The following is a 121896-nucleotide window of genomic DNA, read 5'->3' on the forward strand; positions in this document are numbered from 1 at the left end:
ACCTTGAATGACAGAAACATATATTATGATAACAAGATTGAGAGAGATAGTTAACGTATCAGATAATATTTCCTGTCTGGTCACTGGCAAACAACTGTTTCATGACTTATCAAATTTAATTAGTTTTAGCACAGCTTCCTGATGGGAAATAATATAAAAATAAAAGTGAGCAAAGTTTGGAGCAGTTCCCAGCAAAAGGGAAATGTTTCAAGAGCAAGATTTTAAACCCACAGGAAATCACGCTGAGGTGACTTACTTTGTGCTCAGGATGACCTTGCCTTATCATTCTGAATCTCCACCTTCACTGTAACTTCCTGAGGCATTTCACTTGCTTTGTAGCAAAACGCTACTTTACGTCATTGTCAGACTTTCAGGTACCAGTTTTGAGCAGCTTCAGATAAGTATCAAATGTTAATCACTTGTGCATGAGCCAATGTCACACAGAAGTGACTTTACAGAAGAGATAAAAATCTAAAAATACTATTCAGAGGAATAATGGTGAGAAATTGCTTTGCAGGAAAGGCAGAGAAGATTCCAGACTATTTCCTCGAGCAAATCCCAATTGGAAATTGCAGAGAGATAAACACTCCACAGGGGGACTTGAAAAAAAACCATGACAATTTCAAGGCAGTGCTCACTAAATGAGAAATGACAGCCAAAAATGCCTTTAAATTATTAAATATAATATTGTAAGAGAATTGCCTGTAAACTTAACGAAGAATTATCAAAAGTGTGAAATTTTAGAGTATAGTGGAAGTTGGTGTTTCATTTCTCACCCTTTCTTCTGTGTGAACACATTTATTATACCTTAGAAAATATTACTTATTTTTCTCTACTCACAATTCTTCACCATGTATTTACATTTATCTTGTAACATGGCAGACATTTTTTTTTATTCTTTCATGGAACGTGAATGTTGCAAGCAAGGCCACCATTTGTTGCCCATTCCTCATTGCCCCTGAGAAGGTGGTTTACATAGGCCAGAATCTTCCGCTCGGCCGGCCCCTGCACACTAACACGTAAAATGACACCGGAGTCGGCTGCGCTGTCAAAGGCTTATTAAGGGCATTAATTATACAATTAACCCTATTGAAAAAGCTGTCTGTCCAACCTTAAGATTGGTGAGCAGGCGAAGAGCTCAGGCGGCCTTCGCATTTCTGATGAAGCCTCATCCATGGGCGGGATAAGGTTTCATGAAGGGTTTATTAATTAATTAAAAAATTTTGTTAAAATTCATAAACATGTCCCAGCTCATGTGACACTGTCACATGAGGGGACATGACTGAATAATTTTATTTTTTTATTTTTAGCCATTTTTTGCACTGAACTTAATCTTCCTGAGGCATGGAGCTGCCTCAGGGAGATTTCTGTGCTCTTCTGCATGTATACACAAAAGAGCGTAGGCTCCAACTCACCCCCCTCCCCCACTCGCACAGGTAGTGTTGAGGGCTACCGGCTGTGGTTCATGCTGGGCGGGCCTTAATTTTCCCTGCCCTCAATTGTGTAGACTTCCTAGTGCGTTGAAATGTAAATACCTCACTTTCCTATAGCAGCACTGGAGGTGACAAGAAACTGGCCTATTTTCTGTGCAGCGTTGCTGAGGTGCAAATGATGGGAAGTATAATAACAAATTTCTTCTCCACTCTTGCTTCCATCAGTGATGTTGCCCCCACAGTATCCACACAGTGTACACTAAAGAAGCACATGCTTTAAAGGAGCTTAATGACAACAATTTACAAGAAAGTCCATTTAATGTAATAAGACTCCTGTTAAGATTTAAAAATAGTAAGAAAGAGCAGATGTGCTATTTTACTTGATTATCTTGAATTCAGGAATTTAATGTTATTGTTCTGTGTCATTATTTTTCCATCTGTATAGCAGAGACAAAAAGTTGGCATGAATCCAGGAACGTTGTGGTTGCCATTGCTTTAACGGGAATCTGGGGTTGGGGAGGTGGTGGCAGTGGTGTGGGAGCTATGGTCAGTTTTGCATGGTTTCAGTGAAGGCATCAAGGGAATGACACAAAAGTATTGGATTTATGGCACAGCATAAATAACTTTGTAATCCCTGGAATTAACCTGGATTCCTGGGATAGCTAAAGTATAAAATGAACCCAATGCGGCACATGCGCAAGTAGAGTAAAGCAAATCTTTAGGAAATTCTGGGCCCTTACTAAAAAGCACATACTGATGAGTAATGAATGTCACTGAACCAGACTAAAGTGGCCAGGAAAGTCATGAATGCCCACTGAATAAAAAATCAACTTGTCAGGAATCACCTCTTCCAAAGGAAAGAGAATGAAATATTCGCTATAAAATGCATTGAGTGAGAAAGCGAGAGAGAGAGAGCAAAGTAAACAAAATGTAAAAAATGAAAAAGGAGATTAAAAAATAATGGACCAGAGAGAAAACTCAGAGGGTGGAATTCTAATGTAATATAGATCCAAAACAGCGGCAGAGGGTGGGGGCAATGCTGGCATCGGGGCAGGAATCATTTATTATTGAAGCAGACTTTGCTGTGACTCTTATCTCAGCTATTGCAGTAGCATCCCGCTCATCAGTTTCCTGACCAATTACAGAAGGCCAGCATGATGACCTATCTGTCAAAGGAATGATTTCTAGTTCAAGGGGCCTCAGCAGGGGTCAAAGTGGCTGAACAGTATACTGCTTCCTGAGGTTTCAGCATCCAGGGAATGAAAAGGAGATGTGGAAAGGCTGTTCCCTGGGTCCCTGACTTTTTTCTGGAGATCCTGCTGTGTGATCTGAGGGAATGAAGTGAAGTGCTACTTCCCACAGATGGGGGTGGAGTGGTGCAGGGGTAGAAGCCAGCCTCTCAAACCAAGTAAATGTGGATGGAAGTCAGCAGTAAGAACGTGGTCCCTCAAATCTGAATATAATGTCCCAAGAGGTTCAATGAATTTATGAGGGCAAGAAAGGTGAGTGGCATTCCACTTTAAGGTGCCAACCACATATTCTGACTTCCCGAGCAATCTCTCACACTGCGCTCCTCAGGTCAGCACCTTCACACATTCTTCTCTCTTAAGGCACTTCCTCACATCCCCATCTGAACAGCCAACACTCAGATGCACCCTCATCTTCTTCTGATCTCACATCCATGCCTCATAGTTACCCTCCACAATTGGTGTCATTCCCTCTATCCACGTGATCCATTTCCCAGTTCTAATTCTCTGCTTTCTCTTCTTCCAGGAGAAGCGGGCTCAAACTTTAGGGAGAGGCAGAGAGCCCCAGAGGGGTGGGGTGCCCTCAAGCGATAGCCACCTTGACAGCCGCTAGCGAGGCATGTCCACCTGGTCCACAGTCAAGCTCTTGTTCCAAGAGGCTGCAGCTGTCAGCAACAGGCTGTTTGAAAGTCTGAGCGTCATGAAGCACTGGTGCTTAGAGGCACGATGAGAAAGCTGATTTTCTACCAGTAGATCCTTCCGAGTGCATCTCCGTGTTCATCTTCTACATCCTGTGGCTGAGGAGCACATAGCTGATGCTGGTGTTGCTGCTCCTCTTGTTTGTCATCATGGGTCAAGGCAGAGCTGCTTAAGTACCTGTAACGTTGCAGTGAAGACTGGGAGCAGGAAAGTTCAAATCAAGCTCAATAAAGCCCAAGTTAGGTGAAATGAATTCCAAGAAGTCGGAAAGCCCCTGTGAAGCAGCGAAAACTGGCTCTCTGATCAAGTACTGTGAGAACAAGCCTTTCACATAGGCAGCCTAGCAACTATCCAGTTTCACTATTTAAAGGTTTCCGAACCTGTCAGTGATCAATGGTTCCCCTCTGTGCTTGCGCATTGTTGACCCTGGCGAATTCCACACAGTTCGAGAAACAAGATCGCTGGCTTTTAAAGCCAGAATCTTGGGTGAAATTCACACTCAACTGTCTATTCCAAAATCAAAATTACTTACCCGACAGCTCCTCAGGAGTGTCCCGCTAGCCTACAAATGTGTCCCAGTTAAACCTGGAATTGGGTGGAATCATGTCAGATTTCTGACCAATTGCCACCTTTTTGGGTTTTAAGTCCCACCCTCACCTTCACTTGCACCTGAACCCCTTGATAGTTAAAATTCTAGTTCTGTTGTTGTTTAATTGCTTCCTGGCAATTTTTGAATGGCAATGAGTGGGTTCAGAGATTTTATTTAAAAATGTGGTATTGTTCAGCTGCTTCACCCTCAGAGGAAGCTGTTTTTTTGTAGTTTGTAATTTGGAAGAACATATTTATATGTTTTAAATTTTAAAAGAATGGGAAGGAGAGAAAGAGGTATCATAACAAAAGTTGTGTACATTTACTTGGTAGAAATAAATTATACAATTAGTCTACTAAGTGGATAGCATGACTGCTGGGTTATGTAATGCATATTATAGTGGAAAACTCTGACCTTTGTACATAGTTATCTGGCATCCCAGCTGTCTGTTATTGAGTTGATTCATTTTTTGTTTTACAAAGTCAAACATACTTAAGTGAAAATGGTTCTTGTAGCTCATTATGCTTCTGAAATATAACTATATTTAATATACAGCTGTGTTACCTACAACTCTCGCATGCTATTTTAACTTGGCTTGTTGCTAGTATTCAGCCCAGCATCCTGGCCTAATTCAATGCTCACACATGAATACCATCAGCAAGGGTGTCACTAGACAGTAATTAAAAGCAAGGACTCTGGCTGATATTTTTTTCCTATTTCTGAGCTCAGACAACGATGAAGTATAAAGCCTAGGATGTTCCAGATTTAAGTAAATTAATATTCCACCATACAATGCAACACCCCACTCAACCATCATGAATCTGTTTCAAGAGCAGTGATAGCGGCAATGTGAAACTGCAACAGACAGATATAAAAAGAAAAAAAGAAATGGAAATTATTTTTTATTACTTTAAAGGGGGAATCACAGGATGGCTACAGGTGGGAAGACAGTTGGTTGGTGCTAGCCTACCTTTTCTAGCAGATAGATTTGCTGGATGAGTTTTGTTCCTTATGTTGCTGAGAGCAGATGGCAGTGTGATTTTTGGAGGATCACAGAATTTTAATGGCACAGAAGGAGCCCATTCGGCCCATCGTGTCTGCACCGGCTCTCCAAATGAGCATTATGACCTAGTGCTATTTCCCTGCCTTTTCCCCATACCCCTACACATTGTTTCTATTTAAATAATCATCTAATGCCCTCTTGAATGCCGTGATTTAACCTGCTTCCACCAGACTTTCAGGCAGTGCATTCCAGGCCTGAACCAGCCTTGTGTGAAAGTTTTTTCTCATGTCACATTTGCTTCTTTTGCAAATAACTTTAAATCTGTGCCATCTCGTTCTCGATCCATTTACGAGCGGGAATAACTTCTCCCTTTCTACTCTGTCCAGCCCTCTCATGATTTTGAACATCTCTATCAAATCACCTCTTAGCCTACTTCTCCACAAGGAGAACAGTCCCAACCTCTCCAATCTATCTTCGTAGCTGAAGTTTCTCACCCCTGGAACGATTCTTGTAAACCTCTTCTGTACTCTCTCCAATGTGTTCATATCCTTCCTATAATATGGTGCCCAAAACTGTACACAATAATCCAGCTGCGGTCTAACGAGTGTCTTATATAAAGTCAGCATATCCTCCTTGCTCCTGTTCTCTAGGCCCCTATTAATAAAGCCCAGGACACTATGGGCAGAATTTTATGGCCCCGTTTTGGCAGGGACCGGGCCGTAAAATGCAGCGGGCCGTTATAAATCCCATTGACGACAGTGGGAAAGTAAAATCCCGCTGTCGCAAAATTCTGCCCTATATGATTTATTAAATGCTCTCTCCACCAGTCCTGCCACCTTCAATGATCTATGCACACATACTGCTCCTGCACCCCCTTCAAAGTTCACCCCTTATTTCATATTGTCTGCCCATGTTCTTCCTATCAAAATGCATCACTTCACACTTCTCCACATCGAACTTCATCTGCCACCTATCTGCCCACTCCACCAACTTGCGTTTTGAAGTTCTGCACTATCCTCCTCACAGTTTACGATACTCCCAAGCTTCGTATCATCCGCAAACTTTGAAATTGTCCCCTGCACACCAAGTTCTAGATCATGAATATATATTAGGAAAAGCAAGGGTCCTAATACTGAACCCTGGGAACTCCACTACAAATCTTCCTCCAGCCCAAAAAATAGCCATTGGCCATTACTCCCTGCTTCCTATTTTTCAGCCAATTTTGTATCCACGTTGCTACTGTCCCTTTTATTCCATGAGCAGTAACTTTTCTCACAAGTCTGTTGTTGGCATTTTATCAAGTGCCTTTTGAAAGTCCATGTACACCACAGCAGAGAAGCTGGCTTTTTTGGGCTTGAATCAGACTATTCCCATATAAAGAAAAAATCTTCAATTTGCATGGTGTCTTTCATCTCAGGACATGCCAAAGTGTGAATAAATTACTTTCGAAGTGTGGTCAATGTTGTTTTATGGTCACCCATGCCATGCAGTTTGTACTGGCATACAAGTGAGTTATACAAACAGATAAATCTCTGAGACAGTTGAATGTTAGCCAAGATATTAGGAGAGTTCCCAGTTCTCCTTCGGAAAAGTGCTGTTGAATCTTTTTATATCAGAGCTAAGTGATCCCACAGCCAACAGATCAGATCTAAGCTCTGCAGTCCTGCCACGTCCAATGGTGGTGGAAATTGAACAACTCACTGGAGGAGGAGGCTCCACAAATATCCCCGTCCTCAGGAGCCCAGTACAGCAGTGTAAAAGATAAGGCTGAAGCATTCACAGCGATCTTCAGCAAGGAGTGCCAACTGTATGATCCATCTCGGTCTCCTCTGGAGGTCTCTAGCATCACAGATGCCAGTCTTCAGCCAATTCGATTCACTCCATGAGATATTTAGAAACGGCTGGAGGCACTGGATACTGCAAAGGCTATGGGCCCTGACAATATTCCAGCAATAGTACTGAAGACTTGTGCTCCAGAACTTCCCGCGCCCCCAGCCAAGCTGTTCCACTGGCATCTACCCGGCTCTGTGGAAAATTGCCCAGGAATGTCCTGCACATAAAAAGCAGGACAGATCCAACCCAGCCAATTACCGTCTCATCAATCTACTCCTGATCATCAGTAACGTAATAGAAGGGGTCATCAATAGTGCTATCAAGCTGGACTTGTTTAGCAATAACCTGCTCACTGATGCCCAGTTTGGGCTCTGTCAGGGCCACTCAGCTCATGACCCCATTACAGCCTTGGTTCAAATAATGACAAAAGAGCTGAACTCCTGAGGTAAGGTGAGAGTGACTGCCCTTGACATCAAGGCAGCATTTGACCGAGTGTGGCTTCAAGGAGCCCTAGCAAAACTGGAGTCAATGGGAATCGGGGAAAACTCTCCATTGGTTAGAGTCATACCTAGCACAAAGGGAGATGGTTGTGGTTGTTGGAGGTCAGTCATCTCAGCTCCAGGACATCACTGCAGGAGTTCCTCAGGGTAGTATCCTAGGCCCAACCATCTTCAGCTGCTTCATCAATGACCTTCCTCCGATCATAAGGTCAGAAGTGGGGATGTCCACTGATGATTGCACAATGTTCAGCACTATTCACGACTGCTCAGATACTGAAGGAGTCCATGTCCAAATGCAGCAAGACCTGGACAATATCCAGACTTGGGCTGACAACTGGCAAGAAACATTCACGTCACACAAATGTCAGGCAATGCATCTTCAACAAGAGAGAATCCAACCATCACCCCTTGATGTTCAATGGCATTACCATCACTGAATCCCTCATTATTAACATCCTCGGGGTTACCATTGAGCATAAACTGAACTGGACAAGCCATATAAATACTGTGGCTACAAGAGCAGGTCACAGGCTAGGAATCATGCGACAAGTAACACAACTCCTGAATCCCATAAACATATGCCCACCATATGCCTGCCCACCATAAACAAGGCACAATTCAGGAGTGTGGCTCCTTAGACAGCACCTTCCAAACCCACAACACTACCACCTGGAAGGGCAAGAGCAGCAGGTAGATGGGAACATCACCACCTGGAGTTTTCCCTCCAAGTAATTCACCACCCTGACTTGGAAGTATATCGCAGTTTCTCCGCTGTTGCTGGGTCAAAATCCTGGAACTCCCTTCCTAACAGCACTGTGGGTGTACCTAGACCAGATGGACTGCATTAGTTCACGAAGGCAGCTCACCACCACCTTCTCAAGGGCAACTAGGGATGGGCAAAAATGCTGGCCCAGCCAGCGAAGCCCATATCCCGTGATTGAAAAAAAAAAAAGATCCATTTGATCCAGGCAAGAAGGGCCTCAGTTTAACAACTGAAAAGCAGCTTTTTGCAGAACTGCACCATGGTTGCCAGATTGTGCTAGGAGCTCAAGTCTCAGAGTGGCGCATGGAAATTGCGTCCTTTGCAATTAGAAGGAAGCATGCTACCACTGACATTTAATCTGTACAGGAGGGGAGGAAGGGAGGAAGAGCAATAGTAATAGGGGATTCTATAGTCAGGGGAACAGATAGGCGCTATAGTGGCTGCCAACGTGACTCCAGGATGGTATGCTGCCTCCCTGGTGCCGGGGTCCGGGATGTCACTGAATGGCTGCTGGGCATCCTGAAGGGGGAAGGTGATAAGGCAGAGGTCATGGTACATGTGAGTACCAATGACAGAGGTAGAAAGAGGGATGAGGTCTTGCATCAGGAATTCAGGGAGTTGGGCAGTAGACTAAAAAGCAAAACCTCTTGGGTTGTAATCTCTGGATTACTCCCAGTGCCATGTGCTAGCGAGCTCAGAAATAGGAGAATAGTGCAGATATGTGGCTCAAGAGTTGGTGCAGGAGGGAGGGTTTTAGATTCCTGGATCACTGGGACCGTTTATGGGGATGGTGGGACCTGTACAAGCGGGATGGTCTACATCTGAACCAGAGCGGGACAAACATCCTTGCGGGTGGGTTTGCTAGTGCTGTTGGGAGGAATTTAAATTAATTCGGCAGGGGAAAGGGACACAGAATAGGGACACATCATAATACAGTAAAACAATCAAGTCAGAGGGAGTACAGCTGCATTAAGCTTCAAGTGAGTAAGGCAAGGCTGGATGGCCTCTAATGCCAGGAGTATTACAGGTAAAATGGATGAGTTCAGGGTGAGGATTGACATTTGGAATCGTGGTATAGTAGCCATCAGTGAGACGTGGTTGATGGAAGGGCAGGATTGGCAGCTCAACATTCTGGGATATAGAATCTTCAGGCGAGACAGGGGAGGGGGTAAAAGAGAAGGAGGTGTTGCATTATTAGTTAAAGAGTCAGTTACTGCAGTAAGGAGAGATGACATCTTGGAAGTGGCATCAAATGAAGCTTTGTGGATAGAGCTTAGGAATAAAAAAGGAGCAGCCACATTGTTAGGTGTTTATTATAGAACCCCAGATAGTCAGCAGGAAATTGAGGAGCAAATATGTGCACAATTTGTGGAAGTGTGTAAAAACAATAACAATAGGGTAATTATATTAGGTGATTTGAATTTTCCCAACATTAATTGGGATAAACATAGCGTTAAGGGCTTGGATGGAGTGGATTTCTTGAAATGTGTACAGAAGAACTTTTTAGGTCAATATGTAGAGGATGTAACAAGGGATGGCGCAGTGCTGGACCTAATTCTGGGGAATGAAGCCAGATAGGTGGCTGAGGTGGTGGTGGGCGAGCATTTTAGCGATAGCGACCACAACATGGTACAATTTAAGTTAGTTATGGACAAAGAAATAAACAAATTGCAAAAAAAATGTTTTGGATTGGGGGAGAGTGGATTTTTGTAAAATAAGGCAGGATCTGGCCAAGGTATAAAAACAAAAAACTGCGGATGCTGGAAATCCAAAACAAAAACAGAATTACCTGGAAAAACTCAGCAGGTCTGGCAGCATCGGCGGAGAAGAAAAGAGTTGACGTTTTGAGTCCTCATGACCCTTCAACAGAACTGAGTGAATCTAAGGAGAGGGGTGAAATATAATCTGGTTTAAGGTGGGGTGGTGGGGGGGTGGGGGTGGTGGTTGGGGGGTGGTATGGTTGTAGGGACAGGCAAGCAGTGATATAAATTATTGGAAAAAACAAAAGGAAGGGGGAAGAAACAGAAAGGGAGTGGGGATGGAGGAGGGAGTTCAAGATATAAAGTTGTTGAATTCAATATTCAGTCCGGAAGGCTGTAAAGTGCCTAGTCGGAAGATGAGGTGCTGTTCCTCCAGTTGCCGTTGGGCTTCACTGGACCAATGCAGCAAGCCAAGGACAGACATGTGGGCAAGAGAGCAGGGTGGAGTCTTAAAATGGCAAGCGACAGGGAGGTTTGGGTCATTCTTGCGGACAGACCGCAGGTGTTCTGCAAAGCGGTCGCCCAGTTTATGTTTGGTCTCTCCAATGTAGAGGAGACCGCATTGGGAGCAACGAATGCAGTAGACAAACATTGGCGAGACCAAACGTAAACTGGGCGACCGCTTTGCAGAACACCTGCTGTCTGTCCGCAAGAATGACCCACCTCCCTGTCACTTGCCATTTTAACACTCCACCCTGCTCTCGTGCCCACATGTCTGACCTTGGTTTGCTGCATTGTTCCAGTGAAGCCCAACGCAAACTGGAGGAACAGCACCTCATCTTCTGATTAGGCACTTTACAGCCTTCCGGACTGAATATTGCATTCAACAACTTTAGATCTTGAACTCCCTCCTCCATCCCCACCCCCTTCCTTTTGTTTTTTCCAATAATTTATATAGATTTTTCTTTTCCCACCTATTTCCATTATTTTTAAATCTTTTATGCCTTGCTAGCCTTTCCACCCCACCCCCACTAGAGTTGTACCTTGAGTGCCCTACCATCCATTCTTAATTAGCACATTCATTTAGATAATATCACCACCTTCAATGCCTCTGTGTTCTTTTGTCTGTGACATCTTTTGATTATCTGCTCCTATCACCGCTTGCTTGTCCCTACAACCACACCACGCCCCCCCACCACTTCTCTTCCCCCACCCCTCTCCCCCCCCACCTTAAACCAGCTTATATTTCACCCCTCTCCTTAGATTCACTCAGTTCTGCTGAAGGGTCATGAGGACTCAAAACGTCAACTCTTTCCTTCTGTGCCGGTGCTGCCAGACCTGCTGAGTTTTTCCAGGTAATTCTGGCCAAGGTAGACTGGGAACAGTTACTTGTGGGGAAATCTACAGAGGAACAGTGGGGGGTGTTCAAAAAGGAAATGGGGAGGGTACAGACTCAACATGTTCCCTCTAGGGTGATAAGAAGGAGTAACAAGCCCAGAGAACCATGGACGACCAGAGATATTCAGTTTATGATGAGAAGGAAAAGAGAGGCTTTTAGCAGGTACAAGGGAAGCAAATCATTAGTGGAGTACAGAAAGTGCAGGGTGGAACTTAAGAAAGCAATTAGGAGAGCAAAGAGGGGATATGAGAAAGTTTTGGCTGGTAAAAGTAGGGAAAATCCCAAGATATTCGATAAGTATATCAATGGGAAGAGGATAACCAGGGAAAGAGTAGGGCCCATAAGGGACTAAGGGGGCAATCTATGGGTGGAGCCAGAGGACATCGGTAGAGTGTTGAATGAATACTTCACATCCGTCTTCACCCAAAAGAATGAGGATGAAGGTATGGATCTCGGGGAGAGAGACTGCGAGGTTCTTAAGCAAATTGATATAGGGAGTGACAAGGTATTGGAGATGTTAGCAGGCTTAAAAGTAGACAAATATCCAGGTCCAGATGATTTGTGTCCCAGCCTGCTGAGGGAAGTAAGGGAGGAGATCGCAGGGATTTCTTGAAATGTGTACAGAAGAACTTTTTAGGTCAATATGTAAAGGGTCCAACAAGGGATGGCGCAGTGCTGGACCTAATTCTGGGGAATGAAACCGGACAGGTGGGTGAGAAATTTTTAATTCCTCTCTGGCTACGGGGGAGGTGCCAGAGGACTGGAGAACAGCTAATGTGGGTTGAAGAGATAAGCCAGGGAACTACAGGTCAGTGAGTCTCACGTCAGTGGTAAGGAAACTATTGGAGAAAGTTCTGAAGGAGAGTATCAATCTCCATGTGGAGAAGCAAGGTTTGATCAGAGATAGTCAACATGGCTTTGTCAGAGGGAGGTCATGCCTAACAAATTTGATTGAATTTTTTGAGGAGGTGACCAGGTGTGTAGATGAGGGTAGTGCAGTTGATTTAGTTTAAACGGATTTCAGCAAAGCCTTTAACAAGGTCCCACATGGGAGACTTATAAAGAAGGCAAATGCACATGGGATACAGGGTAATTTGATAAGGTGGATTCAAAATTAGCTTAGTTGTAGGGGGCAGAGGGTTATGACAGAAGAATGCTTTAGTGAATGGAAGCCAGTGTCCAGTAGCGTACCACGGGGATCTGTGCTCAGTCCCCTATTATTTGTCATTTATATAAACGACAATGTAGGGGGTAGGATTAGTAAGTTTGCGGATGACACAAAGATTGGCCGGGTGGTTAACAGTGAGGTTGAGTGTCTTGGGTTACAGGAAGATATAGACGGGATGGTCAAATGGGCAGATAGGTGGCGGATGGAATTTAACCCTGAAAAGTGTGAGGTGATACATTTCGGAAGGAGTAATTTGACAAGGAAGTATTCAATGAATGGCATGACACTAGGAAGTTCTGAGGAACAAAGGGATCTTGGCGTGTGTCCATAGATCTCAAGGCAGAGGGGCATGTTAGTGGGGTGGTGAAAAAGGCATATGGGACATTTGCCTTTATCAATCGAGGCACAGATTACAAAAGTAGGGAGGTCATGTTGGAGTTGTATCGAACCTTAGTGAGGCCACAGCTGGAGTACCGTGTGCAGTTCTGGTCGCCACATTATAGGAAGGATGTGTTTGCACTGGAGGGGGTGCAGAGGAGATTCACCAGGATGTTGCCTGGAATGAAACATTTAAGTTATGAAGAGAGGTTGGATAGACTTAGGTTGTTTTCGTTGGAGCAGAGAAGACTGAGGGACAACCTGATCGAGGTGTACAAGATAATGAGGGGCATGGACAGGGTGGATAGGGAGCAGCTGTTCCCCTTAGTTGAAGGGTCAGTCACAAGATGTCATAAGTTCAAGGTGAGGGGCAGGAGGTTTAGGGGGGATATGAAGAAAAGCTTTTTTACCCAGAGGGTGGTGATGGTCTGGAATGCGCTGCCTGGGAGGGTGGTGAAGGCGGGTGGTGGATGAGCACTTGGCACGTCATAACATTCAAGGCTATAACAGCCAAGTGCTGGTAAATGGGATTAGGTAGGTCATTCAGGTGTTTCTCACGTGTCGGTGCAGACTCGATGGGCCGAAGGGCCTCTTCTGCATTGTGATTCTGTTGGGATATATTATACAAAAGAAGGAGCTTATATTCTTATGATGTCTTTCACAACTTCAGGATTCCTTGAAGCGCTTCACAGTCTGCAGTATTTTTGAAATATAGTCACTGTTATAATGTACAGACACTTGATTGACAGTTTAGGTGTAACAAGGTCCGACAAACAGCAGTGAGACAATTGTTCAGATGATCTATTTTAATGTATTGGTTGATAGTTGAATGTTGGCCAGTATACTGGGTAAACTCCTCTGCTCTTCCTTGAAATATTACTGTAGCATTTTTACATCCGCCTGAGGGAGCTAAACATCTTATCATCGTGTTACAACCATTTACATCACGAACTACGCAAATGTACTGATATAAACTTGAACTGAAGAACGTAGCTAAGGCACCTGATTAACTATACCAATTGTGTCTTTCTTTAAATATTGCATTAAGAAATTGTACAATTGTCACAATTAATAAACCTACATACATTTTTTCAATAATTACCTTCCTCTATTCTGCCTTGCTGTAAAAAAAGTAAAAATAACGGGTATAAAGAATACTATGGCAAAGGAATCTACAGTTTTGAAATTATAGCAAAGGCACCATTTGGACCTAAAGTGCTGGAATTTTAACATTTTTATTCTCTAGACTCAGCAGGATTTACAATGAGCGTACAGATTTGGAAAAACACTTAGCAGTGCATTGTGTTATCAGTACACACTGAAGGGCAAGAGTCTCTTATGTAAACAAAGGGGGGTAAATTTTGGAAGTTAAAAAAGTTAGAAAAATCAGCCAGCCTTCCTGTTGCTGATTGCTACTGGTGATCCCCAGCTGGAAGCTGGATGTGTGTGGACATTTGGCGAGTACAGAACCAGGCTCGGTTGCACTAAATCCAACAGTTGAATGGTCTGTGAACACTCCCAGCCTCGGCTGATACATGATGAGTGGTCACTCGGGCGTAGTACCGGATGGCTCATAGCACCAGTAGAGTCCCACCCCGTCAAAAATATGTGCCTTCAGGAAAGGAAGAGAGAAGGAAGTGTAAAAAGAAACCTGCAGCAGTGAAATAAATTGCACATAAATTATTTAACAGCCCTCCCCAAAAAAAAGATCTGATTTAGCTTTGATGGCAGATTAGATTGGCAGCCTTGTTATCATCAACGAATCCTTGCACTGTTTCATTGTATGTGTGTTTATATAACAGCACATACTTCCCCCTCCTCAGCATAAATAAGTCATCTGTGTACTGCATGGACTGGATGCTCTTTATGCTTGAGGAGGCGGTAAGAACACTGAAGAGGAGTAGCTGAATGTTTTGAAAGAAGCAGAATGTACAAACTGCTGATGTGGCAGATTCTTTTTTTGAAGTCAAGTTGTTCGCAGTGTTTTGGTTCTGTTTTGTAGTCAGGAATATTTTCCAATCATTTGCATGACATTCCAGGAGTGCCCGGACATTGCAGATGTGAGCAGATGTTGCCGAACTAATCACATCTGTGAGTCAGCTTCCTATGAGTTGAGCTCATGGAAGTGCTGCTTGCCCTTAGACAGTGATTCTGTTTTTTTTCTCAAATCATTTCAAATCTGGTGATTTTCAGTGCTCGATAAAGGGAATTTAAAGGAGAATACTATTGCTTTCAATATAAGAGAGTGTTAATTTGGATTAAAAAGATCACTCCTTTTTGGGATGAAGGTTTATTTACTGTGAGAGTGCTTCTGATGTTAAGCCAAAGAAGAGAAAAATGAAGCGCTGATGGAATCTGTGGGCTGGATCTCATCTATGGAAGGACGGATTTTAGCCAGTGTGGAAGTGGAACACTGTGGGAGACATGGCTCCATAAAACCTTAAGTATGGCTGAGAAAAAAAAATGTGTTGTAGCAACTGTTGTTTATATGTCTGAGGTCATATGTTTGAGGTTATATATATACATGCTGTTCAATTTGCTTGTCATCCTAACTCCAGCAGATTTGGAATATGTGTAAATTTCTTTTTTTTAGAACTTTCAGTGTAATTTGGGCTGCGGTACTTTGACCTATGATGAGCTACATGTACAAAATCTTTTAGCCAGTATTGTAAAACTCCACACGTTGTTACAACATACTTATACTGCTTTCATACTTGAACCTGTCATTGCAGCAGAGCCAACATTTTGGCCTCAGTGCAAATAGGAAGCTGTACTAACATTAACATCGCTTAGCAGCAGCAGAAAGGCAGAGCTTTACACCTGCATATTCATCCATATACACAGAGCACTGCTTGCTGATTGCTCTGTGGCTAGAAATCAAAATGTGAGTTTTGGTTGTCGGAGAAAAAAATACTTTTTTAAAGCAGGAAAGCAAAGTTAAAACAAGGACTTGGCACCAAATGTGCACTACTGTTTCCCAGTAAAAGGCTAAAGTAAGTGAACCCACATCTCACAGGTGTTCCAAGGGGTTCGTATACCAGTCTGCATCAGCAACTTAATACTTGTCTTTTGTCAGTGATGTGTTGAAAGCCACCAGTGACAAAAGTGTAATATAGTGATAGTGCAGTGGAACTTCCATTACTGATCAACGTGGAGGGGATTCTCCTGTAGTTGATGGGTCCTGGCAACTAATTAATAACCCTCATTTGATTTTGTACATATGGAACGGCAGTGGCCTGGGAATGAAATGAGTGCAATGTAAATTTTAAAAAGTATCACATAATTTTTATCCACCAAGATAAAATATAAACAGCAAAGGAACTGTGCACGTATTTGCCCTGCAAGAATTCTGGTGGGGAATTGGGATGCGAGATAAAGAGATTGCTGAAATTGACAAGTCACTGTATTACTAAATGTGTGAGAGAATTGTATTTCGTGTTCATAATTTCAATTTCCCCATGATATAATTTGATTAAAATATTAACCCTACAATCCTTGATGTTCTGTAGAAAATGTTTAGAAATAGCATATACCAAGAAATTAATAATTAAGAAATTAGAATTGTCTTAATGAATCTTTTGTCATGCTAATGTTCTCCATTCACCAAGTATTCTTATAACTGTTGGATTTATTTGATACTGTTCCATGGAGATGACCTTAATGGGACGTTCATTCTAAGAGAAAAGGACAATACACAGAAAGGTACATAAATGTATCTGCATTCCGAACTTTAGTTTTATTGCATGTTGCTTGTCTCCTTCCATTTTTGAAAATGAATCCTTGGGATATGGGGTCATTGGCTGGCATTTATTTTTGGCTGACCAAAGAGGGCAGTGGGGTTCTTCTTAAATCATCTCCACAACGAAGGTGTTCCCAAAATTGCTGTTTGTTCATTCATTCTTTGGTGTCATCTTATTCCCAGCAGGTTGACTGTCATGGATCTCTACCTCTGCCTCTCTGTGCTGCCTTTACACATTCCGTATAAGTCAATTGCATCCAGTGCATTATATTCATCAACCATTTTCTCCACTGCGTTTTCTACGTCTTCCCCTCCAACTGTCTCTGCCTACCGCCTGTTTTAAAGATGTGACCGAAGCATTGTATCTTCCTCGCTTTGATGTTATGCACTGATTTCCTGTTTCTCCAGCCATTTCCAGCACATCCTCATTCGTCTTTTTGTCTGTGTAGGATATGTGGAACATCCTCCGGTATGTCCACATTTCGAATGCTTGCAACTTATCTATTGCCTCATTGTTTGTTGTCCATGTCTCCGAGGCAAATAAAATGGATGACAAAATGTAGCATCTTAGCATTCTTTTCCATAGTTTCAGGTTCAATTTCTTTTGAAGTTAACACATAATTCATTCTGATAAAGCTGGTCTTGGGTATCTCAATTCTGCTTCGGATCTCACAATCACATCTCCTGTGATAATCTGCCCAAAATATGTGAACCTTCTTATTTGTTCCAGGACTTGTCCGTTTACTTCAGTTTTCACTTCCAGGGTTAGGTCTCTGCTTATCACCGTAGTCTTGGTCTCATTCATAGTCATTCTTAATCCATATTCCTCATTCCTTGCTTTTACTTAGTGCCTCTTCTGACTCTACAATTAATACAGTGCGTATCTCAAGATGTTGATGTTCAACCCCGCAATATTGCAACCTGGTAGATCTCTTATGTCTCTGAAGATACCTACAATGAACATCTCTGGTGCACTCCTCTTTTGATTGGGAAGCTGTCTGACAAGCTGTTATTAAGTCTCATCACTGCTGATTGATTCCAGTATAGATTCTGAATTATCCTTTTATCATTTCTGGCAAATTCTAGTTTGTCTAAGCACCATTATTTTCTGATGGTAGGCTCTATCAAATGCCTTCTCATAGTCCATAAAGCATACATACACAGGTTTTTGCACTTCGAGGTATCTTTCAATGATTATCCTCAAGTTAAAGATGTTCCTTTCTTTTGGCTGATTCCATGCTGTTAGGCAGGGAGTTATTCTTTGTACCAGTTTTAAACAACTGAGTGGTTTCCTAGGTCACTTCAGAATCAACCATGTTGGTGTGCAACTGGAGTCAGGGCAAAAGATTTACATTTGAAGTGCATTAATGGACAATTGAGTTGTCACAACAATCTGACAGCTTCATTGTCACTTTTACTGATACAAGCATTTTATTTCCAGAATTTTTTTTTAAAAAAACTAAATCCAAATTCCCAAATGGCTATGGTGGGATTTGAGGTCATGTTCTATGATTATTAGTGCAAAACTTAGATTACTAGTTGAGTAACATAATCACTATACATTAGTTAGGTTTGTTTAATCTTCAAATTACTTAATTTCTGTTCCAGAACTTTGACCCAGTGGTGGTGTAGGACTGGCAGGGGGAGGCAGTGCTGTACTGGTATTGTTGCTGGACTAGTAATCCAGAGACCCAGGGTAATGGTCTGGGGAACCCAGGTTTGAATCGCACCATGGCAGATGGTGAAATTTGAATCCAATGAAACTCTGAAATTAAAAGTCTAGTGATGACCATGAATCCATTGTTAATTACCATAAAAACCCATCTTGTTCACTGATGTCCTTGAGGGAAGGACTCAAGACTCAAGACCAGCAGCAATGTGGTTGACTCTAAACTGCCCTCTGAAATGGCTCAGTTGTATCAACTCAGTTGTATCAATCTGCTAAAAAGACCACCTGGCATCCACCTAGGCACCGGAAATGACAATGGCAAACTCAGCCCTGTCGATCCTGCAAAGACCTGCTTACTAACATCTGGAGGCTAGTACCAAAATTGGGACAGCTGTCTCACAACCTAGTCAAGCAACAGCCTGACATAGTCATACTCATAGAAACACACCTAACAGACAGTGTCCCAGATACTACCATCACTATCCCTGGTTATGTCCTGTCTCACCGGCAGGACAGACCAGCAGAGGTGGCAGCACAGCAGTATACAGCCAGGAGGGAGTTGCCCTGGGAGTCCTCAACATTGAATCTGACCCCATGAAATTTCATGGCATCAGGTCAAACTTGGGCATGGAAACTTCCTGCTGATGACCACATACTGCATCCCTGCGCCCTGCCCCCCAGCTGATGAATCAATACTTCTCCAGGATGAACACCACATGTATGTACTCTGGGTGGGGAACTTCAGTGTCCACCACCATCACCAAGGCTGGCTTGTTAGCACCACTACTGACCCAGCTGGCCGAGTCCTAAAGGACATAGCTGCTATACTGGGTCTGTGGCAGGTGGTAAGGGAAAAACATACTTGACCTCATCCTCACCAACCTGCTTGTCACAAATGCATCTGTCCATGATAGTAACAGTAGAATTGACCAATGCATAATCCTCGTGGAGGCAAAGTCCCGTAATTACATTGATGATGCCCTCCATCGTGTTGTGTGGCACGACCACAATGTTAAATTTCGAACAGATCTAGCAACTCAAGTCTGGGCAACCGTGAGGTGTTGTGGGCCATCAGCAGCAGCAGGATTGTACTCAGCCACAATCTGTAACCACATGGCCCAGCATATCCCCCATTCTACCATTACCACCAAGCTAGGGGATCAACCCTGGTTCAATGGAGAGTGCAGGATGGCATGCCAGGAGCAGCACAAGACATACCTAAAAGTGAGGTGTCATGCAAGAACACAGGGCTACCTGCATGCCAAACAGCCTACGCAGCACATGATAGACAGAGCTAAGTGATTCCACAACCAATGGATAAGATCTAAGCTCTGCAGTCCAACCACATCCATTTGGGGCAGAGTTTCAGACTGGAAAGCCATAATCCTGGAATTCCTCACAAGCTGTGGAGTTTGACATGGCATGTGTACTTTTTTAAATTCTTGATAGCTTCTCTACCCGGAAGTCATCATGATTAACAGGCTTGGCTTCCAGTTGGGCATGGGTAGTTCTGGAGCAGGAAGAGCAGTGAGGCCTGATCCACCATGCAGGGTGGAAGGGGAATGTCTGAACTCCAGCCTCTGGTTCATGATAGACAGAGCTAAGCGATTCCACAACCAATGGACAAGATCTAAGTTCTGTAGTCCAACCACATCCAGTTGTGAATGGTAGTGGACAATTAAGCAACTCACTGGGGTTGGAGGTTCCACAAATATCCCCATCCTCAATGATGGGGGAGCTCAGCACATCAGTGCAAAAGATAAGGCTGAAGCATTTGCAACAATCTTCAGCCAGAGGTGCCGAGTGGATGATCCATCGCAGCCTCCTCCGGAGGCTCCCAGCATCACAGATGCCAGTCTTCAGCCAATTTCATTCACTCCACATGATATCAAGAAACAGCTGAAGGCATTGGATACTGCAAAGGCTTTGGGCCCTGACAATATTCCAGCAATAGTGCTGAAGACTTGTGCTCCAAAACTAGCCACGCCCCTAGTCAAACTGTTCCAGTATTGCTACAACACTGGCCTCCACCGGGCTATGGGGAAAATTGCCCAGGTATATCCTGTATATACAAAGCTGGACAAATCCAACCCGGCCAATTACCGCCCCATCATCAGTAAAGTGATGGAAGGGGTCATCAACAGTGCTATCAAGTGGCACAAACTTAGAAATAACCTGCTCACTGATGCTCAGTTTGTGTTCTGCCAAGATCACTCAGCTCCTGAACTCATTACAGCCTTGGTTTAAACATTGACAATAGAGCTGAACTCCAGAGGTGAGTTGAGAGTGGCTGCCCTTGACACCAAGGCAGCATTAGACAGAGTGTGGCATCAAGGAGCCCAGCAAAACTGGAATCAATGGGAATCTGGGGGGAAACTCTCTGCTGGTTGGTGTCATACCTAGCACAAGGGAAGATGGTTGTGGTTGTTGCAGGTCAATCATCTCTGTTCCTGGACATCATTGCAGCAAGAGTTCCTCAGGGTAGTGTCCTAGGCCCAGCCATCTTCAGCTGCTTCATCAATGACCTTTCTTCCATCATAAGGTCAGAAGTGGGGATGTTCGCTGATGATTGCACAATGTTCAGCACCATTCAAGATTCCTCAGATACTGATGTCCAAATGCAGCAAGACCTGGACAATACCCAGGCTTGGGCTGACAAGTGACAAGTAACATTTGTGCCACACAAGTGTCAGGCAATGACCATCTCCAACAAGAGAGAATCTAACCATCTCCCTTGACATTTAATGGCATTACCATCACTGAATCCCCCACTATCAACATTGAACAGAAACTGAACTGGACTAGCCATATAAATACTGATGCTACAAGAGCAGGTCAGAGACAAGGAATCTGGTGGTAAGTAACTTACCTCATGACTCCCCAAAGCCTGTCCACCACCTAAAAGGCACAAGTCAGGAGTGTGATGGAATACTCTTCACATGCTTGGGTGAGCGCAGCTCCAACAACACTCAAGAAACTTGACACCATCCAGGACAAAGCAGCCTGCTTGATTGGCATCCCACCCACCCTCCCCCACCAACGCACATGGCAGCAGTGTGCACCATTTACAAGATGCTCTGCAGGAACTCACCAAGCCTGCTTAGACTGCACCTTCCAAACCCACGATCGCTACCGCCTAAGAGGACAAGGGCAACAGACACATGGAAACACCACCACCCGAAAGTTCTCCTCCAAGCCACTCACCATCCTGATTGGAAATATGTCTCCATTCCTTCACTGTTGCTGGGTCAAAATCCTGGAACTCCCTTCCGAACAGAACTGTGGGTGCATCCAGATCACATGGACTGCAGCGGTTCAAGAAGGTGGCTCATCACCACCTTCTCAAGGGCAATTAGGTTTGGGCAATAAATGCTGGCCCAGCCAGCTATGCCCACATCCCATTTTTCAGTTGATGTGCGTGGGGTGGGCCCCGCACGTCCGCACGCAAAATAACATGCGGTGATGTCGTGCGAGTGTCCTGACCTCACCACGCGCCATTGTGATATTTCGCTGGGCGGGCGTGCAATGAGGTCCGACGAGTACCTGCCGTTAATTAATGGGCCACTTAAGGCCTTTTAGTCTTCAACTGACCCCGATTTTTCGGCCCCCTTGCGATATTCGGTTTGGCGCAACGGGCAAGTGGGTAAGAGAAATTTCTATTAACCTCACCCACGGGCTGGATAAGAGAGCTCAGTGGGGCCATGAATCTGGTCTGTGAAGTATTTATTGGAGAAAGATTTTTAAACTTCCCTGTGTGATCTGCAGTACTTCAGAAGGCATCCCAGCAGCTTTTTCTGGACTCTTAACCTTCAGGTCAGCACTCTGCAGTGAGGAATCTTTTCTGGGCCTGTAGCTTTCAGGAAGCCTTCCCTTAGCCTGAGTATGGGATCTGATATGTCCACAGGAGGCCGCGCCTCTGAGGAGGAAGGGAGGGCTAGAAGGAGGAGGAGGCCAGGAGTGCACATTCTGCCTCCAGGGAAGCCACCTTTGGGAGTAAGGCACAGGCGCAAGGGGTGCAGGACCAAGAGGTAGTCCAAGGTGGAAGGGGCCGCAGGAGACGCCACTATCCTGCTGCCAGAGTATACAGGAGGCGAAGCAATTACCTCAATATATCTGAGGTGCAGTGCCGAAGGAGGCTCCGACTGTCAATGAAGACAGTGAACTATATCTGTCAGATGATTGGGCCTGTGATCTCCCCTAACTGTGTGGGTGGACACCCCATGCCAGTGGCTCTGAAAGTCATAGCTGCCCTCAACTTCTATGCCTCTGGCTCCTTCCAGGGCTTGGTGGGTGATCTTTGCAGTGTCTCCCAATCAGCTGTCCACACTTGTGTCAAGCAGGTCACAGATGCTCTGTTCAGGCATGCATTGACCTTCATCCACTTCTGTTGGGACCAGACAAGCCAGACACAGCGAGCCAGAGGCTTCGCAGCCATTGCTGGCTTCCTCCAGGTCCAGGGTGCAATAGACGGCACACATGTGGCCATCAAGACGCCAGCAGGTGAGCCCGGTGCCTTCGTCGACAGGAAGGGCTTCCACTCCATGAACGTGTAGATAGTGTGTGATCATAGGATGCTGATTCTACAAGTGTGTGCAAGGTACCCAGGCAGCTCCCACAATGCCTATGTCCTCAGACACTCCAGTGTCTGGGTCACTTCAGTGCTCCGGCCCAGCTCGATGGATGGCTGCTGGGTGACAAGGGCTATCCCTTCAGAAGATGGCTCATGACGCCTCTCCACCACCCAAGAACAGGAGCTGAGCAGTGCTACAATAGGAGCCACGCCTCCACAAAGGCTGTGGTGCACAGAGCCATCAGTCTTCTCTGGATGCGCTTCTGATGCCTTGGACTGTTCATGGGGCGCACTCCAGTACCCCCCCGGATCATGTCTTGGTGATAGTGGTTGCATGCTGCGCTCTCCACAATCATGCACTGGAAAGGGGGATGCAGTGGACGATGAAGACGCCAACACAGCGGCTGCGGCTGCACATGATGAGTCTAGCAGTGATTCCGAGGATGAGGAAAATGCTGAGGGGGTAGACGCTGACCCCGGACTACTCCAAGGAGGCAGGGACACCCGGGGTGCTTTAATTCAACGAACCTTCAGCTAGCGCAACACAGACGGATCACCAGGACAAGCCTGGGCTGGCGCCCCGATCCTCGACACCTAAGTGCAAAATCTGCCATGTCATCACCAGTAACTAAGGGCTGTGTACATAAAGATGAATGTCCAAATAAATGCTCATGACACTTTTCTTAAACATACACATGCAGAAGAAACAAGCTATCCTCAGCCATGGTCACACATCTGGCATTTAATGTGTAAATCAGAAGTTCCGATAATTATTAAACAATAGTGCAAACAATCCAAAATAAATCATAAGGACCTAATCTCGTGCCAAAGAAAAGCATCAGCGAGAAACCTGTGATGTGCCTAATGAGCCTTATGCTTTTGTTTCCAGGTGCTACGTCTCGGTGCTGCCCCATCTGCTGCTCTGTTGGCCTTGATGACCCTGGCGGCCATTCTCTGGCCCATGGAGCCTGTGCTGGCTCCGCCTGGCAGTGAGCTGCCAGTTCCACAGCTGGCATCTCCCCAGTCGTCGCAGCCTCACTGGATGACATGGTCACTGGGAGAGGGGCGGAGGACCTGGTGCCCTCAACCGGAGCGCCCAGAGAGGAGCCCACAGAGACAACAGGCAGCTGCTGTGCCAATGTGAGGTTGCCTCGGATCTCCTGGCTCACCGTGGATGGATGTGCAACAAGCTGGGCTTGATGCCTACACCATCTCCCACACTGGCAGTGACCAGCTGAGGGCATTGCTGATGTGAGGGATTGATGGTCAGAGCACATCCCCAGGAGGCCCTATTGGGTCTCCTGGAGTAGGCTCCCCACGAGAGTCGCCACTCTCTCCATGGAGGACACATGGCGCTTGGACATGTGGCTCATTGCTTCCGCGATCGAATGCGGAGAATCCTCCACCACGGAGATCAAGCCAAGCATAGCCTCATGTATCTCACCCAGATGCGCCCACACACACACGGCTGCATTTCCTGCCCCTGCTGCGTCGTGGACGACTTCAGTGGCACATCATCAGGCACCGACTGAGCATATGCCTGGTCCCCTACAGTCCTCCGACTGCTGGCATCATGGGCACTCTCTGTCACTGCCAGCTCCTCTAGCAAATATGAAGTGCCCTCACCACTGTGCCCCGGGACACTAGCCGATGTTCGAATTTCCACCGAGGTGCTAGTATCTGCGCTGGTGCCTGCCTCCCAGAAATGTAATGACACTGGTGAGACTTCAGGGCCCTCAGGTGTGAGAGGGGGCACCTGCTGCTCCTCCTCCCGGCCATGCTTTGATGATGCTAAAAGAAAGAACAAGGACAATGGATCAGTTAGCGTGCACACACTGACAAACTTCATGCCTGTCCCCCGGCTCATTATGTGCTCAACCTTCTAGAACCAATGGCCCAGCAATGTTTCAACAATAACTAATTTAACAATCTTCGGTGTTATGGCTGTTGGGAGGACAATACGGACGTCACTGTTGGCCTTAAATACCTGGCTTTGCCACTCCAGCCTCACCGACACCAGTAGACCTGGGTACATGGTGCCTCTCCAGTTCAAGGCCCTCCTGCTCAAAATGGCTTAATATGGAGAGCTGTGCCTGCTCGCCTCCAGTCCTCGCATGTTCGGACACATTATGAGCAATCTTCTCCTGAAAAAGAGAGAAGACCGTTCATTAAGGCAAATTGCACATGGACTCTGCTCGCACACTCCTAACCCCAACTAGAGTGGGGCATATCAGGCCTCCAGTGCCTCCTCTCTCCGCTGCTGCTGATCACTCAGACCAAGATGCTAGGCCTGCTCCCCACCACCCCCCCAAACACCCACTTGGACACATGCTGTGTACATCACATTAGGAGCCACATGGTATTTCCTCCAATAGCAAGGAGGCGCAACCACATGTAGCGTAGAGGGCGGCAGATAGTTCTTTGCCACAACATCTTGAGGTTCCCCTTCCACCATCTCATCACCCTGAATAGGACATGTCCTGGAGTTCTGAATATGCACCTAGCTGCAGCTCCTCCAGGTTGCCCCCAAACTAGTCATGTGCGACTAAGAACAACCCATAGCGTGGGAGAGAACTCATCTCTTCATGACCCACTCAAGCCAACCTCAGAATAGGCACTATCTGCTTGGCCACCCAGCAAAGGAAAAATGCCCTAAATGATTCAATGCAGTCACGATAGTAAGACTTGGTTGGGGGTAGTGGGGGGGCGGAGGGGGGGGTGGTGGTGTGGTGGTTCCTCAGAGGGTAAGGCTACCTGCTGGGTTAAATGCCCAATGTCAAGATGGTACTTAACCTGCCAGAGCGCAACAAATCATTGAAGCCCTTGAGGCACTGGATCCACGTGCGCCGAACCATGTTGTGGGAGCTCACCACCTCCGCCACCTCCTCCCAGGCACACTTGATCATGTGGGGGGGCCTCCTCCTCCCATCCTGGGGGACCAACATCTCTCGCCGTGCTGCCACCTCCTTGAGGCGGGCAGCAAGGCATTCATCAGAAAAATGAGGGGCACTTTGCCCCCCCCCCCCCCCCCCCCCCCCCCCCCAACTCCAGCTGTCCTACCCTGCAGCCTGGCCTGCTCCTCTGGCCTACCCTGCAACCTGGCCTGCTCCTCTAGCCTACCCTCCAGCCTGGCCTGCACACCCGAACCCCTCTAGTGCGGCCTAGAACTGGCCATTGTGAGCAGCGTACAGAAGGCTGCCAGGCCTTCTTTTAAACAGACTGCCGGGTCGCCAATGGACCCAGTGGTCTGTGCATGCCTGCACAATCCCACTATCCACAGGAGTCAGCAAATACGCTGGGCGGCCTTAATTGGCCCACCCGCATAAAATGGCAGAGCAGGCCTGTTTGTGGGAGGTGATCGCTCCCGCTCCCGCACAAACGGAAAATCCTTGCCCATTAAAAAATTATTTGGAGAAAGTGAGACAAGTTTAAGGAGAAATTGTTCAATGAGAGAACAAGTTCAGCCAAATGGAGGAGAGTGGTGGGGGATGGTGATTGTTCGGGCCTCTGTTCAAGGAAGAAGTGGAGAGCCCTCAGACCATCCTGGTGGGGGGTGGAGGTGTAAAGGGATTGGACGTCCATGGTGAAGAGGAGGCGGTTGGGGCCAGGGAAATGGAAATTGCTGATATGACATGGGGCATCAGATGAATCGCGGATATAGGTGGGAAGAGACTGGACAAGGCAAGAGAGAATGGAGTCAAGATAGGAAGAAATGATTTCTGTGGGGCAGGAACAGGCTGACATGATCGGTCTACCGGGACAGTCCTGTTTGTGGGTTTTGGGAAGGAAGTAGGAGCGGGCTGTCCGAGTTTGGGAGACTATGAGGTTGGAAGCTGTGGAGGGAAGATCTCCAGGGGATCCCCAGCTCCACAGCCTGCTGAGGTTTTCCAACATTTTCTGTTTTTGATTCAGATTTCCAGCATGCGCAGTATTTTGCTTTTATCTTAGTGAGACTGACTGTTGGCAACGGATATCATGAAAGATAGTCTGCTGGGTTGTGCTTGCCTGGACGATACTCAAAATAGAATTCGTAGTCCTGAAGTTTGAGCATCCAGTGCTCTATTCGAGTGGGTGGTTTGCTATGTGAATTGTTGGATAGGTTTACTAGTGTCTATGATCAGGTTTTTTTTTTATTCATTCTTGGGATGTGGGCATCGCTGGCTGGGCCAGCATTTAGTGCCCATCCCTAATTGCCTTTGAGAAGGTGCAGGTGAGCTGCCTTCTTGAACCGCTGCAGTCCATGTGGTGTAGGTACACCCACAGTGCTGTTAGGGAGGGAGTTCCAGGATTTTGACCCAGCGACAGTGAAGGCACAGCGATATATTTCCAAGTCAGGATGGTGAGTGGCTTGGAGGGGAGCTTCCAGGTGGCGTTGTTCCCATCTATCTGCTGCCCTTGTCCTTCTAGCTGGTAGTGGTCGTGGGTTTGGAAAATGCTGTTGAAGGAGTCTTGGTGAATTCCTGCAGTGCATCCTAGGGAAGAATTTTCCCGTCAGCGAGTGACGTGCGGTGACATCGGGCGGGCATCTGGATATCACCACGCGTCATTTAAGTTGTCAGTTCGGTGCGGCTGCACACCTGCCGAACTGTCAAAGGCCTATTAAGGCCATTAACAAAGTAATTAGAGCCTTTAAGAATGCTGCCCGTCCAACCTTAACGTTGGAGGGCAGGTGAAGAGACCAGGCAGCCTTCACATTTTTCATGAAACTTCATCCACGATTGGGGTGGGATTTCATGAAGGGTTTATTAATTACATAAAATTCTTAGAAAAAATTAACGGACATGACCCAGTTCATGTGACATTTTCACATGTGACAGTTTCACATGCTGTTTCACATGAGGGGACATGCTGTTAAAAAATTTTTTTTTTACTTTCGTTTCATTGTTCAAAACTTAAACTCTGTGCCTCAGAGAGATTTCTGCGCTCTTTCGCACACATGCGCGAAAGAGCACAGGACCCGACTCAGGTAATTCCCTCCCCGCCTGCACAGTGTTAATTGAGCCTTAATTGACCCGCCCACGTAAAATGGCGGTGTGCACCTGATTAGGGGCGCCGATCGGGTTTGTGCTCGCTCCCATCCGCCCCCCGCACAACGCCCACAACGGGGGGAAATTTCTGCCCTTGTAGATGGTACACAGTGCTGCTACTTGTGTCGGCAGTGGAGGGAGTGAATGTTTGTGGATGTGGTGCCAATCAAGTGGACTGATTTGTCCTGGATGGTGTCAAACTTCTTGAGTGTTGTGGGAGCTGCACTCATCCAGACAAGTGGGGCGTACTCCATCACACTCCTGACTTGTGCCTTGTAGATGGTGGACAGTCTTTGGAGAGTCAGGAGGTGGGTTACACGTCACACGATTCCTAGCCCCTGACCTGCTCTTGCAGCCACAGTATTTGTGTGGCTAGCCTAGTTCAGTTTCTGGTCAATGGTAACCCCCAGAGTGTTGATAGTGGGGGATTCAGTGATGATAATGCCATTGAACATCAAGGGACAATGGTTGGATTTCCTCTTGTTGGATTTGGTCATTGCCTGACACTTTGTGTGAAACAAATGTTACTGGCCACTTGTCAGCCCAAGCCTGGATATTGTCTAGGTCTTGCTGCATTTGGACATGGACTGCTTCTGTATCTGAGGAGTCGCGAATGGTACTGAACATCATGTAGTCATCAGCGAACATCCCCACTTCTGATCTTATGATAAAGGAAGGTCATTGATGAAGCAGCTGAAGATGGCTGGGCCGAGGACACTACCCTGAGGAACTCCTGCAATGATGTCCTGGAACTGAGGTGACTAACCTCCAACAACCACAGTTATTACTTCAAATTCTTTTCCATTCAAGTAGAGATGAAAGTGTAAGAGACCCCATGTGATTGAGAGCCCTTCTCCCTCTGATTTTGAATAACATTGCACTATAGGTATGAGTGATCTGCTTGCCATCGCAACGAGTGATGAGTTACTAGAAGTGCACCTAAGCCACCCGGGCTTGTATCCACAACTAGCTGGGTGATTTTCTTCGGGTCGGAATGGACATTTATGCAGCCTTGTTGACAACTGCTGTTTGATCTGGTTTATAGTCCATTTGTGTGATGTAGTCTCTTTTGTCAGATATGGTGGGGGAGCAGATAACATGGCGAGGTTAGGAATGAAGCGACTACAATATTTGATGAGCCCTAGCATACTCCAGAGTTCCTGCACGTTTGTAGGATCTGCAGCGTTTGCAATGGCTTCAATTTCCTATGGATCAAGTGATACTCCTTCGCCCCTGAACTCATGACTAAAGAATTTGTTTCTGCTTTCATTGAACATCACTTGCCTTTGTTCAAAGTGAGCTTACATTCTCTAAGACATTGTGGACATTCATATAGGCATGTTGTAAATTTACTAAGTGTGATCGTGGATGAAAATGTTAAGTGTACCTTCAAGTCCTTGAAATGAAGGCTGAATCATGTGGTGAAATTGACTCCAAAGTTGTTTCTTGTATCGAAAAAGTCCGATGTTCGTGGCAACTACTCTAAGATGCCTCAATTCTTCTGCAAGATCTGATGGTAGCCTGCGTTGAGAGTAAGTTTGGCAGCTGTTTAACACCATTCACTTTATGATATCATCAATTGTCGGTATCAAGTGTCTTTCTCATTACATGGCTTGGTTTGGTGACTGCATATTAACACACATTCTAATCTGGTTCTTGCTCTTGGGTTCCTTGATGAATATCTGGGTGAGACCCAATGCTTTCTGATATGAAACTGTTGATGCATAACTTGGGGTACATTAGTGTCTGCATGCAATTTGCACGTGACATCTTTCAGTTTGGTGATACTAGTGAAACAGTCAGCATACAATTCAAGAATGTTGTTGGTATTTGTAGGAAACGCGAATGTGACTGCGATTGTACAAATCTGTTGCTGTGTGAAAACTGATAAACGTGTCACATACTCCAGATATGACATAGAATACAGCATTCATCCTTGTGTCTTTGAGTGAGACTGGTGTTTCAAAAGTCTGGAGAATTTTCAGTGGTTTGTCACTGTTGTAATGGAAATATTTTGCTTTCCCTGGTTTGCAGAGAATGGGACAATCCTGGAGTTTGTTGAACATTTTGTCTCCTGTGACATTAACAGATGCTCCTGTATCTATGAGAGCCTCTACGTCCAAGCAGCCAATAATCACTGTCACACCTGCTGGTTGCTATGTCCAAAAGAGAGCGCAGAAGTATATTCAGGGTTATTCACCTCTACACTGGCTATATTCTCTCCCCATTTTACTGTTGTACATAAAATGGCATTCTTCTGGTGGTATTGGTTTTAGTTGAGTTTGTTGGTGAGTGACAAACATGAGCAAAGTGTTTTTTTTATTCATTCACGGGATGTGGGCTTCACTGGCTGGGCCGGCATTTAGTTGCCCTTGATGGTGAGCTGCCTTCTTGAACCGCTGCAGTCCATGTGGTGTAGTATACCCACAGCGCTGTTAATAAGGGAGTTCCAGGATTTTGGTTCAGTTTTCCACAGGTTTTACACTGTTTACCAGCAGTGGGGCATCTGTCCAATGTGGTAAGCTCTGCCACAGTGGAAACATCATTTGGACATGTTGCAGTGGGACTGCTGTTTTTCAGGTGGTTTCCTGGTGCATGAATGATGAAGTGTTCACAGGAGTTGAACTTGGAGTGCAGTAGTCACCGTTGCCAGCCTCAGCTTCAGTACCCGAGAACTCTGAAAGCGATAGTAATCATTCTGACTCCAGCAGCTCTGACACCTTTCTGTCTTTCTCGAATGGTTTTTGCTATTGGCTAGAGTGACAACCTTTGATTATTTGTTTTGATTTCGTGTTTAACATATTCAGCATCACCAAAGTCACATATGGTTGCTCGTTGCCACAATTGCATGAAATATTGATCAGTTGTCTCATTTGCTTCTTCCTGAGTACAGCAGAAGACCACTCTTTCATATGATGTATTTTTCTTGGGTGGCAAATAAGTTGTTTTTGCACCTTTTACTGAGTCATAGCTCATTTCATCTCGCGCAGGTGTTAGTGTTTCAAAGATATCATCCCTTTCTTCAGCTCTATAGTGGAGAAGTAAGGCCCTTTTCTTTTGTTATCTGCAATTACAGAATCTGCGAAACGTCACAGTCACTTTTGCCAACGTGGGAATACAGATGATTGACCTAAATACACATTAGATGGGACATAGACAATGCCATCTTGATCGGCAATGCAGTGATAGTGTGTGATCAAAGATCCAGTAGTATATTCCTTCCAAAAAAAACCTCTCTGTATTGATCCAAGATTAATTTTTTGATTGGTTATTTTTGCAAGATCAGTGTGTACACCCATACTGGCCTTCCTCTTGTTAATCCTGAGCTGGACTGCCTCAATATGTGCATGTCTAACACAGTCTCAATATGTTCCCTAAATCTCCAGCTTAAAATGCTGTGGTGTCAGCACAACATGGATAAATATCTTCAAAAAATTTTCACCCTGAAAGCTGTGTTTCCTATCTTTCACCCTCTTTGTGAAGTTCTTGGGAAGAAACAGTAAGATTCAGTAAGAAGCATTCAGAATCAGAACCGCACAAGCTGTTAAACGTGGATTCCTTTATTCTCCTTCCAGACTCCCTCTGCTTTGATATAGATGTAGTAGTCTTAAGTAGACAAAATGTACAACACAATTTTCAATACAGCACACCAGAGACCACATGTTAACCCAGTGGGCCTAATGGGAAACTTCCCTATTTTGAGCACAGCTTGCGGTATTGGTGCATTTTTATTTGGAGAAGTTTGAATTGTCAGCACGTGATTTAACTACTATCACCTCTCCATTGCAACTCTATCTTTGGAGAATTATGTTGCACCAGTTCTTTCATTTGGCTATTTTAGGTCCTTGTGTAGTCTAGGGAAAATAGCTGGGGTGGGGTGGGGTGGTGGGTGTGGATGGTGTCATGTGGGAGGCAAGCATAAAGGAAACTTTTATTTTGGGGAGAATTTTCTCCCTGTTGCGGAGGTTGGGCGGGTGTGGGCACGGGTGTGTGCGCAGCCGATCGCCGTCCATGATCAGCTGGGCGCTGCCATTTTACGTGGGTGGGCCAATTAAGGCCTGCCCAACGTGACGCACGCCCGGAAGCGCTGAGCGCTCCATGTGCGGGCGGGAGGAGTAGGCTGAGTCGGCATGTGCGCGAAAGAGCGCAGAAATCTTCCTCGAGGCACAGAGCTGCCTCAAGGACATTGGTTTAAGTTCAGAGAAATTCAATAAAGGAAATAATAATGTTCAGACATGTCCCCTCATGTGAAACTGTCACATGAGCTGAGACATGTCTATTAACTTTATTAAAAATGTTTTCAAGAATTTAAAAATCCTTCATGATACCTCATCCCGTCCGTGGATGAGGTTCCATGAAAAATGCGAAGGCCACCTGTGTTCTTCGCCAGCCTGCCAACCTTAACGGGCAGCTCAGTTTATTGCTGAAAACATGAATGATGTGCGGTGACAGTGGGATGCACGCCCGACTTCACAGCATGTCATTTTACATGTCGGTGAGCGGGCCCCACCCCTGCTCGCCGAGCCAAAGATTTTGCCCTTTGTCTTGGCCACGTAGCTTCATGCATGAGCATACAGTCGCGACTTGAAATATTCACTATGAAACAAAGGGGTGGCTAACTTTACTCTTCAAATCACTTTTCATTTGCTACTCTCCATTTAGTACAATCTCACTATTGATACTGGATTGCTTCTAAAGAATTAATTATTTAAAAGAAAAATCCTAAACAATTAGAAATGCTGAGTGACCTCTGGTCTGGAAGTCAGAAATATATAAAGATACTGAAATTCTTCATTTTATGGAACAGAAGAATGTCTGTCCGTTTTTGTTACTTACAACCCACAAAATTCTCAGAATGCTTGAAACATACATTTTCTGAGGATGTAGTTTCTCTGGTGTGTCCGAGAGAAATATAAACATTCTCTCCCATTTTTTCAATAAAAAGTATGCCCCCACCTCCCACGCCATGCACTATTCGTGCATATGCTTTCATGAGTTTCATGAGGGGATCTGGGAGTTCATCAGACCATTGAATTTGAGTCTTTTCTTTATTTGTTGAATTACCAAATACTTTAGGTCTCTTGCTCCATGTCAATGAAAGTATGTCTCACAATGAAACCCACACTTTCCATTTGAAAGGAAAAAAACACTTGCACTTATATAGGATCTTGCACAACTCCAGGACGTTCCAAAGCACTTTACAACTGATTTTTGAAGTGTAGTCATTATTGTGTAGGAAATGCAGCAGCCAATTTGAGCACAGCAAGCTCCCACAAACAGCAAAGTAATAATCACTGGGTTTTGTGTTTTTTCATGATGTTGATTGAGTGATAAATATTGGCCAGAGGGAATAACTCCCCTGCTCTTGCATGGGATCTTTTATGTCCAGCTGAGAAAGCAGATGGTGTCTCGGCTTTGTATAGCTGTGTCTCTCCTTCGGCAGGGAAAATATGGGTTGGGAATGTATTAATGTGTGCAAGGGTTCCCATTGGAGTGTCAGTATTTGCATGGGGTCCTTCATAATTCACATCTCAAACTCACATACCTATCTCTATTCTCAGCCAACTGGAACTCATTCAGAATGCAACAGCCCATCTCTCACGCACCAAATCCTGCTGTTCTACCAACCTTGTCCTTCTCCATTGATTTCTCCGTATTTAGGTGAACTTATTTCAAAATTCTTTCTTTCATTTTGAAATCCCCCCTTGAGTCACTGTCTATCCCTTTGAGGTATCTCTGTCTTCTGATTCACAAAACCTTTTTTGAAAAAAAAGTTCTCTTTCAACAGTTCTTCCCTATCCAACCATGATTCTGACTTCCTTTTTCTAGCTTTTTTATCTTAGTCTCCATTGTGAAATGTTATTCTGTATGTGACGAGGGGGCTATTAGTTGCTATTGGTGTTAAAAGTCACTGTGTTAGTACAGAGCAGTAACAGGAGCACCCTCTAGTGTTCTCATGAGAACTGATTTGCTCTTGTTACGATATGCACAGCAAAATTGTTGACACTGATATCACATGTGCAACTCCATCTTGGTTATTTTAAATATGCCAGTATAAGTTTAATTTTGCCAAAATAATCAACAACAGATAAGTAACAAAAATAAAAATCAAAAATTGCAAATGCTGGTCATCTGAAGCAGGAACAATTTTATTTGTTTAATAGAATCAAAAAAGGCATTCCTCCTATTGCACCTGTGCTTGTTCTCTGAAAGAGATATGCCCTCAGTCTCATTCACCTAACCATTTAATTTTTTTCAAATATTTATCCTCTTTTTTGATTATTGACTTCTAGTTGATTGAGTCTGTTGTTATTGAGTCTGTTTCCAGTCCTATTTCTGGTAGGGCACCCATGCCCTAACAACCTTACTTCTGAGAAAAATGATTTTATCTCTCCTTTAGTTGTTTTGCTGATCATCTTAAATTGATAACTTTCTAGTTACTGGTTAATGAACCTGTGGGAAAGAGCTTCTTCCTGATTTATCTCCTCAAATCCTGTCAAAACCTTGAACATTTCTGTTCTTTTAACCTTTTTTGTTCTAATGAAAAGAGCCCAAATTCTCCTCATAACTAAAGCCTGTTGTAGCTGATTTACTCTTGGGAATCTAAACTCTTTTCATGGTCTTGCCATCTTTCCTATGGTGCTCGTGCTGGACACTCTTTTAACTGTGGCTCAATCAATGATTTATGTATTGTTGCTTTGACAATCAAACGATTTTTTTACAGCATTACCAATTTGCTCCCCACTTTTCACAATTTCTATATCTAACCTCTTAAGTATATCTGCTACTCAACTCATTTTAAAGTTTACTGTTTTAATGCCAAAAGGTATTGACTCATATTTCTCTGCATTAAATTTTATTTGATGTCTCCCTGTCCAACTTAGTAACCTGTCTGTGTTTCTTAAGTTCCTTACCGTATTCATTAGCGATCACAGAATCTTTATAATGCAGAAGAAAGCCATTCGGCCCATCAAGTCTGCGCTGGCTCTCTGAAAGAACATTCTACCTTGTCCCACTCTCCTGCCTTAACCCCGTAACCTTACTTTTCAGATGGCAATCCAATTCCCTCTTGAATACCCCTATCGAACCTACCTCCACCACCCTCTCAGGAAGTTTGTTCCTGACTTCAACCACCCTTTGGGTGAAAAAATATTTCCTCACATTACTTTTACTGCCTTTGCAATTATTTTGAATCTGTGCCCTCTAGTTCGTGATGCTCCCTTGAGCAGGAACAGTTTCTCACTGTTTACCCTGTCCGTACCCCTCAGGATTTTGAATATCTCTATCAAGTCTCCTCTCAGCTTTCTTTTCTCCAAGGAAAACAGTACCAAATTCTCCAATCTATCCTCATAGCTACAGTTCTTCATCGCTGGGATCATTCTTGTGAATCTCCTCTGTACTCTCTCCAATGCCTTCACATCCTTCCTGAAGTATGGTGCCCAGAACTGGATGCAGTACTCCAGATGAGGCCTAACAAGTGCCTTATACAAGTTCAACATGACCTCGTTACTCTTGTACTTAATTACCCTATTAATAAAGCCTAAGATACAATATGCTTTATTAACTGCTCTCACAACATGTCTTGCCATCAATGACTTATGTACAGATACACCGAGGTCCCTCTGTTCCTGCACCTCCTTTGGAAAAGCTCCCTTTATTTTATACTGTCTCACCATATTCTTCCTGCCAAAATGAATCACCTCACACTTCTCTGCATTGAACTTCATCTGCCACTTGTCTGCCCAATCCACATGTCTATGTCCTTTTGAAGTTCATGACTATCCTCATCACAGTTGGCAATGTTTCCAATTTTTATATCAACTGCAAATTTTGAAATCACGCCCTGAACACCACAGTTGAGGTCATTACTATATCAAGAAGAGCGAGTGTCCCAACACTGACTCCTGGGGAACTCCACTACAAATCTTCCTCCAATCTGAAAAACATCCATTAACCACTACTCTTTAGAACCATAGAAAAGTTGGCACAGAACGAGGTCATTCAGCCCATCATGTCTGTGCTGGCCATAAAAAGAGAAAATAGAAGCTAGCCGCTCATTTTTAATCCCAGTTTTCAGCACCTGGTCCACAGCCTTGCAGGTTATAGCACTTCAGCTGCATATCCAGATAGCTTTTAAACAATTTGAGCGTTTCAGCCTCAACCACCAATTCAAACAGTAAATTCCAGACGCCCACCATGCTCTGGGTGAAAAAGGTTTTCTTCATGTCCACTCTAATCCTTCCACCAATCACCTTAAATCTATGCCCCATGGTAATTGGCCCCTCAGCTAAGGGAAACAGGTCTTTCCTGTCTACCCTATCTAGGCCCGTCATAATTTTGTACACCTTAATTAGTCCATCCCTCAGCCTCCTCTGTCCTTAGGAAAACAACCCTAGCCTATCCAATCTTTCTTCATAGCTGCAATTTTCAAGCGCTGGCAATTATGTCCTTCCTGTAATGTGGTGACCAGAACTATACACAAAATTCTAGCTGTGGCCTAATCAGCTTCTTATACAGTTCCATCATTACATCCCTGCTTTTGTATTCACTATCTCGTCCAATAGAGGAAAGTATTCCATATGCTTTCTTTACCACCTTATCCACCCGTCCTCCCACCTTCAGGGACCTGTGGACATACACTCCAAGGTCTCTCACTTCCTGAACACCTCTCATTACCTCCCATTTATTGAGAATTCTTGCTTTGTTTGCCCTCCCCAAATGCATTACCTCACACTTCTCTGGATTGAATTCCATTTACCACTTTTCCACCCACTCAACCAAACCATTAGTATAATTCTGGAGATGACAGCTATCCTCTTTACCATCAACTAAGTGGCCAATTTTTGTGTCATCTGCAAATTTCCCAATCATGCCTCCCACATTTAAGTCCAAATCATTAATATATATGACAAACAGCAAGGGCCCCCACAGAGCCCTGCGGAATGCCACTGGAAACCGCTTTCCACTCACAAAAACATCCATCAACCATTACCCTTTGTTTCCTGTCACTGAGCCAATTTTGGATCCAACCTGCCACCTTTTCCTGTATCCTATGGTATCTCACTTTTCTGACCAGTCTGCCATGTGGGACCATGTCAAATACCTTACTAAAATGCACCTAGACAACATCCACTGTACTACCCTCATCAGTCCTCCTTGTTACTTCCTCAAAAAACTCTATTTAGTAAGACACGATCTTCCCCTAACAAAACCATGCTGACTATCCCTGATCAATTCGTGCCTTTCTAAGTGACATTTATTCTGTGTCTCAGAATTGATTCCAATAACTTGCCCAACACTGAAGTCAGACTGACTGGCCTATAATTTTCTGGCCTATCCCTCGCACCCTTTTTAAATATTGGTACAACATTAGCAGACCTCCAATCCTCTGGTACCTTGCTTGTATCTAGGGAGGATTGGAAATTGATCCTCAGAGAATTCACTGTTTCCTCCCTGGCTTCCTTTAACAACCTGGAATACAATCCATCCAGCCTTGGTGATTTATCCACCTACAAGGATGCCAGTCCCTCCAGTACTTACTCTATCTTTATGCTTATTGTGCCTAATATTTTGCACCCTTCCTCTTTTACTAGAATGTCTGCATTATCCTTCTCCTTATTGAAGACAGAGACAAAGTACTCTTTGAGAACCCTGCCCACATTGCTTTCCCAATTTCCGTTTTTGCTTCACCCCTGTATTTTTTATACTCCTTTAGGCTTTCTACAGTATTAAGCTTTTTGTGACTGTCAGAAGCTTTCTTTACTGCTTTATCTTACCCTTTATGCTTCCGGATAACCATGGGGCTCTAGATTTGGCAGTACCACCCTTTGCTTTGTGGGAACATGTCTACACTGTGCCCATAGAATCTCACTTTTGTATACCTCCCACTGATTTGACACTGTTTTCCCTTCTAGTAGCTGTATCCAGTCCACTTTTGCCAGTTCACCTCTCAGCTTTGTAAAATTTGTCTGCCCCCTCCCTCCAGCTGTGTTGAACTGCTCAATCGTCCTGTTCTTGTGCTCACTAGCAAGTAGCACTGGGAGTAATGCTGAGTTAATGCTTTTTAATTCCCTTCCTAACGCTATAAAATCTGCTTTCAGGACCTCACCCCTTTTCCAACCGATGCTGTGGACCACGACCTCTGGCTTTTCGCCCTCCCTCAAAAGAATGTCCTGCAACTTTTTAAAAAATTCATTCATGGGATATGGGTGTCTCTGGCTAGGTCAACATTCTTTGCCGGGTCATGAGGACTCAAAATGTCAACTCTTTTCTTCTCCGCCGATGCTGCCAGACCTGCTGAGTTTTTCCAGGTAATTCTGTTTTTATTCTTTGCCCATCTCTGATTGCCCTCATTTAGAGGGCATTTAAGAGTCAACCACATTGCTGTGGATCTGGAGTCACATGTAGCCTTCCTTTTCTAAAGGACATTAGCAAACCAGATGGGTTTTTACAACAATGGTTTCAGGGTCATCATTAGACTTTTAATTCCAGATTTTTATTGAATTCACATTTCACCATCTGCTTTGGTGGGATTTGAATATGGGTCCCCAGAACATTACCCTGGTTTACTATTCCAGTGACAATACCAGTTTGCCACTTCCTCCCCTTTGCTCTGTGACATCTTTGACCCTAGCACCAGGGAGGCAACATACCATCCTGGAGTCACATCTATGGCTGCAGAAACGCCTGTCTGCTCCCCTAACTACGGAATCCCCTACCACTATAGCACTTCCACTCTTCCTCCTCCTCTCCTTGGGAAGAGCAGTGTTCCTGGGGACACCACTGTTCATATATCTCCAATTCAATAAATATTAAGTGCTGGTCTCTGTTTTCTGCACTTTATCCAACTTCTTATCTATGTTGCCATATTCATTTTAATGTCTTGTGCTTTAATTTGATTAACACATTTCTTATGTTGTATTTTATCAATATATTTCCTTTATTTTCACAAAGAATTCAGTTAAATTTGCCAGACAACTTCATGCTGGCTGTCTATAATTAACACTTAGGCTGACAAGTCTCCAAGTGCTTTTTTCTCCAAGTCCTGATGGGTGGCAAATGAGATAATGGATGTGATGGTGTTAATTTTCCGAAATTCTCTAGATTCTTGAAAGATTCCATCAGATTGGAAAGTAGCAAATATAACTGTTCTATTCAAGAAGGGAGGTAGGCAGAAAACAGGAAACTATAGGCCAGTTAGTTTGACGTCTGTCATGGGGAAGGTGTTGGAATCGATCATTAAGGAGGCTATAAGTGGGCACTTAGAAAAAGTCAAGGTAATTGGGAAGAGTCAAACTGGTTTTTTTTAAGGGAAATCACGTTTAACCAATTTATTGGAGTTCCTTGAAGAAGTAACATTTGCTGTGGATAGAGGGGAGCCTGAAGACATACTGTACTTGGATTTCCATAAGGTATTTGATAAGGTGTCACATCAAAGGCTATTGCGGAAAATCAAAGTTCATGGTGTAGGAGCTAACATATTAGCATGGGTAGAAGATTGGCTGGCTGGTAGAAACCAGACAGTATAAGACCATAAGACGTAGGAACAGAAGTAGGCCATGCAGCCCATCGAGTCTGCTCCGCCATTCAATGAGGTCATGGCTGATCCTCAACTCCACTTTCCTGCCTTTTCCCCAAAACCCTTGATTCCCTTACTGATTAAAAATCTGTCAATTTCAGCCTTGAAAAAACTTAACAGCCCAGCCTCTACAGCTCTCTGCGGTAAAGACTTCCACAGATTGATTACTCTCTGAGAGAAGAAATTTCTCCTCATCTCTGCTTTAAGTGGGTGCCCCCTTACTCTGAGATTATGCCCTCTGACTAGACTCTCCCACAAGGGGAAACAACCTCTAAGGATCTACCCGGTCAAGCTCCCTAACAATCAACACCTCTTTGTCCTTTTGTCTATGACATCTTTTAGCAATCTCCACCTATCACTGGCTCTCTATCCAGCTCTACCTGTCCTACCCCCGCTTAAACCAGCTTATATTTCACCTCTTTTCTATTTTTCCTTAGTTGTGATGAAGAGTCATTCGGACTCAAAACGTTAACTGTATTCCTCTTCGCAGATGCTGTCAGACCTGCTGAGTTTTTCCAGATATTTTTGTTTTTGTTTTGGATTTCCAGCATCCGCAGTTTTTTGCTTTTATCCCCCAACAATCTTATATGTTACAATAAGGTCGCCTCTCATTCTTCTAAACTCCAATGAGTACAGGCCCAACCGACTCAACCTCTCCTCATAAGAAAATTCTCCCATCCCTGGGATCAACCTAGTGAACCTTCTCTGGACTTCCTCCAGTATATCTTTCCTTAGATAAGGGGACCAAAACTGTTCACAGTATTCTAGGCGTATTCTAACTAGTGCCTTGTATAGTTTTAGCAAGACTTCCCTATTTTTATACTCCATTCCCTTTGAAATAAAGACCAACATTCCATTTGTCTTATCTATTACCTGCTGAATTTGTATGCTGGCTTTTTGGGATTCATGCAGAAGGACCCTCAAACCCTCTGTGCTGCAGCTTTCTTCAGTCTTTCTCCGTTTAAATAATATTCAGCTTCTCTATTCTTCCTGCCAAAGTGCATAACCCCACACTTTCCCACATTATATTCCATCTGCCAAGTTTTCGCCCACTCAATTAATCTGTCTGTATCCCTCTGTAGACTCTTGGGCAGAATTTTGCCTTTGGTGTGTGGGCCCCACCGGCTCGGTGGTGGGCAGACAGCCAACCCCCGCCACCAAAACGGGGCCTGTCGCCATTTTGAGTGGGAGGGCCAATTAAGGCCCGCCCAGCGGCCTGCCCGTCAGGAAGCACTGTGCGCTTCCTGTGTGGGGTGGGGCAGGGGGAATCCCCAGCTGTCAAAGTGAGCTCTTTTGTGCACGTGCATTCATTTCCCTCATCCAAGTCATTAATATATATTGTAAATAATTGTACCCAGCACTGATCCCTGTGGCACTCCACTAGTTACAGGTTGCCATCCTGAAAATGACCCCGTATCCCAACTCTCTGAGGAGAATTTTCTGCCTGTCGGGTGGGCAGGCCCAACCCAATCTCCAGTGGGCGGGGAGCCAATCCCCACCACAGAAGCGGGCCCCACCGCCATTTTACGTGGGCTGCCCAATTAAGGCCCGCCCAGGGTGACGTCCGGCGGGAAGCGCATTGTGCTTCCTGTGTGGGCGGGGTGGGGATTCCCGAAAAGCGTGAGTATGCTCTTTTGCGCATGCGCACGAAAAAGACTGTTTGGGGGCCTATAGTACATTCCCAGCAATGTGATTGCACCTTTTTTGTTTTTCAGTTCTACCCATATGGCTTCATTTGAGGAGCCTTCTAAGATGTCATCACTCCTTACTGCCGTAATTGATTCCTTGATCAATATTGCGATACCTCCTTCCCTGTCTCGCCTGAAGACCCTATATCCTGGAATATTGAGCTGCCTAAATGCTCTGTGCATAAATGGGTCTCTTTCTGATTGGCAGGATATGACGAGTGGAGTCCCGCAGGGGTCTGTGCTGGGGCATCAGCTTTTAACAATTTACATCAATGACTTAGATGAGGAGAGCGAAGGCATGGTAGTTAAATTTGCAGATGACACAAAGATAAGTAGGAAAGTATGTTGCGAGGAGGACGTTGTAGATAGGTTGAGAAAATTGGGCAAAAATCTGAGAGATGTATTATATGGGAAAATATGAAATTGTCCACTTTGGCAGGAAGAATAAAAAACAGATTATTAAACAGAAAATGACTGCATAATTCCAAAGTGCAGAGGGATCGAGGCGTTCAAGTGCATGAGTCACAAAAAGTTAGTATGCAGATACAGCAAGTAATTAAGAAGGCTAATGGAATGCTATCCTTTATTAGAAGAGGGATTGAACACAAAAGTAAGGATGTTATGCTTCAGTTATACAGGTCATTGGTGAGACAGCATCTTGAATATCGTGTACAGCTTTGGCCTCCTTATTTAAGGAAGGATGTAAATTTGTTGGAGGCGGTTCAGAGGAGGTTTACTAGGTTGATACCTGGAATGAGCTGGTTGTCTTATGAGGACAGGTTGAACAGGCTTGTTTCTACTGTAGTTTAGAAGAGTGAGGGGTGACTTGATTGAAGTATATAAGATCCTGAATGGTCTTGACAAGATGGACATGGAAAGGATGTTTCATCTTGTGGGTGAGCCCAGAACTAGGGGGCACTGTTAAAATTAGGGGTCGCCCTTTTAGGACAGAGATGAGGAGAATTTTTTTCTCTAAGGGTCATGTGTCTTTGGAACTCTCTGCCCCAGAAGGCAGTGGAGGCAGAGTTATTGAATACTTTTAAGGCAGAGGTAGATAGATTCTTGTTTGGCAAAGTTATGTCCTACCCCCAAAGGTTATTTGGGGTGGATGAGAAACAGATCAGCCGTGATCTTATTGGATGGTGGAGCAGGCTCGAGAGCCAAATGGCCTACTTCTGCTCCTATTTTGTATGTTCATATGTATGTTTGTATGTCTATTTATTAATTTATTGGAGGAAGCTTCCCTAAGACTTATGTTAAGTTGACTGGTTTTCCCTGTAGCACCATATTGGAAATAGACCAGTAAACCAGAACCAAATTATCTTGGAAAGAAAATGTGCACTAATAATCTGAACTAGTGAAACCATTATAAAACTAAACTTCTTTAAATGTTGTCAAAATTAGTATTTTTTATTTTATGCCATTTGGAAATTCATTCATGTGGATTGAGGAATGTGAACTTTTGAATAATATTTTTATTATTATGGAACCTAGGCAAAGGGCCATTGTGCAATACACCAGGAAGATTGAAAAGTGTAGAAAGAACATGGGGTTAATGACAAATTAGTGATTAGGAGACAACAAGCTGAGCTTTCAAAATGCTGGAGTTAGGTGGAAAGCAAGGTTGAGGGAGGTAAAGAGTCCTGCAGTTCTGACGTTCTGGGGAAGAATGGCCTGTTTGAATGGTTTGTTTGAGACCCATTCTCTGTCGGACATAGGTCGTATCTACCCACTCGCACTTTTGAAGAGGAACAGGAGAGTTCTCCCAGTGGCCTGAATAATATTCATCCTTCAATCAACATTACTGAAGGAGATGCTTTATTTCATTGCTGTTTATTGGAATTTGCTATGCACAAATTGACTGCCTCATTCTTACATTACAACAATGACTGCATTTCAAAAGTATTTTGTTGGCTGTAAAGTGCTTTGAGAAGTCCTGAAGCTGTGAGTGGAGATACTTAAATGTAAGTTTTTCTTTCACCTCTTATTTTTGTATTTTCTTTAGGCATATGGATTGGGACCATATTCACCTAGACTTCAGCAGTGTCTCAGCTAATGTTTTAAATAGATGGAAGCAGAAGCCATAAATAACATTTCAAAGGAAAGTGGGTGAATATTTGAAAAAAAAGTGTTAATTGGGCAGAGGAATGGACTAAATATTTAGCTCTTTCAGAGAGCTAACACAGGTGAGATGGCCTGAAAGATTCTATGATTCTGTAATATTTATAGATAATTTTTCACAGTGCTAATTGGAATTTTAATCTCCATGACTCATTGATGCTGTAATTATAATATAAACTTTTTAAATTAACAATTAAGACAGCAACTGATTCAGGAAAAGTAATCCAGAGTGAGCTGTAAGATTGAATGCTGCCATTGATCATGTTTGTTTTACCATAGTGAATCCCAAACCTTTGTGCACTGTGATTCCATTTTAACATTTAACAATTGCTGTAGCCCCTGGTGGGGGGCAGGTGGAGGGGGGAAGGATGTGCAGCTGGACAGCAATGGCCTTTTCTACAATTGTTTAGCAGGCACTGATGGAGCCTTGGAGAAAACTATCTTAGGATGTGCCATTTGAATCAGATAGAAATAAAATCTGTGCGTGCACATCAAAGGGCCATAGAGCTGGTCCCAAGACTGCCCCACCAGAGCCTCCACTCCGTGCTTGTCATTGCCACCTTGCTACTTGTGACCCCCCAATTGTGTGGGGTCGTGACCTTTTGTTTGGAAACCCCTGTTTTACCAATATTAATAGCAGTCAGGCAGTTGGATATTTAAACAAGCAATGAAAAATTGGTATTTAAAAATAAATCATAAAATTCTAGAAATGTATAGCAGGGCAGCTTCTGAAAAGGAAAGGTAAAGCTGGATCCCACTCCCAAGCATTAACCTTTTTCTTTCAGATGGTGGCTATCCTTCTTGCACTTTTTTCTGTTCAATTATAGCATTATTTGTTAAACATTTAGTACACAAGGATGGTAAGTGAATTAATTGTTAGGTCAGCCAGTCATGGGAAGCTGGGAGCAAGTTGGAGGTTAAGCCCTTGGCGACGTGCCCATTTAGAGGTCAAGCACTTGGCTTCCTGCTCATTCAGGAAACAGAAAGACATGAGCTAGGGATTTCCTTGGAGCCACTGCTGGAACTTTGTTGGGACTACATGCGTAAGTTGCATTTTCTGCCGCACTTCTGTTAAAGTTACGGCACAGGAGTCGAAGGAGCATCAAAGAAATTCATGGCTGTGGCCTTGTCAGTATGAGAACTGGTAAGTAATCCAGACTGAGAGTGACAGGTCTCTTATTTAAGTTCAGAGCCAACCAGTTTCAGGAAATGCTCTTGTTAGAAGAGTACAATTATATGCTAACAAAGAATTGGGATATTTGTTATTTTTGTCATAAGAAATGTATGGCATTAAGTCAAAGTAATGCGAGATTTACTAAAAATGTTATTCTGTTTGTAAAAACTCACACAGCCATTTCCAGCACTATTTAAGATGTTACTCAGATCAGGTTTTAGAGACCATTTACTTATGCAAGTAGAGTACCTCAAATCTGGCTACCTGAAAATTAGTTGTGTCTGAAAACCGGGCATTTTTTTCTCATGTTCCTGTGAACCTTGACCCAACCGACCTGCCTTAGAAAAGTTGGGGAGTTGGCAAGTACTGATTGGCTTTGCACGCCTGACATTTCCCACTCTCCATCAAACCTTGACTCCACTGACCCAGTGCAGATGTGGCAGAGATGATTGAACTCATCCAGGAAGAACAAGACTACTGCAGAATTCAGTGGGGTAGAATATTTAGCTACATGCTGGGATCAGGGCATATGCCTATCCTTGCTACAGCACAGGGTACCTGTGTTGAGTTTTGATGTCATTGAAGCCACCCAAATAGAAGCCCACAGGTAAATTCAAACACTGCACTTGATTCCCAAAAGCCTTTAAATTCCATGGGCATTGGTTGTCTTTTTGCAGCTACCTCAAGTCAGTTCAAAGAGAGTTATTAAGAGGACTGTACAATCTTGCAGGAATAAAAAGGAAATCGTTTTCAGTTACAACAGGGTATTTTTAACATCATTTCAGTTTGATTGATCTTTTCTCATATTAAACAGGGTGTGCTACTGTAAGGAAGTGGGGGAGGCATGAAAGACTTATTAAATCCAATGTGCAAGAAGTGAATTAATATCAGCAGCAACATGGCCATTAGAGTTTGGAGACAAGCTCTCCCCTGCAAACTTGGACCATGACTTCTCAGAAATCCATGATAATTGGTTGAACTGCACTACAGTCAAATGCATGGCTTGACTAAAATCCTTATCAAACACTTGTGTTCGGTGGATCACTCAGTGCAGATCCCTCCAACCGTACCTTTATCATTAAAGATGGTTATTTCTGTGCTGAGTCTTGGAAGGTACGAGCGAGTACAGTTTGCCTTTGGTAAGTTTCTTTCCCCCTCTATGGGCACATTGCTCACATTGTCTGAAGAACCATTAAAGGCGGAACGATATGGGTTTTTTATTCATCCATGGGATGTGGGCGTTTATTGCCCTTTCCTAATTGCCCTTGAGAACGTGGTGGTGAGCTGAGGTGGTGAGGTGATGAGGTGGTGGGTTACATGAAATGATAAGCAGTAAGAAGTGACTGTCATCACAAAACAGGACCAGGTTGTGATTTTGAGTGTGTTGGGTATGTGTGTTGGGTGGTGGTTTGGGGTTGATGGGGGCTGTGGGGATGGTGGGGGGGATGGGGGGGTGGGCTGGAGTGGTGGTGGTGGTACATGGGTGTGTGTTAAACAGAAAGAAAAGAAAGATAACCAAACACCTTGCTGTGCACGGCCTCTAGTTTGGTCATTCCTACTTCTGATGAAGAGTCATACGGACTCAAAGCATTGGCTGTGTTCCTCTCCACCGGTGCTGTCAGACCTGCTGAGTTTTTCCAGCTATTTTTGTTTGGTCGTTCCTACTGTTGTGTGACCTTTCTCTGCTAATGATGTCCGTGGTATGAGTTTGCAGGACCACATCCTGATGTTGAAATTTGCCTTCGGTTGTGAGATAACTTCTCCCAGAAAGAAAGACAGAAAGCTAGCATTTTTCCTGTTGAAGGCTTTTGAAAATGTAAAAGACAGTTTAACATATGAGAAGAAGAAACAGCAAGTGTGACCAAGAGAGAGAACTAGTTGCATGAACCAGTATAGCTATCAGGTCTGTAAAACTCACCTGAGGTTTGGGCAGACTGTCTTTTGCAATTTCTCCTCATCCTCAACCTCCCTGAGGGGAAAAAAATGGCAATTGTCTCACGCTTACAATGCTTAAAACAATTTACAAGCTCTTTCAAATATTACAATGTGAAGAATTAAGCAACTGAAAAAATTATGGAAGCTAAGCCAAAAATAAAAGTGTAGTTATGGATCATCTGCATGACCTGCAGGTTAGTGCTTAAATGAGCCTTTGATGCACTGTCTGCAAGTGCACTGCAGCTGGGCGTTAAAAAACAATGGATGGAATCTTGTGCCCTCCCCATAGCGAATTTGGTGGTGGGATGGCGGGCAGGTAGTGATCCCGCCAGTTCCCCACCTCCACCCTGATTTAAGACCATGGCAGAAAGGCTCATGGATAGCTTTCCCACCCCACAGACAATTAAGGCCCTTAAGTACTTAAGAGCATATGAATTAGGAACAGGAGTAGGCCATTCGGCCCCTTGAGCTTGCTCTGCCTTTAATGCCCACTCCCCTCAGGCAGGTGGCTCGCCATGAGGGGAGCACAACAAGCAAATACATCGGGCTCATAGTGGGGGAAGCCCTCATTCAAAAGCACTCAGTGCCTGATTGAGGGACCTGGCATTGGGAAGGGAGCATGCTCAGAGCCAACCGCCTGGCGCCTGCCCTCCCCTGGGACTACCACCCCACTCCTCATTCCCGCCACCACTCATCTGAGCCTGGGTCCCTCCTCAATCAGAAGCCATGGCCTCCTGGGTGGTGCTGCTAAGTACAGAAGACATGCCGGCTTCTGTCCACCGCATGCATCTTGGTGGATGGGTCTTCTGACCCGGGGTCCTTGATTCCGGGGAAGGCCCACCACTGGCCTGTTAAATGCCTGAGTGGCACAAGATGAGGTGGGCCTTCGGGAAAAGAGGTGGCTGAGACCCGTAATCTCCTCCACAAGTTTCCATCCTATAAGCCAGCAACTTCTGCGCCGGTCACATTTACACCGTTGCATCCATTGCAAAATTATCCCTGATATTCAGAATGCTGATCAGATCGAAAATAATAAACGTCAGCAAATATTCTACAGTCTGTTGCTACTTAGATCAGCTGTTCTCATATGACTTGTTAAGACTTTACATTCACATAAGAATTGCTCACTTCAAACTTGATTCAGCTTGTTCACTCAACAGTATGTTATATTTCTTGTTTAAAAAAGTGCACCTACAGCCAAATGTGATTGCCAACTTTTGGTAAGTTGTACAACCTGTGCTTTTAAGTGCAAGCATAGTATTAAACTTTGAAGACTGTGGCAGCATTTATGCAAGAAAATTAAAATGATTGAGATAATAGGCACCTGGGAGAAATTGCATGGTATTACTCAGATTGAGCCTCAGATTCAGATAGCTTAAACATAGGAAAATTGGCACCTGGAAGTGATTACTGTGCAGTAAGGTCAAATGATGTAAGAAACTGTGAGAGCAAAGCTGTAAACTTCATCTGAACTCCTTCAACAGATTGAGTTGTTATGTTGTTGGCATATAAGGCATCAATCAGTCAGGCCCTTCTGGAGTTCTGTTTACAGTTCTGATCACCTAATCATATGAAGAATATTATTGAGCTTGAATGGATGTATAAACCACCATCCAACCATCTTAAAACTATGATTAACTGCAATTTTTTTCAGATAGACTTATTTTTGCATGAATTAACTTAAATCCAATTCAGTAACAAGCATCTTCATGTCTTAAAGAAAGGATATGTTGTCTCAAAGGCAGAATGTAAAGTCAATGGAAAAGATGCAGTGTAGATTTACAGGATGTTACCAAGAATGAAGGCTTATGGTTATGAGGACAGGCTTGACAGATTAGATTTGAAAAAAGGAATATTAAAGGTTGTGGGGAGCATTGTGGGGAGCATGCAAGAGAGTGACATTCGGCAGTTAGCTAACATGGGAAAAACATGTGCAGACCTGATGGGCAGAATGTCCTGTTTCTTTACCATAACAATCATTGATTCTAAAGTCATCCCTATTCCTGCAAGGCCACAAAGCTAGCACGTGGAAAGCTCATGTGGAACCAGACTTACGCACATGTGGTAATTTCACCAAGTTACAACAGTTAGATAGTGAAGAATGTTGTTCCTCATCTGTAAACAGTATTTTGAGATTTTTTTTTCATTATTCGTGGGATGTGGGCGTCGATGACAAGGTTATCATTTGTTGCCCATCCCTGATTGCCCTTGAACTGAATGGCTTATTAGGCCATTTCAGAGAGCAATCTAGAGTCAATCACATTGCTGTGAATCTGGAGTCACATGTAGGCCAGACTAGGTAAGGATGGCAGATTTTCTTCCCTAAAGTACATTATTGAACCAGATGGGTTTTTACAACAATCGATGATAGTTTCATGGTCACCATTACTGAACTGAGACTAGCTTTCAATTCCAGATTAATTAATTGTATCTAAATTCCACCAGCTGCTATGGTAGTATTTGAACACATGTCCGCAGAACATTAGCCTGGGCCTCTGAATTATTAGTTCAGTAACATTACCACTACCCCACCATCTCCCCACAAAAATAACATGAAATATGTTGGGCTGAAAATTTGTTTGCAGCCATTTTAAGGCACAGCGGTCATGATTCACTCACGCCTGGTCCTGTTGAGGAAAGATGCAAGCTTTATGCTGCATCCTCATTTTCCAATTCTAGCGTGCAGCTGTGCACGACCATGCTGCTGGCTGCCTGTAAGCTAAACAGGGTGCCAATAGCATGCAAGGTTAGCACGTGTTCCAGCTAGCCTCCATCTCTCAAGGCAGCCTGCCCCACTTAATAGAGTGCTGCACTGACTGAAAGGAAATGACATTTGACTGCCTCTACCGCAGTTGTCCACAATTGGAGTAAAGCACCAGGGCAGAGAAATAACTACCAGATTCACACTGCGACCTATTGCTTTCCATCCCAACCACTACATCCCCCCTTACACTTACCTAGCCCTCCTGATTATACTGGTTATCTGCCTCAGATACTCAAGAACTGCTGCCTGCCTAGCTAGGGCACCTAAGGAGGAAGAAAGAGACCAACACCACACCACTGATGAAGAATTATCATCATTTTATCTGATACTTGGGTAAGTTACTGGTACTGTGTGAAATTTAGAAACTAGTATCAAGTCAGGATCAGCATGTGGTTAGTCAGCAGGCATGAGCGGGCTGCAGCAAGGCTGGGGGGAAAGGATATCTCGTGTGCCAGTTCATAGGAGGATGAGGTCACAGTCGAGTTCTACTACAGGATACTCAGATGAGAACTTCAATCAGACAGCATACAGGAGAACACTGACAGTGATGCACACCGAGATACTTGGAGCATTGGCAAGCCAGCCAGACAACCTCATTTACCTCATGTTTTTGAAACATATAAGGTTCTTAGGGGGCTTGACAGGGTAGATGCTGAGAGGTTGTTTCCCCTTGTGGGAGAGTCTAGGACCATAGGGCATAATCTCAGAGTAAGGCGGCGCCCATTTAAAACAGAGACGAGGAGGAATTTCTTCTCTCAGAGGGTAATAAATCTGTGGAATTCTTTACCACAGAGGTGCTGTAGAGGCTGGGTCCTTAAGTGCATTGAAGGTTGAGATAGACAAATTTTTAATCAGTAAGGGAATCAAGGATAATGGGGAAAAGGCAGGAAAGTGGAGTTGAGGATTATCAGATCAACCAAGATCTCATTGAATGGCGGAGCAGACTCGATGGGCCAAATGGCCTACTTCTGCTCCTATGTCTTATGGTCTTATTTAACTGTTAGGGAGAACGTAGAAGTCCAACTTCAGCATGGAAGTGATGGCCAGCACCATGGCAGTATTTGTGGATGCAGCTGTGACATGGGGCATGGGGTCTGGTGGCCGCAGTCTCAATTTCCACTGCAGTACAGGCAGAAGCCACCGAAAATCTCACTGCAGCAGTGGAAGCTCAAAGGGCATGAGAACCTTGCAGTCTCAAACTGCTGCCATTTCAGTGCAGATCTTAGTGCTCAAAGCAGCTAGCAGGCTCACTTGAAGTCCAGTAACCTGTGCTCTAACGGATCGCTAGAACTGGTGGAGTGTCCCTGTGGGAATGGGAATGGCAATGGCACATTCGAGCACGGACCTGCTGCCCTCTCTAACATGACAGCATTTGTGTTCTCCCAATGCTACTCAGCTAGTGCTCTTGGTGTTGCCTCTTAGCCTGACAACGTAGTTTCCCATGAGGCGACTGAGCAGTTCAAAAGCTGGCCTACTAGGCACAGAGCTAGTTGCAGGTGTCATGCAAGGCCATCTGAAGTGCCTCCTAGTAAACCTGCATGAAGTGGATGCTCCACCTATTCCCCAGTGTCTCTCTCCAAAGTCCCCATTCCCCAACAGACCCCATCCAATTCCCAAGTGCTGTCAGTCCCTCAAGGGACTGTCTCTGTGCACCTTCAATTACTGGCCTTTCATTCCTCCCTCCATAGATTGTAGCCAATCCCAATCCCCCAGCAACCTGATCAGCAACCATCACCCCCTCCCTCGATGGTCTCACTCTCTCCTCCCAAGCACATTGCTGACTTTTTCCTGCCACGATCACGGCTTACCTCCCCCTCCCCCTCTCCCTTGTACAGTCTAAGTACCATCACCACTCGGACTGCAGCAATTCAAGAAAGCACCACACTAGTACCTTCTGAAGATGAACAAGGGATGGGCAATAAATAGCATGTGCAGTTGATGTAGTTTATATGGATTTCAGCAAAGCCTTTGACAAGGTCCCACTTGGGAGACTTATAAAGAAGGCAAATGCACGTGGGACACAGGGTAATTTGATAAGGTAGATTCAAAATTGGCTTAGTTGTAGGAGTCAGAGGGTGTTGACAGAAGGATGCTTTAGTGACTGGAAGCCAGTGTCCAGTGGCATACCACAGGGATCTGTGCTGGGTCCCCTATTTTTCATCATTTATATAAATGACATAGATGACTATGTGGTGGGTAGGATTGGTAAGTTTGTGGATGACACAAAGATTGACCAGGTGGTTAACAGTGAGGTTGAGTGTCTTGGGCTACAGGAAGATATAGACGGGGTGGTCAAATAAGTGGCAGATGGAATTTAACCCTATAAAGTGTGAGGTGATACACTTTGGAAGGAGTAATTTGACAAGGAAGTATTCAATGAACAGCATGATACTAGGAAGTTCTGAGGAACAAAGGGAACTTGGCATGTGTGTCCATAGATCTCTGAAGGCGGAGGGGCATGTTAGTGGGGTGGTGAAAAAGGCGTAGAGTACACTTGCCTTTGTCAATCGAGGCATAGATTACAAATGTAAGGAGGTCATGTTGGAGTTGTATAGAACTTTGGTGAGGCCACAGATGGAGTACTGTGTACAGTTCTAGTCGCCACATTATAGGAAGGATGTGATTGCACTGAAGGGGGTGGAGAGGAGATTCACCAGGATGTTGCCTGGGATGAAACATTTAAGCTATGAAAAGAGGTTGGATTGACTTGGGTTGTTTTTATTGGAAACTGAGGGGCGATCTGATCGAGGTGTACAAGATTACGAGGGGCATGGACAGGGTGGATCGGGAGCAGCTATTCCCCTTAGTTGAAGGGTCAGTCATGAGAGGACAAAAGTTCAAGGTGAGGGGCAGGAGGTTTAGGGGGGGATGTGATGAAACCCAGAGGGTGGTGACCGTCCGGAATGCGCTGCCTGGGAGGGGGGTGGAGGTGGGTTGCCTCATATCCTTTAAAAAGTACCCGGATGAGCACTTGGCACATCATAACATTCAAGACTATGGGCCAAGTGCTGGTAAATGGGATTTGTCGGTGCAGATTCAATGGGCCAAAGGGCCTCTTCTGCACTGTGATTCTGTGTGATTCTGTCACTGTGGGTGAGGGTGCCTCGTTTCTTCTGCAGGTGGATGGTTTCCAATAATGTTATGTGATTTGTGGGACATTCAGCTTTATTAACAAGGCCCTTAATTAATGTTATGATCCAGGCAGATTTTGCACTTAGGTATTGAGTATGGAGCCTGCAGCCCAGGCTTGTCCTGGAGGTCCATATGTGGTGCGCTAGCTGAAGGTTCGTTGGATTAAAGCCCCCCCCAGGTGTCCCTGCCTCCCTGGAGAATGCCCGGATCAGCATCTACCCTCTCAGCATTTCCCTGTGCATGCTCATCCTTGGACTCACTGCTGGACTCATCATGTGCAACCGCAGACACTGCGTCTACATCCTCATCATCCGCAGCACCCCCCTTTCCAGCGCAAGATTGTGGAGAGCGCAGCATACAACCACTATCAGTGATACATGATCTTGTGGGTACTGGAGTGAGCCCCCTGAGTGGTCCAGGCATTGGAAGCGCATCTTGAGAAGACCAATGGCTCTCTCCACCATAGCTCTTGTGGAGGCGTGGCTCCTATTGTACCCCTGCTCAGCTTCTGTTCTTAGATGGTGGAGAGGCGTCATGAGCCACCTTCTGAGGGATAGCCCTTGTTAACCAACAGCCATCCATCAAGCCGGGCCAGAGCACTGAAGAGCCCCAGCACCTGGGAGTGTCTGAGGATGTAGGCATCATGAGAGCTGCCTGGTTACCTTGCATAGACTTGTAGAATCTGCATCCTGTGATCCCACACTATCTGCACGTTCATGGAGTGGAATCCCTCCCTGTTGACGAAGCTCACCTGCTGGCGCCTTGATGGCCACATGTGTACAGTCTATAGCACCCTGGACACGGGGGAAGCCAGCAATGGTCACAAAGCCTCTGGCTCACTGTATCTAGCTTGCCTGGTCCCAAGGTAGTGGATGAAGGCCAATGCATGCCTGAGCAGAGCGTCCATCATCTGCTTGACACAAGTGTGGACAGCTGATTGGGAGACACCACAAAGATCACCCACCGACTCCTGGAAGGAGCCAGAGGCATAGAAGTTGAGGGCAGCTGTGACCTTTAGAGCCACTGGCATGGGGTGTCCACCCATACTGTTCACGGAGATCTCAAGCCCAATCATCTGACAGATATAGTTCACTGTCTCCCTTGAGAGACAGAGCCCCTTTCAGGACTGCACCTCAGACATATTGAGGTAGCTACTTTGCCATCTGTATACCCTGGCAGCAGGATAGTGACGTCTTCTGCGGCCCCTTCCGCCTTGGACTAATTCTGGGCCCTGCATCCCTTGTGCCTGCACCTGTCCTCCCAAAGGTGGCTTCCCTGGAGGCTGAATGTGCACTCCTGGCCTCCTCCCCCTTCTAGCCCTCCCTTCCTCATCAGAGGAGGTGTCTCCAGTGGACAGTTCAGCTCCCATCCCCAGGATATGGGAAGGCTTCCTGAAAGATGCAGGCCCAAAAAAGATTCCTCACTGCAGAGAGCTGACCTGAAGGTTGTGAATCCAGGCGAAGCAGCTGGTATGCGTTTTGAAGTCTTGCAGGTCACACAGGCAAATATCAGTAACTTTGAAAAAAATCAATATTTGACAGAGCACACTCGCGACCCCACTAAGCGCTCTCATCCCACCCGTAGATGAGGTTTATACAAATATATCCTACCCGCCTGCCCATTGCACCCTGTGCACCAACCCGAAGATCGCACGGGGGCCAAAAAATCACCATTGCTTGGTGCCACAAGGGCTTTAAGTAGCCCATCAATTAATGGTGAGCGCGCATCGGATATCATCGCACGCCCGCCCAATGAAATATCATGATGATGTGCGGTGACATTGGGACGCTCGCCCGATGTCACCGCGCGTCATTTTACGTGTGGGCGTGCGGGGCCCATCCCCGCTCACCAACGGGAAAATTCTGGCCCGACCAGGGGATTTACTTACTGTGAGCTCAGTCAGAGGTCACCGTCACACCCTGTAATTTCTTTGCTTGTGTTTCCAGCTGGAGGTTTTAGTAGACTTGGAAAACCTTGAACTTCAGTATCATAAAGCAATATTGTGTTGGTCTTGAGGTGTCTACAGAAAATTAAGTCACTCTTGTTGGCTAAGTACACAATAGAAATCACAATTTGAGCTGATGATTGCCAAAGAAGCTACTTAAGTTCTGAGAAAATCCATAGTTATTAATGTAGTTGGACAGAACTCCCACCACATTCAGTGTAAGTGCAATTAAATATACTGTATTTGTTGCTGCTGTCTCAGCTAACTCCTTGAGCAAACATTTTATTGGCCTCTTTGTGCCAGGAGGGGTTATAAAAACTGCACAAGCGTCCTGGGTGAACATTTAAAAAGTTATGTATATGATTACCACCAGGCAAAAAAGTTGCAGGATAGCAGGTTTATCATGAGCTGTAATTTGCCAGAAAGTAGAATTTCAGTAAATTTATTTTTAAAAAAGTATTCTGTATTGAGCTAGCAGATCTGAGCCGAGGCAGGTGTGTAGGTTCCTACGCTTGGCATTATTGTCTCTGCCCTGGACCACTATCCAGTAACCCCTGCTGGAAAGTTCTCATATATTGCATCACGTGAGGACAGAATTGGTGCAGGGAGATTGCACTTATTCTCTTGCTCTGGTGGCTCCACCCTTATAGTCACATAGCCTGCTAAAATTCCTTGAATATGATTGCAAATGAAGAATGACAACTTAGGAAAGTTGTTATTGAGTTCCTGTTGTCCTTAGAACAATTCCTGATATGTGTCAATGCCTTCAAGGGAGAAGAGAAGAAAAAGCAATTTAAGGAATGTTGCCACCAGTCATGAGAAATGAATGGGCTTGTTGGGCCTTATGGCTGTGATCTTTCATTATTTTCAACTTTGTTGAGCTGCTCAGAGGGTGGTTCCATTTTGAGGTACCCTACCTCTCCTGATGCCAGCCAACCTCTGCTGCGGGCCCTCTGATTGGGACTCACATCTTGGGTACCCACCTACTGCACGTAATTGGATGGTGCCTCCTAGAAGGTTGCACCGACGGGTGCCCTGACGACATGTGTAGGCTTCTGACCTCCTACATCATCCCGATGTCAGGGTTCCTCCGCCAGCGGGAAATTCAGCCCCAGTCATCTAATCAATGAATTTCCTAATCAGGTTGCAACCATTGCTCTGTCTCTCACCTTCTAGATGCTCCTCTCAGCAATCTGTCCATCATTTTTCTCAGGGTATATAAGGGCATATTTTCCCAGTTGTGTACTCTGGTCCACGATATTGCCCACCTCGAGCTCATAGTGGGAAATTGCACACGGGCCTGTGGATTTTTTTCAGGTCTGTTCCAGAAGCGCAAGTTCCTGTAAAGGGCAAACAATCCCTACTTTTGTTCCCACATTTTCTCCCAGTAAAGGGATCCATAGCAGTTCCACCCTGGTTTCAAGAATAAATAAAAAGTTGATGAAGTAGAGAATTATTCAATGTTGTTTGAAAATGATTTAACTGTGCAGTAAAATATAACAACACACGCATTTAAAAAATGAAATCCTTCCTTGAAAAACAAACCATGGAAGAATTTGTGTTAACATGTAACATCTCATTAGTTCATTGCCTAATAGACTTACAGAATTTGCAAATGTCTGGGAAAATACTAGGCACTGCTATATAGTTTAAATAGGATCAAACTGGGTTTGCTGAATCGTCTGACACTTAACTTCTGGTTTTGTGGATTCACTTGATCAGGTGCATTGGACTTTGGAAAATTGCTGAACAGTTTGAATTTCAGTCCTCTTTGTTTTTAACTCCATTCTGGTGGGTCGTAATTAAACTAGACCATAACATAAAATTAAAAATTTTCCAGGATGAAATACACCCTCTTTTAAGAATGCACATGTTAGTACTTGCTGGATTGGAACCAATTAGAATGAGTGTGCATAATTTTATGTTTGTTGATGCCTCACTATTATTATTAGAACTTTCCTTATTTTCATGGAATAATGAACCTAATTATCCTCTCCCCTCTTTTCAGGGAAGCATTGGGACCAATTTTGTTACTGACCTGTTTTGGGGCAGAAGCAGGGCAATGTTGTAGGGTGTTGGATACCGTTCAATAGGTCTTAATGAAGTCTTTGCAGTCTTAGGTTAACTGTATGTATTTATTGAATAGAAGAATTATGTACATATACACAGTAAACAGGTCAAGCTAGGAGCAGTCTCCATATCTGCTCTGTCCAACACTAAACTGACCCCTAGGTGTAGGCCAGTGTTCTCTTATATCACTATGTGGGCAGTACTGTACTTAGTCCCACTTTAACCCTATATATGCCAGAGTCTTATACTATACTTTCCCCAATCTTTATCCAATGTATTTCCAGTTATCCTATTTTACGCTATGTATTTGCATCATTATTACTATCCCATTTCCCTCCTTCAAGCCTCTGAGTTCACAGGTTCAGGCAGCGCGGAGGCCTTATAACACTTCCATATATTGTTCACACTACTGTTGGAGGGGTGGTAGGCTCTGTTGGTTTGGAGGTTGTTCAGGCATCTGAGTATCTTTTCATCCTCTTTTTTCCATTTCTTGGTATTGAACCGCTCTTAGGAACAGGAATAGGCCATTTGGCCTGTCAATCCTGCTCTGCCATTCAATTAGATCATGGCTGATTGATTGGGGCCATTTGTTGATTCAGCAGTTGTGGTGATAGATAGTTGATTTATCCCATTTTTTTCTAGAATGGACGAACGCTGTGCTTGTTTCCATAGCATTTTTTCCTCTTTTTTCATTGTGTGACTCCCTGAGGTGCATATGGAAGCTAATGTTTCAACCTTCATTCCCACTTGTTTCACAATTATAGCCAAATTTTTGATTACTTTCCTCTTTTTCCAGTTGTTTTTGGAGCTTATGAATCTTTTCATCAGCTCAACAATAATCTGGTAATTAGAGTTGTTTTTGTTTCAGAGTTATCTGCGGAACTTTTGTATGAGTTTAACAACTTCACCTAGGCATTCAATTCTTTTCAGAATCTTTCTTCTATGGTTACTGACGGCTCCCTAGATTCTTTCAATTCATTCATTAGATTGTCAATCTGTTTAGAATTAGTCTTTTCTGCTTTTAAAGTCTGGATTTACACTTCCATACTGAGCATCTCAGCCTTCAGGTTGTTCAGATTGGACCGAAGTTCAAGAAGTTCATTAGTTTTGGTTGTTAATTCTCCTTTCAAGCAACTGTCCTGATGCATCAACAATTTCTTCTGCATTTTGCACGATGCTCACTAAAGACTTCTGATGCTTGAAGTTCAAGTCTGAAGATCCATTTTTGTTGAATTGTTTCTACAAGTTCATCATTTAAGTGTTTCATGTCCTCTTTCAAGTGTTCTTCCTGTGCACGACGTTCCAGTGTTCTCATTAGTTCTTGTTTGCCTTATCAAATGCATCTTTTGTGCATGAAAGTTGATCCTCTACAGTGATCAGATTTTCCTTGGCAGAGTATAATTCCACTGTGCTGTCATTCAAGCTCGCATTCTGTAATTGTGCATCTGCTAATTGTCTTTCAGACTCCTCATTCTCTTTTGTGAGAACTTTCACTTTCTCTTGCCATTCTAGGTTCTTGATTTTCATCTCTTCATATATCTCCTTGGAAATATAATGCTTTTCCAAGTTTTCTTCCAGGTGTCCAACCATTTTCTTCAGCTCTGTAGTCTCTTTCTTGTACCTTTATGACACCTCACAATTTTGTTTGTTCAGATCTTGAACAGTTTGGTTCATTGACAACTTTTGTGTCTCATACATTTTCAAGGGTATTTCCGCAGCTTGAATCTTGAGTTTCAAATCTTGCAATTCAGTTCTGATACGAACATTTTCCAACCTTATATCATTTTCCTTTTGCAGGATTTGTTTATTTTGGGTTTTATCAGATAGCTTTCACATCCAGCTGCTTGTTCCACGCTGCCACTGCTGTTACAGCTTGGATAATGTTTCGAGATTTCAGAAAAGATAGATTTTTGAGACTTCTGGAAAGTTCCCTGCCTCTCTGTTGCCCTTGTATGGTTTACTTGAGCATTGTCTTTTGTCCTTTTGGTGCTTTACTGGGGTTTTTTGGTACTTCATTTTGAGTTCTGTGTGCTCCACAACTTGAGGATTAAAATATTTGTCAATGGTTTTTAGTATCTCATTGAAGATGGTTGAGGATTCATCAGTTCACTGCATTAGGATTACTTCATCAGCAAGTTCATCAAACCAGTATAGAAAGGTATTCATCTTGACTTTTTTTGACTTTCTACTTAGACCTGATGTTCTCCGGTAGTTTAAAAATTCTCATCTCCAGGTCACCCAATTTTTCCATTAGGTTTGGCCCTTGGATGAGTCCAAACTGATCTGGTAAGTTGGATTTTTGATCCAAGGTTAAAAAATTTTAAAGTATATGTTCAGCTTTAAGAAGTTGGTGAAATTCAAGATGGTGCCGCCATTCATTTGAAGACGAAGGGCTTACTGATGCTTCCCGGTTTTAACAGGCTCCCACTGCAATGATGCTCACACTCAGTCTTGAAAAAATGTTAAACAATGCCTGCTCAGATTGACTAGTTGCAAACTTCTCCCTTTCAGCGCTATGCTTTAAGATCATGAAAACATCGAATCCTGGCCTTTGCTGATCTTTAAAGCTGATCTTTAGTCGCAATACTTTCAACTTCATTAATTTTTCTCCTTTTCAGAGCAAACTTGGACCCCATGTGTTCAGGCACCTAGTTGAGAATCTGGTTTCTCTGACAGAGCTTTTAAATGCCAATTTCTGAATGCTGACCTATTTAAAAGTTCCTCAGGACTTGCTCTTATCCTGGAATTTAAAAGCTTTAGCTCACCCTTGCTAAGTCTGCTGACCTTGCACTTTAGGAATTGAAGCTGGATTTCTAAGGGATCCTTTCTGCCTTCAGCTTCCAAGCCTTTCTTTGGAGCTTTTCCCTGGTGATTTATTCTGCACATCTGCTTCTCAAGCTTTTCTTCAGGTCAGACTGCTTCTTCGAATTTTTCTTTAGTCTTCCAGGATTTTAGTTCTATGAATTTTTTACGGGACTTTAGGTTTTTCCATTCGATGCCACGATATTGTAGGATGTTGAATACCATTTGGTAGGTCTTAATGAAGTCTTGGTAGTCTTAAGTAAGTGAGCTTTTGATTAAGTCCCCGACAGGAAATTGATTAGCAAAATAGGAGGTAATATACCGGCCTGGATTAAGGATTGGCTAACAGGCAGAAAACAGTAGGAATAAATGGATCATTCTCGCTTTGGCTGGCTATGACAAGTTGGATACCACAGGGATCAATACTTGGAGCCCCAGCTGTTCACAATATATATTAATAATTTCGATGTGGAGACCAAATGTAATATTTCTAAGTTTGTGGATGACACAAAGCTTGATGGAATTGTGTGTTGTGAGGAAGATGCAAAGTGGCTTCAAGAGAATTTAGACAGACTTAGTGAATGGGCAAGAACATGGCAGACGGAATATAATGTGGAAAAATGTGAGGTTATTCACTTTGGTGGGAGGAACAGATGTGCAGAGTATTTGTTAAATGGTAAGGGATTAGAAAGTGTAAATGTACAAAGAATCTGAATGTCCTCATCAATAAGTCACTGAAGGCAAACATGCAGCAAGCAATTAGGAAGGCTAATGTTATGTTAGTCTTTATCGCAAGAGGGTTTCAGTACAGGAGCAGCAAAGTCTTGCTTCAGTTGTGTAGAACATTGGTTAGACCACACCTGGAGTACTGAGTGCAGTTTTGGTCTCCTTACCTCAGAAAGTATATTATTACCATAGAGGGAGTGCAACGAAGGTTTGCCAGACTTGTTCCCGAGATGGCGGCACTGTCCTATGAGGAGAGATTGGGGAATCTGGGCCTGTATTCTCTAGAGTTTCGAAGAATGAGAGATGATCTCATTGAAACCTACAAAATAGTTAAAGGGAGAAACAGGTTAGATGCAAGTAAGATGTTTTCTCCTTATTGGGGAGCCTAGAATCTAACTCCAAATATCTGTCTTTGCCCCAGTCCCTTAATACCATTGGTTGCAAAAATCTATCAATCTCAGATTTAAAACTAACAGCCAACATGGAATAAATTATAGAAGCAACCACTGCCTTAACAGAAGCACATGTCCTACTTTCATTTGCCATGCATATCAGAAATAATCTGAAGTCCAAGTAAAATGTTTTACCTTTATACCTTTAGATTAGTCGCTGCTAAGACAAATGTAATGTAGCTGCAAGAAATCTGAACTTGCACTTCTTTTTTAGTATACTGTACTCACTGGTCACGATACAGCTCTGTCTACATTGGGGTGACCAAATGCAGAGTGGATCACCACTTTGCGGAAATCCTCTGTTCAGTCCACGGGATCATCATGTTGCGAATATCCAGTGCATGTGTTTTAGAATATTCCTTTTATATTGCTGAAAAAAGAGCTATGTTGTCCAAAGTTTTCGTCTTGCCCTCATCAGGACAGATTTGCAAGAATACCAAATCTCAAAGAGAACAATAATTTCCCATCTAGGAACAGTTAACTACCAAGCTAAGTTTTTAAGTGCACTCAAGGTACAGCTCTAGTGGGAGTGGGCCCCACTAGAGCTGTACCTTGAGTGCCATACCATCCATTCGTAATTAGCACATTCGTTTAGATAATATCACCACCTTCAACGCCTCTGTGTTCTTTTGTTCTTTTGTCTGTGACATCTTTTGATTATCTGCTCCTATCACTGCTTGCTTGTCCCTACAACCACACCACCCCCCACTTCTCTCCCCCCACCCAAACCCCCCCCAACCTTAAACCAGCTTATATTTCACCCCTTTCCTAATACTCAATCAGTTCTGTTGAAGGGTCATGAGGACTCGAAATGTCAACTCTTTTCTTCTCCGCCGATGCTGCCAGACCTGGTGAGTTTTTCCAGGTAATTCTGTTTTTTTTTAAGTTCTTAAGTGTCTATTGATATGTAGTGTTTATTTAATCTCAGTATGGGTTCTGAGGTCTACCCACGGTGGTTACTGGGTGGTAGGTGGAGGGCAAGGGTTAACATGGTTTAGGACTGGGATGAGAAGAAATTACTTCACTAAAAAGGTTGTGAATGTTTGGACTTCTCTACCCAGAGAGTTGTGGATGCTCCATCATTGAATACATTTAAGGCTGGGATAGACAGAATTTTGGTGTCTCAGGAAATTGAGAGAGCGGGCGGGGAATTGGAATTGAAGCCCAAGATCAGCTATTATTGTGAAAGCGGAGCAGGCTCAACAGGCCATATGGTCAATCCCTGCTACTATTTTTTGTGTTCTATTAAGTTGGCACTGTTGATATAGGGGCTATAAAGGGATGTGGATGTGGATGGAGGGATGTAGATTGGCATGGTGGGTATGAGGGCCATGGGGATAGGTGGAGGGGCATAGGTTGACATAGAGGGTATGAAGGACTGTGGGAGGTGGGGGGCATGAAATGGAATAGGTTGGCATGGATGGGCATGGAGAATGTGTGAGGGTGAAGGGATATGAGGGATGAGTGCTGGAGGGTTGTTTTTTGTTTCAGTTTTATTCACAGCTGGGACAGAATGCCAGAGCACCGGGGTGGGCCTTTCGTCCAGCCTGTCTCCACGCCCGGCAGCCCATGTGGCTGCCTACGAGCACGACTCCCATAAAACCCAGGCCCCCTGAACACAAATCTGAACTTCTGGGGCATTTTCTCAGGAATCAGGTTGGCAAAGCCGGGAATTCTCCTGACTCTGCACACCTGATGCAAGAGCCAAAGTTGAGGCCTTAGTTTCAATTCCAGCAGAGACTGACGTGATGGCAGTCTTTTCATCTCTTTGGTCTAAGAATTTGGTGTAAGACTTCCAAAATTGTGCATTTATTTGCAATGAAGTCTGAATCTCATTTCTAGATTGCAGGGTTATTTCTGTCACAGTCTGAGAATGTAGCTCTCCTGCAGTCGGAGGTGCATATTGGAATTGAGGATGTTGTGATGGCAGATACAGGGAGTTTTTCTCTGCCCAGCATGGGAAGTGTTTCGTTCCCTGGCACCAATGTTTTTCACCTTGATGACTATAAAGTTTGTACTTGAGAAGAAAAATTGTTAGTTAATTGTAACCTTTTAGGGACAGAAATTTGAATTAGATTAAATCTTCCATTTCTACACGCATTGATTCTTTTGCAGCAGGACTGATTTACTTTGCGCATGCTTTACACTGAAATTCAAAACCCATACAATGCTGTTTTATAAATGTTAAAATGTTTTGCCAGAAATAAAAATCCTGAGAACTAACGAATTCAGATCAACATCTTTGTAAACTTCCTATTGATAAATTACAACAAAAAGTAAACAGTTTATATTCATTCAGTTTTTTTCCCCACTTGCCTCTGAAGCCCCTGAATCCAGCTGCAGTGGATGTTGGCAGTGCTCCAATACCTAGGTCGTGGCCGCTGTTCTTGTTTGAGCTATTGCGTCCCGTCATTGCCATACTTCAAGACTTTTTAAACATGTTTGCAAAGTTCATCTAAGCATGATACCATAGTGCTGTTTCTCAATGTGTGCGTGTAAGTATTTTACAGAACCTGAGTAAGATACTCACTACTGCACCTGTCTGTATTCCATCAATGGTAGAACTTCCACATTTCAGAGACCGAGCATGTGTATACATGAAAGTTAGCATATTTTTCCTTTAGATGTTTATCATGTAATTTTTCTCCTGCTGTATATGTTTACTTATTGATGGAGTACAATTCCACAGATGCCAGCAATTCCTGTTACATATCTTAAATAACCATTCTTCATGTGTTGGCTAGACAGTGAAAGTCATTGAGTTATTCAATAGTGGAATGCTTCACAGAAGAGACATGTGCATGTCTAATGTCCATAGACACCCACTTTTCAGCACACAGTTAGCATGGAAACTCTAGTTGCTGTTTATTCCTTTCTTACTTAAAAGTACTGGTTTAACTCGTCTTATCTCCATCAGACCATCCAGATCGCCACTCTATCCATCTTCAGCCTAAGTAAGTAACCAATATTATGCAGTGGTTCTCAGAGTGATGGACATCTATATTTCACAGGGGGAGATTTCTACTGTGTGCTATACCTAGCAAATTTATAAATGAACACTTTCCAAACAATAATATTATAATATTGCTATTCTTAGCAAACAGAGGCATTTCTTTCCTCCAACCTGCCTACACAACCAAATCACCCACTATGAATGAGGCAACTCCATATAGACTCAGGTCTAAAATAAATCTGTGCAAGTTTATTGGTCTCATATCCCTTTCGACAAATACTGTTCATAAACTGAAATTCATAAAATTACATTCCTTTTCTCTCCTCCTAAGTGATTTTGAGCTACAGTCCTATGGAAGCCAGAAACTCTTTAACACTTCACCCAAATATCCATTCTTTGCAATTCCGCCAACATGCATGTATGTGTGCACTTGACAAAATCTGGAGTCAATGGACTGGATTTTCCCAGCTCCCTGGCACCCCAACGTCAGGATCATTGGAGGTCAGAATGTACTGAGTGTCAGCCTTTTTTCTGGCAATATCGATCCAATTACAGAGGGAAGTCTTGATCAGGAAGTAGTGGATTCCATTTAAAGGACATCCAACAATCTTCAAAATAAACGCAGCCACAGAGTGTCAGGCTTGAGGGAACAGACTTAGAGATCAAAACAATAGCAGTCCATTGAGACCCCCGAGGAAGGAGGCCATAGGCATTTCAGCTGCTGTGATAGGCTCTCAAGCTGCCTGCTTCCACATTTGCTCCAGCCTTGTAGGAGCGTTTGCAAGAGGGCAGAGAAGCAGCAGTCGCAACATGTTAGGTTTCAATTGAGTGCAAATTATAAACCTTTTGTTCAATGCATGCAATTGAATGTGAGTAAAATGCCTGTGGTCAAAAATTAACGTTTCTATGTCACTTGTTATGGGAAACTGTGACCTTGTCACTATATCATTTCTATGTGTAAGGATGAAGAATGTCATGTGGCCATATGCACTAGCAGAATATTTGATTCTTCACAAATGCTAAACCCCATGAGATGTGAATCAGTCAGTGTACTCTGGATAAAAGCTGCTGTGTATAAACTGGCAGTCAGGATTAGATTCTTCCATTAAAGGATCTGCCGTGCTGAGAGGGATCATTCCTGGATCAGGGCATCCTGGGTTTCTTTGCCATCTTGGTCAGTGTTTCACCATGAATCCAATCTCTGCTTTGCCCTGATGTGCCTCTGAATGATCCTCATTGACATCTTCATCTTCCAATGAGGCAGTCCACTCTTATCCACAGACCTCCTCCAGGTCCACTCCTCTCTGAATGGCCATGTTGCAGAGCGCAACAATATGGGAAACCCTTGAAGGGGCATACTGGAGGGCGCCCACCCCCCTCACTATCGATCAGTTAAGGAGCTAAGACACTGGATCCGCATCTTCAGGAGGTCAGTGGCCTGCTCAATGGTAGCCCTTGTGCTGAGATAGCAGTGGTTGTATCTCTCCTGTGCCTAAGTTCTGCGGTTGCGCACAGGGGTCAGCAACAACCTCTTTACCAAATACGCTTTGTCTGCCAGAAGCCACCCATAGAGGCTGTGGGGTGAAATGTGCAACTGCAGCATCAGCGTCTGCCTATGAATGGAAGAACCATTGGAACATAAGAATTAGGAGCAGGAGTAGATCATTCAGCCCTTCAAGCCTGTTCCACCAATCAATAAGATCATGGCTGATCTGGTTGTATCGCGACTCCACTTTGCTATCTTCTCCCATAACTCTCGACTCCTTTGTCTACCAAAATCCTGTCTAAGTCTGCCTTGAGTAAATTCAATGACCCAGCTTCCACTGCTTTCTGGGGAAGAGAATTCCACATCCATAATAAGCTACCAGAAAACCTTGCGCACACTGAAGGAAGTACTTATGATGGTTGCACACAAACCGAGCGTTTAATGAGTGGAATCCCTTCCTGTTGAATGCTGCAACCTGAAACAACAGGGATTTGATGACCACTCGTGTGCGGTTAATCACGCCCTGCATCTCAGTACCTGACTGGCTGCATCTGTACTGAAGGAAACAAAGTCAGATGCCCCCCTGAAAAACTGCATCATTCACCTGAGATATGCAGCTGTGGGCTGCTGATTACTAGATCCCAAATAGGTCAGATGCCGATTCCTGAAATGAGTCAGGAACTGGAAAGCTCAAGGACACTGTCAGATTGATAGCTCCTGGCATAAAGTGCCCCCCTGCACCTTGTGGCATAAGGCTGCCCTCCAGGAGTGCGCAAATTTGGCCAACACCTGTCTTGGTAGGCAAAGACATCGACAGCACTGCTGCTCCAACATGCTGAGGAAGTTGATCCTCTGGCAGTGTCCTCAATTCTACACATATTACATACTGGACCCTCCTGCCATTTGACCAACACCTCTGTTTCCATGTGCAACATGTGACTGCCTTTGTTGCTATGGCCGCTGCTCCTGTCTAACTCTTTGAGTAGATGGCCCTCATATTCAGATACAGCCTCATTCACTAGAACCTCAGCTGCCATATTTCCCTTGCACCTTGACAAGTGAGCCGTTCTTCAGGACCTGCACTCTTTGTTAGCACACCCAATCATACAGCTCTGCTTAAACTATGGAAGTTGTGACTGTGCATGAGCTCTTAGTTGCCAAATTCCTCTTTTATACAGAGATTTAAATGGCTGCCACTTTAGTCGAGAGTTTCCACTGTGCAGCCACCTCATCTACTTGAGCCAAGTGCTGGTACAGCATGGGGCCTATGCACCTCTTATAAAATTGCTATCCTGCCTGAAAGTATCTCTTAATTGCTTATCTAATGACTGTGATTGCCTGTCTGCCACTGCTGTATGGTACCTCAAGGAGTAGTTGTGGTGAATAGCTTTAAAGGGTTATGATGCAGAATGACGCCAATGGCATGGGTTCAATCCCTGTACCAGCTGTGGTAGTTCATGGAGGCCTGCCTGATGTTTGTGGAGTGGTGCCTCTCACATTATATATATAATCAATGGTCTCTCTGTAATGGAGAGAGATGCCTTTGGTCCTATGTTGACTATGGCTAATTACTGACACTGATGATTTATGGGGAAGCTAGATGAGTACATGAAGGAGAAATGAATATAAGGATATGTTGATAGTGTTGGGTGAAGTAGGATGGGAGGAGGCTTTTGTGGACCTGTTGGGCTGAATGGTCTATTTCTATGCTGTAATGCGCTATCTAGTATAGGGTTGAGCCTGGAAGCACTCTAATCTGTATGTGTCAATATTACATCATGTTTTGGATTACTGAACTAACGGAAGGGCATGAATACTTATTACAGGGCAATTTTGTTACATTTCTAATTGTATTTTTTCAAAATAGATCGGAGAAACCAGCCCCGGCTTACCTGTACATGTTTTTATTTAAGATTTTATCATTTTTTCAAAAAATCATTCTCATGATATGTCCTTCACTAGAAAGGTCATCATTTATTGCTCATCCCAAGGAGCCCTGAGAGGGTCATTTAAGAGTCAGTCATGTTGAAATGGGACTGGAATCATAATGAGACCAGGTTGGGCAAGGGCAGCAGGTTTCTTTTCAGAAAGGATATTAGGGAACCTTTGGGTTTTTATGACAATCCTTCAGCTTCACGGTCACTTTCTGATGTCGGTTTTTAACTTCCAGATGTTTTAAAATGAATTCAAATTATCAAACTGACTTTGTGGGTTTTGAATTTCTATTCTTAGGATTAATGGTCCAGATGTATAGACTACTAATCTAGAAACATAACCAATACATTACTGTACTCCTTGCACTGCAATTTATACAAAGTTAACAATAGTTCTACCACTGTAGCTAACACTATTAGTTAATGATTCTTATAAAGTTATTTATGAAACATCTTTTGGTCCCTCAGTAAATTAATATAAATCTTGGTGATATGAATTATCTATGAGAATGAGCTATGTGATTAGGTTGTCAGTAACGTTGTGAAGAAGTTCCTCCCCCCTCACACTACCAGTGGCTCAGAACAAGTAGCTAAGCTACACAAGCTAGCAAAGATCCCAGGTTTATTCCCCGATCATTGCTGAGTTAGCTGAACATCAGTAGAACAGTAGTACGGTTATTCTGATATCCTCAGTGCTCTTGGATTGGGTAGGAAAATATTGGTCAATCTTCACACTCCTGACCAGAATCCAGTGCCTCCTACTTCAGGGATATCAAGTAAGGATAGGGTTGGAAACAGCTGTGATATCCCCATGTTCAAATATCTACCAAATCTCAGGCAATGCTCATACATTTATATTCCTATTGAGTGAGGTACTGAAGAGAGATTGGTAACTGTATAACTGAACCTCATCAACAATTTTCAATTCTATAGCTCTTGTCATATGCAAGTTGTCTCGAAGCACCTAAGGAGGGGAAAACAAAATACCAGGAAGAAGGGAAAACTGGAGTGGGAGAATCAAGGGCATATAAAAAGATGGGTTTTGAGGAGATGTTTTTTGTTTGCAGAGAGGGTGAAGGAAATTGGAGGAAACTGGGCAAGATGTTCCAGATGGCAAGAACATATTGTGTGGATGAGCAGCCACAAATGGTAGATCAAAAGGAACAGAAGTGAGAAATTCAGTTAGAGCTGCAGACTGTAGAGTAATGGGTTAATGGTCATGTTAGTGAGACTATGATGTTAATGATGTTGTAAGCATGACATCAGGGTCAGGTGACCGAGAGAATAAGACAAAGAATAGTCTGTGTCCACGGAACCATGTACTTACCATGAAGTCTTTGTAACAAGTGTAAATAAATAGTTTCAAGAAAAACTATATCCGACTATCTCACGTTAGTCATAGAGTAAGCAAAACCTCATCAAAACACAGACAAGGATATAAGGCAGGGGAAGATCATGAGAACTTCTGCAATGAGTCAGCGCCTCTTTAGTTGAGGAGAGGTAAAGCAAACTAGCAAAACAAAACTGAAGGTTGCTACACAGGTCAATAAGGCCATAACAAAAGCAAGCCTAGCACTAAAGTTTACTTCCAGTGGAATAGAATTGAAAAGTAGAGAAGTTATGCTAAACTTGTATTGAATCTTGATTAGACCGCACTGTGATCAACTCTGGCTTTCATATCATAAAAAGGATATAGAGACATTGGAGAGAGTGTAAAAAGGACTTACAGGGATGAAACCAGAATTACATACAAACATACAAATTAGGAGCAGGAGTTAGCCACTCTTGAATCTGCTCCATCATTCAATAAGATCATGGCTGATCTGATTTTTTTTTTAATATTCATTCCTGGGATGTGAGCGTCATTGGCTAGGCCAGCATTTATTGCCCATCCCTAACTGTCCTTGAGAAGGTGGGTGTGAGCTGCCTTCTTGAACCACTGCAATCCATGCAGTGTAGTTAACCCACAGTTCCGTTGGGGGTGGGTTGGGGGGGGTAGTTCCAGGATTTTGACTGTAACCTCAACTCTACATTCCCACCTACTTCTGATAACATTTCACCCCCTTGCTTATCAAGGATCTGTCTAGCTCTCCTTTAAAAATGCTCAAAATCTCTGCTTCCGGTGCCTTTTGAGCAAGAGGATTCCAAAGGCTCACTACCCTCTGAGAGAAAAAAATTCTCCTCATCTCTGTCTTAAATGGGCGACCCCTCATTTTTAAATAGTGACCCCTAGTTCTAGCTTCTCCCACAAAAGGAAACATCCTCTCCACATCCACCCTGTCAGGACCCCTCAGGATCTTATATGTTTCAATCAAATTGCCTCTTACTCATCTAAACTCCAGTGGATACAAACCTAACCTGTCCAACCTTTCCTCGTAAGACAACCCGCCCATTCCTAGTATAGTCTAGTAAACCTTCTGTTAACTGCTTCTAATGCATTTGCATCTTTCCTTAAAAACGGAAACTAATACTGTACACAGTACTCCAAATGTGGTCTCACCAATGCCCTGTATAACTGAAGCATATTCTCTCTACTTCTATTCCCCTCGCAATGAACGATAATATTCTGTTAGCTTCCCTAATTACTTGCTGTACCTGCATACTAGCCTTTTGTGATTCATGCCCTGTGATGTTCAGGTCCCTCTGCTCCTCAGAGCCCTCACAATATGCTTCTTTTTTATTCTTCCTGTGAAAATGGACAATTTCACATTTTCTCATATTATACTCCATTTGCCAGATCTTTGCCCATTTACTTAACCTTTCTATATACCTTTGTAGCCTCCTTATGTTCTCTTCACAACTTACTTTACTACCTATTTTTGTATCATCAGCAAATTTAGCAACCATACCTACAGTCCCTTCATCCAAGTCATTTATGTAAATTGTAAAAAGAGGATCCAAAGCTGATCCCTGTGGCACACCACTTGTTACATCTTGCCAACCAGAAAATGACCCATTTATGCCTACTTTCTGTTTCCTGTTAGCTAGCCCATCTTCTATCCGTGCCAACATGTTAGCCCCTACATCATGAGCTTTTATTTTCTGCAATAACCTTTGATGTGGCACTTTATCAAGTGCCTTCTGGAAATCTCCTTTATCCGCAGCACATGTTATTTCTTCACAGAACTCCAATAAATTGATTAAACATGATTTCCCTCTCACAAAACCATTTTAACTCTGCCTGATTACCTTGATTTTATCTAAGTGCCCTGCTATGACGTCTTCAATTCTGCATTGGAGCCTCTTGTCTCTTGAAAAGAGAGAAGGCTAAGGGGGTGACCAAGTAGAGGACTTTAAAATTATAAAAGATTTTGATAGAGTAGACACAGAAAAAGTGTGTTTCCACTTGCGGGGAAGAGCAAAACTAGAGGCCATCAATATAAAACAGTCACCAAGAAATCAAATAGGAAATTCAGAAGAAAGTTCTTTATCCAGAGCATTGAGAATGTGGAACTCTCTGCCACAGGGAGTGCTTGAAGGGAATAGTATAGATGTGTTTAAAGGGAGGCCAGGTAAGTGTATGAGGGAGAAGGAAATATAGGGTCATGATGACAGTTTTAGATAAGGAGGATGGGGGAAACTTGAATGGTGCATAATCGCTGGCATGAATTGGTTAGGTCAAATAATATGTCTGTACTATATACCCTATGTCATTCCATTTACAGTGTTAGTAACAGCTCAAAAATACTAGGGGGTAGTCAATTACTATCAGTCATCCCTGCAGCACTCTATCTGTTGATAACCTTTGTAAGAAAATGTTTTTGTGTACATGATTGCTAAGATTGTCACTTAGAGTACAGAAAAGATTGACGAAAATGGTTCCATGGATGAGAAACTTCAATTATGTTGATAGTTTGGGGAGATTTTTAATAGAAATTTGATAGAGATACACAAAATCATGAGTGGTCTGGACAGAGAGGGAAAAACTGTTCCTATTTGTGGAAGGACAGAGAACAAGAGGGCATAGATTTAAGGTAATTAACAAAAGAAGCAATGGAGACATGAGGAAAAACTGGAATACACTGACTTGGAGTATGGTAGAGGCTGGTTTATTCGAGGAATGTAAGATGAAGTTGGATTATTATCTGAAAGAAAGAATGTGGAGGGCTACAGGGAGAAGACTAGGGAGTGGCACCAGGTAAATTGCTCCTCTGGAGACCAAGTGCAGACATGATGGGCTAAATGCCTCCTTCTGTGCTGTAACCATTCTGTGATTCTGGTATAGGGCAGGAGCATAAGTTTTGACATGGGCTAATTTATTTAGACCTGCTTTGATTACCCGCTGTATATTTTTGTGATTCTTTCCTGCTCTATTTCCACCAATTTACCTACAACATGGCTAACGTTGCCTGTTTCTCCAGTAGGTATTTTCTAATTACTAGCTTGCAGTCTTTCTACGATTTTTTATAGATTCACCAATGCCTTTATATTCTATACCCCTTGCCATGGAATGTAGGGCAGGATTTTCCAGCCCTGACACCGGTGGGCATCATCGCGGGCGGGATGGGAAAATTTGGAGAGCTGCAACGGCTCAAGCAGGCTGCATTGTCTTGGATGGTGTCAAGCTTCTTGAGTGTTGTTGAAGCCATACTCACTCAAATGAATGGAGAGTATTTCATCACGATGTCAGTAAGAATGAGGTGGTACATTTTGGTAGACATATATTGTACTATGAATGGGGAAGAGCAATGGGGTTTGGGGGAAATGGGATACTACAGCTGGGATATTCCAGCCCCGCCACCGGTGGGCATCATCACGGGAGGGATGGAAAATTTGGAGAGCCACAATGACTGATTGCTGAAGAGTGATGTAATGTTGGGAAAATTGCTTTCAGAATTTTGGTGAAACAAGCAAGGGTTCAAATGGATGCCTTTGTCGATCAAGGGAATGCTGCCAGTAACAGCATGTCACACGAGGCAGCCTGGGGTTGAGTATTTGGTGCAAAGCTGATACCAGATAGACTCAACAGCTGCCACTTGAGGGTTGAAGCATAGAAGAATGATGGCTGTTTAAGACCTGTTCTGTAATTTTCATAACAAACTTTTCAGGATTGTTTTGCCCTTTGATCTTGTCATCTGATGTTTTATTTTAACCACAAATAGAATATTAAAAGAGGACATCCAGCTGGGACTGGTGAACTGGGCTGTTCAGGTTTTCAATTTCAAATAAGCCATTTAAAATTTTTCCACAGGTTTTAATGTCTTGACAAGAATATAATTAGATTTTTGTATGAAATGAAAAAGTAAAATCAGGCCATTGGCATCCCAGACAAAATATTGTATTTGTGAACTATTTGTAGCAATATCATAAACATATTGGCCCAGATTTTATAGCAGGATTAATGGTGAGGCTATCAGTGCTCACCCATATTATGCATTAAATCAGACAGCAACTTTAGGCATCTGCACATGTACAATTAAACAAGGGAAATCAAGAAGTTGCTTCTGACTTGCCCTTTTCCTCCAGAAGCTTTGTTCTAATGGTATCTCAACAAAAGATTCCGTACTCAAATCCATGAAGGGATGAAGTTGTGGTAATTATTGCTGAACAACATCTCTGGCATTGAAAATTTACTTTTCCAAGTCAGGAGTCCCATTCCTTCAGATTTTAATTATTATTTGAGATTTTTAAAATAATTACAAACTAAAATGTTTGCTTCCACTTTCTATCTCATTTATCTCTTTCTTTTAACCCCATCCTTCTTTCTCTCTATTTCATTTTCTGTACATGATTTTCCATTGAATTAAATATTCTACCTTACTGTTCCTGGTTTAGATTTTATTTCTACATGCTTCAGTAAAGATTCTTCAATCTAATTGCTTGGGGAAACTATAGGTCCCAGAACCCCTATATAAAGCACCATACTATATCCGATTCCTGATGATGGTAAGTTACTGTGCATAAGCTCATAAGTCTGTGGTCAGCTGCCAGTGGAATGAACAGCACCGTTTATTTGCCGCTGATTGCAAGGTCATTGTATATTAGGCCTCTAAGGTTTGTCTACAGATAACATAGGAATAATTGATTGGTGATGTTTTTGGATTGATATCACAAGTTTTCTTACTCTCTGGCTTCAATTTCTTTACTGCCAGCCAAGTTATTCTTCACAATGTATTAAGTAACTTCAGAACTAAAAAAGCCAACTAATCAGGCACTAATTTATATTCCTGCTCTGATAGCTTTAAAGACATAAAAGGGAAAGAATTAGAAATCTTACAAGAGGTATAAATATATTTCTCCCGCCATCACCTATACTTCATTTGTTTCTTTTGGCTTCTACTTGTTTGTAGCTATAGCGTTCATTGAAAAGCAAAACAATGTGGATGCTGGTAAGCTGATATAAAAACAGAAATGGCATCTGTGGCAAGAGAAACAAAGTTAATGGTCAATGAACTTTCATCCGAACTGGAAGATGTTGGAGAACTCTTATCCCACTGACAAGTTTGTTGTGTTTAACAGGAGTAAATAGAGAAGCAATTAGGCTAGAAATTACTATTGGCGAGATAAGCAGAAGAACACTGTACAGCCTCATTGGCCATTCCTTTGCCTGTTACTTTAGTGGAAGTTTAAATCCATTTGCAGTAAATGGAAATCGTCTGTATTAAAACAGTGTACAGGTAGCTGTCAGAAGAATGAGGTAAATGTTCATTCACAAATTTTGCCAACAGTATTTTCAAGCTATGGCTTTCTGAACTAAAGGTACAGTAAAGCTGTTCCAAAACAAATGTAATCATCCAGAACTTGGTCACTTCCCAAATAAATCTACTAATAGTACCATGTGATTTTTCTGTTTTCAATGAAAATAACCCTACTTCCCTTGCAGTCACCCAGTTGAAATTAATGATCATCGCAATTTCTATTCTCACTCATTCTTTTTTAGAACTCTAACCTCCTTACCTCTCTGTCTATACTCTTGACAATCTAAGCTTTTAAAAGTTAAACTTGACATTATCTAATCTGTGCTTTTTCATTTTATCTAGTTTTCAGGTTTGATGATGTATAGAGGGCCTTGGTTGTTCATCTAGCATTTTAATTATAAAAAATGAGTGGTAATTCAAACAAAGGCAAAATAAATAGTTGGCTCTTAAAAGGCCAATCTACTCCAAATGGTTCAGACTCAGTTCCATAATTGTTTGTATTATCAAACTATTTTTGAGTTGACAGTACTCCATTGAAACCATACCTTGGGCAAAAGATTATTTGAAAAACTTAAAACTTAATAGAAACGAAGCCTGCCTTGTGATGAGGCCCTGTTTTCTCCAGCTGCGCAAACCAGCTTGTTGCCTTCGATGCAATTAGGTCCTGAGCTGCGATTGAGGGCTATTTAGGGCAAAGGATCAAAGGTCCTTGAATAAAGGCAGTAGTAATAAAGTTTGACAGTCTTCTGATGTGAAGAAAGATTAAGTAAACTACAAACATGCTGTAGCACTTAAAGGTTGAGGATGCAGTTATTACGAGAAATAAAGAAAACACATTTGACTCTGCATACATCCATACAAGGGTCAGCAGGAAGCAAATTCCTGAAAAGGGGTATAGGGATCCTCAACTTCATGCTGCCTTGTCATTTCAGTAATTTCAGTGTGTCAACGCTAACCACATCGTTGAGTGGTTGCACTTGTCAGCTGTGAGCCAATATCTTAAGTGGCTAGTACTATCTTAAAACTAATGTGCACTACTCAAGGCTAACCTGAACTTCTTAAAGGGGAGGTGTACTATGGCTGGAAAAGGTGTTGATAGTTGTTGAGGAAATGAACGTGCCCTGGGATGCATGGAAGAGAATGGGCTCCAAAGTTTTCAAATATTGTCTTGGAGGCATTAGTGAAGGAGATGGAAAGGAAGAGAAATATATCTACAGAGGGCCAAGAAACCCTTCAGTCCCACTCAGAACGTAGAGGGAGCAGATAGCACAGAATCAAGTCCCGAGTATTTCAGTGCATTGCCGCAAAATATTCAATGACTTTAAATGAGTAGTCAAGATCAGTGGGCGGAAGTTCACCTTTTAGCCTGTGGCGGGTTTCGTGGTAGGTGGGACCAGAAAATTTGGGGAAAAAGCAAAAATCTGAAACCCGTCGGCAGGAAAACAGTTTGGAATTTTCCCTTCACCACTTTCATGGTGGGCAGATGGCGGGACGGCTTTCCCACTGACCCATGGTGGGAACCCCATTTGCATGCATTGCCATGTCATGAACGCACATTAAAAACACTACTCGCTGGAATCATGAAGCATCTCCCAATTACGTGCACCTCCCAATTACCTCCCAATTAAGTTGGTCTAAAACACTTTGGAAATAAGTGTCATGTAGCTGTTGGCTCTCTCTTCGCTTGTGACTTCAAGATGAATGAAACACTGAAGGCTTCCTGCTGCAGCGCCGCTCTGGGTTCTCACCAAAGTCAGTGAGACACTACACTGGTGGGGTGTAGGCTTGCGCTCTTCATTGCCTTCCTCCGTTGTTTGGGAGGGTGTTATCTGCGGGCTCAGGTAGAGCAGCAACCCAGACAGAGACCAGCATTGAGACCAGGGATGGTGGGGTGGGAGAGAGTGAGTGGGGAAGGAGGGAGGGGACATTGGGCAAAGGTGGGGTTAGGGGAGAGGAGGAAATGATGGCAGACAGAGGGGAGACCAAGGGTGGGGAAGCTGGAGCCCAAGATGAAAGACAGGAACACAGACACAATAAGGGATGCAATGTGAACAGAACTACATGAATTGGAAGGAAAGTACATAGACTCAGGATTATAAGAGGTCTTTTATTAGTTTGGCACAAGAGGGTAAGACTTGCACGCGTGGAGGTGGAGGAGGGGAAAGGGTTGCACATAAGGGAGGGGTTGCTCAGAGACTCATGGAGAGAGAGGGGTGGAAGGAAGCACAATGTTTTGTCAGCATCAGGAAGGAATGGGAGAGCAAAGAGAAAGACAGTCTTAGTCCCTGGTCTTGGTGACAAGTAGTCATGGTGCCAGACTGAAGTCTGTCTTGGGGGTTTGTGGGCTGTGCGATTGGGCCATGCAAGGCTAACATGTCATGGTTCCACTCCAAGGAGGGGCTGTGGGTGTGTGCTCAATTGGGAAAAGGCACAGCTTTGTGTGCAGAGCGTGGTCATGGTTTTAATGTTGCTGTTCATGGTTGTGTCTGTCTTGATACTGGGCTGCAGATGGGATGGTCAGGGTTAAGGTAGGCATCTGGAAAATGGGGGGAAAAGGTAATACAGAGGCGGCTATTCAAAACTTTTCTGTGGCGGGGGTGAGTCTCCTCTGCATGTAACCGTGCACATGGCCTCCTTTTGGGAAGGCTGAGGTCCACAGTGGGCACTGGGACATCTACAGTTATGGGTCCAGATGAGAGGCTTGGAATATCGACCACAATGACTATGGGATCCAGGATTAATTGGGGAGGCTGCAGAACAATGGGAGGCATCTTTATACACCATGGGAGTTCCAGGAATATTGGACAGACAGTAATAGTCATGGGGGGAGGGTCGAAGCTGGTCACTAGTAGAATCTGAACACCACCATCTTGTCAAATCAAAGTTATGGTGCAGTCAGAAATCAAAACTGGAAAAGAATCTAGATCTCTGGAAAGGTCAGTGGTGAACCCTGTATGTGTGCGTTCTGGGAAAGTCAATTAAACAGCAGAAAAGCTGCATAAAAGGACTTGATTAAGTTATCGCCACCTTAATGCGAAACTACAGTGGTCACTGAGATGAGCGCATAATTGGAGATATCATCAGGGCGTCAAGTCTTGTGCCTTAGCACTGCCACTGAGGAGACACAATTGCAGCTATCCCTTCCAAGCTGCTGAGCAGCTCTCACACAGTGTTGTCCTGCAAGTAATAAAAGTTAGAAATGTATTTAGCCCACACTTCCAATAAAGATTTTGACACATCTCCCTGACATCACACAAGGTTCCAGTAACTACCTTCAGTGAGTTTGGCATCACATGCATGTGGGGCTCATCAAGAGAGACAATGACTGAGTGGGAGGATGGCTCACCTTTTTTCATTCATTCATGGGATGTAGGCATCGCTGGCTAGGCCAGAATTTATTGCCCATCCCTAATTTCCCTTGCCTCAGAGGGCACTTAAGAGCCAACCACATTGCTGTAGGTCTGGAATCACATTTAGGCCAGACCAGGTAAGGACAGCAGATTTCCTTCCCTAAAGGACTTCAGTGAACCAGTGGACATAGTGCACACTAGTTTACAACAATCGTCAATGGTTTCATAGTCATCATTAGACTTTTAAATGCAGATATTTATTGAATTCACTTTCCACCATCTGCCATGGCGGATTCGAACTCAGGTCCCTAAAGCATAACCCTGGGTCTCTGGATTACTAGTCCAGCGACAATACCCTACACCATCGCCTCCCCTTAAGAGGGCACATATATGAATAGGCATATTGCCTTCAAATGACCAAACCATTCCCATTAACATCTAACGTATTTACAGAAGTGCAAGGTATATACAGTGATTGAACACCCATGACGCAGAAGTGTTGTTAACGTTTCTTAATTTTCCTAACTCTACTGATATACCTGGATACAGTCCTGACATCCGCAGCAAAAGTGGAGGCAGCCAACTGATTGCTATGCCCTTTTGTCTGTGATGACCTTGGTAGACGTTCTCTAGTGGCCCGAGGCCTGGAGGGCCCCAACCTCATAAGGGTCTCCTGCGCAGGGGCAGATGCACCCTCCTCAGCCTGACCAGCTGGGGTTGATGGGGTCACAGGCAGAGGGGATTTGGATTGGTCGGACGCCCTTGGAGTGTCCTGCAAGGAAGGTCCTGGGGTGTCCAGCTGGTGTTCCTCCTCCCTGTGGTTGCACGAGGGCCCCTCCCTGACTCCTTGAGGAGAAGGGGCACCTGGAGGGAAGAACTCCTAGATCTCCAGCAGTCCTCTGAGTTCCAGAGACCTGGGCTTTCACTGTCTCTGTCTGCTGTGGAGGTGTTCTCCAGAAGGTGGCCCTAATCCTAATCTAGAACTATGACCCACTGAGGTGTGTGTCTGTGCGCTGGTGGAGGGTGCAGGTGAACACAGTGACAGATCTTGTTGGCTTTGCTCCTCAGCATCCTCCTCCGAAGTGGGCTGGGGGCTGGGTCTTATGTTGGCCCTCCTGATGTACCTGCACCTGCTGGTGCCTGTAAGAGAGAGAAGACAGATTTAGTTCATGAGCAGGCAGAATACAAGATTGCATGTCACTCACTGTGAATGTCAGGATGTGATCAAGTCATGGAGGTCTCATCCGTACTAGGTTGCTGTGAGAAGCCGATCTTGCCTTCCCCACAGGAACGATCTGTGCCCTCCCCAGCCAGCTTGGCGGCATCCTCCTTGAATCTGGTGAGCTCCGTTATGTTGGCCACTCCCTCCTTTGGTCTGTGATCTTTCCCTCCGATTGTGGGAAAGCTTGGATTGCATGAAGATAAAAGGAAGGAATATGATGAGAAGGAATGGAACAGAGATTGGGAAATAAGCAAGCCTCCTGCACGTGGTCAGCTGTCCCCAGAAAAGGCTGAGGATGGTAGATGAGATGGTTGTGATATGAAAGTATCCATGAGACAATCAGTGCTAATTCACTCCCCCACCCCGCCCTCCCAATTAATATTGTGTGAGTCCCTTTGAGTGCATGACGCCATGATGAGAGTTTGATATTGGAGGGAGTTGAAGATTAACTTACCGACTCCTGCACTGGATTGCATTGCAGAGGCGGTTGCCAGCCACGCTGACCTGCTCTGTTATTGCCTCCCAGGCCAGAGAGGCGAGGCTGGTGTGCTTCCTGGAGGCATCCCTCAGGCACAGCACATCCTGGTGTTGGTACACTCCTTTGATTAAAGTCTGGATGTAGCTGCCTTCTTGTGTGCAGGCATCTCGATACATCTCCTGAAGACAATTGGGCTTGAGAGAGTGAAATGTGTGTGTTCGGGTGGCATTTAAATATGGCACCCAGACCTTCGACCCCATTAGTTAACAGCAGGGCAGACAAATCAGTTCCCAACCTGCCATGTGATCCTGAGAGATACTCACCAATAAATAATTAATTCGCTTCTAAACACAAAATCAGGTGCGATTTCCCGCCTCTCCGACCAGCAGGAAACAAGCTGCAGGACCTGCCGCTACGGCTGTTTGTTTTAAAAACAGAAAATTCTGCCTGGTGAATCCAACTTGAAATGCCATATCCTGCCACTGTGCTACTAGCCTCAGACACTTAATTCACCACACCCTCATCTGCGAACAATCTACCACCTTCTCGACTGACAATTTCTATCAGGAGTCAATCCTGACATTCACATGCTCCACTGCACCCCCGTACCTATATCTCACAGCTTACGCATACTGCCAGCTTTTCAACCATGATGGCCACATCACCGAAACCATGGCATGACACACAAACTGCTGCTTTCACCCTGTAGATTCCATTTACAAAATTACTTGCAGGGTGTCCAACTATCTGTCTTCCAACAGATTATTGGATTTGCTGCATTGCTGCCCTAAGGAGGTTGCAATCACTCCCTGGAGCCTGAATATGCTGTCCTCCCTCACTAACCTTGCTGAGCGTTAGCAGATTGCGCTGGCTGGCTGACAGGTAACAGTAAGGGAGCTGATGGAGTGGCAAAAGAAATCAACTAGTAGCTGACCTGTTACTAGTTGATGATTCCTTTAACTAGTGCTGGTGCAGATCCTTCCTGCTGCTGAACACGTATTCAGTTGTGCAAGGACATAAGCTGGAGTGTTGAGCTCCAAAATGGCATTCCTGGAATCAAATCAACGTGCATCTGCCTGCTATGCACATTTCTGGCAGATGTTCACTACACGCGTGGTAATGCTTTCAACAGTGTGGCATCCTGGGTGATTTGTCCCACAAGTGTGTGCACGTGCTGCAGACACTATTTTGGAGGTCTGAGGACAATCATAACACCCGAAAAATGGGCACAAATTATCCCAACATACCTTACAGAGTTAAATGTTGGGATCAATTTGTCTCGATTTGTTGGTATAGTTAAGCAACACCCATGAGCTAGTGTTCGTGAAGCAGAACGAATTAATTGGTTAATTCTGCACAAGTGATCCAAAGGTAAATTATTGAAATAACAGTAAGAACGTTGTATTTGGTCATATTATGCATGTTATGTGTCAATGAAAAAAGCAACCTGACATTTGGCAGGCTGCATGTGGAGGCACAGCAAGCCCTGATGCTCCTGCATAAAATGTTGGTGAGACCTGAGGTTTGACTTCAAGCTTGTCTCAGGTCTCTGGCTGGGGATGCAATGATGTCAGTGCAATGCTGAGTCTGGGCCTACAAATGGACCCTGGTGAATTTCTACCACCTGTAGTCAAAAAACTCTTAAGGTCCAATTTCAGGTGTGTTGCTGAGTTAGTGGATCTAAACTGAAAGGACAAGAAAATCATCCTCAGTAACTCTGGGTAATTGGCAAAATGAGAATTTTTTTAACACAGCGAGTTATGATTTTTAATGCATTGCCTGAATGGCTGGTGCAAACAGTTTCAATAATAACTTTCAAAGAGGAATTGAATAAACACATGTAGGGCTATACAGGGATTTATTGGATAGCTCTTTCAAAGTGCTGGCAGACATGATGGGGCCAATGGTATTATCAACCATATTCTACAATGCTGTAAACCTAATGACATTGTGATCACTGCTTTCTGCTTTGCAAATGCTCTCTCCCACTGAAACATGCACACCTTTCCCCACTTCATTCTCAAGAACTAGATCCTGCATTGTTTCTGTCTCTGTTTCTCTCTCCACAGACGCTACCTGGCCAACTGAGTATGTCCAGCATTTTGTGCCTTTAATTCAGATTTCCAGCGTCTGGAGTATTTTGCTTTTTTTTTGTTATTTCACGGAGTATGGGGTTCGCTGGCTAAGTTAGCATTTATTGCCCATCCCTAATTACCCTTGAAAAGGTGGTGGTGAGCTACCTTCTTAAACCACTGGAGGCCATTGAATGTAGGTACACCCACAGTGATATTAGAAGGGGAGTTTCAGGATTTTGACCCAGCGACAGTGAAGGAACGGCAATGTAATTTCAAGTCAGGAAGTTGTGTGGCTTGGAGGGGAACTTGCAGGTGGTGGTGCTCCCATATATTGCTGCCCTTGTCCTTCAAGGTGGTAGAGATCTCAGGTTTGGAAGGTGCTGGGAGTCTTGGTGAGTCACTGCAGTGCATCTTGTAGATGGTTCACACTGCCCCATTGTGTGTTGATGGTGGAGGAATTGAATGCTTAAAGTGGTGGAAGGGGTGCCAGTCAAATGGGCTGAATTGTCCTGGACGGTGTCAAGCTTCTTGAGTGTTGTTGGAGCTGCACTCATCCAGGCAAGTGGGGAGTATTCCATCACACTCCTGACTTGTGCCTTGTAGATGGTGGACAGGCTTTGGGGATTCAGCATTTGAGTTACTCGCCGCAGAATTCCCAGCCCTTGACCTGCTTTTGTAGTCACAGTATTTCTGTGGCTGGTCCAGTTCAGTTTCTGGTTAATGATAACCCCCAGGATGTTGATTGAGGGGAATTTACTGATGGTAATGCCATTGTATGTCTAGGGGAGATGGTTAGATTTTCTCTTGTTGAAGACGATCGTTGCCTGGCACTTGTGTGGTGTGAATGTTACTTGCCACTTATCAGGCCAAGCGTAAATGTTGTCCGGGTCTTGCTGCATATGGACACTGACTCTTCTTTTTACTGCTTCCTCCCTTGTTGGGCTGTAAAAATACTGATTAAGAAAGATCTGCTGTATACATTTTAGGAATTCTTCCACTTCCTTGCCCTTTACACTCCTTTTCCCAGTCTATATAAGGATAGTTGAAATCCCCTATTATCATCACTCGATTGTTTTTACATCTTTCTGAAATTTCTTGCAGATTTGCTCCTCCGGCTCCTCCTACTATTTGATCTTATAATAAATGGACATCAGCCAGTGCCTGTAAAATATTATTGGCAACTCCTCACATCTTTGAATTTGTTGGCAGTAGTTGGATGTAGCATTTCTATTTTATTTCCGGTCTAACTATGTATAGATTATTGCTGAGATGATGTTTGGAATATATTGTGCAATTCGTGTGCACTATCTTAAAAAAGATTCAATTCTTTGGAAGGAATTCGGAGAAGAACAACATGAATAAGGCCTCTAGCTCACAGATACTCACAGCAGGAATTGTACTTTAATTAGAACAAGTAGGATTTATGGCGGACATGATCCAAGTCTTTAAAATATGAAGTGTGAGTAATGTAAAAGCAAGCAGATTATTTATTATTTTGGCTGAAATTAGAATTGTTTTCCCCATAGTCTGTCTCTAAGAGCACTTAGTACAATATTGACCAACTCCTTTAAAAGCAGCTGGACAAAGATCTAATGAATGGGACTGATATTAATAGGGTAGGAATACTTTTGGATGACATTGTGGTTTCAATTCCACTGTAAGTGGGAAGACATTAACCTTTGCAATGCAGTTAGTCAGGATCAAATGTTGGTAGATCGAGGTGCTGCAGTTTTGCTTGGGGGTGGGAGAGAATAAAATGTTTCAGAGTTGTATCTTTTTGAGGTTTCACCTGTGGTCTATTTACTTTAGTCAGGAAATTAAATAAATTGGGCAGAATCCAATGCTGGTGCAAGTTGTACATCTTCTTCTGGTAGGGTTGAGATGATAGTCTTTTCTTATTCCAATGATTTGCTAGTCTTTTTATCAACTTGTCAGCAGTAGTAATGTTAGTCAGGTGATTTGTTTATATCCATATTGATGCATTTCATAAGTGTGTAATCCTTTTTAACAAAGAAGATGGATCAGACACAGAGATGAGACTTCTTTATAGGATCTCTTCAGCATCCTCTTTTTCTGCTTTTATTGGGACAGCCCCATTTTCCCCCTTGCTGTGCCAAATCCCCTTTGCAACATGATGAGTCCTCATTGTCTCTTAAATTCATCACAGAAAACAACTTGAAAATTTTCTGCTCAGGTATTTGCTAAATTAATGATATTCAACATCTGGCTAGATGAGGTAATCCATTTTTGTAGGATCCTGGAGGACATATTACTCATTTCTTCCAGAAGATCAAAACTCTGCCTCTTTGACACCCTCGGTTTCCCACTCCTGTACATAACTTATTAAATTTTAAGATGAATTGTGGTATTACATAAGCTGACACATCTTAATTTACCACAGTTTCTCTGTTGCTTTCTTTTGCATCTTAGTATCTGCACTCTGGGCCTTGGCCAATCACTAATGTCTCAGTCTTTTAAAAAAATCTAGTTACTGACATAAAATTGGAATTATTTCTCTAGTTGTGCAACTTTAGAACCTTAAATGATTTTCACACAATTGATACTGATGCCCCAGAGTTCAGGCACCAGTTATGTCACAAACTTCCTAAGTAGAACTAAACACAAACATTACAGCATGCTAACCAAGTATAGAATGAGAGGCCTTCTCTTTGAATGAATATACTTCCATTGATTGCAGCACTAAATTTCTTCTCTTCATATTGATAATCAGTTTGGTTTGCCGCAACTCAAGGTCAAAATTTTAGTGCCGCCAGTTGATGTAACTTTCATGTAAATCAACTAAAGGTTTTATTTTTAAAACTTTGAAGCTTTATGATAAGGTTGAAGATAAATTGATTTTTGTGACCTAACCAAAAGAATGTTAGTATATTTGTTAACAACAGAAAATTTAACTTGTTTTTGCAATTAATAAATGAAACACGGCACAACCCAATAACAGTTGCTTCTCTTATTTTAACCCCTGCTGCACCCGATGGGAAATGGGGTATGGGGGTGTTAAAATAAGGACAGAGTATTTATTCCTTCATTTGTGGAGTATTCCCATCTGGCACCACTTTAATTCCTGGATTTTGGGAGGCCTGTGAAGCATTTGCCGCAGGTTGGGGAGGACTTATAAATATTCAAAAGACCGGGTCTCGTGACATAATTCAGACAGCAACACAGTTTTAATTCTGGACCACATGAGTTGTGCACATTGTCACCCATGCTGGGGAAGCTGGTAGCAAATGAATGCAGAATCAGAAACAGTCAGGTAATTTTTTTCTGCAGTTTTAATGGCATCCTTGCGGGTCAGGATGAGTGCTGGCCAACATTCCTCCATCAACTAAGCAATCCAAAATATCTGTTCATTCATTCTTCAGTAGGAATTTGCTGTGCACTGATTTGCTGCTGTTTGCTTGTGTAATATCAGTGACTGCATTTCAGAATCATCATATAACACAGGAGGCACATATTTGGCCCATTGTGCTTGTGCTAGCTCTATTCTAAGGTTATCCAATTAATTCCTTTCCTCCATTTTTCCAAATAGTCCTGCAGATTTTTCTATCTCAAGTAATATTAAGTTCCCTTATAAATTTACTATTGAATCCACCACCCTGTTAGGCATTCCAAATCATCAGAAGTCACTGCATAAACAATAAAATTCTCATCTGCAGTGACCTTAACCTGTCCTCTAATTATTGACCCTCCTGCCATTGAAAAAGTTGCTCCTTAATTACTCTATCAAAACCCCTTACAAGTCACAAATTGCCTTTGAGGCACTTTGGAATATCTGAGATCATGTTAAGACAGTATGTAAGTGCAATTTCTTTCTTGAGTGTAATTTACAATCTGCCTCCCAAGCACATGATCAGAAAAATGTGCAATCTCCAGGAAGCCAGCTTGCACCAGTCTGAGTTTGTAGGGGGAGAATGTAGTATAACCTAAAGCCTAGTGCAAAGCCTATATTTAGAGTGTTCCCTGGCAGTTGCGCTCTTTTGAGATGCAGACTGACCATCAGTGTATTCTCAGCATTTTCTGTTCTATTTTGTTTAAAGTGTGCTTTTGTGTGCATTATATTGAACTATTAGTATTGATCAATTTTGTTCATTCCAGTAATTTTGAAAGTTTAGTTATCTTTAACCTTTACTCATGATCTGAGTCCCTGGTGCCCAGGAACATGCCAGTATTGGTTGTTCACATTCTACCCCATTTTAAAGGGCTTAATGATTGTGTGACAAGCTTCCGTCAGTGCTCTAGATGGTATCTGATTAGTGTCATGTATAGTAATAATACAGTAATAATTGACATGATTCCTGCCTCCACATCCACCCCCCTACTGTGACCCATCAGCCCCAAGACTGTATGAGAAAGGGAAAAGCTAAATGAGCTCTATCCATCTGATGGTGATTAGAGTGAAAAATTTCAATCACACTGAGAAAAGCAACATTTTAAATTTAAACTAGAAATCTTTTAATTTTATCTTTAACTTAGGAAAAACAAAAGCAGCAAGGAAGCTCTTACCATGTTTCACTCCAAGACAGGTCAGAGCTATATGATTGGGTTCAAACCAGGCACTTTAACATTGGAGTGAAATTAACAGCTCCAAGGCCTTTTCTTCTTCCTGCTTTTTAAAATGTGCTTGTCTTTTTACGAAGTATAAAGCATCAAGACTTAGAGCCTTATAGTTTCAGAAATCCAGATATTGAACAGATCGCATGGCAAAATTTCCAAGTGCTATCTTAAAGGTTTCAGTGCATTAGAGTGTGGAATTCTTCAGAACATTGTGTTTTTCGTTTTCACTTTAGAGCAAGGTTATTGCTTCGGGCCACCTGCATCTGTTCTTCAGACTACACGGAGATTGCTAACAAGCCACAAATTCAGCTCAAGTGGAATTTTTTTTTAGAGCTAAAATCACTCAGTATTTTAATCACTTCCTTTTTTCTATGCCCCAGGAATGCACAATTTCTTGAGGTCTCGTTTCACAAATGCTAGAGTGCCCTGGGACTTCACCATGTTGTACATTCTTCAGCTTTGAGCTGAAACATTGGCCAGAATGTTACTTTGATTGGGCAGGCGACGCCCGGCCCGAATGCATGTGAAATTGCGCAAAATGACGTTGGGCGTGCGTCCCGTCGTCATCGCGCACGTGAGCAATATTGAGGATGGCGGGCATGCGCAGGAGTCAGAGTCACGCCCACTGACAATTAAAGGGCCAATTAAGGCTGTTAAAAACCTTATTGTACATGTCCTTACGTTGCCCATGTGATTTTGTGCTCATCGTATGGCAAAACGGGCAGGTGGCAGCCCGTTTTTAATGAAACCTCATCCAAGGGCGAGATGAAATGTCCGGGGTGAAATATAATAAAAACAGATATCTGGGAACTGATGTTTTTTGAGTCCTGCTGTCAGGCACTTGAATGTGTTGCACAGACACAGTTTTATTACATTTTTTTCTAAGTATTTAATCTGTACAGGTCTGCAGCTCCCAGAGGCAGCTCTGCAGCAGCTGTCTGCCATAGAGTCACAGAGGTCTACAGCACAGAAAAAGGCCCTTCAGCCCATCGAGTCTGCGCCAGTCAAACAAGTACCTAACTATTCTAATCCCATTTTCCAGCACCAGGCCCATAGCCTTCTATGCCATGGCATCGCAAGTGCACATCCAAATACTTTTTAAAGGTTATGAGGGTTTCTGTCTCCACCACCCTTTCAGGCAGTGAGTTCCAGATTCCCACCACCCTCTGGGTGAAAAAAGTCTTCCTCACATCCCCTCTAAACCTCCTGCCCCTTACCTTAAATCCATACCCCCTGGTTATTGATCCCTCCACCAAGGGGAAAAGTTCCTTCCTGTCTACCCTATCGATGCCCCTCATAATTTTATACACCTTCAGGGAGCTCGCTAGAAGTGCCCACGTGCACCCTCACTTTTGTTGGCGCTCGCCCTCTTCCCACCCCCCCCTTGGCAGCGCTGAGACTTCCTCAACGCGGGTTTCACAGCCAGCCAGCCAGCGTGAAATTGCGTTCGGGGGAGGCTGACTGCAGGCGGAAGTGCATTTCGCGTCTGCTTCTGGGCCCGCCGATTGGTGAGCACGCCAAACATGAAATTCAAGCCACTGAGTACTTAGCAGTCTACTTAGCAGTCTACTTGAGATCGGAAACATTAAAGCAAGGTAATTTCCTGCCCTGGACTGATGTTCAGATGGCTATTTTCAAGCAAGTATCAATATAGCAATAAGAAGCAGGAACTTTGGCTGATGTACTTTCCCAAAGGGAAGATGAGATTAATTATAGCATTCCTGCACTGCCCACACTAGGATGACCTCATTTGACAAGGACAGGGATAGCACCCAAATCCTTCCTCACGTGTATAGCTCGGTCTCAAGCCAAGCAGTGGACTTGTAAATGCAGATTAAATTCTGGCAATACCCTGATTTACTGAATAGATCAATTTTTAAAAATTTGTTTCCAGGATGTGAGCATTGCCGGCAAGGTCAGCATTGACAGTGCATCCCTAGTTGTTCCGAAAAGGTGCTGGTAACCTTCTTGAACAGCTGTTAGTGGTTTGATACAACTGAGTGGTTTGCTGGGCCACTTCAGAGGGGAGTTCAGAATCAAAATGGCCTGGGACTGGAATCACATTTAGATAGGGAGCTAAGGTTTTTATTCTTTACTTTCATGGGATGTGGGAGTCGCTGGCAATTTGTTGCCCATCCCTAATTGCCCTTGAAATGAGTGAAAGGCCAAAAATTGACCACATTGCTGTGGGTCTGAAGTCTCATGTGGGCCAGACCTGGTAAGGATGGAAGATCGCCTTCCCTAAAGGACATTTGTGAACTAGATGGATTTTTACAACAGTTGGGGATAGTTTCATGGCCGCTATTACTGAGATTAGCTTTATATTTCAGATTTATTAACAGAATTCAGATTCCACCAGCAGCTATGGTGGGATTTGAACTCATGTTCCCAGCGGATTAGCCTGGGTCTCTGGATTACTAGTCTAGCAACATTACTCAAATTTACAACTATGTCACTATCTCTCCTTATTAGACTTACAAGTCTGGCAGGTTTCCTTCCAGAAAGGACATTAGAGAAATACTGGGTTTTTAATGACAATCAAACAGTTTTACTGGTGCCATTTTTTTTCTTTTCGTATTTTTAAACTGAATTCAAATTCTTAAGCTGTCATAATGTGATTTGAATTTATTTGTCTAGACCTCTGTTAGTCCAGCAACATGACCCTTTCACAACCATAATCCTGTTACAACTGTAATCTATCACTGCCTGAAATGAAATTTTCAAACACTTTTTTTAAATGATTCATGACCAGGATTCGCAAAAAAAGAAATTGAGAAGTTCAATTCTAGCAGTGCTTTTAAGTTGTTTGAGTTGAATATTTCTCCTTGGTTTAAGGGCTGACAAGTAAGTTTCCCATTGGAATACTGAAATCTAACGTTACTTAAGCTACTTCAAAAAATGAAAGAGCTGTTGTGCGTGGTGCATCAAAAAGAAAGGAAAAAAGTAGCAAAGCAAAAAGAAACTGTAAAAGAGTAATGAAAAGGGAAAGATATAGAGGAACAAATTAGCAGGGAAATTACAGAGGTGCAAAACCTATAGGCCAGAATTTTACATTCAGCGTGTGGGGGAGGGCCCGACACACCAGAATGTAAAATGACATGTGATGATGTCGGGCGGGCATCCCGACGTCGTCACGTACCATCACGATATTTCGGTAGGTGGGCACCCTATGAGGACAGAGGCGCGCCTGCCATTAATTAACGGGCCAGTTAAGGCTCTTGAAGCACCAATTGAATTCGACTTTGTGCAGCCCGTGCGATTTTCAGGGTGCTGGATGGGCACGAGCAGGCGGGTAAGCCACATTTTCAAAAACCTCATCCACGGGCAAGAAAAGAGGAGTGAGGCGGCTCGCTAATGCAAGTTGTTAGTACTTTAGATTACACCTTACTGCTATTTGCTTGTGTGAACAGGAAAACTTCATTTCATTTCAGAGCTGCTTTGACAGAAATAAAAGGCTTCAGTTGAGGACTCTGGAGGATTCATACCACTTGGGGCCTTCCAGGTATCAAGACAGCCTTCCCTTACCCTGGGAATGGGGATTGTGTTCTCCGCTGGAGGCACTGCCTCTGAGGAGGAATGGAGGGCCAGAAGGGGGAGGAGGCCAGGTGTCCCTATTCAGCCTCCAGGGGAGTGACCTGTGGGAGGAGAGGCGCAGGCACAAGGGGCGCATGGAAGTCCGAGGCAGAAGGGGCCGCAGAAGACACCACTATCCTGCTGCCAGGGTTTACAGGCAGCGATGCAGCTACCTCAATATGTCTGAGGTGCAATGTCAAAAGAGGCTCCACCTCTCAAGGGAAAGCGTGACCTCCATCTGTCAGATGATCGGCCCTGAGATCAGCTCCAGCTCTGCGGGCGGACATCCCATGCTGTGGCGCTGAAGGTCACAGTGGCACCCAACTTTTATACCTCCGGCTCTTTCCAGGACTAGGTGGGTGATCTTTGTGGAGTCTCCCAATCAGCTGTCCACAAGCTGGTGACAGACGCTGTATTCAGGCGTGCATTGACTTTCATTCACTACCGCACGGGCGAGGCCAGCCAGGCAGAGTGAGCCAGAGGCTTTGCAGCGATTGCTGGGTTCCTCTGCATCCAGGTTGCAATCGACTGCACACGTGACCATCAAGGTGCCAGTGGGTGAGCCGGGTGCCTTCGTCAACAGGAAGGGATTCCACTCCATGAATGTGCAGATGGTGTGTGACCACAGGATGCAAATTCTGCAAGTCTGTGCAAGGTACCCAGACAGCTCCCATGATGCTTACATCCTGAGATACTCCCAGGTACTGAGGCTCTTCAGTGCTAGCCTGGCTGGATGGATGGCTGCTGGGTGACAAGGGCTATCCCCTCAAAAGGTAGCTCATGATGCCTCTCCACCATCCAAGAACAGAGGTCAAGCAGCGGTACAACAGGAGCCATGCCTCCACAAGCGTGTTGGTGGAAAGAACCATCCTCCGACTGCTGGCACTCTGGGCACTCTATGCCTCCGCCTGCACTTCAAGCGAGTGTGAAATGGCCTCACTGCCGATAATCTAATGCCCAACAAGATGCTGGTGCCTGCCTGGCTGAGAGGGTGTGATGCTGGTGCGTTTATATCCTCTGTGTCCCCTAGGATGAGCGGCGGTCCTTCAGGCCCCTGACCCCGACGATCTTCTGGTGAGCCTGAAAGGAAGAACAAGGACATGTCATTAGTTACACTGTTACTGTGCATGCCTGGCACCCGGATCAGGGTGCCTTTGTCTTTCCATTATCAATGGGGATTCCATGTTCGGGGCTCGCATCAATATACAGACAACAGTGGAATGGATGCTATGACAGACATTCTGACCTCAGTGCACGGCATTGTTACCTCCCTGTGGCACCCCAACCTCACCGCAGCGGGTTGACCTAGGCGCATGGTGCCTCTCCAGCTCCAGTGCCTAGTGCTTATATCTGGACAGGATTAGAAGGTAGGGCGCTCTTCCGCCAGTCTGCATTATTGTGGACTGTCTTGTCCTGAAAGGAGAAAGGAGCATTGATTAGTCCACCCTGTATCTGCATTGCTATTGCAGCCTGGCCAAGCCCCACCTGAGGAAAACCTTGCAGGGCTTAGCCGAATTGTGACCCTGGAGCCCCAAGACACTCATTCCAAGCAGCCAGGGCTCAGCCCTTTGCCTAGATGCTGTCTCATTGACATTTCCCACTCACACCCTAAGAACTCTGAGGTCCGGGGGGTGGGTGGGGTGGTGGGCTACTAACTGCTGTGCTAAGTGACCCATGCCAGCACGGTACTCACCCTTCCCAATCGCAAGAGGTTATTGAAGTGCTTGCGGCACTGCACCCATGTGTACCTCACCACATCATGGGAGCTGATCCTGGATGCCACCTCTCCTCCCAGGCATTTTTGGTGAGGTGGGGGTGCCTTCTCCTCCCATCCCTTGGGACAAGAATATCCTGGCGTGCTGCCACCTCCTTGAATGTACCTCAGCCTTACCAAAATTATCTCCTCTTTAAAGCCATTACAGTTTTACCTGCCAACCTTTCATCCCAATTTACCTAGCACAGATGTGTTCTCACCCAACTGAACTGGCCCTCCTCCAAGTAAATATTTTTATCTAAGATTGTTCCTTTTCCTTTTCTGTGGCTAACCCAAACTTTATGATACAGAGAATTTCCTGAAAGTTTCCTGATTGATAACTGATCCACTTGACCCAATTCATTCCCCAGAGCTAGAACCAGATCCAGCAATGCCTCCTTCCTTGTTGGACTGGAACTATACTGATCCAGAAAATTCTCCTGAACACACGTCAGAATCTTATTCCTCTCTCTACCCTTTACAGGAACATCCTCCCAGGTTACATGAGAATAGAGGATAACTAAAATATCCCACTATGGCCTGAATTTTTCCCAAGTCGAGCCGCCCGCAATTGGGTCCACACTGCCATTTAAGGCCTGCCCAGTGTAATGCACGGCTTTGGCATCAGCGTGAAGGGGAGGGTGGGTGAGGGAGCTCAATGTCCGCCGGGTCCAATGGCCACCTGGCGGCCTATTGGAAAACGGTGCAGTCTGCCATGTGAAGGCTGTCACTGACTTGCAGTTCCGTTGCCATGCAGAATGTGGTAGCAGAACAGGGCAGGCGGGAGGGCAGGTCGGCGGGGCAGTCGGCCCCGCGGTTTTCTGACGATTGCCCTCCTGGAAGTGTATATGTTAGATGTCATATTGATCAATATAAGTGAGAACCAGGCTGAGTATATGAGGATCAGAGGCTAAATGGAAAAGGAAATCAGGGAATATATGAGAAAAGACTCGCAACTAACATTAAACGGAAACCAAAAGTCTTCTGTAAGCAAATAAATAGTGAAAAGGTAGTAAGAGGAGGGGTGGCACCAATTAAGGACCAAAAGGAATCTATGAATGAAGGCAGAGGGTAAGGTTGAGGTACTGAGTACTATGCATCCATCTCTACCAAGAAAGATGTTGCCAAAGTCACAGTGAAAGAGGAGGTAGTTGAGATACTAGGCGAGCTAAAAATTAATACAGCATTGGAAAGGCTGTCTGTACTTAAAGTTGATAAGTCACCAGGACCGGATAGGATCCATCTGAAGAAGATAAGGGAAGTAAGGTTGGAAGTTGCAGAGGTACTGCCCATAATCTTTCAATCCTCCTTAGCTACACGGGCGGTACCAGAGAACTGGAGAATTGCAAATGTTACACACCTGTTCAAAAACGATGCAACGCTAAACCTAGCAACTGCAGGCCAGTCAGTTTAATCTCATTGGTGGAAAAGTTTTTAGAGATAATGGGCCAGATTTTTGTGGAATCATGGAGATTTAGTGGACCTTTGAAAATGGCGGGCGGGACCCAGATTTGAACATCCTGCCTCCATTCCCAACAGATCCCATTTTCACCGGTAGGGGAAAGGGGGCAGATCGTGACTCACACATAAGGGAAACCTGAACTCAACAGGGCTATTTGAACGCGGCACTGAGTTCAAGCAGACCCCATTTTCACTGTAGCAAAGGCCTTAACCTGCAGAGTGTGAGTTATGAATTTTTAGAGTAAACGTAAATGTTCATGAAGGGTGGACAAGGTCAATAGAATTGTCAAGCTATGGAGCTATTTAAAATATCTCAGCAAGAGGTCCTAAATTCACAGTTTTATTGACAGCTCAAAGAGATTATTAAATGATTAGCTGTCTTTGTAGAGTTATGAACACAAGTCTGTTTTTATAAGAATTTAAGAACTTGAGGGGATTTAAAAGTTTTGAATGGGCTTTCATGAATGAGAGTTTTCTTTAAATATAGTGATGGCTTTAATATATATTTAACCCTTTATTTTATTTAATCTCAGCTTGGCTGCTGAGGTCTGCCCATGGTGGATACTGGTGAGTTGGCTCAGAGAGTGTAACAGCGAAGGGTGTTGGAGGTGGGTGGGGGGGCCATGGCTTGGCATGAGTTGGCATGGAGGTGGCATGGTGAGTGGGTGAGGATTTGATGGACTGTGAGCGATCAGGACTAAAGGGTCTAAAATTTAAGGAAACAACTTGGACAAAGAGAACCAAGGCACCCTGCGTTAGTACCTAGCAGTCGCTGTGGCTGAGGTAACAGAAATAGTTGATCAGGGTAGTACGAAAGTAGCAGCATGGATACAAAATTGGATGAGTGACAGGAAACAGAGGGTATTGGTGAATGATTGTTTTTTGGACTGAAGGAAGGCATACAGTGGGATTTCCCCAGGGGTCCTTACTTTTCTTAATCTGTATGAATGACCTAGACTTGGCAGTACAGTGCACAATTTCAAAATTTGAAGATGTCACAAAATTTGGAAGGATTGCAAACTGTAAGGAGGATAGTGATAGACTTCAAGAGGACATAGACCGACTGTGTAATGGGTGGACACATGGCAGATTACATTTCATGGACATAAGTGTAAAGTGATACAGGTTGGTAGGAAGAACAAGGAAAAGCTGTATAAAATAAATGGCTGAACTTTCATGGAGCCCCCTTGACTTCACAGACTTTCAAAAATGGTGCCAGGACCTGATTTTAGGATTCCTAGCCCCATTCCTGGTGCCAAAATTATCACTAGCACAGGATAAGGGTGCAGGCTGGCGCAGATCGTGAGCCCGCACCCTGCACTCCTGACCTGGCCGGCTCCATAGCAGAGATAGGCATCTCCTAGTCCCCTGCAATTTTCGTAGAGTCAGGTCAATTTTCAAGGAACCGTGATTCATGACACCTCAGAGGTGTCATGAACCAAAGTCTGAATGATGGAAACTTTTAAAAGGTCAGTTCAAAAGATCATACCCATGCCTCCTTGCCAACCTATGTCCCTCCACCCATCCTCTCATGGCCCCTCATGCCCTCCATGCCAACCTATGGCACTTCCATGCCTATTCTCCCTGTATACACATTTTACAGAACCAATGAACCCTATAGTAATAATAGCATGTGTGTAAAAGCTTTAAAAAAAAGTCATTCATTCATAACTTGCTATTTTCTTAAAAAGAAGCTTTTATAACGGCCCTATAGAAGTGTCTATCATCTAGACTTTTAAAGTTTCAATAGCAAAAACTAGCACATGACAGCCCCTATGGCTGGCTCCAAACTCTTTCCGGGGCTGGCAGACCCAACACCAGTTATCACCTTAAGGAGCCTTGGTGAGTTCCTGCAGTGCATCTTGTACATGGTATATATTGCAGCCACTGTTCATCGGCAGTCGAGAGAGTGAATGTTTATGGATGGGGTGCCAGTCAAGTGAGCTGCTTTGTCCTGGATGGTGTCAAGCTTCTTGAGTGTTATTGGAGCTGCACTCATCCAGGCAAGTGGAGGGTGTTCCCTCACACTCCTGACTTGTGCCTTATAGATGGTGGACAGACTTTGGGGAGTCAGAAGGTGAGTTACTCACCGCAGAATTCCTAGCCTCTCACCTGCTCTTATAGGCACAGTATTCATATGGCTAGTCCAGTTCAGGTTCTGGTCAATGATAAACCCCAGGATGTTGATAGTGGGGAATTCAGTGATGGTAATGCCATTGAATGTCAATGGATGATGGTTAGATTCTCTCTTGTCAGAGATTGCCTGGCACTTGTGTGGTGCGAATGTTACTTGTCAGCCCAAGCCTGGATATTGTCCAGATCTTACTGCATTTGGAAATGGACTGCTTCAATACCTGAGGAGTCGCGAATGGTGCTGAAGATTATGCAATCATCAGCAAACATCCCCACTCCTGATCTTATGATGGAAGGAAGGTCATTGATGAGACAGCTGAAGATGGTTGGGCCTAGGACACTACCCTGAGGGACTCCTGCAGTGATGTCCTGGAACTGAGATGATTGACCTCCAACAACTATAACCATCTTCATTTGTGCCAGGTATGACTCCAATCAGTGGAGAGTTTTCCTCCTGATCCCAATGACTCCAGTTGTGCCAAGGCTCCTTGATGCCTCACTTGGTCAAATGCTGCCTTGATGTGAAGGGCAGTCACTCTCACCTCACCTCTGTAGTTCAGCTCATTTGATTCTAAAGGGGGTGAAGGAACACAGAGTCTCGGGTGGGGGTTGGTGGGGTGTTGGGGGGAACATGTGCAGATACTGTTGAAGCTGGCAAGGCAAGGTTAAAAATTAGTTTTAAAAAACTTGCGGTATCCTGCGTTTTATAAACAGAGACATAGAGTACAAAAACCAAGGATATTATGATGAACCTTTATAAAACATTAGTTTGGTCTCAACTGAAGAATTTCTGGGCAGTGCACTTTCAGAAAGGATGTGAAAGCTTTAGAGTGGGTGCAGAAAAGATTTACGAGAATGGTTCCAGGACTCAAAGATTTTAATTACATGGGTAGATTGTAGAAGCTGGAATTGTTCTCCTTGGAAAAGAAAAGGTTGAGAAGAGATTTGATAGAGGTGTGCAAAACCATGAGGGGTCTGGACAGAGTAGATAGAAACTATCCCCATTGGTGGAAGTTTCAAGAACCAGAGAACACCAATTTGAGCTGATTAACCAATGAAGCATTGGTGACATGAAGAAACCTTTTTTGTGTGGCGAGTGGTCAGGATCCAGAATGCACCACCTGAGAATGTGGTGGGGCAGATTCAATCATAGCTTTCAAAAGGGAATTGGATAAGCACTTGAAGAGGTAAAATTTGCAGGGCTACAAAGAAAGCACGGGGGAATTTGATTAACTGAGTTGGTCTTGCAGAGAGTCTACAATTACCTCCTTCTGAGCTGTAGTTATTCTATGATTCTGTGATTCACTACCTGCACGAGGGCCTCCAAAGCAGCAAGAAAGAATCTTGCTGTTATCTTTTAAGAGCTTTTGCCTGTTTTGAAATAATGTTCCAAACATCCAATATTCAACTCTCCTTATAGAAGTGCAGCCACTGAGTAGTGGGGATAACTGCCTGAATCAAAACTAACGTAAGCATGCAGTACACACCCTCTGGGTGCAATTAGATTTCTAGGCCAGTAGGTGAGGACGGAAAAAGGATTGTAATTTTATCTTGAACAGTAACATTAAACAGTCTAATCAGCATGCTTTTTTTACACTTGCTTATTGAAGAATGGATTGCCTGTAACTGCAACATACCTATAGAGACAATATTGAAAAGCAAACAAATCGGCATATAAAAGGGCCGAGTTAAGAATAAATAAAAGTGGAAGGAACAAAATGAGCAAACATTTATAATAGGCTTAAGCAAACCTATTGGGATTGAACTCCAGACGGTAACTTTAGCGGCAAAGTAACAGAAACCCAGGAGAAATGGCATAAACAGCATTTACATAATTTCTCTGATGTTTCCACAGATATTCCATAAAGATTGTGGTGGACAATTGAGAGAATGGTAATGGTAATTAAGTTTGAGGATAATAAATATAGAGAAGCAAGAGGAAAAGCAATAATTCTAGCCATTGAAAATTAATGGAAAATATAACTTATGGACAATGTTTTGGTTGAGAAGGTGACATAATAAAATTGATCGTATGATTCCAAAATACTGATATCCTCTTTCATGTTGTGAAATCCACTGCATTCGCAAAATTTAAGATGTCAGTTTTGCTTGTTGGGATGCAAGAGATGTTATCTGTGATAGACCTCAGACAAGATCAGTAAATTATGCTAGACAGCCCCACTGCTGAAAGTATGAAATGGAGCCAATAAAATTATAACTTAATGAGACACTTTATCAGAACCCAGAGACTTCTCATGAAGTTTAATGAGCTGTTTCAACTTTAACAAGGTTATTAACATGACTATTAAGTACATCTGAGGTTGACAAAATGGTTGTGCTTTAGAGGCAATCAGGCAGCTCCCTTTGGCTGCCTTAATTCCATTTGGAGTCAAATGATATACTGTTTGATCCAAGGTATTCTTTTGTGGTAAGCCTGCTCCTTTTCACTATGTTATTCGAGGCTGGAAATTGTTGGATGTCTCAGTGATACATGTGCTTGTGCATGTTTGCAATATATTGTAATGTTCAAGTGAAGATTATAACTACTTGGAGGAAGTTTTGCATCATATATGGCTAGAACCAGCTTGAAACCTGTGCGTTGCAGAAGTCACATGTCCGACCTAAAATGTTTTCAAAGATTAGAAAGGGCGGGTAGGAAATTAGCATGGGAATGCCTATCAGAGCTTGATGTACTCCCACAGATTTCAATCAAAATCTTATGTACCTTCTCCCTGGTGAAGTTGTGCAACATGAGGGGAAGAGATTGTCTGCTTGTGCTTGGTGATGTCCTAGGTGCAAATTCTTTTTTTGAAAACTGGTCTTTTTACTGCTAATGGTGCAATATTTTGGTTGCTATGAAGTTGGAGCTAAGCAACAGATAAAATGTTAAAACTAAGCTTTATTTCAAGTGAATAAATGATCCATAATCATAAAATCTTATGATACAGAAGAAGCTCATTTAGTCTATAATAAAAGCAAAATACTGCAGATGCTGGAAATCTGAAATGAAAGCAGGAAATGCTGGAAAAACTCAGCAGGCCTGACAGCATCTGTGGAGAGAGAAACAGAGTTAATGTTTCAAGTCCGTGTGACTCTTCTTCCCATTTTTGAAGAAGGTATCCAACTCTCCTTCTCTAACAAAGACCCCTATAAATTTTGCCTTATACTTCCAACTTCTTTTGAAAGTTACTCTTAAACCGGCTTTCACCACCTTTTCAGGTAGTCCCTTCCAGTTCATAATGATTCACTGTATTAAAATAAAATATTCTCGTCCCCTCTCTTTTGCCAATTATCTTAAATCTGTCTCCTCTGGTTACCAGCCCACCAGCCAATGGGAACAGGTATGTCTTCATACGGACTCGTAATGTTAACTCTGTCTTTCTCTCCACAGATGCTGTCAGACCTGCTGAGTTTTTCCAGCATTTTTTGTTTTTGTTTCAGATTCCCAGCATCCGCAGTATTTTGCTTTTATGTAAACAAAACAAATACTAATTACCTCCTGTGTGTTGCAATCACTATCCATTGCATTGTGTTTTGCTCCAACTCATTCTTGCTCAAGACTCAAGCTCACATCTCTGCAATTCCTGACCTCTACAGGCTTCCTGTCACATATAGAACCTGGCCAATCGTGTATATGTTTTTTTATCCATAATGTAATTAAAACTGGGACCATATGATCCAATTTCTTTCTTTCTACAATCCTACAAGCTTTTATACTCAACCTTGGCTTTTCCTAACCACTACTGTTTGATTTTATCTTTTCTTCTCTCCTGCTTATTTTTAACCTTGGTGGTGTCCTGCACTATGGACTTTGCTCCTTAACTTGATGTTCTCAATAGTAATAAATTTTCCTAAAATAGTAAACAACTGACAGGAAAAAGTACCGTTCAGATTTAAAAACCTCATTTGACCAAATCGACCATTCTAAATAGTGTTTAAAAATCTATCGCAAATGTATCTTTTACATCCCTGTATTCACATAATCACTAATAAAAGAGTCATATAGAATGTAAATTCTTAGTCAGACCCATTGCAGGTTGAATGCACCATCTTTAGTGGGGTTAACTTGACCCTTTCTTTTTAAGCACAAGATAAACTATATCAACTGAGAAAAATCAGTGCCTGGTGTTATAAGGAAAGATTGAAGCCCCTACAAGGGAGGCCATTCTGTAGGGTGTGGTGGTGTGAGTCAGCTTCACCTCTGACTTCTGAGCGGTTCGAATCGCTCCCACTCCCTGGGTTCTAGACCTTGGACTTATTTGGGGGTTGTGACAAAGTGCAGCAGTTTTGGTGCAAGAAAAACTGAGTTTATTGAAGTCACAAATGAATTTATAACATTAGGATTACACTGAGATTATACAGACTTACAAAACACACTTAGTTAAGAATGGGAAACACACGGCATAACGAGGGAAAAATTACGCTACTAATCCCCTTACCCTTGTCCCACCCCCAAAACCTAACTAAATTGAACTAGGAGAGGTCAGAAATCATGCTAATTACCTCCTGTGTGTTGGGAATCCAGCCAGGTAAGCCGGTTGCAGCTTTGGGGTACGCTCTTTGTGTCCTCTGGAGCCTGCCATCCCCATGTGGTCCTGGTCTGTGGAATCTGCGAAGGTTCTTGAGTTGAGTGGAGGACGCGGTTGTGGGTGGTCAATCTTCGTGGAGGGCTGCAGTTGCGGCCTTGTTGTCTTCGGTTAAGCCGGCCACCCCATGCACCTTGCCGTGATGTTGTCCATGGGCCTGCAAAACCTCCAGATCTTCTTGCTTAAACTCTGTTTCAACCACTCCCAACTGCTCACTGCCTGTTAGCTGGTTTCCCTCTCTGTCAGCTTTCAAAACTGCAACCCCTCTGCTAGCTGGTTTCTCCCTGTCAGCTTTTGCTTTTAGGCAATGGAGGATGTTGAAGAGGAATGAAATAGGAGGGAAGGTGCCAGCTACAGGTTCTGTAATATTCTGCTTCTCATTCTTTTTTGTGTCCCATATCATTTGTCAGCAAACTGCATCAGAAAACTCTTATGGCTCCTCTCATTGCAAATGAACTCCACACTCCAGGAAGTAATTCTAGCTTGTCTTACTCCTCTAGAAGTGGGTGGGGAAAGATTGGAGGAGGAAAAGCAGCAATCTTCTGCCTCTGGCCCTGCCGGCACATTGTACCCATTCACTCTCTTACCCCTGAACATCATATCACCTGACAGAATTCCACCTGGGGCGGGAGGGGGCATTATTTGAGAGAGTGAGAGTGCAGTGCATGTAGTGATACTGAGACCAGGAGTGGGAAAAGGGAGCTGAGGATGGAAACTTGTTGCTGACCAGAGGGTTTACCTCTCAGCTAAAAAACATTAGAAGTTATATCTCGTAGATCTTGCTCAATGGGAAAGATGCTTTCAGAGCATAAAGCAGACTTGAATACACCAGCATGATGCCCAACTGTACAACAGAAGGCAAGTCACTTGGAGGATTTCACTACCTGTCATCTTTTAGTGCCTCAGTAAACTCTACACCTGTGGCAACTCTAGATCATCTCCATAAAGGCCTATATGAGTGAGATCCTGAAGGTAATCTACGCTTGTACAGACATACAAATTAGGAGTAGGAGTAGGCCACTCAGCTCCTCAAGCCTGCTCCGCCATTCAATAAGAAGATGGTTGATCCAATTGTAACCTCAACTCCACATTCTCGCCTACTCCTGATAACCTTTCACCCTGTTGTTAATAAAGAATTTATCTAGCTCTGCCTTAAAAATATTCAAAGACTCTGCTACCATTGTCTTTTGAGGAAGAGAGTTCCAAAGACTCACAACGCCCTGAGAGAAAAAAATTCCCCTCACCTCTGCTTTAAATGAGCAACCTCTTATTTTTAAACAATGAGCCCTAGTTCTAGATTCTCCTATAAGAGGAAACATCCGCTTTATATCCACCCTGTCAAGACCCCTCAGGATCTTAAAGGTTTCAATCTTACTCTTCTAAACTCCAGCGGATACAAGCCTAACCTGTTCAGCCTTTCCTCATAAGATAACCCGCCCATTCCTGGAATTAGTTTAGTAAACCTTCTCTGAACTGCTTCTAACGCATTTACATCCTTCCTTAAATAAGGAGAGCAATACTGTACACAGTACCCCAGATGTGGTCTTACCAGGGCCCTGTACAACTGAAGCATAACCTCCCTACTTTTGTATTCAATTCCTCTCACAATAAACAATAACATTCTATTAAATTTCCTAGTTACTTGCTGTACCTACATACTAGCCTTTTGTGATTCATGCACTGGGACCCCCAAATCCCTCTCAATCTCTCACCATTTAGATAATATGCTTCTTTTTTATTCTTTCTGCCAAAATGGCCAATTTCATATTTGCCCACATTATACTCCATTTGCCAGATCTTTGTCCATTCACTTAACCTATCTATGTCCCTTTGTAGCCTCCTTATGTCCTCTTTACAACTTACTTTCCTATCTATCTTTGTGTTTCAGCAAATTTAGCAACCACACCCTCAGTCCCTTCGTCCAAGTCATTTATATAAATTGTAAAATATTAAGGCCCCAACACTGATTCCTTTTGCATGGAATGGTCAGATTGCTTCCATAGGGTCCTATGTTGCAAATTGTAGAGAGCTGAGTTTTCCAGCCTATAAACAAGGGCTTAGATTCAGACAAGTATCTCAAGAGCCTTCACTGATCTCATTAGCTCTGGTTCTCCACAGTAATTTCCACAAGTAATTAAGACAGAGGTGGATAGATTCTTGTTAGGCAAGTTATTGGGTGTAGGTGAGATGCAGATTTCAGGTTACTATCACATCAGCCATGATCTTATTAAATGGCGGAGCAGGCTTGAGGGCCTAAATGGCCGACTCTGCTTGTTATTTGTATGTATGCTGCTACGCAAAGCCAATGCGTCATGTAGAGGCAAGAGGTTCATCCATTCTTGGCAGTCCCTCAAATGCCTCTACATGTGGCCCAAGGGACAAGGTAGCAACACAAAAGATGGCAGAAGATCAGCCATGATCATGTTGAATGATGTAACAAATCTGAGAGGTTGTATGGACAATTCCTGCTCACAGGATCGCAGAATGGTTACAGCACAGAAGGAGACCATTCAGCCTGTCATGTCTGAAGTTTATTTAATGCTACTCTTGGTCTTCTCCCCACGGCCCTTTTCAGATAATAATCCAGTTCCCTCTTAAATGCCTCGATTGAACCTGCCTCCACCACACACTCAAGGTCCTATTTCTTATATTCTCAGGAGGTGAGGCTTCCAGCAGGTCCATCTATGGATGTAGCTGCCTTGAGACACACCCAACAGGCTCGGACTGAAACATAGCAGTCAGCTGTCTTATATCATCTTGCTACTCAGAAGATGCATTAAATTAAGGTAGAGAGTTTGTACTTCAGACACTAGTTTCAAGGGGAAGCATGGTAGTAAAATGAAGTCTTTATAAAGCTGTTGTGCGTTCAGTTTTGGCAAATTGTAATAGGATGAGCTGTGTGAGTTAACATGTAGAAAGTCATTTTTCTGGAGGGAAAGGGACAAGCATGAGGCAAATGATAATAGAGTAGGCCTCTTCTATGAAGGTACCAGAACGTTTCTTGCAACTGGAAAACCGTTTTCCTTCTCATCTTCCACCTGCTGTTCCTTAGGGTGACTTCACCACCCCCGCAAAGTCTTCAGCATCTTTTTCCTATGGAAACTCCATGGTGACACATCTCTATTGTGCAGATTTGAGAAACAGGCAGCACACAACTACAGTCCTAGTCCGGAGTGTTTGGTGGCTAGGCTCGCGTTAAGGTTCTAGTTGCGTTTCCCTACAACGTAAATCAGGACATGATTGTCCCCTCCCCCCTTCAACGGCGATCCATGTTTCCTGCTGTCAAACGTTGGGAATTTAATTGTAATAAATTGGCATCGAGTTATTGTGGCCACACACTGGAATCATTGCTGCCCTCCGCCCCCCACCAATCCTTTCAAATTTAACTTCCACGTCAGTGTGATTTCACAACAGCATAGTTTACAACCGCGTTTAAAAGGCATGAACCTGGCGATCTCAACTTTAGGCGAATTCAGAGGTGGATTCACACAACTTTCTGCAGCAGTCATGATGATCCAGTGGCTCCATGGTTTCGGCGGGGGGGGTGGGGGGGTGGTGTGCAGGTAAATCTTTGCAGAGGCTTCTTCGTGGCTGGCTATGGTGCCAGGGCAAGGGTGACAGTGGGCGGAAATTGGAGAAGGCAACCTCGGGGCAAGGGCAACAGTGTAAAGGCGGAAGGGTGAGAAGGCAACCTCGGGGCAAGGGCGACAGTGCCGGGGGTGGGGTCATGGCAGCACCCACTGAAGTTTGAACGCAAACACATGTGGGGGTGGGGGGAGGTGGTTGGGGGGGGGGGGAGGAAAGCGGCCAGGCTAATGGAAAAATATGTCAAAGATGAGCACTTCACCACAGCTGAGAGTGTTTAGCTTGAGCTCAATTGACATGCTTGAAGTCAGCCTAGTCAAACAATTGTGCCCACTCAAGCAGCAGTAATTCCTCACAGTGCCAATGAATGCTCCTCTACTGTTAACCCCTCGCGCGCACACTTCAAACTCGAATAAGTGCTATGGTGCTACAGAAGCATTGCATGACTGGGCAAGCCTGAGGATCCTGTTGGGAACAGTGGCCATTGAACACTGAATAGGTGGGTGCTTGATGGACAGCATGGACACAATGGGCCAAAGGGCCTGTTTCTGTGCTGTATAACGCTATGACTCTATGACTGATGGAGGGATGCGCTCCTCGTCCCTTGCATTATGTTTCAGTTGACTTTGAAAAGTCGCCCTCATGTTACAAGCAAACCGTGAAGCCTTGGAGTGTAGGTTAAGAAAATGCCTACGCCTGAGGTGGGAGTTCAGGATGCAGTCGAGTAGCCAAAGCTGTCGCTTCTCGGTCATGTGTGGTAAGCCATCATGTGGGCTAAACATTGGGCATCCAGGCAGTGGCCTGGACTCTCCTGCAAGCATTAAGGGGCCTTGAAAGGCAGCCGCAGGTGATGACTTGACGAAGTGTAGTTCTTAGGAGACAATTGCTGACCCTTACATCTTCCTCTTTGACACTGCAGTGAGAAGATTGTCAGGAACATGGAGTCTAGTGATCTCGCTATCTGCCTGATTGCCTATAGGCAGGAAAGAAGGAGAAGAATGTGAGGGAGGTGCCTGGCTCGCCAAAGAGAGGAGCGAACCCTGAAGACTAAAGGGCGGCACGGCCTCCTCCGCACACAGAGGATGATCCCCACAGAGCCATTGTTTGCGGGCGCATCGCCAGACCCAGGGTCTGCAGACAGCGCATGTACTTTGTTAATTTTGACAGGAACCAGGCAAGCCAGAAAGCAAGAGCACTGGGATCTGCTCAGATTTCCAGATTCCCACAGGTGCAGGGTGCCATCAACTGCACCCACGTTGCTCTTAAATCTCCCTGGAAACAAGCAGTCCAGTATGTGAACTGCAAAGGTTTCACCCTGTCAATGTTCAGTTGGTCTGCGACCATAACAAACGAATCATTCAGGTGTGTGCAAGATAACCCCGAAGTATCCACGACTTGGACATCCTCAGCAGGTCTCAGATCCCTGACATTTTCCGGGGACCACACAGGATGCAGGGTTGGCTCCTCGGGGACAAAGGCTACCCACAAAGGATGTGGCTGATAACACCCATGCGGCAGCCTGAGACTCCTGATGAGAGAAGGCACAATGAGGCTCATGCCATAACCCGAAGTTTGGTTGAGCATACCATTGGCATCCTGAAAATGAGTTTCCAGTGCCCGGTCAGATCTGGTGGATTACTGCAGTACATTCCCCAGAGGGTGTCACGCAATATTGTGACTTGCTGTGCACTAAACAACTTGGCGATGCAAAGAGAGGAAGATGTGGATGATGAGAAGATGCAAGAGCTGCACATCTCCTTTGATGAGGAGGAAGTCAAAGGTGATGAGGTCCTGGAAGGCAAGGGTGCAGGTGATGAGACCATTGCACTGGCCAGACAAGGCAGGCATAGTCATTAGGCCCTCATTATCGCAAGATTCCAGGATGATGATGACGAGATGCAATGAGGACACTCCTGAGATCTTCATATTGCAGCTGGGAACGTCTGATACCTGTCTGGCTGAGGGGAGAGCACAAGCGCCTTGTGAAAAGGCTCATATCATTGAGATGCTGCAGAGAAACAGTGGCTACATGGACTTTAAGACAACTTGATCCTTTGGCAGGCTTCATCACCTGTTCCCTTTAGCACCAGACCTTCAACTGCCAGGTATGATGTCAAGATGGGGAGGCAGCCCCACCTCTAAAGTTCCTGAGAGCACACAGAAAACATCACAGAATCCAGTGACACTTGGGTCTGAGATTCTTGCAGCAAACACATGCCACATGGAAGTGCACGCATCATTAATCTGGACATTGACTTTGAAGCCAGACAATTACTGTGCTCAAAATGTTACCCTCTGCACAGGGGAGAGGCCCTGGACTGCGACAGTGCAGGAAACAAGGTTTCACATCTGATTGACATGAACGCTGCTCAACATAACAAGGAGCCATAGACAAGGAGACATTCTTGGGAGTGTATTTACAATGGTCAACATTAAGTACAAAGATTAACACCCGTATCCATGTTGTGCAACCAGATCTTCTTGACCTTTCTAACCCTGCCGCTACGTCTTGGTGCTCCCAGACATCCACAGTGGAGGTGGAAGTGGCCTGCTGACTGCTATGCTCTGTTGTCTGCGATGACCTTGGTGGGCTTCCTCTGGAGGGCCGAGACTTGGAGGGCCCTGGCCTGCTTTCGGGGTCCTGCTATGTGACAGTGGCACCCTCCTCGGTCTGTGGAGCTGGAGCTGCTGGGGTCACAGGAAAAGGGGTTTTGGATGGGCCAAACATTCCAGGAGTCACCTGGGTGGATAGCTCCGGGGTGTGGACCTGCTGATCCTCCACCCTATGGGTGGCCGAGAGCCCCAGGCTGACTCATGAGAGGAAGGGGCAGCTGGAGTGAACTCTCACATTGACACAGATGGATGCCTGCAAGCGCCTCACCAATGGAGTGCAACTCCTGCAGCAGTGCAGGACCAATGTCCTGGACAAAGATCTCCGTGGCAGCCGTATGTTGACCATGGTGCATTGGCATGAAGGTGGACAAACTCCTCTATCATGCCTTCCAATCTGAGGAGTGCAATGGCCATCCTGTCCCGATGTTCCCGAGCCTGCCTTTTCAGCTCCAGCAACTGAGGTATGAGCGAGTCCAAAGGCTCCTCATCTGACTCAGACTCAGCAGATTTCTGGCCTCCAGCAGTCTTCCGAGTGCCGGAAACCTGGGAAGTCCCTGCCTCCACTTGCTGTGGATCGGACAGTGCGATGTGTTCACCAGATTATGATCTCAAGGCTACTCTAGAACTAGGTCCCACCGAGGTGTGTGTCTGTGCCCTGGTGGAGGTGAGAACTGTGACAGGTCTTCAATATCAGTGTCTGTGGATTCTTCTTCCATGGTGTCCTCGGGGCTGGAGTCGAGGCCCTGGCTCATGGACACCGTTGGCTGCTTTCCAGATGTGCCTCTGAAAGCAAGGAGAGATAATTAGTGCATGGAGTGGACTGTGGAACAGGGGAACTGACTCACAGCATGGTTGCATGGATGTTGCACTGATGGATCCTCACTTGGTTGAGCGCCGCCAACATCACTGTCATCACAGGAGTGGTTCAGTTCATTGCAGGCCAGCTGGATGGCTCTACCTCCAAAGCTTGTGAGGACCTTGTCGGGCATTCCACCTCCAGTCTGCGACCTCACCCTTTGGTTGTGTGCCAGTTTATCCTGCATGAATACAGATGGAGAGAGTGCAAGCAGGATGCCTGCCAGTCTAGATGAGAAGGATGCCTTGCATGTGTGGGTGGTCAGTGGTGCCATGGACAGGATGAGGACAAGGTCAGCAGGGCAGATGAAGGTGTGTGTGAGAGAGTGAATGGTGATGTCTCTTGAACTGGTAGTGAGTGAGATCATTCATCTTCTTTTAGCACTGGGTGGCTCCACTTTTGCAGGGCATTGGCGCTGACCACTGCTGTCACCACCTCCCATGCTGGATTGGTAACCTTGCTTGCTGGCCTTTGCCCAGAGCGGGGGTAGAGGACTTCACGGTGGGCCTCCACTGCGTCTAGTAGGTGTTGGAAGGAGGCGTCGCTTAGCTTGCGGGCAGCATGTTTCCTTTCTTTGGCAGCCATGACTTTTCAGCAGCTTCCGATCCCTTACAGAGTGCTAGCACTGTGCAGGGGCGTCCTTTAAATATGGCGTCCGGATTACTGAAGACCTGAGGTGGCAACAAGGCAGGCTAATCAGAGGCCACCTCATCAGTAATCCGACGTGAAACCTGTGCCTCTGCACTTTTTCAACAAAGTGCTGCACGATATGGTGGAAAAAGCCACCATTGCCGTCACCGCTTTCCCCACCTGATATCCGATTTTGCCAATTTCTGGGACAATTCTGCCCCTACAGCATTACAAACCAGGCTATATTCAGGCATCCTCAACATTAGAATCATATGATCTTTGAATACCCTGGGGATTGAGGGTACAACAGTGCTCAGCTCGTGTCCTGGGAAGAATCTTTTGCTTAACTCTAGATCCATTGGCCCTATCAGTCCTCCAGGTCCTTTCTCAAGAGGGCATTCATCTATCGTCTGTGTGAGTTTAGATAACGAGTAGCTGCATGTTAATTGACTGTAAAGAACTTCACATTCAAGTTCAATCCTGTACTCACCCAGTGTGAGAATTAAGAGCAAGAACTCTTGCCATTTTTGCCATTCCCTAGCCCATGATCATTAAATCTAATTGCAGGGCCTCAAACTGCTTCCCTGGCTAGGATTCTGTAACTCAACATAGGTCATTATGGCTTCATACTGCATCGGGTAGCTTTTAGCTACGTTGACAGCAGCAGTGTCTCTACACAATCTTACATTCGAAAGGAAATGAATGTATGAATGAGTGAACATTTGCTAGAAGTTTCATGAATGTAAATTATTTCTGACTGGATGTAATTTGGGGAGTTTAATTTCATTAATTGCATAAATTCCTGTTACTGCTATTTTAAAGCAGTCTTTAACTCATTTAACATAAATAGATTAATGATGGCACTAAAATAATTCAAAGAGAAATTTAACATGAGTTAACTAGCATGCTTAAAATAGTGCAGTGTTTATACTTAAATATATTTGAAACAACAGATGCCCCTTTCACCGGAATGTCAGTGCTTCTTTAATAAAACTGCATTTTTTTTCTTTAATAGCTGAATTTGCCTGAATAATTTTGAGCTGAATAATGACCATGAGATAATTCCTAACTAAAAATTGAAGGACAATGTTGAATTTTATAGTTGTTCAAGTCGTTGTAACTTGTCGAGCAGCTTGACTGAAGAATGTGAGCTGCATACTTGTCCTTCAATCAGGCTGCCCATTCCTCAATTAAAACCTGCTGTGTATCCAACTTTCTGTGTCTGCTTTTGTTTAATTGTTCATGATAGAGAGTACAGCCCAAGTTCAACCTAATTAAAACTTTTTTCCAGGAGTTTGCACTTTCAGTTAAGTTGTTCACTCTGACTGGTGTGCAGAGAGAAGATACAATTAAAAAAGAAATTGTTATCTGAAGAGGAAGAATGTGCAGGGTTACAGGGAGAAGGCTCATTTGGACAGCCATTGCAGGCACCATGGGCTGAATGGCCTCCTATGCTATAACAATTCTGTGATTCTCAGTAGATGAAGCGAAGATACAGTAATCTTTTAAACTGCAGTTGGTTGAAGAAAAGTTAATGCAGATGCCAATACACACACACGAGTGAGTTAAAGTGATCCCCGTCTAGACATGATGAAGCATAAAGGTGGAGCCTGTTGAAGTTGCTTAAAGCCTGTCACTGTGGGCTGAAGCAGTGTCTATTTTCTTAGACAGACCTCCTTTGAGAGTTAAAACTCCTTTCTTAACATCAACTTTAACAAGTAACTTCTCTTAAAAAAGGGAAGAAACATGTTTACGTAAGTACTCAATTGTATTTTAACTTAGCTTCACTTCTATAAAGTAATAAATGGCTAGTTATAATTTTTGTAAAGTGAGCCATATAGAATGTATAGTCTGTTGATTAAGAGTATCAATTTGTGAGTAGAAGCAGTTATTGTGTGTTTGATTTCCTTATTTTGAGGGTTTGAATAATAACTTGGAGCAAAGGTTGTGGATTCAAGCACCACTTTGGATTTGAGAACATAACCTACTTCAATGCATAGCCAAGGGAGTATTTCCTTTATTTGTTGAGATGGTAAACCATGGCCTATATTCCTGTTCAGGATATAAAAGATCCCATGCCACTATTTGAAAAGGAGCAGGGAGCTTACTCCCAGTGTCCTAGCCAACATTCCTACTTCAATCAGTGCCACCAGAGAAACATTAGCTGTTTGCAGGACTTTGCTGTGTTCAAGTTCTTGTTTTGTTTTATCTACATGTGATAAAACACTATACATCCAAGTTCGTTCTTACCTACCAATGTAATAATTCAGAGCAGCAAGATATTTTAAATCTGTTATTTGGTGCCATCCCAGTCAATTCTATAGATATCTTCAACAAACCTGTTGTAAAGATTCCAAGAGATCACATGTGGAACAAATGGAAAATCACCACAACTAACATTTGGGTCTTTTTCTGGACAGGAGTGAAAAAAAATTACAGTAACTGATAAGCCAATGAGTTACTGTCCTTTTTAGAAGGATGTTTATATTACATTTTAGGGTTGCTGCAAAGTGCTTTGCAGCAAAGTAAAAGCAACAGTATATCTCCACGTTAGGATCTGACCTATCTCCAGAGGCAAACGGTACAACACTCAGAAATTAAAATTCAACAAATGGGTGTATAACTCTGTACATAAGTAGAAACATGCATGCCTGGAACTCGCTAGCCGGTCAGATTTGAATTGTAAGTAGGCAGGAGCCAGGTAATAGGAACAACGTACTAGCTGGCTGAAGCAGTTACTAGTCTCATTAATTGTTTGAAACCTGATGTGAGAATAGCACACATTCTTTAAATCAGTGCCCTCTCATTCTTGGAAAATCTCTCCAAATCAGTGAATTTTTTTTCAAATGATGCTAGTTTCGGGAGGATGTTTCGCTAGGACACTGGGAGGTTTCCTTTGTTCCTCTTCAAATAATTCCACAGGATCATTTATATATAGCTAACTAAGCAGATGGGGCCAAGGTTGAAAGGTAGCACCTGACAATGCAGCACTTCTTTAATACTTCACTAAAATGTCTGCTTTGTTTCAAAGGTAACAGTTTTACCAATTGAGCAAGCTGACATTTCTATACCATAGGAGTTTAGTGCATGCTAGTAACATAGAAATGACCTGATTTATTAAATGTGTGCCGATTAAGTTTTAATGCTATTTATTTTCACTGCTTTTATGTTATTTCACCATACTGCTAGCGAAATATAATGGGAGTAAATTATTTTTATGGCTGCATGACAACTCAAAGAATCAAGTGAGACCAAATATTTTAATACTGTCATGAGACAAATTTTTCAGTTGTGGTGTTACTGATCTTAATTTTCTCAACTCTCACATTTTGTTCAAAAGTACAAAATCATTTTTTATGGTTTAAATCCATATTGATTTTGTAAATGGACTGGCAGCTTTGTGCTAGAACATACTTCCTATAATATTTGCAAGAGAGGTACATAATTAAGAAATCTGATAGTCACTCATCACTGTAACAGGTAATTTTATCCCCCAAAATATCTATGGTTAAGGTCTTGTTATATAGTGTGAGCCCATCTGTTGGGGGAGCTTCTATGCTCACTGCGGGATGCTAAATAAGTGAAGTTTTTTCAGACCCTTATTTCTCTCACTAATACATTTCATCAAACTACAACCACATGCAATGTTACATGTTGCAGGGCTCTCAATTGGAGAGTTGTGAAGACAGGAGACCATTGGCATCTGAATGCATTTTAATGTCTATTCAGAAGTCTCCCAAGGAGAATCATATTTCCAATGCCATATTTGGTAACTAGCAAGTTTAAGAGTTGTGCTCTGCAGTTCAGTGGAATATGGCTATTTGTCACATCTATCAAAAACAGCATATTGTGTAATTTTCCTAAAAAGTACTTGCTTACAAAAATGTGCATTTTATCAGAAATTAATCTATGCCTAGCAAATTTATTTTCCTACTTAGCAAAAATATCTTGGGAAGAATTTTACTTACCCTTTGGAGATGGGAAGTCTTTGGGTGGCATGCCCAGTGTCTTCCTGTGGCCATGCCATTTTGCCAGTGGCAAGAAAGATGGCAGATGAGCATCCTGTCCAGAGTGCAATTGATCCTAGGCCCAACCATCTTCAGCTGCTTCATCAATGACCTCCCCTCCATCATAAGGCTAGAAGTGGGGCTGTTTACCGACGATTGCATAATGTTCAGCACTGTTCGTGACTCCTCAAATACTGAAGCAGTCCATGTCCCTATGCACTATGCCACAAGACCTGGACAACACTCAGGCTTTGGCTGATAAGTGGCAATTAACATTCGCACCACACACGTGCCAGGGCAATGACCATCTCTAGCAAGAGAGAGTCCAACCATCTCACCTTAGCATTCATTGGCATTACCGTCACTGAATCCCCCTCTGTTAACATCACGGGGGTTACCATTGACCAGGAGCTGAACTGAACCAGCCACTTAAATGCTGTGGCTACAAGAGCAGGTTAGAGGCTGGAAATTCTGTGGAAGTAACTCGCCTCCTGATTCCCCAAAGCCTATGCATCATTTCCAAGGCACAAGTCAGGAGTGTGATGGAATACCATTCACTTGCCTGGATGAGTGTAGCTCCAATAACGCTCAAGAAGCTCAACACCATCCAGAATAAAGCATCCCGCTTGTTGGCACGCCATCAACAACCTTAAACATTCACTCCCTTCTGTCACCGAGGGGCAGCAGTGTGTACTATCTACAAGACGCACTGCAGCAACTTTCAATACATCCAGTTGTAGTCCCAGTAATGCCCACCATTAATGGCGGCGCTGCTAAGCTGCTGGCAGGTTACTGGGAGGCAGGCCACCATCCTTAACAGAGACAGCAGCTCCAGTGGCTGCCACCAACAAAATAAGGCCCTGGGTCTCACCACCTGCCAAAGCAATGTTGACCTCCTGCTTTCAGTCCCAAGGACGGGACTTTGCCGCCTCTGCAAACCTCAGCTCTTCATCACAATAATATCACCGTATCACCTGCTCAGATATCACTGTGCCTATTCTTCCTCCCTAAATACAATGTTTTTTTATTAAGAAAAGTGTAGGCCAGGCTCCTTTGGCTTACTGGATAAATGGTAGCATGGGACTAAACTGGAAATGTCCCAGGGTTTTTATGGGGGTTGGATTGAAGACAGTCCAGTTGGCATGGTGCCATTGGGCTAGAGAGAATCACTTAGCTCAGGATCCAGCTTATGATCACAATTCGGGAACTCTTTAAAAAAAGTTGTATGTGTATCACACCTTTAATGACCTCTTTAATGCCCCAAAATGCTTTACAGCAAACAGTCACTGTTGTAATTCAACTGATTAACCAACAACATGTGAGTCAGGAATACCCTCATTGGTTGTCCCGATTGACCCTGCAACTTAGACAGAAATGTGTGTCAAGTGAAGATCTAATTTCTCTTGGCCCCAGATGTCATAAAGCTTTTCCAGCATTTACTGGCAAGAATTGCACATGAAGAGTGGCAAGTTGGCCAAGGTACATTAGAGCCATCATTGCCTTTGGAACTGTAGCCCAACATGATTCACTGCCTTGAGAAGGGAAGAGATAGGAGCAGGAAATATGGTTTTAAAAAGTTGAAAAATAACACCAAGAAGTCAGCATAGGAAAATACTTCTAAATTCCTCAATTTATCATTTTCCTTAAATATCCACTTTACGTGCTTTGCAAGGGAATAGCAGTTTAACTTAAACCACCACACTTTTAATCAGGTATATATAAAAGACCAGACACATTGGCTGGACTCTGTGCTGTGAATAACCATTACTTCTAAATGCAGATTACAGTTTACTGTAAGGTTTCTTAAAATTCATATAGAAGATCTGAGTCATTTTTACAACCTTATTTTGTAATATTCTATTGAAATTATAGCTTAAATAATAATTGAGAAACTGAGAAATAACTTTCTCACGAGTGGCTAATTCTTTGAGCCACACAGCTGTTTCTTGGCATATTCAGCTTCATTATGTATTCTAAAAATTGTCTTTTTTAACCCTCTCTCCAATTTTCTTCCTTTCTTGAAGGCACTGACCCATACTGGTCAATTTCACAGATGCTGGATACCCTTGGTGTCTTTCCCAAGTCCTTTTCCTTGCATACAATCCTAGGTATTGAGAGTTGCCAGCTCTTTGACTGCGTTGAGCATCATAGCTGAGTTAATCCTTGTCTTTACATGCCACGAAAGTATCAGGAATCAATGTAAAGGAGCAGGATCCCTTTCTGATGTTTCCCATCGCCAGATTTGTGTGTCAGTTTATACACGAACCAAAGCTTTACACTAAGCTATTGTGCTGTTTCAAAAGAGTAGACAAAAGCATCTGTGTCAACAAAAGCACTTGGAGTAAGACAGTTCTTTGGAAAATTAGGCTTCATATGTTTCTGTTTTCTTTTTGCCATGTATAAGCTCCTCGCTATACATAAGCCTGACTAGGTGAGGGGCCTAATACAGGGGAATTTTTGATGCAGTTTCGCTACCTATGTAGCAATAGAGATAGGGCAGGAGTACAGGAGGTTACAATTCAGGAGAGGCAGCTTGATCAAAGGAGAAGATTGCCGCCAAGAATTTCCTTGCGTGTTCTCCCAATCAGTCAGTGTAACTTTTGCAGAATTAGAGAAACCCCAGATACTATGTAAACAGGATTTTTGTCTAAGTTACAGGGTCAATCAGGAAGACCAATGAGGATATTCCTGACTCACATGTTGTCGGTTAATCAGTTGAATTACAACAGTGACTGTTGGCTGTAAAGCATTTTGGAGCATTAAAGATGCCATTAAAGGTGTAATATGCATACAATTTTTTTTTTTGCTCTGCAGTCTTCACCTTCCTTCAAAAACTATATTTAAATTGATTCTTAAGAGACTCAGAATCATTCTGGCACAGAAGGAGGCCTTTCAACCCATCAATCCATGCTGTTCTCTGTGGAGCAATCCAATACAATCATCCCTGTTCTATCCTGTAGGCAGTACGTTTATTTCCCTCACATGCCCGTCCAATTTCCTCCAAGTGCCTCTTAATTCTTTTTGCCAATTATTGTTTTTAAAAACTTACCATCTCGAGGCTGATTTTTTCTTTTACAAAATGGAAGGACATGGCATTATCTGTACATTTGGATGCTAACCTGGGACTTTTTTTAAAAAAAAGGTCTAAGTTCACCTTGGAACTGTCAACAAGCAGGCCTCTTTCAAGAAATCACCTGACCTTTATGGTGCTTGAGGAAGGTCTGGTTGTTTGTTTTGAACAGCAATCAACTTTAATTGAAGGGGAGAAATAACTGAAAAGGCAAATTTTGATAACTTGCTGGAAATCACATGGGACAGAGAAGAAACACTTAAATTGGGAACCTGCTGGTTTTGGAGGCAGTCTTGTTGAGGAAGAAGCTGAGGAAGGAAGACAACCCTAACTGGGTCTCTCTCTCCATCTTGCATGCAATTGTGTGTGGCTATCAACCCTCAGCCAGAGAACCTTCATCTGAGTCTAACTGTCTGCATTCCGACCTACAAAGCTGAGAGCAGTTAGTCAGAACGTCCAGACATTCACCAGGACCAGTGGCCCGTCTTCACATGAGGGAACTCCAGGTCGACAGCATCGAGATCCTGTGAACTTTATCCTTCATTTTATGATGCCCATCCTCTAAAGCCCATCTCTGCAGAGAGACTGTTTGTCCTTTGTTTGTGTACGTGTGTGTGTGTGTGTGTGTGTGTGTGTGCGCTGGGGGAATTCTTTATGAAGAGATAGTTATACTTCCCGAGTACAATTGTGTATTAACCAGTGCTTGTTAAAAAGAAATTTTGTTTTATAATAAACAATCGTTCTGAGTTTATTGAAAGAAGCTTGGTTGAAGACTCTTTTATTCTGGGCACCAGTAGGGAAAATAAACAATTGGCTATTTTGGTGAGAAAATTAAACTTCTAAATTAATACTTCAACTTGTGGAGCAGTAGGGCTAGATCATATGTGCACTCCTCCCATCCTGTCTGTAACAATATCCTGACACCCTTTCATGAATAAGGACATCACATTGGCCACTCTCCAATCCTCTGGCACCTTTCTTCATTGTTGCTAGGTCAAAATCCTGGAACTCCCTCCCTGACAGCAGTGTGAATATACCTACACCACATAGACTGCAATGGTTCAAGAAGACAGTTCACCAGCACCTTCTCAAGGGCAATTAGGGATGGACATTAAATGCTAGCCTAGCCAGCAATGTCCACATCCCATGAATGAATTTAAAAAAACCTAGACCTTGGTGTACAGGGCACCGTTTCAAAATTTGCGGATGATTCAAAACTTGGAAGCATCGTGAACTGTGAGAAGGATAGTGTAGAACCTCAAAAGGACATAGACAGGTTGGTGGAATGGGCGAACAAGTGGCAGACACAGTTCAATGCAGAGAAATATGAAGCAATTCATTTTGGTAAGAAGAACATGAAGAGGCTAAAATAAAGGGTACAACTCTAACGTGGGTGCAGGAACAGAGGGACCTGGGTGCATATGTGTATAAATCATTGAAGGTGGCCCAGGGCAGGTTGAGAGTGTGGTTAATAAAGCATGCAGTATCCCAGGCTATAATAATAAGGGCATAGAGTACAAAAGCAAGGAGGTTATGTTGAACTTGTATAAGACAGTAGCTCGATCTCAGCTGGAGCATCTAGTTCTGTGTGATGCACTTTAGGAAAGACATGAAGGCACTGAAGAGATTTCAGAAAAGATTCACAGGAATGGTTCAAGGTATGAGGAACCTCAGTTATGAAGATAGATTTGAGAAGTTAGGACTGTTTTCCTTGGGTGAAGAGAAGGTTGAGAGGAGATTTGACAAAGATATTCAAAACCATGAAGGGTCTGGACAGAGTAGCTAGGGAGAAATTGTTCCCATCCGTGAGAGGATTGAGAACAAGAGAGCAAAGATTTAAAATAATTGGCTAAGGAGCAAAAGCAATAGGAGAAAAAAACTTTCATGCAGTGAGTGGTTGGGGTCTGGAATGTACTGCCTGAGGGTGTGGTGGAGGCAGGTTCAATCGAAGCATTCAAAAGGGAATTAGACCGTTATCTGAAAAGGAAGAAAGGAGGAATGTGCAGGGTTACGGAGGAAGGCGGGAGAATGGCACTAAGGGAGTTGATCATTTGGAGAACTGGTGCAGACGTGACGGGCCAAATGGGCTCCTTCTGCACTGTGATTCTACCAATATTTTTTCAGCATCTTCTTCCTTAGTAAAGAGAACTCATTTGGGATTCCAACCTTGCCTCTAAGCATATATCTTTGTCCCTAATAGGCCCCACCCCACCTACTACTACCCATTTACTATTTATTTGCTGGAAGAAGATTTTGAAGTTCCCTTTTATGTTAACTGGCCATTAATTTGGATTATCTATTTCGCAGTTGTATTTTCCTCTTCACTTCCCATCTCAACTTATTCTTATTTGGCCTGGTTCATCATATTCTCTGGGCCAGATTTTGAAATGCTGGTGGGTTGGGGACCTGGTGTGGGTACGATTTGAAAATTACAGTCTGGGAGGTTATCTAAGGATCCTGGAGGGAGTGAGGGTAAGAGGAATGGGGAACTCACTCGCCACCGATCAACAGCCCATTAAGTTTCTTTAGGAACTTGTTAAGGGGACAGGGTGTTCAGGACTGCAGTTTTTAAAGCTGATTTCAGCAAAGCCAAACATTCTGGTGAACGTTAGTTGGATTCCCCACAGGGCCAAAGTAAAGTTTTTCATTTGAGGGTGAATGTTATGGAGCCCCTAGGGTAATCTGCACCAGAACGTGTGCATTACCTCAGTTTGGCTCGGCTGCCTTCACTGTCATGCTTTTAACCTCCTGGCCTTCTGAGGAGCTGCATACTGTCTTCGGCCAGGTAGCGGCAGGGCTTAAAATGGCTGCCATCTTCCTTTGCTGCTGGTACCAGGCAGGCAGCTCACCCCTCTTGGAGGCACTCAGTTCCACTAATTATACTTGTGCCTGTCCAATTAGAATAGTTGCATTCAATTTGTGTTTGCAAAACAGTTGAGGCATGTGGTCAGGACCCGGAATTCATCCGAGTGTCGGTTTCCTGATTCCGCTTTGAAATCAACCTCCCTATCTCCCCCATCATACAAGGAGCTCTGGCTTTTGTAAAGGTAAAACCCTTACCTTTTGCTTTTGTTGGTACCTAACCTGTACCTGAAACATCACCTCCTTAAAGATCACCCATTTTCCATTACAGTTTTTCCTGTCAATCCTCGATTCCATTTTTTTCCTGGCAAGATCCTCTCTCATCTCATTGAAGTTAGCCCTCTTCCAATTTAAAAGTTCTGATTTAGATTGTTCCTTGCTTTTCTCCATTGCTAATTTAAACCTTATAAAAAGACAACCACTCTTCACCACCCCAACTCCACCCCCCCGCCCCCCCCCCCCCCCCCACCCAACATACCCCGAAAGACTTTTGGTTCACTTGGTGTACCTCGTTCTCCAGCACCAATTCCAACAATGTCTCCTTCCTAGTTGCAGCAAGAACATGCTGGTCAAGAAAGTTCTCCTGAACATATTTCAGAAATTCCTCTGCTTCCTTACCCTGTACTTTATCCCAATCAATACTTGGGTAATTCAAGTCCTCCAAATAGCCATCTAGTTCTTGCACATCTTTGTGATTTCCCTGTAGATTTGCTTCTCTATCTCAGTATTTGGAGGCCTTTAGAATACCCTAAGTAGCATGACCATAACCATTTTGCTTCTCAACTCTAAACAAGTGGATTCTGCCTTTGCTCCATCGAGGACATCCCCTCTTTCCAGCACTGCAATGTCTTCCCTAATTAGTACTGCCATCTCACCTCCCTTTTATCTTTCCCTTTCTTTTCTGAATGCCTTGTATCCTAGCATAATAAGCACCCAGTCCTCTGTACTTTTAAACCATGTTTTGGTTATTGCCACATCATATTTCCACATGGCTATTTGTGATTGGAGCTTACCAACCTTCTTCACCACACTGTGTGTTTACCTATGTGCATTCTAAACCTTTCTTTGTATTCCTTGTAGTCATTCTTAGTCAGCTTCTTCTTTGTCTACTATTCAACAGTCTTACTGTTTTACAACTACAACAACTTATATTTATATAGCGTCTTTAATGTAATAAAATGTTCCAAGCACATTGGTCCCAGTCCTGTTGAGCAGGTGCGTCTTGCCCTAGAGCTGATCCCAAAGTCCCAAGATTCTGACACTCTCCCTCCTGTACTATGCCTCAAGCCATTTCTACTCTTTCTATTCTCACTTGCAAGTGGAAGTAATCCAGAATTACTACTTTCAAGGTTCTACTTTTTAACTTCCTTCCTAGTTCCTGAAAATGTAACTGTAGGACCTCAATACCTGCTCTCTCTCTGTCATTGACACTGAAATGTACCATAACTTCTCACTCACTGCCTGCCCCCGTCAGAATATTCTGCAACTTCTCCATGATGTCCTTTACCCTGGTACCAGGGAGGCAACACATGATAAAAGGTACAGAAATGCTTATTTGTCCCCCTAACTATGGAATCTCTTAAACTGACTGCATTTCTGACCTTTGCTGTTCCCTCCTGTGTATTCCATTGTCCATTGGTGTTATCATCTGGACTGCACTCCTTCAAGGAGTTGTCACTCCCAAAATTGAGAGTGGCACATATCCCAAAGACCCCTGTGCCTCCTGCCTCCTCCTACTCTTCTGGATGGCCACCCATCTACTATACTGAACTCTCCTTGAGGGATGGAGAGGTGTGGGATGGCCACCTCCTGGACTGTATGATCTAGGAAACTATCATCCTCCCTGATGCTCCGTAGTTACTCCAGCTGCCTCGCAAGCTTGGATATCCTGAGCTCGAACTCGAGCAGTTGGAGACACTTCCTACACACGTCCCCCAAGTCACATGAAATGTCCTGAAGCTTCCACATGAGAGTGGTGAGGAGGAGGGAATCTTAGTGCGTGAGACCAAAGTGCATATAAATGCAGTGTTGCCTGTCTGTGTTCCCGCCCAAATTGATTGTTGCTCCTAATGATTTGGCATGTGTCTTTTATAAAAGTTGCTAAAAAGAAACTACTCATAATTTGGCACAAATTTACAGTTGGACACAAAAATTGAACAACAAAAGTTTGTGTACAATATGGATAAATTACGCACTAGCTTGGGAGTAGCTTTTGAGGTTTGGCACATTTTTTTCTAATACAGGGATATTTTTGTGGTAATTCACTTCAGAATGTTTGATTCTCTCTCTCTCTCTGTCTTTGATTGCAAAATGTGAAAAAAAGAATTCATAACAAGCAGAAGTTCACCCAATTTCTGATGTTATATTTAATGCTTTTTTTTGCTATATAGCCCAAAAAATGGAATAATCTCCTGCCCCTGTTTTTAAATATATATACTTCACGTCTTATCTACAAACCTATATGATTTGCATACGCGAAATATAAGATTGAAATATATTTTCCTTCCCTGTTAAGAGTCGGTATTTTAGAGAGAAACTCGGGCATTAACACTGATTTATACAATGTGCTCAGAGTATTACAAAGATTAAAAACAGATGAGGGAGACTATTCTTCTCACATTCCACAGCTCTTCGGCCAGAATTACAGCGAATGAACTGTAGAACCTTTGTGGAAATTCACCCCTTCATATTCTTGCACACATGGCTCTGAGTTTCACTCATATCCTGATGGCGTGTGTTAGTTTAGTTTTAAGTCTCAGTGATGGCACTCTCTCCACTGAATCAGAAGGTTGTGGCATTGAAGGCCCAATCGAGGCCTTAGCATATAATCTGGACGTAAACTTCCATTCAGTTCTGACAGAGTGCTGCATTGTCTTTCGGATGAGACATTAAACCAAGTTACTACTTCCTAGTTTAGATGGATGTAAAAGTAACCATGGTAGTATTTGAAAAAGAGCAGGGAATTCTCCTAGAGTCCTAAATAATATTGTTCCCTTAACCAATTCCATCATAAACAGACTTAACCATTCATTTATCCCATTTTGACAGCCACATTTTTCTACATAACAATCATTTTAAAAGTAATTCATTGGTTGTGAAGTGTTTTGGGACATCCTAATGTTGTGAAAGATGCTATATTCTTTTTGTATATTATTCAGTCTGAGGGGATTTATCACACCCTTTCATTCTGGGCAGTAAATTTACAAATTCTCTGTGTTTAATCTTCTCCTGTTTTCAGTAAGACAAAATTTGTTGTAGTATGCACTTGTCAATGCATTAATTCTGTTTCATTTTTGTTCTATTTCAGATATTAGATGAGGAGTCCTTATGACAAATATGAGCTGGGCCTTCTTAACACGTCTTCTTGAAGAAATCCACAATCATTCCACCTTTGTTGGCAAGGTATGGCTGACGGTGCTGATTATATTCCGCATCGTGCTGACTGCGGTTGGAGGAGAGTCCATATATTCTGATGAGCAGAGCAAATTTGTCTGTAACACCAAACAGCCTGGGTGTGAGAATGTCTGCTATGATGCATTTGCACCTCTTTCCCACGTGAGGTTCTGGGTTTTTCAGATCATCATGATATCAACCCCATCTGTGATGTACCTTGGCTATGCCATCCATAAGATTGCCAGATCCACTGAAGAAGAAAAGAAGAACAAATTCTTCAAGAAGAAGAAACTACCAACTGTACGATGGCAAGCCCACCATAATTCAGAACAGACAGGGGATGAAGATGAGGAAGAGCCAATGATCTATGATGAAACAGAAAGTGAAAAAAAAGAAGCCAGTAACCATCAAAAACACGATGGGAGACGACGCATCTTGCAAGAAGGTCTGATGAAAATGTACGTTTTCCAGTTGATTTTCAGAGCTATGTTTGAAGTGGCTTTCCTCCTGGGACAATATTTTCTGTATGGATTTGAAGTTGACCCATCATATGTCTGTACTAGACATCCCTGTCCTCACACTGTGGACTGCTTTGTCTCAAGGCCTACAGAGAAGACAGTCTTCCTCATTGTAATGTATGTAGTCAGTTGCCTTTGCCTGATTCTTAATATCTGTGAAATGTTCCATCTGGGCTTTGGAACCATCAGAGATATCATACGTAGCAAACGACGTAACCAGAGCAACATGCGACCTTTCCCTTACCATTATCCTCGGAACATTCCGTCATCACCACCAGGATACAATCTGGTGGTCAAATCGGACAAGTCCACCAAGGTTCCAAATGGCCTTGTGGCTCATGAGCAAAACTTAGCAAATGTAGCCCAAGAGCAACAGTCCACTAGTCCAGATGACAATATTCCACCTGACTTGGCCAGGCTCCACAAGCACTTGAAAGATGCCCAGGAGCAGTTAGACATTGCATTTCAAAGTTATAACAGCCAAGAGAATGCACAGAAATCCAGGACCAGCAGCCCAACATCAGGAGGCACTGTAGCAGAGCAAAACCGTGTCAACACTGCTCATGAGAAACAGGGTGCTAAGCCCAAACCTGGTTCAGAGAAAGGCAGCTCCAGTAGCAAATCTGGAGATGGAAAAACATCTGTTTGGATTTAACTTGTGTTTCTATTCAATTAAGTTTACAATGGTCCTTTTAAGAAAAAGACAATAGCCGCTTTCTGCACATTTTACTACAATCTGCTTTCTCTTAGATAACCAATGTGATAACAATTTGGCTCTTTGGGTTATAAGAGTAGACAAGGCAACCAACATGAAATCTTGATCGATGATGGTGCAAATCGGAGAATTCGATACTGGATGCCTCATTTGCAGTGTTCCTGATTTCTAGCCATCAAAATCAATGACTGGAAAGTTGAGAGGCCCATAAATCAGACACACAAATCTTTTTACCAATCATCTGATCTGTAGTCCCATTAAAAAAGGTGCTGTGCTGGGCTCATTGTGCTGTCCCTCTCAACTCTTCGTAAACCACTAGGAGTCTACTTGTACTCAACATCAAAATATCATAAACGTCTAGAGTCATATGTAATAAGGATACATGTTTTTGTAGTGACAGAGATTACAGATGTCTTCATTTGAAAATTTAAGTAGTTGTCCGGCCACTATTCTTCATCTTTACCTGATTATTTATGTGCCTACTTCACAGGAAACAAGCCATTGACTCCAATATGGCTACAAAGAATACGTTGCACTGGTCATTTTATTTTCTAGTCCAATTTCTTTTAGTAGCCATTTCACCTTATGATAATGGGTGAGTTCAAAATGTCAGGACTTTAACTGACAACTGTAAAGGGAAATATAAACACGGAAATGCATTACAAAAGACATGCTTCCTGTCCAGTCAAATTGTCCTATGTCTTGCTACAGAAAGTTTCCCCATCTCATACTCTGTTGCCCTTTTTCAGATCCAAAATCTAAGACATTTTCAGGTTGCATTGTTCGGAACTCAATTTCTGTAGGCTTTGTAAATTTATTTACCCTTGTCAAGATTATCTCACGTTAATGTGAACATTTTATAGATATAATAGTTTCCTTTAAAAAAAATCTAATGTAGCTTAACTAATTTTACAAAAGATATACATTGTCTTAAAAGGCCTGTGGAAGAAGGGAAATTTGAGATGTTGCCCAAGGAATGTCAGGAAGTGTTTGTGTAGAGACATTTGCAGACTGGACCTTCTCATCTTTGTGATTAAGACAAAAGGTGCGAGGAAAATTACATCGAAAGGTGTTGATGGGCAGTGGGGGGGGGGGGGGGAATTGCAGCTATTTTTCAAAAAAAAGGACAGACTTGTTAAAATTCCAAGGAAAGTTGCCATTGCCTTAAAATGCTATTACAGAATTTTGGTTCTGCAGCATGCTTTTACACAAAATGGTGTTGGTAAGCAAAGTACATTGACCCTAATTCCAATGCATCTAATGACTGATTTGTACGTTGCATTTGAAAATTAAAGCTTATGCCACACTACACTTCGGCCTCAAGTGACA

At 43.7% G+C, this 121896-nt stretch overlaps 1 protein-coding gene across 2 annotated transcripts; it reads left to right on the forward strand.

Moving 5' to 3' along the window:
- Positions 1 to 14831: 14831 nt before the first annotated feature.
- gjc2 (gap junction protein gamma 2) lies at positions 14832 to 121614 on the forward strand. 2 transcript variants are annotated; one of them, XM_041184249.1, is made up of 2 exons: positions 14832 to 15156; positions 119249 to 121614. In XM_041184249.1, exon 2 carries the CDS (start codon positions 119269 to 119271, stop codon positions 120505 to 120507), a length of 1239 nt encoding a protein of 412 aa, XP_041040183.1. In that variant the 5' UTR covers positions 14832 to 15156; positions 119249 to 119268; the 3' UTR covers positions 120508 to 121614. The 2 variants fall into 2 exon arrangements, with proteins under 2 accessions (XP_041040183.1, XP_041040184.1); XM_041184250.1 differs by lacking the exon at positions 14832 to 15156 and adding an exon at positions 43088 to 43169.
- Positions 121615 to 121896: the final 282 nt, after the last annotated feature.

The sequence above is a fragment of the Carcharodon carcharias genome, chromosome 3 (assembly GCF_017639515.1).
Source record: "Carcharodon carcharias isolate sCarCar2 chromosome 3, sCarCar2.pri, whole genome shotgun sequence".
Lineage (NCBI taxonomy): Eukaryota > Metazoa > Chordata > Chondrichthyes > Lamniformes > Lamnidae > Carcharodon > Carcharodon carcharias.

Bases quoted from the DNA above. Each gene is read 5' to 3' on its own strand.
- gjc2 (XM_041184249.1), top strand. From the start codon at position 119,269: ATGACAAATATGAGCTGGGCCTTCTTAACACGTCTTCTTGAAGAAATC.